The following is a 137,941-nucleotide window of genomic DNA, read 5'->3' as shown; positions in this document are numbered from 1 at the left end:
TGTGTGTGGGGGGGGGGGATAAAAATATCCTCTTTTATGTTCCACAGGAGAAAAAAAGCCACACAGGATTGAAGCGACATGAGAGCAAGTCAATGATGACGGTCTCCATTTTTGGCTGAACTTTCCCTTTAATGTATTTCTGAACAACAAGCAGGACATATTATACTGAATAGACGGAAGTACAGTACTTCTCTGCCTCCAATACAGTACAAGACAAACGGTGAGGGTTTATGTAACAGTTCATTTTACTGTAAAAAAAAAAAAAAGTCTTCACTTTTCACTGACTGCATGCCACATGAGCTGCTCACGAGGGTATTATTAGCGCTCTATCTGCCTTTCGTTGAGTACGAATTCTGCTGATTCAGACCGTCAGCAGAGAAAGTGAAACATTCGATACCAGAAACACCCGACCTTCCTCTTCTGCGCGTAGCAAAAGTCCTACAGATGACTCCAGCTGTTTTTGCATACAAGTCACATGCTCTGTTAGCACATGTTCGACACAGGACCTAATGTGTTTCAGCCTGATAATGATCCTGCCAGACGCGGGAGCACCGCGTGGCATGTTACTCGGTCTTGGTGGACGGATCTGTTTGCAGGAACAGCCTCAGACACACATGAGCGATGGTGGGAGAGACACCGAGCTTTGAAGAGAGGATAGGGAATACATTAACCGCGCAAAAATTTGGGCTGAGCCGAGCTGAAAGAAAAAGAGCTTTGGAGTTTAGGGAAAAAAAGAAACCGAGTGGGATGAAAATATGAAGGAATGTGTCAGGGGTTGATAAAACGAGTCTTATCAGGGGTGCATTCCTCATCTGAGAGATAGAGGCCAGGGAAACATTAAGGAGATATTTGCAGCTTACAGCCAGCTGCTTTCTTTTATTATTGGAGCTCGTGCTGGTTCACAGGTTGTAGTTAAAGGTGTGCGAAAGCATCAGTGTTGCTATTCGTCATTTAGGATTATGGATTCAAACAACCTCCCAGCCCCTCGTATTAAACTTTCATCTGTTACTTGCGATGCGACGCTCGTGCCGTGGAGATGAGTCATGACTCAGATCTCGGGGGCCGGTTGGGTGGATATTTTTAAAATTAAACATCTTTGGTAAAACAGGTGAAAAGACCAGCATCCATTTCGCAACCACTCAGCTGTGTACCAACTTAAATAGCTCAATCATTCTGTGGTACGCAAACGCATGCAAACTTGTGTGGCACTTACTGTTAGTATGATTTAAAGATCTTGCTCTCGAATACAAGCATGCAGCAGATTCATACATATACATACACATCAAATAAGGCAAAACAACCAATCACAGAAATTGTAAAATAGTCCCAAGTTGGCATTTTTATTATTTTAGAGCAGCATTACGGTAACACTGAACAGGGAGCATTTACTCGCTATTAACTGTGACCTTTCCGTCAATTAGTTCTTAATTTGCTGCTTATTAATAGTTAGTAATGTGGTTAATAAGTTTAGCTACTGTGTAGGATTAGGGATGTACAATAGGGCATTAATGACTAATATTCTAGTAACATGCTAATTAGCAACTATTTAAGAGACCCTAAAATTAAGGTGTGATCTGACATCAATTGTGATTTTTGTGTATATTTTTTACACACATACAACCAGACCACGTTGTGCTTTCTTCTTTGCGCACAGAATGACTTCACCCTATCAAGTCAGGGTCACGTACGAGCGGGAAACGCAAGGAGCACGGCGTCCTGCTCCGAGTCGTACCCCGAACGGTCCTGCGAAACCACCACGAATGAACACCCCGCACCAAATGTTCCCCGAGCGTATTCATTCTGTCCTGAAAAGAAACCGTCACCAGCTTCGGGCTTCACTCTCTCGTCTCTCCAGCGCATCTCAACGAAGGCCGTCTACGGCTGGATCGATTGCCGCGTGCACGAATCCTTCCAAGCTTTTCCTCCCGGAAGCCGTTTTTGCCACACAAAAGGCTAAGAACCATCATCTGGCTTTTCTCCGCATCCTCTTCTTTCCCCAGTCATGCGAGGTTGAAACGTCTGTGCTCTCAGTAAGAGGCCAGATAAGCCTTCCCATCAGCCCTCTCACCCCCCTCACCCACGTTGGGGAAGATTTTGTTGATGCAAAGTCAGAGCTCCCCATGGCACTTCCACGCTGGCACGTTTCCAGCCCTGTGCTCGGGCAAAATATCAGTGACATTCCACATTCATGCAGCTTTTGTTTTGTGGGTCCAAAACAGAAGGGCAAACATGTTCGTGCGTAACCTCTTTGTCGGTAACGCGTGTTTACGCGTGTTTTATTTATTTGCACGAGGCTGCTTGTTTAACATGAGACGTGATTGCTGCGTTTTAGCCCTAGGGCTCAGTTTAGGAGGCCTGACGCGACAGGAAATCTCACGCAGAGATAGAAGAAATATCCTAGACTTTATTTCCGGTAAGCGATACGCAGGCAGGGTTCCGGGTAACCTTCGACATTCGTGTGAACACATTCATACACATTCGGCAGCGTTTGAAAAATGTACATAACTTATTCAAACAATGAAAATAAAGCGTCCGTAGGGAGTAAAAGCGGACGCGACGTCCTTGCCTGGATACTGTGAAGGACGGGGATGGCTGGAAGGTTTTCTTTTGTCTTTTAAATAACACGCATTGATGAATCCTGCACAATAAGACCAGCATGCAGTCCGTTTTCAGTCCACGTCTTATAACGCTCTGTTCAGCGGATGGAGGTCCGCATTAAATCAGGTTTATTAAATGAGGAAGACTTACAAATTATGCAGATTTAAAAAGGATTTCAACTATACCTCTACAGCTCCTCAGACGCAACAGTAAAGCTGCAAGCCGTCTTTAACTCCTCCAGGACTGAGAAGTTGAGATTCGGACAGAAACCAGAAGGCTGCAATATACAGGTGCGACTAACTTAACTATTGCTTTATATTTGATTTCAATGCACCTGCGGACATAAATATGCACGGAAAGCCGGAAACGTCAAAATTATTAGGAATGACTTCACACAAATGGCCCTGAGGGGTTGATAAAGTGCTTTGTAGAGCCACTTAAACTCTGACTCACAGAATTCAGGCTGTTTGTATCAGCATATTGCCAGAAGAGCTCTTATGTAACTTATGTAAACTTGCAAAATAATGCTGTCCCAAGGCCACGGGACCTTCAGAGACATAAAAGTTTACACAAATTCACTGTCCTTCCCTTTAAATTTATAAAGGGAAAATAAATAGTTTGAACTTGTCATATCGGCTCAACCACATTAATCTTCATAAAGCGATTATATGAAGGAGGCAAATAATCACATTTTCCCCATTAATCATATTTTCAATGTTCATACAACGTTCTTCAATATATAAGTGATGTGTAGTTTACTTCTGAAACGAGGTAGAGGCTTAATGTGTGCTTTTTTAGTACATTTTTTTGTAATATGTAGTAAAATTTTCAATTTGATGTTTGCATTATTTGCAAGTAATGCTTCTGCCCAAAGTATATCTTATATTTTATATCTTTTAAACAAAAAAAATGAATAAATACATTCATGCATACATAAATGTGAGTATTTTTGAGTATTGCATGAATCTCCGAATATAGCATAAATATTAAAAGAAAAACAACATTTTCAACATTTTCATGATAAGAAAGCTGAGAAAAATCAAATTTTTGCCAAAGGTTTAATTTGAACCATATTCAGAACAATGATCAAAGCATAGATGGAGTTGATCACGTTCATCAAGCTTGCACAACACTTGACCTTTCATATTTGATAACTTCAAGCAGAAGAGCTTAAAGATTGTGCTGTTTTACATATGCATCTGCTTACATTTGCATGTTTCTGCTTCTTCTTTGCAGTGTTTGATGTAGATATTCAGTACTTTTTCACAAGACACCTAATACCGTCTCCTACTGTATAATAGTGAAAACATGCAACGCTGGAAAATTCTGTCAGTGGTGGGGAAATTATAAAAGTGTAAAACAATGCCAAATGCCAAATGACTGATCGCTTGATCCATGCATGCGTGCTAGACTGCAATGCATTTCTCCTCAGATATCTGTCTGATATATGGATTTAACACTTTAACACTCTGCTGCTCAATCCCAACTGTGCAAGGACAGTCTGGTGCTTCTGACTCACAACCTTCTTCTTCTTTTTCTACACTTGTACTCACTACAAGGGTAGTGGTTATTGGTAGTGCAATGTGACACGTGAAAGGACAGTAATTATGTCTTCACTCGAGGCAACAAATGCCTCATTTGTAATGTGTTTTATAGTTTTCGTGTCATAGTGCTGGGACACGGCATCACTTTACGGTAAGGGGCATAGCATTTCCGGCAGATGTTTGAGGTATTCAGCCAATCACAATGCACTGGATAGCTGGCAATCAGAGCACACCTTGCTTTTTTAGAACGATGAGCTTTGTACAAATCGACCCGGGGAAGCAATAATGTACAGTATGTGGAAAATAATGTTTTTTTTTTAACTTAAACCACATATTGCATTACATCTAATACACAAAATAATGTTCTTTTTAGTTTTTTTCTTATACCATTAATTTAATATGTTGAACTGTGATCTGATTTTGATTCTAAAACAGGAGACATGCACTTTGTACAGTATGTTTTATAATAAATGATCACTACACTACACTCCTCTGGCTCATAATACTCGCACACGTGGAAGAAAACCGACGGGCCACATAATTCAGTGCAGAATTAATTAAAAGTGATATTCTGCATAAATTAGTTCTCAGATCACACTTGGTATGAATAACAGCATAGGGATGTATTGCTTTGATACAAAAGTGGCGTCACGCCAGTTTTTCACATTCAGTGTGAAAAGGCTTTTAAGTGTGACTACATCAATGTTTATCATTATTAATGTACTTTCCCAGCCCTGTTTCTCTTGGATGGTTGGTTGTACCCATGCAATGTTTGCATCAAAACTGTGACTGATTTCCTTTAGATCATGGCAAGCTGAGATGCCAACAAACGAATTACACGCAAACTCAAATTCAGTGACCTTGTTGTGAGGTGACAGTGTCCCCACAGAGTCCCCATGCTGCCCCAGATATGAACTCTTCACACACTCTATGATCTCATATTTTGTTTCTCATCCATATTTTTGAATAGACACCGCTTCCCTTGCCTCCTTGGAGAAACTGACTCAGATCTATATGCTGAAAAGACAATCCAGTGAGTCATATTGTAAGTCTCGCTGGTCACATCAATTCTGTTTGGTGTGCCATGATTACTGATTTTGGGCAGGCACAGACGAAGCAATCAAAAGCAGATGGTGGCAGAGCTGGATATTTCAGTCCAGACTAAAATGATCAGAAACAATGCAAGGGCATATAAGACGGTTCCTATAGAGCGCAGTGGATGTATTTAGGGCATCTCTTAGTGGTCATACGGAGAGAGAAAATGAGTGTAGTTACCACACACTGCTAGAACATCTGCAGCTTATTAAACATCCCACACAATAGCTTTTGCGTGTGTTAGCGTTCACAAAGTTTTTGTTAAACTTTGCAGTTACGGCAGCGCCAGATCAGATTTTTTCAGGGTGACAGACTAAGCCTAATTGCTTGAACTTGTCGGGGAAATTAAGGTGAAGTATATAGTAGACTGCTGAATTTGAAAAATAGCATAAACAGTAAAAACAATATTATTATCCTCTAATGCATCGCTAAGTTCTGGATATATAAATCTTTATGTTTTGTGTCTGGCATCATCCGGCACAGCTGAGCTGAGTTTGGCAGTCCTGAAGCTCAAAGCCGCGAGCGGCGGAAGACAGACTCCGTTCCCCTCCGGAGAATCACTGACTCACCCTGTCGCAAGGTGAAAAAAGCCAAATTCAGCCGACACTGCTGCTGAACAGAAGCTGAAAGCGCTAAGTGGGTGTTACTATGACCGCACAGGCTACACGCGACTGTCTGAAACCATCAGTCTTCCCTGAGGAGCCGCCGCTTCAAACTGACATTTAACCTTACTTCAGCAAGTTAGGGGGATTTAACAAGTTACACAAGCATAATATGTGCTGCATATTTACATTTACTGAAGGGCCTTTCACACTTGATATAGTTAACCCTGGATAAAGTTTGCTTCACGTTTAACACCATTCCTAACTTGACCAGGGTTAACAATTAAAGAACTGAACGTTAAACTGTGTATTAACATTTTTATTTGCTTGCTGCCCAAAATTTGATCAGTTTTAAAGATTTTAGAATCAGATTTTATCATGATTCTTTGTCATTGATTTTATCATTTTGCACGTTGTCTGAGAGATGTTTAGACCAAAATGAGCAAGTATAAAAATCGTTGTCCTTATTTTATCTTTGTAATTAGAACACATATACATTACAAACGCTTTTATTTTTCAGTATTGAATTACAAATATATAAAAGCGAAACACTATATTCATCATTTACTCTCTTCATTCTTTTGTTGAACATTATATTATTATATTCAATTAGGAACAACTGCTGTTTGGTTACTCAAAATATCTTATGTTGTGTTCAGCACAAGAAAGCCTTCAAGAGCCTTCGGAGCTGGTTTGGAACAAAGATCTGAGGTCTCTTTTATAAACTTTGCAAACACCCCATACTTTTCCATTCACATATCACGATTTATAGAAAGAACTTGCTGTAAATATGTACAGACGTTCTAGATCATGCATACAAACTCTTTTTCCTGTAATGAGAAAAATAATAAACAACGATTTTATACTGATTTCGATATTCACATTTACATTAAATATTCCGCTCTCATTAATGGCGATAAGCACTGGAATTTTACAAACAACATAACTGCATAATTTTATTAACAAACAACATAATTCTCCTGTGGCAGTTTATGAGCGAGAAGTGCTGTGGGCGCTCAATATTCTTTAAACTAAACATGAGAACATTGATCAATGATGCACACTTCCTTGGATATTATTGCCGCTGCTGTTGGTTATTGCTTTAGTTGTATATTTTTGCTTCTGCTGCTAAAAGCACGCACAGGAACACGCTACTGCCATTGCATACGGCCATATGGTGCAGAGTATTTAAGACATGCCGCTGCTGCACGAAAAGCATTGAAAATAACCCATAGCAGATGTACACAGGTGGAGCTGGGGGAGGTGGAGGGTTTCAGAGTAAATGAGGGAGTCTCATCTGTTTACACTGCAATAAATATGCCATCTATTTCCAATAAAAATAAATAAAGATGTTCACCTTATTAGCAAAACTGCATACATTTATATAATTTGATTTGGATTGTTTAAAACAACTGAAATACCATGTGGCCAGTGTTAACAAACGCCACATAGTTTTGTTTTTATAAATATTTTTATATATTTATTTTAAAGCATACTGGAACGGCATTTCTAGTCCATATTTAACATTTAAAATTTAAAATTTAAATTTAAAATTTTATCTTTGATGGTGTTAAACATGGTGTCATATGCATGAAAACATTCATGGAAATGATATGCAGATTTTGCATAGCAAAACGTATCTTCCCTTGACTGGGAAAGCATGCACAATCACTCGATAACTGGGTTTTTGTGCAGGTTCTGGAGTACTGAAGATCTGGTTTTTCAGAAAATCAGAAAGAGAACACTTTTAGTAGAACATTTACAAGGTTTTAGAAATGAGATCGCAGGGCACTCGCCCAGGTTTTTGTGAAGAAGCTGACTTTACAATCAAACTTTCAGAGTATAAAGGCAAGAATGAAACTTTGTCTTTAACTCAATTCAAGTGGTTTTCATTGCCATTTGAAATGTATTTTTTCTTAATGTATTTGGATTAGAGGTGGGGTTTAAAATAGCAATAACTCATTTATGAATTTTGTGAGTAACTGCATTTTGGTTTTGGTTTTTCGGGGCCTAAGATTCAGGGTCCTCTGTATCTCCACCCACTCATTAACCAGTCAATGAAACTTCATGGCGGTAAGACAGAATCACTTCGTATTTGGCAGTGAACAGTCGCTTTGGAGAAGAGTCCATTAATTGTAGTTAAATCATGTGCTGGTGCTGCGGAGCAGAATAAAACCACCAACCCTTTTAAGGCACTGGTGAGGGTTTTTGGCTTTTAGACATGAGTTCATGCATTTAGATCATCTCCTCCTCATCGGCCAAAAGGGATTTCTCATGAATGTATCAGCAGTTCTACCTCATATGCTGTCCCAACCACGCAAGTCATGAGAGGAGAAAAGGCACTATTAAATACGCAGTTAAAAAAAGCTCAAGAGCCCAGGAGACAAGGTAGTAAGGAGTCACTTAGCAGAGGCTTGTATCCAGAGCAACTTACAGGCGTAATCTTCCCTTAAGTAACCTACAGCATATCTTGTTTTATGGCACAACTGTGTTAGCTCAAAGATCGTCGTGCGTACGAATCAACTTGTTGGTTACCGTCCCAGATCTTTAACCACAACGCCACTTAAAAACAGTTGGCAGGACTTGATTTTGCCCATCGGGGATTGAGAGGATCGTTGTTGTTTGCTAATTGCTGTTGTCAGGTTTCTGGAAAGGAGGGATTGAAGCATAATTGCTCAGCTATAAAGCTGCAACTTTGTCAATACAGTCAATGGAGAGAAAGGCTTTGGTAGCGCTTTGGATTAGGGAACACACTCGCAGATGAACACATAAAAAAAATTATACAAAATCCTCATTGAACTTGTAATTTGCTGCTTATTGATAGTTGTTAAAGTGATGTTTATGTATGGGGTTGGGTTACGCCAGCTATACATTAATATGTGTTTTAATTACTTATAAACAGCCGAAATGCAAGTAATATGCATGATAATTAGCAACTAGTTAATATTGTTTCCTAAAGTGCTATTGGTAACGCTTTATTTGGATGGTCCCTTATGAGTTTTCTGTTGACGATAAGTAACTTTGCACTTACATGTCAACTAACTTTCATTACAGTATAAGCAGACTGACTGATTATTATCTGATAACTCCCAACAGACAATGATTATAGGTAACTTTTCAAGAACTTGTCAGCTTATTCTAACCCTAACCCTACCATTCTACTAACACTCTAATGAAAGTTCGTCAACAGAATAATCAAAATAAAATGTAACCAAGATATTTCACCCATGCACGCTCTTGTAAGTTTCCAGTGGCTGCAAATTGAATATTTTGATACAAGAAGTCCTCAGTAAGATGGTTACATGGTACTTGACAAGCCGACCGATCCCACCGGACAAGCTAATGGATTCCCTTGAAATGATTTCCTGCCCAGATGTGATTGCGGTTCTGGCTGATAGACTGAAATACTAATGAGTGTGTCTTGAAAGGATTATCATAATTTTCCTTTGGCTGCATCGTCCCATCAGTTCTACCGACCGGTCGATGCGCTTTATGGAATTCTCATTCCATATGCGATTCGTAATGAACTCGCACTGTAAACTCAAAGTTGAACACAGGCCAAATGTGATGAGTTGTTAGTAAATCAAAACACGTTAGTGATATACAATTTAACGCACAACCAAGTCATGACTTTCACGCAATGTCGTCATTGAACATCATCGTGACCTGTTTACAGAGACAATCCATCTGGACCGACCTGAATTAAATGCCTTGTCAAGGGCGAAATGGAAATGGTTTATGGTTTCCTGCAGGGATCGAACCACCTTCCTTCCAGTTAGTTACTTTGAAGCACTACACCTCACCACCTGTTACTCCACAGCACCAACACTCTTTTACTTTCATACGGCTTTCCTCTTTAGGAGAGCGATCCTGTGTCTAAAGCATGTCCGTCCAACGCCAGACTTTCTGAAGACCTTCAAGCTGTATGACAAATTGAGCAGCAAGAGAAAAGCTAAATCTGCTATCTGGTTAAGTCTCAGTTGGCTCTGCTTAACCTGCAGCTACTGCTAATGAAAGGAATGTGGCATGCTGCAATTTTCAGCCCACTGGAGATTTCCTGTGAGTCAGGAAACAGCAGAGCGCTGACGGCTAGAGAACATACTGCTGATTCAGAACACAAATCAGATTTCTATGGATTGCAAGTGTGAACTCCTGCATTATAGAACAACAGCTGTTAAATGACGGGCTCCTCGGTGAACAAACCAATCTTTAACTCGTTTATGTTAATGAACACAATGCATGTTTTCCACATGTTTCAGTTCAGGCGATATTTAGCAAGCTTGAAGTCAGGCACGGAGTCACTTCGTAAATCCGCATTGGCTTCACTTTAATACTCAGAGGAACCCATGGATCGTTTGGTTGACAAAGCAAAGGTTTTAGAAAGAAATCGAGTTGGAATGGACCTTTGAGTTTTTAAAAGGCGTTTTATCTGCATAATCACAAATGCGTGATACTCGTTAACGGATCTGTGTGAAATTCAGCAAGCAGCGGACTACCATTACCTGGCATACTGTGCCGGTCTGATCTTACGAGAATTTGTTGATATTCACACGCAATATTCAACAAACACACATGTGCTCATAATGTGACACATGCGGTGAATGTGCTTTGGGTGACTTAAGTAAAGTTCATTGTCCAGCTAATCCCAGCCGTGGTAGTCTAGCCTTGTCCGTCTCCCGCATTGTTTTCCCATGTACTATCACTGTATAATAAAATATACACGGATATATGGGCAGCGTCTAAAATATATGAACTTATAGAAAAGTTATGAACAAGTTTTTATTCCCATTAACAATTGAAAGCTTTTGCTTAAGTACAACGATTGAATCGATAAAAAAATACAAATTCTGTCATTAATTACTCACCTTCATGTCATTCCAATCCCGTGAGACGTTTGTTCATCTTCAGAACACAAATTAAGACATTTTTGATGAAATCGGAGATCTAGCTGACTTTCCACCGGTAACGTAACTGAAATGTCCCCAGGTACAGAAACGTAGCATGCATTGTTAACACAGGATGTATCATCAGGAGCTCAATTTTAGTTTTGCGATGCTATGAGAGTAGCCATTTTAATACTTTATTTAATTCTTTAACCTAAAATAATTGATAAACATTTTTGCAGTGGTTCATACTGTATGTAAAATGTATGTACAGCAAGTTTCAGTGTCTATGCATGTATATACAAACTTTCATGTGTTAATGACTATGTTGATGTTGGGCACATTTAACCGGGAACATTTGTTCCACCACTGCAATCTAGACACTCTAATTGACTTATTAAAATCTGACTGCAGAGTGCATCTGGATACAGATGATTATCTTTTGATGAATCACTGCCAAAACATACAGAAATTAATAATACTTTGTCAGGAAAAACCGACACTGACGGTATTTCAGTGCTCGTGGCTCAGCCCCATCCCGGCATTAAATTGTTGCCGGTTCGTGAATGAGATGCCAGTGTTTGAAAACCATGCAGAAAATTGGCGCAACTGTTCAGCAAATTCACCCCCTGCTCTGTAAGTTGTAGCCGCATGATGCAATCAGTAAGAAACGGAATAGCATACAAAGCAGAAAAAAGCGCTGGAATGAGAAGAAGGAGAGAGAGCTGAGATAAAAATAAATGGCACTACTGTTGGCGAAGGTCTGCACGGACGATAATGCTAACAATCTGCTGCAGAACACTGCCAATGTGTACAGGAAGCACAGCGGAACTGCGCCGGGAGGGGGTGAGGTGCATACACACATGCAGGCATACGAGCGCTCCGACATCCTAAATAACTAAAACCAAAAATCAGACAGAACACAAACAAATATTCATAAACAAAACTCAAACACGCAGCCCTGATTCCAAAAACACACTCTGAAAATAGACTTTCTGGGCTTGGCTGCTTTTCCTGCACAGCTTTCTGGGTATTCGGCACGGCGGGAGCACATATCTGGATGTCTTTAGCAACAGATGCGACAGGTTTGGGGAGCGTCTGGGTCACTGACGTCAGGCAGACACACACACATGTACACACGGGACGGACTGTGTGTGTGTGACTGGCAGGGACCTTGTGTACACAACTTTCATGGCCATAGAATATGATGTTGTATGAATATCTTACTATGCAATTTTCTAAATAAATAAAACTTCATGCAATATATCAGTATATATATATATATATATATATATATATATATATAGATATATATATATATATATATATATATATATACAAATTATATTTTTTATCCAAATTTATGGGATGCGAGCATTTAAACCCAAATCCCATTCAAATAGAGACGTAAGGAATGCTAAAGGAGTTGGTAAGATTAATGAAAAAAAAAAATCGGATTGAGATTTATGATTAAAACATGTAGCAGATCGAAGTCCATCAAAACCCCGTTCACAGTTCTTTCAAACCTCTTTCTGGACAGTCACTGCATTCAGTAACTTTTTGATTTCAGGCAGTTTTGATTTCTATGTTGTTTAATGATTGTATTAATTTACATACGCATCTTAAACAGACAGTTACTTGTTTCTGTTTCTTCTTCACTGTATTTGATACAGATATTCAGTCCTCTTTCAGAAGATGCGCTATAGTGCATCGATGCCAGGAAACGTTTACGCCGGTGCAACAAATAAGGGGTTTTTGCAACGATGACGAAAATTTTTTTGGTTCCTAACAGAACTGTAAATAATAACGTTTTCCGCTGTAAAGGACATTTCGTGAGGCTTCTTCATGGAACATCAACGCCAATCGAAGCACCGAGATGTTGCAGCTGGATCCAGCGTATGACTACGCTCGACTGGAATCATGTCTTTGCAATGTCACAGTTACATCGGTGTTAATGACGGTGATCTATCAAAGGCTGGAAACAATGCTGGCAGCCTCAACGAGCTCCTGCCCACAGGCCGCACTTGCATCCTCAATGTTATTCTGCTCTCGTACGAACATTCGTGTCTCTAGAAAAATCTGGCGCGTTAGAAGTTGCGTGTCTGGAGAGAGGTTAATGACACACGCGGGACTGAAGAGACGAGGTCTGTGATGTGCCAGGAGTCAGGGTTGCTTTAGGAGAGGTCACCTTAAAGGCAGAGAGGCACTGAAGCAGACCGAGACTCTGCTGTGTGACCTCAACCAGACCACAAACACACACACTACATCATACGAACGCCTCCTGAACGCCTGTGTGTGTCCTTCAGCACTGCTGGATGTCCATTACAGCTCTATTACACTGTTATAAAAAAGACCGTAGGATAGTTAGTACAATTATTCAGCTCTTGTTTGAATTTGATGGAAAATAATAATAATAGATAAACATGGTAAAATCATATTAATACCATGTCTTAATCAGATGCAATGCTATGCTATAGACGTCGTCTTTTTCATGTTAATGGGAGATTTTGGCGTAATCGGCTGTGACGGCAATATGCCGCAGTGAATTCTATTTTTGGAATGGTTTCTATTTCTGGACACAAACTGTGCGTCCGATGATAATGAAAACATAGGGACTGGTTATATGCACTGTATTACTCTTAAAAAGGTTCAGTTTGGTCATACTTACATACAACCTTTGCCTCAATCATTTATCTCAATTTGCGTCGACAGATGCTTTTCACTGAAATCTTACCGTATCATGTTTATTTAGGGGGTGGTTTAATAAAACCTGAACCTTTTGCTTTTATAAAAGGCACTGCAATATATACAGACGTCAAAGTCAACAAATAACATTCGTGCTTGCATTCGCAAACACCACCAATAAACAAACAAATGAAAATAAGCCAAAAAGTTGAAAGAGAATAAAGCTTAAGGCTCATAAGCCTCCCGAAAAGACTTACGCAGTGCAATTACATAGCATCAGATAATTAGCATTGTGTTGCTGTTGGAGCAGCGCTGGAATTAAATGTTAGATAAATGATGAAATTCACACGTCTGTTATTGTTATAATTCAGCAAACTGCAATCTAGCCGTCGTCACCCAGCGGCTTCTGAGAGATGAACTATGGATCTTGAGGTACTGGAGTATGCAGGTGCAGAACCAGCGTTACTAAAACACCAACCAACCATCTTCATGTGACGCAAAATCACATTTCAATTGTTTAAACTCCAGCTATTGCCGTCGATACAAAAGACTAGAGGAATTTTGCATTCAGACTCCCCGAGTGCTTTACATAAGCCGCATTTCAAGCACTTGGAAGTTATTAAACGTAATGAAAACACTTGTCATCTAATAAACGGCCAGGCCCACACAGTATCTGAACTCTCCAGAAACACCTTCACATGAAAACTGAACACATTTCACGTTTAAAAGCATTCCTCTGAATTCAGATACGGATTCTTCCTATCGAAGAAGGCGGAAAGGAGTGATCGCGTCTGGGTCCGTACGTGACCAGCGGCTCCTCGTGAAGATAATGAGGACAGATCACTCGGCCACTGACCCCCCGACTGAGAAAGAGTGATGGTGGGACGCCAGACGAAACCAAGAGGGAAGTGAACAAGACTTCAGATGTGATTACTGCCAGAAACCACCCGTTCGTTATCTCAGATCCCCAACCCTCTCAAAAGAAGTCACTGAAACGAGCCGAAACATTAGTCGACCAATCACCACAGATTAAAGTCACGAAAAGGAGGAGTTTGGGAAAATGAGTTGAATTAATAGTTTGGGAGTCACTGAGCAAGTACGATAAAAATAAATGCATATTATATGACCTTGCTCGCATGTTAAGACTCCCAAAACCAAAATATAAACCTTTTTATTACACATAATAGGGTCACTTTAAGACAGTAGAACTTTGTATAATGTGACTGAATGAAGTGATACGTACAAAAATGAACAAATGTATATGAATTAGCCACTGACTTACCAACATTTAAAAGTTGGGGCTCGTAAATGCTGCATAAATTCACCCGAGCCTCCTGGAATGTAATAAAAATAACACAATTCCAAGATAATATCCCAGGTCAGATTTTAAAAAGTAATGCTAAAGCAAACCAATGCATTACTTTCCCATGAAAAGTAACGCAATTGCTTCCTTTTTTTTAGGGAGTAACGTAGCATCTGCATGTTTGGAATTGCGCCTGGCGGGGTTAAAGTGCAAGAAAAGCAGGGAAAGACTAAACGGCACGAATTGAACGATATTTCAGACGTGAGCCTCAGTATGCAGCGAAGCGTCTCAGACTGCAGGCGGCGAGGGATCTCTGCTCGTCTTCATCATCCCGACCGAACTGAACCGATTCCAGAGAGTTCGGCGTGAGTGGGAGGCAAACGCAGGTAGAGGTTCAGTAACGGAAATAATCTATAATCTTCATACTCCGGTGAGTGTAGTCGAGCTCTGCCGCAAAACCTAGCGAGCTACCTGATGTCTACATAGGCAGCTATCTTGTTAAGCAACCCACTATTTCATATAACTGTGCCATACCCTAAAAAGTTTATGCGAAGAGTGTATCTAAAAATAAGAAGTTCATTACGTTTCGGTACAGGACTGAAACGTATATGCTCGTATACGGAGTATATCGTTCCTCGGTTTCTGTAGCTTTATAAAATTAAGCTCTGAAATGGATTGGTGAGACAGTATTTAGCACCTCCAGGCACTGGTTTATTCCTCCACAGTGCTGTGGGCTGCCATCAGACAGTGTAATGTCTCCTGTCTGTGTTACTGCTGCAGGCGCTCTCGGCGAAGAGGAACTGACATTGAACAAGGACAGCTTCTTCATGAACCAAACACAGTCACCAGCAGCGCCGGGCAGCAACGATTGATGTTGTTTAATGTTAATACTATACCCGTAGATCTCATTCATAAGATAAACTATCTTTAATGAGAATTCGTCATCGTTGCTGCATCCTTCGTTTCTTTCGCGAATCCTATTGCGTAATTTAGTGGTTCGGTGCTAATTCAAAGGGGTCGCAAATTTAATTTTGTTTTATTGTAATTTTATTTTGCACTGTTATACGAGTTACAAAGCTCACACATTACCGCTGCATCCAATATAATTGGCACGGCGCGGTTTCGGTCTATTTGAAAATCCCACGAATTGCGCTTTATTTATAAACGAATCTGCGGTAAAATAAACTAAACGAAGAGGTGAGATCACAGATTAATACATTTACAAAAGCCGGAGCGGTGATATGCTAAAAAAACGATAACGATTTTCGACAAAATGCTAAAAAAACGATAACGTAAATCTATCGACATTTTCGACAAAATGCTAAAAAAACGATAACGTAAATCTATCGACATTTTCGACAAAATGCTAAAAAAAGATAACGTAAATCTATCAACATTTTCGACAAAATGCTAAAAAAAGATAACGTAAATCTATCGACATTTTCGACAAAATGCTAAAAAAACGATAACGTAAATCTATCGTCATTTTCGACAAAATGCTAAAAAAACGATAACGTAAATCTATCGACATTTTCGACAAAATGCTAAAAAAACGATAACGTAAATCTATCGTCATTTTCGACAAAATGCTAAAAAAACGATAACGTAAATCTATCGACATTTTCGACAAAATGCTAAAAAAACGATAACGTAAATCTATCGAAATTTCCGTCAGCGAATGAAAAAGAGATGAAAGTGTTAGGGAGGGACGATTCGGGATAAGATTCATTCGGATCGAATCTGCTGCGTGGTTTCGGAGGTTAGATGCGTAACTTACATTCCAACATATCATATTATTGATCTATCCTGCAGGACTTAAGCTAACATGCACTTCCTGCACGTCTCATAAAACCTTCAAAAATCTAACTAACAAAAATATAACTCTTCAATATAGTCCGGTTTCTGAGCTGCGCACGATTACTCTTGAACAGAGAATTACACACAAAACGATGTCAGTTTTGTCAACCGTTCATGTAAATAGTCTATTTCGTCTTAAGTGAGCGTAGATGTTAAGAAGAACATGCATCAGTGCACTGCATCTGTGAATTCGTTTTTAAAGGGATAGCAGCCTAATTTAGTCGCTATTGTCCAAGTCACTGATGTTAATCAAGCATGTAAATTAATAGTAGTCCTAAAGATTAATCTAAATGCATTTATATAAATAAATATAAGTCAAATATGTGTAAACAAGTCGCTACAAAGAATGCATTAGCCTATATAAAACATTGCTATTCCTAAAACCTTAAATGTCAAACATAACGAGTTTGGACATTTTTGAAAAATTCTTAATAAATGCATTACACTGTAACTAAACCCATTCGAATCCCATTAAAGTATTTTCTTTACTAACGTGTGTAACATACCAAATTTAGTAGTAAAACTGCTGTGAATACAGTGTTTCTTAAGCTTGGCAGGCAGAGCAAGTCTACAGGGGAAAGCTGCTATCGATGAAGCAGCAGCAAAAGTTACGGGTTTTCATTTCCAATGAACACAGGAACTGAACAAACGTGAATGCACATGTATAATACCGCACTCTATGTACTCTATATATAATAACGAACTTATATACAGAAGGGATGCAATTTGGGATTTCACGAGTATCTTCTGTCTACAGCATGCTGACTCTACAGTATTACCGTTTTCTAATAACATCCAGCCCGACGGCCTTTTCTGCGAACGCACGCCTGTTTTTACGGACTTCGATGTTGGTCATGTCGCACCTGAATTTCCCCTTCGAGATAAAGCCTCTGAAGCCTTTCTCCTAGTACGCTTTGATTCGTGCATTTAAGATCAGTCACTCTAATTAGACAGTGTGTGCGTGTGTGTGTGTGTGTGTGACAGAGATCCAGCGCAGTCACCTGAGCTCTCGAGAGGGTCTGTCAGCATATGATGAGTAGATCATTGCCGGCTGTTGAATTGTTTCTGTTGGTCGGTGAGACCCAGGGGCCACTTCCATGTCATCGACTCTGCAACAAAGTAAATCATCCACACGTACATATAGCCCGCTCGTAAGCACCACGATAAAACACTGTTATTTCTTCATCGTGAACAGGGAGAAAACTAAAGCTTGCCTTACCTTGACCTTGCAACCTGAATAGCAGGAAAATAAAACTTAAAATACTAAAGCCTTAAAACGAAACGTCTACCGTTTCCGGCAACATATTAGAATCTATAAGACTCCGGTTAACCAATGCATTCATTTACAGTAACTAATTAGTGAGCAGTAGACTAGATTTTTTTACTTTAAACATACATTTCAAAATCACGTTTTTAATGCGTGCGTAATTATTAGGGGCCTCCAAAGACGAAACGTTATAGAGCTGGATTTAATAACGCATTAGCTAATGCTGACATTAACATTCATTTGCATTACTTTTGATTATTACCGTTGCAATGAATTGCATTTAGTTCGTTGAATTCGTTGTATTTACTTAATGTTAAGAATTGACTTAACGGTAATGTTTACAGCATTCATCTAATTGATTTTGTTAAGGTTTTTTTCATAAACCTCAATGCCTTAGAAATGAACACTTAAATGCTTTTAGATGACATTATCTGTCGGCACAGATATTTGAAAGCGCACTATAAAAAAATATAAGTGTACTTTAAGAAGACATCAGTAGATTAATTTAGAGCGTGCGTGTGTGTGTGTGTGTGTGTGTGTGTTTAAGCTTTTTATCCTGCACTTGGCTCATGTTTCGTATGAAACTAAAGAGCTCAGCCATTGTTACGAGCCTAAGAACGCTAATCTGCTAACTACTCTTTTCTGAAGCGTGAATAGAGAAAACCGCTGCCGTTTTTGTGCCGCTTTATAGAAATAACCAAAGGTCAGACTAAAGATGTATTCAGTACAGTGTGACTACAACTGCCCAATTAATAAACTGCATGTAATTCCTTATAGGTAATTAGAATTTTACTGTACCTTTAAGCCTCTTCTTTTTTTTTTGCACTATAGCTTCAGCACATTATTTTCTTCTGGACCGGAGGAAGCTTTCACACCGCTGCGCTCAAGGTCTCTCATTTCAAAAGATCAATGAAGAGTCTTTTAGCGGGAAGTTCTTTTAAGTCAAACGTACTCAAATTTGTATTATAAATAATTGAAAAGCAAATGGCTGTGTTTATGTAAGCAGGCTGGCCGAGCACACGCCGTTCTCTAGCCGCAGGGCAGGACCGACTTCATGGAGCAGGAAAACATCCCTAAACAGAACTGTTAATGTTTAAAGACGACGACAATAAGAATAGCGGGCCCCTTGCGTTGGCATTTCATTAAAATTTTACGTTGCACGCAGTTTAGTTTCTAAAAAGAGGAAAAGCAAGCACTGTTTTTTCCTTTTTTTTAATACTAGCATCATAATGACGCTTGTAATCAACAACTGGTTTAATGACAGATTGTGAAAACGTTTCAGAGACGTTAAAAGAACGGTGTCTCTGAATTTTTTTAAGATTCATCTCGTGGACCCTTTGGATATCCCGTCTGGGCAGATTCACATATGGCAGACCAGCTGCTGTTGATATATAATAATCATTTTGCTCACGAATATGAATTCGGGACCACGTGCTGCTGGCCTCGCAGCTCATTTTGCGGCTCACGCTGGAAGCTTACATTATTTCATTACATTATTAATCGCTCCGACGGCGATACACATGATGCTAATGTTACGGCTATTCTGTGCAAAACAGCTGGAAATTCCTCTAACAAGCTCTGCACAAAAAGCCGAGCTCAAACCTCGACAGGCCAGATGTTTAGCCTCATGCAGACAAACGCATCAAAAATGACGCACTATACACTATCCGCTAATACACCATATACACGTATCCAATACAAACAGTGTATGAATTATATAAGGTCATTTTGTCAAGTAATCAGAGGCTGACAGAACCCTTCCCAACACAATAAAAGCTGTGTTTTTCCTTTTTTTCTAGACTAAGTGCATCATCCAAGTCTATCAGCAAAACCTCAAAATGCATTTACGTCGCATTCCCGTTTCTCCCGAGACCACCTCATCGACTTTATATATGCCAAATACACTTTTCTTTATTCCGTGAAATTCACGACGTCGCACTTACTCTGAGAGTAAGCAATTTCTGGAGAGCCCAAACTCTTTAATCCGCCACCGTTGCCGTGCCGATACAAGCGAAGTACGAGTTGCTAGGTTTTTCTACGTTTTGGCAATTTCAATTAAAAACTTTTTCGTGCGCTTTGGCTAAAACTGTAAAACGTACGAATCGTTTCCTTGTAAACTGCACAGTAACAAAAAGTGGATTCGTGAAAACGGTGACACTACGCACATATGCATTAATTCCACAGGAATACGTCGTGAAGTCTTTATAAAGTGACATCGCCATCTACTGGCACGCCGTGAATAATACTAATTTTTCGTTTATTTGCCGTCTTTGTGAAATGAGATTGTTTTGATGTCGATGTCATCTGTACGAAAATCTTTTTCTTTTTTTGCGCTTTTAGTACATCGTGGTTTCGTAAACATACCCTATAAGCATTCACGACGTTGCGTAAATTATACAAAAAATACAAAACACAATCTCGTGAGCATCTCGTGTGGTCAGGCTAGTACTACACTGAAAATATTCTGAATATTATTATTATTCTCTTTAGCATCTTAGGGACAAATCTAAGTGCGATGCTTGCATAAAACTATTTTTTAAACTAAAAACCTAAAACGTGTTTTGGCTGTTCGTTTACACAACAATGTTGTTTTGGGAAGTTGAAGTGGCACCAAAAGTCCGTGAAAATAATACAATTATCGTCGAAAATTTTGACAATGTTGTTCATTTTTTCGTTTTCAAAACTGCAATCTTCTGTTTTAGTTCTTATCATTTAAACGTAATCACATCTACATTTACTCTACAGGCCTGCGTAAAATAAGTATCTGGTTTCGGACTGTTGGAAAAAAAAAAAGACAAAAAATATGTTTGGTCTCATTTAGACATTTCGTACAATCTGCCCCTGCTTCATGCTTTTTAAAAAAAAAAAAAATCTAAGATTTTTCTTATTTACAATAACTCTTGGGATTGGTTTGGGACTACACTTTGATGAAAAACTGAAATTTCTTGCAACGTTCATTAGCATTCTGGGGATAAATGTAAGATGCCGGTTACTGCAGGTTCCACGGTTCAGTGTTTAACCCATCTGCTCCGTGAGCTCATGTTTAGAGTAAGACAGAATCAAATCCTATTGGTCGGTCGGACGAATATTGCTACAGTGGTTACGGCCCAGCCCTTTCTCTGACCTTTAACGCAATGCTAATTGGCAGCCAGAGATTAAACATTCAAAACATTTAGAGTATTCCCATAAATAACAGCTCCAGGAAAAACTAATTGCCTGGATAATTCCAGCTGACTTCAGCTCACAAGTTACAGGGATGGAGCCTTTCTGACGCTCTTAAATATTCCTCCCTCATCCCTTCTGACAGATCGAAGAGAAACACGCCAAAAAGACACTCGTCATTTGTAATATTAATATGTGTGCGCACACCATCTTTATGTGATGTAAAGAGGATAATCTCAAGTGGAACAAGCGGATACCAAAGAGACACGAGACATTCAAATTGTGAACTAATTTTCATTTTATAACATGCACAGCAAACGTATGCACTTCACTGGTGAAAATGCCAAAGAATTAAATAATAGGAATAAATTGGATTAAATGTGGAAATAAAATGAAAAGATAACAAAGGAAAAAGCTATTTATAGTTTAATAATCAGACGTGACTGACCATGTAAACGTCTTTGTACAAACTTGTGGAGTTTAAGAGGGACATAATAAATTTACGGCAATTTTATTTTGTAATATATACGATATATATTTTTAGTGCTGTCAAATGATTAATCGTGAACAAAAAAGTTTGATATATATGTGTGTACTATGTGTATATATATATATATATATATATATATATATATATATATATATATATATATATATATATATATATATATATATATATATATACACACAATATATATATATATATATATATATATACACACAATAATTGTTTTATGTTTTCAACCTATTCACATGAATATACATTTATACATATATTTATATATTTTGGAATGTGGAAGAAACATGCTGTTTATTTCAATAATTAATAAATTCAACTTTTTTTCACGTTCCAAAACGGCACAATGAAACGAACAAAAATGAAAAGTAAACATTAGATCATTAGTTCAAATTACGGATATATGTTTTACATATTGCTTTGTCATGTTATTTTCAACATACTACAATTAGGCATGATAAACGCAATGTGATAAATTAATTTGACGACCCCATCTTCACGGACGACCCCGTTTTTCGTCAACCGAAGCGTATAGTGCATGATGCAATTATGAAGCAAAGACAAGAAAATCATTTCTCTCTTTTATTTAACAGCAGAGCAGTGTGTTTCGTCTCTCAGCCCTTGCCGATGTGCTTTATTCGCCCGTCTCCAGGGTTGTGAGCGAACCATCAACCGCAGCCTGCCTTCATCCAGCTAAACGCCGCTAATAAACCACAACCCGCAGAGCTAGGCCTGGGATATATGCATCTTATTTCTGGGTTAATGTGTTAACGACCAGAAATGATAAAATGGTGGCAAACTGAGAACCGCCGTACATGGCATTGACATCAGTTCCTTCTGTAATACGGCTCATTTCTCAAGCAACGTTATCTATTGGGAATTGATTAGCTTGTTGGTTTAATAAGAAGGAACGGCGAGGACGCATGAAGAAGCTTGTGAAAAGCAAACACCTGAAACTGTGTGGAGAATGTGTCTAAGTTGGAGTTTATTCAGTGCATGGTGCTATATTGTACATTTGTCTTTTTTTTTTTCCAGTGATGGCAAAAGAAAAAGGGGTGCGATGAGAAGAAAGAGAACCTCTGAGGACAAACGTGCGGTTCGTTTCTTTTCTTCACCCCAGACAAGCATAGGAAAGGAGTGCCACAATGAAGAAAACAACACACTGAACGAACTACGACACCTCGCTCTCTGTACAGGATACTATTTGAACTATTATAAAAGCGTAACATTTTAAAATAGACATTTAAAAACTGGACGTGCTGGACTGGTGGGGCAGTATGCTTTACGCCACCGGCAGTGTTGATGCACGATATAAAATCCACAGATTCCCACTTAAGATTTTCTAGAATTGAATTACCGCTCTAGAATTGTCCGTCGTGACCTTTAAAGTCAATCAGAGGCGTTTTGAATGTCTCGAAGAGTGACCGGGACGTTTTAATTTCGCCTTAAATCGCTTTCGGATTCACGCTCGGCGCTGTTAATTACCGTAATTGCTAATTAGCTGCATTCCCGGCTAATCGATTTCCAATTCACCTAAAACCACTTCAGGTTGTTGCAGATCTGCTATAGACCTCGTGGGTAAGAACACACTGCCCCCTCTAGTAGAAAAGTAGAAATATACTGAAAATGAGCAAAGTTATCCCTGCAAATCCCATTTAAAAACTGGCGGGAGCTGGTGTTTGGGATTCTGGATCTAATACAAAAACATCAAAGCTGCATTTAAGAGAGCAGGGCGCCTAAAATGCAAAGTACACACACAAACGAGAAACAAAACTGCTGAAAATAAATAGAAACATCACAGAGTGTAGTTTCACTACGATAGCCCACCCCCCCATCTTCTTCGGACCCCCAATCCATGATGACACAGGACGACGTTACCAACAAAAGAAAAGAGAAATGATACAAGCCTTCGACGAATATGCAAAGTAACTTGAAAACACGAGAGAACATCTGAAGCTGCTCCAGCATTCTGAATGAAAATAACACGTCATTTTTTACACCGAGAACAAAATAATAATACTTTTCACATTTAAGAGGAACATAAAATATGGGACTTTACAACAGGATGGAGTACTGGACTAAGAACAGTTCACCCAAAAATAAAAATTATTCTCAGTTGACTCTAACCTTTCTTTTTTCTTCAATCAATTCAGATGTTTAGCAGAAGGTTCAATGCAATGAAAGCAAAAACGGTTCCAAAAGTTGCTAAAATGAGCACCATAAAAGTTTTTTAAAAAAACAGCCTAGGACATCATATGATTGGTTTAAGGAACATTGAAATTGCATGTTAAAGCATTATTGATGTTAAACTTGTCAAATTTGAATGTGTGTGAATGGAAATCAAATAACAGAATTATAAAACTTAAAGGAATGGTTCACCAAAAATGGTAACTTCTATCATCAATTTATTAATTTTGTATGACTTGCTCGTGTTTTGAATGCAAAAAGAAGATATTTTGAAGAAGGTTGGCAATCAAACGTTGGTTTGGGTGACTGCTAAAATTCCTCAAAACATCTTCTCAAAATATCGTTTGGAATGACATAGAGTAAATGATGACAGAATAACATTTTTGGGGTGAACTATCCCTAAATTTAATCTTGAAAAAAAAGTGGAAGAGAGCAGTATGAACATTCCGCTAAACGTCTCGTTTTTGTTTCACAGAAAAAAAGAAAGTCCTAAAATATAGCTTTTGCATCACTGTTTGAATTTTGGGTGAACGTTGCCTTCGGAGTGTTTCAGATTATGATACAGATAAATCAACCAATTGCAAACAAATATTAAATAACAAAAAAAATCAACAACGACAACTACAACAAAATGACACTTTAGAAAATACCCGCCGCCCAGTTGTTATAATGTGAACCATCCCTTTGGAATCCACCCTAAAAATACCGTATGAATTTGAGATAAAAAGTTGCTCTTTAGCCACTGTTTTAGAAAACGACTTCGTAACATGGTTCAGTCCGTCGTGGAATGTCTTTGAGGTGGTGGAGGTCAGGCAGGACGCTGGACACGAGTAGGTGCAGATCTGACGGATGTTTAGGGTCTGGAAAGTGGCATCTCGGTCGGCAGTGACTGGGTGGGACATGTGCTGCTACAGGAAGTGTTTGTCCGTGAGGGGAGCTCGTGGGCTGATGGGAAGGGGCTGCTTGTGAGGGATCTCGCGTTGTTTTTTTCACATTCATAAACCCGACTGGTCCCGGTTTTTTTTCACCCTGCGATGATGCGAGATCAAAGGCTAATCAACAATCGCGCGAGACAAACAAAACAGGACAGCATTTCTGGTAAAGCACAAAGTAAACAATCCCACGGGTCACAGAGTCAGTGATGAAAACCGGGATGGCCTGCGGCATGCAGACCTGAACGACATGGAAATAATAGAGGATGAGTGAAAGAAAGAGAAGTAAACACTGACGGGGCGAACGGGGTGAACCGGGTCTCCGCACGCTCAGCGCGGGGCACTGTGGGAACAAACTGGCAGGGCAGCATTACCCATCATCCTCTGAGAGCAGAGTCTGTATACATACCACCCTGACAGCTGGTTAAACAGCACCAGACGCCCAGAGCCTCGCACAAACGCACTAAAAGGCCTAGGGCTGAGACGATTCGCTTTCTGGACGTGCTTTTCATTTTTATTACGCATATTTCTGTAAGCCAAGTTCTATACAGTCGAAACAACAGCTCAAAAGCAGTCTAAAATCCAAAGATTCTGTTGATTATTTTATGGTGCTAATCTTTATCAGTGTCAGCCGAAATTAAAACTGATAATAAAAATAATAACAATAATAATAATTAAATTAAATTAAAATAATACAAATGTAAAAATTTGTCTGGTTAATAAAGCTGAAATTAAAATAAAATAAAACACTTTTATTTTAAACAAAAAAAATTATCTATAAAGAAATATTAAAGAACTAGGATTAAAGAAAATAAATCGGAAAAAAATCATTTTAATTTCAAAGAAATATTTAAAGGTCAAAAATAAATAAAAACAAACATAAGAAAATCGTTAAATAAGAAAACTGAAAATATCAAATAAAGGCTAACAAATACTTTTACCAATATTATAATAGCGTATTTAAACGATACTAAAATAGCACTGTTTTTCATCACGGCCATGTAATTAGTAGCAAGTAGTAACTTAGTAAAATTACTTTTTTACACATTTTAATAGGTGGCATTAGCAACACAGAATATTAATATCATCTAATGTCATCTAATTAATATGAGGTATTATCTAATACCTAATAAATTCTAAAATGTAATTCTGCATCCTCAATTGAAATTCTGGAGCTGGACCGGGATGTCAGCGACCTGCTACAAGCGTGTATAGAGGCTGTAAATACGGCAGTGTAAGAGCGCTTTCTACTGGGGTTTTTTATTGGAGCACAGATAATGGTGACAGTAAATCATAGAGTTTAAGTGTCTCGGTCTAATCCTCTGAGATCCCTCGGGAGGGTTTCTATCGTCATCATCTTATTAAGGCATCTTGCTTTATTTGTAAGATTGCAGTAATCGAGTTTTTAAATTGAGGAATTTTTGACATTCGAAAAAAAACGAAACCCCAGAAATGCTGTAATGGATTTAAGGTATTATGGGAGACGGCGCGGCTATGTGGCCAATGAGAGAAGAGATTTAAACGTATGCCATAAACATATCAAACTCCAGCGCTATTAGAGAGCGAGAGCCGCGGAGGGACAGACGATGAGATCACTCACACAGTCATGTATTTGTGCAGCGGCAATAATGAAAGGGAAGGTACATCCTAAAGCAGAGCTCAGCAATCTTTCTGACATGAAATCATCTTAAAATCACCTCGACGGACAGACAATTATATAGCATATGCGCGGCCATTTCTAAGCGACGACTGGAAAGCATTATCGCGAGATGTTTTTCGGCACGCGGATCACTTCTGAAATAAGCGCGCGCGTGTAATATTATTCGGACAGGCCGCCAAGCAGGAAACTAACCTGTGTCGCATGCAGGAGTTACTCCGGGGTGATCTCCGTTTCCTGATGCACCACCACTTTAGTCACGGACATGTCGGGGTGCTGCTCCTTCGCCTCCTTTATAGCCTGAGCGAGAGCCTGGAGAGCAGAGAGGACAGCACTTAAACCAGATCGATGGACGTATGCATTTTAAAGGCCCCGTGAAACCAAAATGGAAGTTTGGTGGCTTTTAATACAAGCGTATGTATCTGATATATTCCTTTGGGATGTTTCTATCCTATAAATCCTGTCTATGAGGATGCGTGATTATTAGCTGTAGGTGCGTTTCACCTTATCATGGTCAATCTCAGTGTCTCCAGTGATCACGATTCTCTTCTCGATACGGGTCTCTGAGATCCCGCCTTTCACCGTCTGAGCAGAGAAAGGGAAGAGAAGAGAGAACGAGAGAGCCAGGAACACAGTGAATATCTCATCTGTGCAGGGCGGCAATTCTTCACTAACTTTGCAAAATGGAAAGATGCTGATATAAACTGTAATTAACAATGGCTTTAACCTCTCGGCGCCGCTGTGGCCTAACTTGCAGCGTGCGGTATCGTAGAGTTTTCTGCAGTCATGTTTAGCAGAAAGCGCTCGGCTTATTATTTTAAGTTACACATTGTGCCCAAACACCCTTACGAAAAAGAACTTCATTCAAGTGTGCTATTGGCATACCGAAGCATACTTTTAGTCTACTTCTTGCGTGCTTCTCTGATGACTTTTGAAGTATATATTCCTTATACTTAGAAAAAGTGTAATATATTTGAGCTATAATAGTGCTCCTAGAATCCATGTTTTGTTGATATACGGCAGGGGGCGCTAGTACTTATGTTCTTTGCAGAATTTCCAAAAACAGAAGTGAAGAAGAAGCCCAAATAACGGTTACTTCAACGTGTAATCTGACTACATCGTCACTGCATCAAAACTGTAAAGTTATGGAATAAAACGTTGACTAATGAAGAGATAATAATGCCTGCCAAGCTTTGGGCTGTTGATCAACTCCATCTATGTTTTGATTGTCATTCTGAATTTTTTTTTAAAACAAGTGAATGCGGCTAAAATAAAAAGCTTTAGTTGACGAGCTTTCTTTTGATGTCAGATATTTGTATTAAAAATTATATACAAATGAATAACTACATAGGGACATAGTGTTATACTTAAAGTAGGATGTAAAGTTCACTTAAAGAGAACTCACGAGTATACTTGCAGTATAAATCTACTAGTAGTTTATTGTTACTATAGTTTAAAGTGGTAAAAATGCTACTAATTAGGAAGATGCGAAGTAATTAAGCAGTAAATTATCATAAGTTTACTTTTAGTATAGTTGCAGTACAACCTAAAACCCAGGTAACAAGTAGACTTCCGTAATGTAATTAAAATCCTCTATTTTTGCTCACAAATGAACACAAATGGACAAAAATGTATTTAGTTACCATTTGTAGCACACTTGAAAGCATCTTTCATACAATAGTGCACTCAAGTGTGCTACAAGTGGTAACTAAATACATTTTTAACAACAGAGATAGTATGTTAAAAGTGCATTTTAGTTCATATTCACGGCGTCTCAAAACAGCACAGTTGATTACACTTAGATGAGTACACTTAAGTTTATCTGAAAAAGTACTAAAGAGTCATTTTAGTATATGAAGTACAAAATTAGTACACAAAAATAAAGCGCTTTAATTACATTATGGAAGTGTACTTTTTTTTTTAGCCGAGAAACATTATTGTAACCTACTGTTTACTACTGCTATATTTAAAAGAATACTTTTATATATTAGAAAGTTGGTCAATTTAGTCCCAGAGACTACTGAAGTATGCTAATAGTGCACTTAAAATATGTTTTACTTAAGTATAATTGATGAAAATAAACTAGACGTATGCTACTTTTTGGTAAGGGTAGGATCATTTAACACCGGTCAGCTGTTCTTCAGGCGTAGCTTCTTGTACCTTGGTGATCTGGGTGGTGGTGGTGGTGCTGACCGTCTCTGAGGTGATGGTCTGAGCACTCAACAGCATCCCGGACTCCTTCTCCGACAGCGCGTTGGGCTATTAGCAAACAAACACACATCTCTTTCATTACATCCCTCATTCATCGCTTGCCTCCGAAGCCATTTCCCATGGAGCCTCACACGCAGTGATGGAAAACAAAAATTGTTTTGGCTCACCTGGGCAGACTCGTATGTGATGGTCTTGGTCTCCGTATGCACAATGGGGATGTCCTTGGTGGCGATTTCGCTGCGAAGGGAGTTGGTGACATCAGAAATGGTGATGGTTTTCGTCTTCACCACAGGAGACTGCGAGAGAGGTCAAAACACGGTGGAGAGTGAGCAGAGAAATGCTTTTCTCACTACATTAACTTCACCTCACACACATCAGCAGCTACTAAACCCCATCTGGAACCCTGGGCCAAGCCTTCGCGCCGTAAGATTGATACTCTCTTCTGACCGCCTCGGAAAAAAAGCTGCTAGACAAGAAAAAATGCTTAGCCTGGTGAGACTTTGAATGGTTGGCAAAAAAATATAGCTTCTTCCTATGTACTTTATCACCCTTTCCAATATTTTTAATTTTTTAAATGGCTCATTGACTAGATTTCTTTCTTTCGAAATTGGCACCCAGCTGAGTTAATAATAAAATCGGAGAAAAGCGTGAAGTTAGCGCCGTCCAATTAATCTAACATATCGCTATCGTGCTATCGAGTACAATAAATCTACTATATTGAGTAATAGAGGAAAACAGTCCTGGATTTTTATAGTATAAGAAATAACTGCATGCTGTTGCTGCACGTAAAGTAACTCTATTAACATAAATTACAAGGAAAATGATTTCAATTGATTGTAATCGAGTCTCAGTTGGAATTAAATTATGCTTCATAAGAGCGAAGAGTGTTTATTCTAAAACTACATGCACCCTCTTGACTGAGAGGACCTGAGTGAAGCCTTCACCTTGCCTAGAAGCCAGCCGTTCACGTTACCCACAATGCTCGGCTCCGATATGCAGATTATGCATTTCAAAACCAAATTAGCACGGTTTCGTTTTTTAATCTTTTACCTATAGGCACTCGGCCAAAAAAGCTTTTGATTTAGGAACATCTGGCACATTGTAAGTCAATGTCGATTTCAGGTTGACAGATGATGACGGGAACGAGCGCGGTGGCAAATTCAAGCCAAACCGTGGGCTCACCATGTGGTGCTTTCTAAAGAACAGATCGGTGTGAAAACCCGCATCCGTATGCAAGTCTGCTTTAACATAGAAAGTCACTCAAAGTACAAATCATTAGGCGAAAGAGACCAAAGACTACCAAAAGATTCACTCTTCAAAGAAGACCTCAGAAAAACCTAAAACACTCCATGAACTCACCCTAACAAGATAATAAAGGGGAAAAAAAGCAATGGCTGAAAAAACCAATTAGTCTGAGAATATGTACTTTTTTTGTAAAACGTTTTGGATTATATCCACACCATCCAGGGAACCACAAAATCTCTTGCGAAAGACATTTAAGAAAGCGATACCATCTCCATAAGCTGTTTTCACACTGAACGGATTACATGCTCTCAGTTAGACTGGACAAAAATGAATTCATTTGGAATATTTTGGAATAATAGACATGCATTTACGTGTCTTCTTACAGGCATCAACAAAAGCGGCTGCAGTTTGTCTGGAAATTAATATACTGCGCTTATGAGATCAAAAATATTGCGCTAATTAGATGACCATGACAAGAAAGTAATTAAGAAAAGTCGTTTTTGAAGTAGATATGGTTATCTTAGTGCACAATAATACGACATTAGGGGACTTCAAACATTTGAGCTCAGACTTTTATGTACATCTAAAAATATCGTTCTTTGAAAATGACTTCATAGAAAAGTTATTTTTAAAGTTTATTGATTGTACCTTGGATTGTCTTTATCGTGGACTTTAGTCAGAGCAGATGTTATATATAATTTGAAACGTATTAAAAACAGGCTTTGAAATATATGTAAAAAATACACAAAATCAGACGACAACCTACTGAACAAGAACGAATCGTACCCGCTGACGAAATAAATTATGCAAATGAGTTAACAGAGATATGTCCTCAACTAAATCTGCAATCAACAATCCCGAATATTACGCCGCAAAAAAAAATTCCCACATCTGCTACACATTACTGGGACCATCTTCGTGATCCAGACAGCTCAAATTTGTCTAAAATGAAATATGCCATCTACTCTGACAGCAGTTCACAGAAGTGCAAAGGTGTCCAGGGAATTTTTTAAGATCAATCACACTACTCTAAATGCATATTTAAAAAAACAACAATAAATGAACATAAAACACATTCTATTCCTTCTATCACTATGCAATACCGCGTTATCGTTATCGGAGGCTGTGATTGCTGTATCATGTAAGATGCATTTAAAGCTGGCATGACAGGAATACTGATGTTTTTCATGCATGCTAATATTTGTGTTCTGTGTAATAAAAGACCTGATACGCTGATCCACCGACACGACATGAATACTTAAAGTTTTACAGAAAATGTTCTTTTCATTATGCATGGGCTGGCAACGAAGGAGAGATTTGTATCAGCGAACAGAAGCAACGTGTGCTGAAAAGTAGTCCAGAGAAATCCAGTGGTCACTGGGTGAAGATGTACGCAGCTAGCGGATAACAGAAAAAAAGCTACACCTACATTTGCACGTACTGAAAGAATTACAGCGTTTGCAAGACAGCCATATATATATATATATATATATATATAGTGTTTATAGTAGGTTTTAGCCTTTGTTTGTGCATAACTGAAAGACCAATCAAAAACAGTAAACAAATGCCCAAAAAGACCGCTCACAATTTAGCAAATACTATGCTAACGTCTTCATTAGCAATTATCGTTCAAATAATTTCACAACATACGCCACATTTTAAAGGTTTGGCACTGCTAATATATATATATTTATGTTTTTGAAAGAATTCTCTTATGTAAATTATATATAGAATACTACCATAGAATATTATTAAAATTTAAAATAATTATTTTCCATTGTAATATATAGTAAGATGTAATTTATTCCTGTGATTAAAGTCTTCAGTGTCACATGATCCTTCAGAAATCACTCTAATATGTTGATTTCCTAAAAATAGCTGTGCTGTCTTTTTTCTAGGATTACTAGATTAACAATACATTTATAATGAAATCATGTAAAAATGTAAATGACGTATTTATTGTCACTTTTGTAAAGAATCTTTGCTTAATATTACACCAAACTTTTAAACGGTAGTGTAAGTCAGTAGGGCATTTCCGAATTTTTTATTAATTAATATGAAAATTAAAATGAATTTGATTAAAAAACATAACTTAAACATGAATGTAGTCTGTATGGTAAACGGTTTGAAATGAAATTGAAGAAACACACGAAGAACAGTTTAGCTCATCTTGCAAACCCTGTAATAAACAAAGACAAAAAAAAAAAAAAAAATCAACCTATTTTAAGAAAAGCGAACGCATTGGCCTTGATAAAGAAATCTTTACATCCTATTATAAGACAACATAGTGCATCCAGGACATAAACAGTTTAACCGTCACTCAACATCCACACTGAAATGGTGAAAGTATTAAGAATCCAAGAAGGGCAAAAAAAAAAAAAACCCCAGGAAGAACCTCGTCCTCTCCCTCCTTATTGTCTCATAATCCAGATGAGCTCAGACTGAGCCTGATATCTTCTTCCACGGTCTCTCAAATGAAGACAAGCCACCAGAGCGTGAGCATCAGGACCAGCAGGCTGCTGAACAGGAGGGAGACGCGCGGGCGACGCAGCACCACTGGGTACAGCTGGCAGACGCGGGACCAGTCCTCTGTGGACACGGCTATGGAGACCCGGACGGCACGTCCCTGAACCTCAAAGTCTTTTTCTTCACTGCAATCGTCATCATCTTCTTCTTCATCCTCCTCCGTATGCTGCAGCAGTGGCGGGCCTCCTGGTGCGGGCGCCCACCTGACCCTTACCTGCTGTCGCCGGGACGTGCCTCCTGCACGCTTCCATCTCTGCGCAGGGCAACGGGACACCAAGAGAGACACAGAACAATGAACAGACATGTGGAGTGGGGAGAGACACGGGGAGAGACTGATGAGGGGGAGCGGAGATTTCTGGGTGGGTCTGAAGGGTCCAGGCTCAGGATCTGAGCTTAGAGTTTATGGATCGAAGCAAGGACCTTGTGAGTTTTAATGGTGTTGATGGGACACCCGATTGATATTAAGATTGGCAGCAGACATTTTGTTGGCAGTGCAAATATCCAAAAAACACCATAAAAACCTACAGGGTTTGGGAGGGACGGGTCCCTAAACGAAAGCCTCAGAGGATCAGATCAGTGGATGTGAACTAACACGGTTTACTATCGCTAATCGCTAAGGTTCAGAACTGGTTCCATTCTTAATGTTTGTCTCTGTTTGTGAATCTAGCACTACAGCCCAAATAAACTGTTTTGAGAGTTCGTGCTCTGAATCAACGCATCAATCATCTCGTGACCAATTCGCACATATTGTACGATCTGTCTGGACCGAAGTGATGAGGAGGTTTAGTGGCTGGGTCGGGCATTTATATCAATTCTTACGAATTGTGCTACTTGTAAAATATATACGCTTTAGCAAAACTCATTTAAATTTGCATGAGGGATGTCATCTGAATTAGCCACCTTGTAAAATATGTAGGAATTGCTGTGAGATGTCTGAATCGAATATAATAAAGGTTTTTAAATGGACAACATAGCTTTATACAAACAAATTACTCTCATGAACTGGTTCTTTTATGTGATTAAAATTGACTAAATCAGTCAAGGGTACGTTTCCTAAACCTTTTAGCTAAATTTTTAATTTTAAACATATATTAATTCATGCTGTGCAGTTACAAAGATGCTTAGTGACAGAGATTATTATAATAAACCACAATTTCACACGAAAACCTACCTGTACCACTCAAATTAGAAAATATTACTAGCTAACCGCTGGGAATCAGGCTAAAAGTAAGGCAACATAGTTTAGGAAAAACACCGGCTGGTTATGTACTTTCTCAAATATTGATTTTGGATCATTTTTAAGCAAAAAAGTTACGATCTGCAGCTTTAATCTATATTTAAGGCCAATTATGGGGAATTATTCCTGATAATTTGCAAATTAATAATTCATTGAATGATTAAGTGAAATCAAAACCATACTATTTTCCATTCCTTACTGGGGCTGTCAAAGAAAATAGAATTTAGAATATTTGTCGAATAAAAAAAAGTAAACAAAACAAAAAAAAAGCACATCTGAATCCACTAAATGCGGCCCTGCTATGTTGTTCATTCAAAATTTTGAGATCAATGTTTGTGTCAGAAATCAAGCCAAAACCAACCAGTACTCTGAACTCTTCGTGATTGGTTTTCGGTCCTTTGCATTAAACAACATACATGACGCTGTTTTGCTTCTAATCGTTTCATTTAATTGCTTAATTAAATATGGTTTATAAACATTCGTTTAACATTGTGCACTGTTTTTCAAAGTTATTCTATTGCTTTAAAGAAACGATGCACCCTCTTCTGGCCTCAAGAGAGAAGCTAAACGCTTTTTCCCCCTAACTGAAATTATACCTTTTAAATTCAAATATAATTTGAATATTGCTACTATTTAGGTACAAAACTCAATCTCAGCTTTTCAGGCATTTCGGCAGCCATGTTCTTTACCGCGTCCATGTCTAGAGCTAACATAGAGACGTTGTGCACACTGTTTAGCAAAAATTTGAGAGAATAGAGTAATTTGAACTGGAATTCATTTTGAAACTGAAAGGAGCGTGTGATGTGGCAGTTTAGCGTGTTCAGGTCTGAGACTGGTACATGATGTAATAGGCCTCAGCAGAGGAGGGCCTCTGCGGGGCGAGAGAACGCTCCCTTCTCTGGGCGCTTCTAGACACTCCTGCTTGTGGAGACGAGGAGGATCGAGGTGGAGATGGAGCTATGGATGAAAGTGGAGGAGGACATGACTGCGATCCAGGACAAGACTTTTGCCAGGAGAGTTGGAGGAGAGTAAACAAAGGGAAGGAAAGGATGGGACAACCAGTGAAGGACAGGAACAAGAGGAAAAAAGGGGGAAAAGACAATGAAATGAAGAGGAGGAGGCATCAGTTTCTTATTGACTGCTTTTCCTATTTCCTTTTTTACTACTTTCTCCTTTTAGACCTACTTTGGTTGCCGATAAACTAACAGACTCATGCAGCATCATTATGCAGTGTAAACCAGCCATGCGACTCGCGGATCAAAGCAGAGGAAAGCCGGCGCTAGCCATTCAGAGAGCAGCAGCAGTGGTAAAGGGGCGTGGCTTTGGGAGCGGGCGTGGTCAAGGGGTCTATAAAAGCCGCAGCAGTGAGCAGATTCAGAGAGAGAGGAGATCTCCTACTCTGACTGGGCCATGGCCAGAGCGTCCAGCGACCGTTTGTGCTTCTGCTTGTGTCGTTCTTTATCTATATAAAGAAACGTCGGTCTTTTCAGGTGCGGATGCTTCGCAGCCCCTGGCAGCAATGACCAAATGAGAGTACGTTTACCTCCGATATACCCCCCGCTACTCTGTGTACGGGTAGGAGAGGAGGCGTCTTCACCTGTGTGCACACGTGCCCACACACACACACACAAACACACACTGAAAGTTTATAAAATAACTGCTTGATCAGATGCTACACGTGTCAAAGAGCATCTAAATGCATTCTGTATCAGTGAACTTAATCCTTCACCATATGTAACATTTAAAAATAAATCTTTATTTCTTCTGTGAAACAAAACGGAGACATTTAGAAGATCTATACCTCTACGTGCACGACTATAGAGATTTGCTTCATACAGACTGCTTTTTGGTATTTTCACATCTTTTCTGCTGTTTCCCACAGGAACAGAGCAACCGGCACAACTCTCCTTTGTATTCCATAGAAGAAAGAAAGCAGAGCTTGATTAGCACGAGTGGCTGTCTAATTTACTGCCTGTCATGTCAAACACTGTGGCTAGAAAATTTCTACCTTTCGCTAAACATTTGTGCATCGCGGATCACTGCAGTTTTTATTGGAGAAAACTAAAATATTCATTAAAAGGGTCATACGATGCTCCTTTCTCTTTGAAGCGTTACAAGCTGTTAGATATGGTCCCCAAAGTTGCAAAGACTAAAGGCTCAAACCAAAGAGATGTTCTTTTTTATATCACTGTATGGGTTTATTTTTATAACACCGCCCAAATGTTCACACAAAGAAAGAAGGCGGAGCTATTATTCTGTCTGTAGCGTTGCTGCCATGTTCTGGAGATGCTGTATCTGAAACTACTTTGTGTGCTTCCAAAAGAGGACAAACAAATTTATTGTTTTATTTACAACACTGTTCCTGTGTGTTCAGCACATTTATGGAGAACTATTTCCTGACAAAGCAGCCTACACTAGCTGTGCACAGAGACTATAAAGTGAGGTTCTAGCTCTGTAAAGACAGTCTGGTCCTTCTGACTCACAATCTTTATGTATGCCACCCTTTCTTATTAAAAGAACCTCTACTTCCTATTCCAACGCCAGTTTTGAGCAGTGTAGTGTAGTGCTTGCTGTTCGCCATTTCAAAAATCAAGAATGCAGACACGGTCATGTTTACGAGGCGCAATGCAACTTGATCTTTTTAGCAACATCATGTGACCCCTTTAATTGATATAAATGTTAAGAACTAAAATGACTAAAATCATCATTTAGAGGCTGCCATTTTAAAAACACTTTTATGATACCGCAGTACTACAAAGAAAACAGAAAATATATAGAAAATGTTTCAGCAGTCACTGAAAACAGCAATGAAATCCACCCAAAGGCTCAAAACAGAGATACCGCGTAAAAAAAAGGATAATATACCAAGTGCTCATTAATATCTAATTTACTAACAACTAAAACTCTGAGTATCCTTCAAAGATTTCATACCACTTTTTGCAAAACCTTGGAAAAAACAGTCATTAGTTCTTCTCCAATCATTGTATCGACACTAAACCCCGTCAACATGCTTTGCAGCTAAACACAAATGGATGGCCAAAGTGTTGCCTTCATTTCATGGAGCCGGCAATCAATCATCAAGACTTTTACAGTCTTTAAGAAACGGCACACAAAGGCTGTAAGATCCATCGCTAAAGTGTAAGCTTTAACCCCAGTACTCACGTCTGGCTGCATCTGGCCGTTGATGCTAGCGGTGCGGAAGGGCGAGTGGGTGGACAGACGCTTGTCCCACTCGCTGGGCCGGGGCTCGGGCACCGACTCCATGAAGCTCCGCTTGAGCTCGCTGATACTGGTGTGATGACGCATGATTTCTGTCTGTGTCTTCTCAATGTCCTAAGAAAGAAGAGGTCCAGGCAGAGAGAAAGCATACCAAAAAGGTCAAAAGAAAACAAAATTAGGATAGCAGAAGAGAAATTTGGGAACCAATAGCAAAATTGAGATAAAAAGAGAAAGGACGGAAAGATGAAGGACAGATGGAGAAATTAGGAGAGGGGAAATAATGAAGACATCTCATTAATAGGATGTTCTGACATGTATCAACGCTTTACCTCAAACTGTCAGGGGCATCACATCTAGGGTTGGGAATCAAGTTTTTTTACTGTATGGTTTTAAGGAGTTTGGTTCCGTTAACAATTCTTGAATGTCAAAAGATCCCATCTAGAGTTGGTTTGAACATGAACTACACTCTTCTTTCCTCGCAGTTTTTGATGTGATTCCATCAAAAGAATCTTCAGGAAACAGTTTTTGAAACTATCTTCTAAAAAACATTTTTAGATTAACATTTGTAATTAAAAGGATTCACGGATGGTAAAGGTTCTTCACCACAGATGACAATAAAGAAGGTTGAGAACGTTAAGAGTATATTCGAAATAAAACAACAATAACAAGACAACGCATTCATACTGCATTGTCCTCACTGGTTGCGCGTAACATCAAAAGTCTCAAAAGCAAGTATAATTTAACCAGTGTAGGTGTGAATGACTCATCCAGTTATTTTTAATGAATAAGCCAAAAAACTCGGTCTTGAACTCATGGGTTTATAACGTTACAGTACATTTAATATAGTTAAAGGAACCAAAATCATTATATTTTGTGTGATCCCCAACCCTAGTCGCACTATTTTCAGTCACACACAAAGCCATTCAACAGATCAGCCACTGGCCACCAAGATGCAGGTCTCTTCTTTCCACCATCACTGTCTTCTACTGCATGCTCCTCTTTTTCCATCACCTGCAGCCTGATTTGTCTCCCATCATCTCGGCTCAGTGGCACTGGGTAATCAGCTATGCTCAGACACTGTGAGGCTATGAATATTCATGCTCGAGAGGAGGCTTTGCGATTGCCCAAAACAAATGATCCACGTGTGCGCAGACAGATTGTGATTAATTAGCTCGGGAGAGACGGATCAGCTGATCTTTATTCACATAACTAAAGACTTTGGAAATAAAACAGATCTGCGTCTTGGTGCCCAACAGAACATCTGTGAGAACGAAACACTCTCATGACAAACCACCCCTCATCATCTACTGCACATCAGACTTCAGACTAATAGCTAGCACTTAGCTAGCAGAATAAACAATGCCATGATGTTTTTCTGTCACCTTAATTTTTGGCCTGAGGCACAGTTTACCCAAAAATGCCATTAATTACTCACCCTCTGTTATAACAGGTGGAAGGTGGAAATTACTGAAGTCACGTGGATTATTTGAATAATGTCCTTACTACCTTTTTGGGCCTTGAATCTGGTAGTACCCTCGCTGTCTATGCAGGGTTCGAAACTCTTAAAAAATGATTTGATTTGTGTGATGAACAAAGGCCGTAAAGGTTTGAAACGATGTGAGGATGAGTTTTGTTTTTTGGGTGTTCTTTAAGCATCATTCAAGCTACACGCTACACAACGTGTAACATTTACCATCACAGGTTAGTAGTTTAAAGCTATGTTGGAAACAAATAACAAATGAAAAGCATTGTGGTATAGTTGATTAAGACGCTATGAATTTGTTACGAAATCTAGTGAGCTGCTAAGCAAGACACGTTAAAGTTATGGGTAATTATGGTTCATATTTTGGTTTTGGGAGTTCCCTACATCCCTGACATTCATGCAAGGTCAACACCACTTTCACTGTCTTATCAAATGCATTTCTTTTGACATTATTTGCTCAACGTCCGCCAAACACAGCTAATCTGTGGTGATGGTTGTGAATGTTTTATTTCAACCTATATATCTAGCCAGCGAACCACCGTGTTGGAGTGACTTAGCTTGTTACACAGTGGGGTTGGTTAGCTCAGATATAAACCAACAGAACTCAAAAGTCTTCTCCTCTACATGTGTGCATGAGAAAGTTTGAAATCTTTGAGCAGCGTCTCTGCTTCTTCTTTTTAAAAGGTATAAGGGACAAAAATATTTCTGTACTCATTTAAACTAGAGTTGCGTTAGTATATTTCATTACCCCTTGCTGTTAAAGCGCAGCTAGCGTTGCCACCTTGTGGACCAAATCATTTAAAGGTGAATGCGAGAGTTGTATACCTTGTTTGGCAAAATTTTAGCAGAAATGCATCATTTCCAAAAAAGGCCATCCACTGCTATAAGGTTTTTAATATGTATTAAAGCATTGTGTATATAGCTTAGCAACATGCTAATATCAGCTCTATAAGAATCAATTTTGTATGGTTTTGTTATAGCTTGCAAAAGCTGGTCTGGCGAGCAGCTCACTATGGTTTTTGAGAAAAAAATTGAATTTTCATATGGTTTTTAAATCATTAGTCATCAAACTATTCTAAATGCTAATTTGTTATTAGTAGGAGATAGATGATAGGTGGTGTTCATGTGAGCACTTCAGAGGTTTTACCATTAGATAAAGTGTTTAAGCTCCAATGTGAACAAAGCCTGGGTTCAGACATGGGTCAGATGGCTAGCTCTGCTCAAAGCCGTTTAAAAAACGAATCTGTATGAATGCAAAACTAGTGTGCTTAATAAATCACATGCTGTCATAATTCACCGCAGCATATGACGGATATCTGACCCGTGTCTGCTGATTTCTGAAACGATGCAAAACAGAGCTTGGCTCAAACACCTACAGCAATCTTAAACACTTAATATGATGACAGCGTATGTGATGGACGCGTAGTGTTATGTATGAGGTCTGGTTAGATACAGAGGTCACGGGGGGGGGGAGAGAGAGGAGGTCAGTGGATAGATGAAGGGGTTAATGTCACAGAATCCATCTGGCTTTCGGACTCATCATCAGACTCATCAGACCTCACAACAGTGGAAACAGCCTTTGTAGTAAAACAGGCAAATATATAATACATGTAAATATATGACTGGGACAGGCTGTACGGAGTGTATCTACTGTGTAACACTACAAATCAGTAATATTATAATCATGTGATCTGGTAAAAAAACAAAACAATAAAAACGTGCATCATTAGCAAGCTAAATGTACGGACAATGATTATATATCTGTCTAAACAGTAGACTTCAGTATTTTTATGGGCTTGTCACAGTATGTTTAACCCAGGGTAAACATGTTTTTGAAATATGAATTCCTGTTTCAGAAGCGAAACTCCGGTGCAATTAAAAGCCAATCGTAAACTAAACAACAATTCCCTGCCTGTGTGTGTATCCATGCACTTCGTACAGCTGTTGTGTTTAGTTTTTAGCGTCCCGGAGAGAGCGTTAAAAATGTCAAATGCTGAAAGAAAACATGTTATCTAGATAAAGGAGACGGCGTTATTGCTGTTTTTGTACATTATCAGTTTTATGTGGTGACTATTTCACAAGCGGACAGTTCTGTACACATGCTTCACTCGTCCAATCAATAATATTGAGCTGTATTTGTAGGCCAAACCAGAAGGCTAATTCTAGAAATTTGAATTAATTGTATAATTGGATCAGTGTGAATAGAAAAAAAAAATAATTATAATTGGGTTATTCATTTCGAGTGTGAAAAGCCCATTAGAAATATTTAGAAAAGGTAGAACAGAACAGGCATAGAGTCTACTGTGAAAATAAAAAAAAGGCATTCGTGCTAAGAGCCTAACATGCTCTAAAAGGCATCTAACGTTTACACAAACTTTCACTTTTATGCGATCCAACTACTGGCTGCATTATTGGATCGGCTCCGAAACCGAAACAAAAATAAGAATAATAAAAAAAGCAAAAAATTAAAATCCCAATCATATATTTAATAAAATAGCAAACTAAGCAAACAGAGAATAAATAGAAGTGAGTACTTGCATTATAGTTAGTGAGGTAAATAGTGCATGCCAAGCCGTTAGGGTTAAGCTACAAAACAAAATCAAAGAGAGAAAGCGCGGTGAGAAGAATGAAGAAAGAAACAAGATGAAACAGAATCTCATGCAGCGGTGCATGCAGCGGCAAAAACAAGACATTTCCAGAGTTTCCATACAAACCTCCAACATTAAATTGCTATGTCTGATATAAATAGTTTCACCCTCAAGTTTCTTAGCTCTTTTCTGTGAAGAACAGGGAAAAAAAATAGAGTTGGCAGTGTTTTGAATGTAGAGAAAGTGGTGATGTGATTTTTGGGTGATTTTTAAGGTTTGATCTGCAGAGTGTGGGGACGTGGAGGGATGGAGACAAATCAAATATGGATGAACCGGAGCAGCCGCAGCTAGACGGAGAGGAGAGGTCGGAGGTCAGGGATAACTGTGCAATGGGTAAAGTTAGTAATGAGGTATCAGATTAAAATGAAACTTCTCTTTGCCGTTATTGCTGAAACAACGTGTATTTGCTGTGCGACTCTCAGCATCCTGACCATCCTGCCCCGGCAACACTGGCCTAACCTGTGTAAAGGTCTTATTTGTAACTGACTTCATCCATAATTTTGTGTTAATCTGTAAATCCATACTACCAGTCAAAAGGTTTGGACATACTTGACTGAATATTCATTCCTGGTGGCCTTAGAAAGCTTTTGATCTAGAGAAAAAAGAATTATGCTTATTGCACTGAATGTGCATTTGTAGTTTACTTCGTGTACTTCTTCTCACTCTTAAGCCATCCTAGCTGTATGTGACTTTCTTCTATTAGACCAACACAGCCTTAGTTTTTTTCAGCATTATCCTGGCTTTTACAAGCTTAGCAATGCTTGTGGACAGCGGCCATTATTTAGAAGCTCTATAAATTGTATATATCCGCAAATACTGCATCGTAAAACTAACCTACCGAGGGGTTATGACATGTCCTCTGAAGCAGATATATGGGTTTTTGTAACAGTTTTTTGTTGTTGTTTTAAAATGGTAAGCTAAAAGCTGACTTCCAGCAACAGCTGGTTAGTTTCACGATGCAGTACTTGCAGATACATCCCATTTACGGAACTTCAAAATCACGAGCGTTACCAAGCGTGATTCTTATAAAGACCTGACTGAGTCGTATGCACTTTTTAAAAGTGCACTTTATAAAATGGTCTTACTCTAAAGTACATTTTAAAAAATCTTTAGTGTTGCTTATCTAAATTTCTCATCTCAGGCCACAAGCGATGCGATGTTCATTTCAGTGTATTATGCGTTACAGCGTTATCTAGCATATGGTTCTGAGTAAAAAGAGTAGCCAATCACGCGTCTAGGCCTGTGGTTTAGAGAATGACACCCTGCGTGTGCGGTCGAGCGAGAGCACATCTGTAGAGAAGAGACCCGTTGCTCTGCTTTCTTCTTTTCTGCCAATGTTCCCGTTGCAAACGCATCCAACTATACAAAAAAGATCAACAATACTCGCAAACTGACGAGGCATTCACCTCTTCCCTCCCACGTGCTCCCTAATGGCTGACAACTTTGCCCATTTTTCACAGATACAGCAACGATCGGCAGCATCCAATTGGCAACGCAACAAACTAACAAACACCCACGACTCGCATGCAAATCTCTATTCTCCTCTTACGGAGGCAGAGGTCTCTAAAGTTCTCCTCTCCAACCATCCTACCACCTGCCCCATTGATCCAATTCCCTCCCATCTTTTATACGCCATCTCTCCTACACTTTAACCTGCACTAGCATCCATCATAAATGCACCACTACGCATTGGCACTCTTCCCAACGTGCTCAAGCTGACTTGCGCAACCGACGCTAAATACCAGACCACCTGCAGACTAGACTCTCCTCCAATTCACTGCGCAAAAAACACTCGAGCAAGATGTTCTCTTCTATCTTCCCATACAACAAGCTGCCGGACTTTAACACAAAGTGGACATTTAATAGACACAACCTTCAAAGGACGTAATCCGTCTTAATTTTTTGTACGGGCATGCTGCCTTTGACACCGTCTCTTTTCTAACCTCTCTAACTTGGACATCACAAACAAGCAGAGAAAGGCTGCTAAGAACTACCTTACAGATCAACTCTTCAGGGGATCAAGAGGTATCAACCAACCACAGGGGTACCTCAGGGTTCAATGCTTGGCCCCTTCTTCTTTTCAATATATACATTTATACTACTGGGGTCATCCAGGATGTTTTGGGAGGTTTTTCTCAGGAAAACAGGTATGTCCAAACCTCTAACTGGTAGTATATAAAGTGCAACCAACCATTTTTTTCTGCAGTTCTGTTCATGTTTCAGTTGACAGATGATGTTACAGTTTTGAACAAGCTTTAAATTACTTCTCTAAATGGCTGTTATTTCTCTGTTTTATATATTTTATGTGTTTTAAAGTTGGAGCAACTCAGGTTTTCAGCAGGAGAACTTCTAAAAACAATTCGGAGTATGTAAAAGACGGAGCATGCCGGGAGACGATGCATGCTAGAGTAAATGCCACAAAAACAATGCAAAAGTTCATTTGAACTCCGCTCGTGACGAACGCTTTCCTCATTCTGTAAACCTCAGTTTGCACTGACAGCTACAGCGCTGTCTGGTACTCATACAAGTGCAAGCAAGATACGGCCGAAGCGGATGAGAAAACAATAATAAAATGATCTTTTTGTTGTAAAACATGGGCAGTGAGGATGACAATGGCATCGTCCTCATGCTGCAGTACTCGTACGGAACGAACTCTGACCTTCCTCATGCGCACCATCTCTGTGTCCGCCCGTGGCGACTGTTCAGACCCCAGAGGGGAAGGAAGAGAGCATGTAAGTGTTTAGCAAACAAGCCACTTTGCAACTCACCAGTAAGATTTCTTTACAGCTGTTCGTGAATGTAATATTGTCAGAACGCATTGATATATAGTCTAACACAAATATCTGCTGATGATCTATTATTGAAAATCATGTTAATACTTTTTAAAATCGATCCTTCGCTAAGCCCCGCCTTTAACATTTGTGACCAATCCAACACTGCATTTTAAAATTTCTCATTTATGCATTTGGCTGACATTTTTATTCAAAGTGACTCAAACTGCATTTAAGGTACAAGTATCTCATGCTCTCCAAGGCTACATTTATGAGATCAAAAATACAGTAAAAAAGGTATTATAGTGAAATATTATTGTAATATAAAAAACTGTTTTCAGTATATTTCAAAATATTAAGTATTCATATTTCTTTCAGAAATACCCATTTGCTGGTCAATTAATAATAAAGTTATTCATTCTTATTATCAAAATGTTGGAAACATTTTGTGCTGCTTAATATTTTTTGTGGATTTTCTATTAATTGGTCTTTGGTCTTGGGCTAAATGGTCTTGACAAATAAAAAAATACATAAATCTATTTTGTGCACCATGCCTACCCTCAACTTTTAAGTGGCTGCTAATGCAAAAAATATTGATCAATATTGACAATAATCAATAAAAAATATTTTTTGTATTTTGCTGTCTTTGCCGTATGTTTTACCAAATAAAGGCAGCTTTGATGAGCATGAAGAGACTTCTTAAGACATTGAACAAAACTTATTTTTGCAATCCTTTAAACGGTGTATGTGTAACAGGTATATCAATGTTAATAACCTATGATAACATCCTTTTACATACACAGGAGTCATGAAACATTTAGTAAAACTTGTCTGTGCAAGAAATAATTATTCAAAGGAGGTGACTGTGTAAAATGTTTTTGCATATAACGCCGGCCTTAATGAAGGCGGTCACTGGGCTAAATCCCCGTTGTACATGCTCTTATGTGATTGGCGGAAATCATGAGCACAAACCTGGCTCTTTCTCTCCCCATTGGTGGCCGTCACCACCGGGGCGTCACGGTGCCGCCGTTCTCGCCGAGCTACCGTCTGCAGCAGCACAGAGAGAGTACACATACTCCTGCTGTCTCACACACAGCTAAATATCACGGCTGTCACAGCTCAGGATGCTTTTTGTTGCTAATTTGCGGTTTAATTTTTTAATAATGAGCTGTATGAAGACCTAGTTCAACATCTCAAAAGTCAGGTAGGAGTCCGTGCTGCAGGTTTATAAAAATAGGTTCATCCATAAACATTTGGTTAAATTGTGTTTCATTTTCCAGTGCTTTACGCTGTTATAAGATACTAAATATTTGGATGCGCTTGACAGCACTAACAAAAAATAAATAGTATCAATTATTATTCAAAATATACTTTGATTAATTCCGTATTGAAAAGCTGCAGTATAAATATCTGAGTGTTGTTCAGTGTGTCATACCTTGATTTCAGGTGTGCCCTCTGCTTTGCTGTGTGTTTTGGAGCCATCCGTCACATGGGCCTCTGCCCTCACCTCACTCTTCCTGTCAGTGGAGCGTGGACGGCCCGTGGGGGTGGACGTCTCTTTACGGTCAGTGCGGGTGGCAGATGCTACTGGGGAGGGAGCCATGTCGCCTGGGGAGATGGGAGACATGATGGGAGCGCTGACGGGACGGGCGTTCTTATCCGGGGTCGAGACCATGGCTGTCAGAGAGAGACGTATGGGACAGAGGTAAAGAAAAAAACTGTTACAGTACACATAAACAGTCGCTTTAACATACTGTAGACAACGTCGATTGTTTGAGTTTTGCTGTGCAAAAGGTTCAATTTTAAGGCCATCAAACATGATAATACACTCTTATTGTGAGTATTATTATTATTATAGGATAATGCAATTCTAAATTGGTTGCAAAAATCAGCTCGCACTGACGCTATCCTTAGAAACAAACTTATGCGAGACATTTAATCGCTTGTTAACTGCATATAAACGAAAATGTGCCAAGTAAAAATTTATATTACTATTTGAAAATCTGGAATCCGAGGGTTAAAAAAAAAAATCGAAATATTGAGAAAATATCCTTTAAAGTTGTCCAAATAAAGTCTTTAGCAATGCATGCAGTGCATATTAATAATTAAGTTTAGATATATTTACAGTAGGAAATTTACAAAACGTATTAGCATTACTTAATATCTTAATATTATACTTAATATAATTTTGGCATAAAATATTTTGATTTCGTGGGTCACATACTGTATATTAACTAAAACATATAATATTTAAAAACACACATATTATCTAAACACAAACTGCAATGAAAAATATAATCAACTGAAAGAAGGAAAGCTGAGGGGATAAAGCTCTATCTCTGGTCAGATGGGTTTCAGAAAAACTTTCAGAAGAGTCTAGGAGCACAAATCAATCAACCTGAACCGTCTCTTTCCATGATATATATATATATATTTTAGTTTCGGCTCTTGAACCTTCATGCCTTTTGATCTGATCAAGACCGTTTGTGATGCTCTGGGCTAATGCTGACCTGCCAATCAAAGACAACTCCAGCAAGAACACAAGAACAACAATTCCAGGTGCTCTGAACCTCACTCATGCATGGGCTTTAACGTCTTCACAGGTGCATTCTGGGAGTTGAGATCCACAAAAATGAACAATACCAAACTTAAAAGACTCGGGAAGCAGCTTGTCAATCAAACTACTAATCAAAACAGCAATCTGTCTTGCTTTTCTACAAGCTCTTCAGAAAGGGCCGTTTGCTGATTGCATCAACTGACTGTGTAGGAATCGGGGAGTTTTTATGTAAACAACCTACAGTCGGTAGAAAGTAATTAAATCTGTGTCCGTGTCCTACCTGAGGCCTGAATGGTTAAATTACCAGTGGGTTAAGCAGGGTTGTTTTTCTGGATCGCACCCCTGCTGTGATTTCTCTCCCGCCGTGAATTCACCTGAACCGCCTAAAGCAAGCACGGTTTATTTATACCACAAGAAATCACCTCCACTTTACCTCAGAGACACTCTGGCTCCGCTCCAAACTCTAGTGAGCTGTCACTGTCCACACAGGCTGCCGCCTTAATCGAAATGAAACCTCAAGAGATGAATTGGAACGCTCTCCATAGGTACCAGCTCCGAACTGTTGTTTCCAATGGATCTGATTTCTGATGTTTACGATTCAAATAATGCAAATACTGCTAGAACTAGTTCATTAGGTGAAATGGTAACACTTTATTTTAAGGATCAATTCTCACTATTAACTAGCATGCATATCACCAGCGTTCTGGCTGTTTATTAGTACTTATGACCACCTGCGTGACCACGTTTTAGATCCCTTAATCCACCCCAGACCTAAACTTAATAACTACCTTTCTAAAGTGTTACAGATGACACAATTTTTTTAGACTATTTTAGTACTGAATAAAATCTATTATTCCAGATGTAATGCTTCTTAAATATATTTGTAAAAAAAAAGTTTCATTGTAATGAATGTGTATGTTCTAATGTACTTCTATATATATATATATATATATATATATATATATATATATATATATATATATATATATATACACACACTTTCAGTAATTGCATGCAATCTTATGATATTAAAATTAAATAATGAAAAACATGTTTCTGATTCGAAAATGATTTTAAAATGATATTATAAATTATCTGTAATGTATTTTGAGCAAAAACTTCACAAATAAAATGCAGTTAACGTGCATTTAGGTGTATAAAAACATCACATAATACAATCAGTTCAGAGTATTTTGCTTATAAGAATTGAAAAGTGAGCTAAACCCATAAACATATTCACAAGGGTCTGTATCGTGTGCTTTCTCTCCCCTGTTTTATAAATCAGCCAAATAAAGGCGTCTTATAGAGCAGCATGAGTGGAAATGGACGTCTCAGAAATACACCACCGTCAACACGACTTAACGTTCAGGCGCAAAATGGCCAGCAGGGGTCGAAACCCATGCTTGAGGCCCGAGAAAGCTGTCCAGCGTTAGGCTGTTATTGAGTAAAGCAGTCTAAACGCTGCCGAGACGAATGACTTGTGCTCACAGGTCCAATAAAAACAAATGCTTGCAGAACAGCTTACATAAAGAGTCTGAACGCCCTATGGGAAGTGCATTAGAGAATCGGAGAAACGGAGATTGAAAAAGAAAACAGGATTGCAAACAGAGCAAACGTGAGCGTCAGACTTGAGATCCAAAAGGGCCAATCATCTGCCTCCATTTGCAACCTAACCAGCTGTATCCATACGCAGTCAGAACAGAGTAAAGTAAATGACAAAAAGAAAGAAAACAAGGTAAGACTTCATTTTGGTAGTCCGTTTTAAACATATAAAGAAGCATACTTTAAGTTTGTTCTGTTAAGCATACTTAAAGTTCAAGTATATTTTAAGCATACTTAATGTACTAAGTATGCAAATGTAAACGTGCTAGAAGTATTAAGGTGTACTTCTTCAATACTCATTGGGACTAAATTGGCCCACTTTCTAGTATATAAAAGTATACTTTAAGTATAAGAGTAGTAAACTTTGAGTATGCAACTAGTTACTAGTTACGAGTATTTACACATGTTTATAGTTTGTACTGCAACTATACCAAAAGTGAACTCTAGGTATACAGGTAACTTACTAATTAAATACTTGCAGCATGTCAGTACACTTTGAAGTGAAGTCTCTGCAAAACGCTAGTTTAGTAGATTTATAGTACAGTGTATGAATATGAAAAACATCAAACATTTTTCTTTTTCCTAGCTTCATGCATTCTTTTTTATGAAGTATAGCTCGAATATATTTGTGAGCCTGGAGGCGTATTACAGAAAGTTTCTTAGGTCTTAAGATATGATATGTTTAGTTATGATTTTTCACCAACGCGTATGACAGAAACAGCTCTTAACTTGAATTGGGATTCTTATCCTATCTTACAAAATGCTATCTTATCTCTAGTTAGGAGATCTTAAACTGCACCATCAAGTTCAACAATCCACTCTCAGGTCTGTTACCAAGCAACCACCGCTGCGCTGCTGATGACATAAATAAAATAACAGAGGATCCTTTGAAAAGTCTTCCTACCATTAAACGTCTTCATGCTTCCTTTTCAAGTGTAATACCATTGTTGGACAACGCAATTGTAAATGTTTTTTCCGTTGGATTTTGAAGTTTGACAGCTGTAGGGTTGCGCCAAAGTTAAGACAGTTTTTAGGATTTTTCCATTTCCTGTCTCTAGATAGGATAGGATAACGCACTTAGGAAACTCTGTTCTGTAATAGCTGTCCTAAATGAAATGACCATGGTAACTGAACAGATAAGATTTTAACCTTTCTGTGATACGCCCCCAGGACTTAAGGGTCTTAAGTCTCTGGGGTATATTTATAGCAGCAGCTAAAAAATTCATTGCACGGGTCAAAATTATTGATTTTATTTTATGCTAAAAATCGTTAGGATATTTATTAAAGATCATGTTTCACCGTACCAAAACTTTAATAACTTCATTTGGCCAACTTTAAAGGAGATTTTTCCACTATTTAGGTAAGCAGAATGTCTCGAAACGAAGGAGCATCAACAGACCTCCGTCTAAGCTGCGAGATGCCCTCTTGCTGGCGGAGCGCTGGAAGAGCGGAGCGGGTCTGTCGATCATGGAGCTGGCCTGACGGGTCTGAGCTTGAGTTCGGCCGCTGTAGCGAAACTTGGATCCCAGAGCCAGGAACTTCCTGGGAGTGGTGGCCGCTTCTGTGGAGGTCAGCCTGAGACAGCAGAGTTCACAGCTCACTCAAGAACAGAAACTATGGCTAAAGATCCCTTACCAAAAAGCCGTATCCTTCACTTTATTTTATTAAGTATACAAATATGGCAGTGGTATACCTGTACTATATCAATGCTCTATACTGAACTAGTTTTTAGTTTACTAATGAAATACTTGTAGCATTTTTTGTACACTTTGAAGTATAGCCTCAGTAAACTACTAGTTTAGTAGTTTTATACGGTAGGTTGAACCTTACATCATACTTCAAGTATACTACTATGTTCCTATTTAGTCTAGCTCAGAAACATTTAGGGCCCTGTTTTAAGGCACAGCGCAGGTGCGCTCGGGGCATGTTCAAATCCACGTCCAAGCGCGTAGTCAAAATGGGTTGTCTCTATTCTCCTAATAAGTAATCGGCGTTCTTTGGGCGTAACATGCACTAAACCAATCAGAGTCTCCTCTCCGATCTCCTTTAAGAGCGAGACGCGCTCGTGCCGTGGCAGATCGCTATCTACATGGAGGAGTCTGTTGGCGGTGATGAATGCTCCTCAAGCGAAGAAACCGATCTGCTCGAGTGCGAGGCTACATTTTTATACGCATTTAGCCTCCGCGATGGTATTCTTTTACACTGTAATCCTTTAGTGTTTAGTTTTGGCCGTGTGTGTTATGAGCAAAGTCAACGTGCGCCGTGGACCCGCCCAGGCTTCATTTCCTCAAAATAGCAGCACCCCACCAATCTATGATAGGGCCCTTAGACTTTTCCAAGTGCGCTCGAAATGTCTTTTTAAGTACATTACTGACAGGTGCATAAAGCTGAGGAGTACATAAAAAACAGACTAAAAGTATACTTTCCTATTTTTAGTTTAAAAGAAGTATGCTAACAGCACACTTGACTAATCTTGTCTTCGTAAGGATGCTGTGATGTGCTGTTTGATATTCATACCTGAAGAACGTGTGATGCTCCACACACACTTTCCACAGTTTCTTGGCAGCCTTGTAGTTGGGCAGTTTAAAGCCAATGGCGCTTTCATAATGTTCCAGCTGAAACATACAGTACATCAAAGGCTGACCGCGCATATGGGTGCGTGAGCAGAAAAAAAACATTGTGAAATACCAAAAAAAGATATCAAGTCACTTAAAGATCTTCAAAAAGATGAATTTAATCTCAGATTTGACCTTCCAGTTAACCTTACTGAGTGAAAAAACGTGTTATAAACAAAATGCACAATTTAAAAATGACTTATTAGTGTATGTATGTGTCGAATATCTACATCTGGGTCAAAATCTGGATGATTACATTTTATTTCAAAGAATAGAAATGAGCTATGAACATTTTTAAAATGCATAAAAATATTGTGGTGTAAAAATAGTGCTGTCAATTAATCACATTAATCACATTCAAAATAAACGTTTTTGTGCACTGTGCATATTTATTATGACAAAAATACGTTGTGCTTATATATTAAGTATATTTGTATATAATATAAAATATAATAATATGAATATATAAATGTACGTACATGTAAATAGTTTCTAAATTATAGTAAAAATACAACTATAAATAATTACAAAAGTAAAACTAAATGAAATTCAGTGTATCTGTGTACTCTTACATCAGATGGCCGTATCTTGATGAAGAAACTGCTGCGTTTGTAGGAGACTTTGAGAACCTTTGGCCAGGGGAATCGATTAATCCTCAGCTTATCCTTATACACCATCAGGCCACTGGAGCAAACACCCAGCATTATATCCACTCCATCCAGATCCTGACAGAAACAAAACAATAAAGGTATAATGTAACACTTTTTTTTTTTACTTTAACGAGGTATTTAGACGCACCGTATAAATAAATATCTTGCGATCGCAAATCCCCGCCACTAGGGGGCGTCCTTGCTCCTCTTTTTAAAAGGGAATCCATAATTTATTTAAATCCATGGCTTGCTGCAAACAGATTGACCTGGTTTCAGCTACCAAATCTGAGCAGTGACAGGACATGCAATGCTTTTATGGCAAGCACTCCTGTGAGATGAAGGACGTTTGGGTCTAGCCCGTGTTTTGATGACAGCTCAGATTGATGATTTCACGTAAAGAACGCAGTGGTTTAATCAGTGCTGGGGAAAGTCACATTGTCTAACTAGGACATGTAATTGAATTCATTTGAAGTCGCAGCACACCTCAGTAAACATATACTTAATGTACTTATGTGATGTGTGTATATATTTATTATCATCCAATCAACAACAAGTAAAAAAAATTCAAATAAATATATATATATACGCACACACATATATATATATATACATACATATATATATATATATATATATATATATATATATATATATATATATATATATATATATATATATATATATATATATATATATACACACACACAAAAAGTAGTACCACAATTTTCTGAAGGTTAACCTTCTTAATTATTATTTATTGCATTTATTATTATTTGTATTTACTGCACCTCCAGTTCATCTACTGTACCTTGGCCTGGTGAAGATCAACCCCGTACATGGCCAGTTTTTTAGCATTCTCCAGGAACATCATATCAGCCTGAGCCGGACTCATAGACCTGTGAAACAAACCAAGCATTCATTTAAACTAGTCGTAACAACTGGTATATGCTAGTAAATGTTACCAGACATTAACAGACATTTCCCGAGCATCCATTTCTGACAAGAACAGTCGTGATCACCTGTACGTGCGGTGAAGCTCCATGACTTTCTCCTCCAGCTCCTTGGTCTGTCCCGGGATGAGCTGGAGCTCCTTGGCGTAGTCGGTGCCGTGAACCTCGGCGTCGTACTCGCCCAGCTCAGACTGAAGGGCGTAAGATCCCAGCAGGGCCAGGGTCACGAAAGAGCAAGGCAGACGGCCGTTCTTGATGTCCTTCCGCAGCTGCAAACACAAGTAGTACCTGCAGAGCACAAGGACTTTCACGTGAGGTCGAGAACCCACAGGTATCACATGCCAAGTTATCACGTAACGAGTTGGGACGGTTTGTTGCAAAACATACATGCAAGAAGAGGAGCCCAGAACTGCAACCATGACAACGGCAGTAAAGCGACGTCATCGAGCTGCTGCGATTATTCAGGGTGAAAGGGCTTTTGTAATTTACGAGTGTGATAATGAAACTGGCTGGAGAATTGCATGCTCACTTGGTAGGAAACAGCAGGAGGCTCTCCATTTTATTAATGATTTAATCTGGCAAGTATTGGAGATTAGTTTTAAAATTAGTGAGTGAGCGAGAGAGAGAGAGAGAGAGACAAAACACTATCATATATGACAAGAACTGCACATTAGTAAGGATGGCAACTGTGAGGAATTTAACGCTTCAAAATGTAAACGCACAAAATTAACTTTTTTTGTGGCACTCTTAAGTCAAGTAGCTGTTAATGCACATTTGACTTCAGTGGGGTTTTCCAAGCACTGTTGAGCTACTATGAGCAAAATAATCTCTAATATTGAGATGATTTTGTAGGCCAATGCATCTGCATTTAAAAATCTCAAATGGTTTATTACTCTAAAAAAAAGGATGAAGCATGAATTAAAATGTGTATGTTGAAACTAGATTATAATCTTTACTAAAACATCTTTTGTTGGTTGCAAAGTAAAAAAATTAATAAAAAAAGGACATATATTACAAGTTAAGGACAATGCTAATATTTACTTATTTATTAAATGTTTTTAATTAAATAATTAAGCTTTTATTGTGAGTAGTTTATTATACATAATATAATAAATATTTAGCAAATATAATGCAAGTTGTAAGTTGAATTTAAATTTAAAAGTATTTAGTAAAAGTATTTTTTACAATGCTAATATTTACGTTTTCGTTGTATTTTTAACTTTAAATAATTATTTATTTTGTGAAAAGTATTAAAATATCAAGCAAATACTCAATAAACTCAAGTATTGAAATATGTTGTGAAGAAAGTGCTGTTTACCTGGTGATGTCTTCTGACAGCTGGGCAGGATCAGGAGGGTAGAACTTCACATTGAATGTGAAATCGTAGTTGGTGCCTAAACACATGCAAACGTGATTAAAAACGAGAACGACAGAAAATTAGCCGCTGTCTTTATACTGCATGTGAAGGAGATGAGCGGCGGTGATGTGGCTCACCTTGAACTTGCCGTCTGATCTCCTTGGTGAAGTCCAGCCACGTCTTAAACGCAAATAAAGCTTTAATTAAAGGCCTGCCGGTGTAAATTTCCAAGCACTTCTCGGGCCGATTCTGATTGGTTGTTAGTGTTTTTATCACTTATCAGTAATAAGACCTCTAGTGAAAGTGATTTCGTAACACTTTAAAATAGGTAACACTATTAACCACAGCTTTATCCTCAATAAATGCTTCATTTGCTTCTTATTAATAGCTAATAAGGCAGTTAAGGGATGTAGAATAAGACATTAATATGTGCTTGTGTATGACTAATATTCTACTAATATGCCTGGTAATAAGCAACTAATAGGTGTAACCATAAAATGAAGTGTTACCATTGATTTGAGTTATAGAATTCCTCTGTGGTGTGGCTGTATAATTCTATTCTAATGCTGTTAACTAATGAAGCTCATTGTAAAGTGTTACCAGCTCATCTAAACGTGAGGAAAAGCGTCCGTGTCAAGAGCGAGAGCGAGTGCTAACAGACCTTTATGGTCGGCGTCTCCCATATGGCCAGTCCGTAATAGTCCTTTTCTAACAGGTTCAGGTGGTCGCACACTTTTGCAAACAGCTCCTGGCCTTTGGCATGTTTCTGGGAAAGAAAAAAAAAAGAAATGCGGTTAAAACAACAACAATAAAAAAAGCCCCCGTTTGGATTAGTACTATTTCAGTGTTTTAGTCAGACAGCAACTTGCAGTCCTCATAGAACAACTTGTTAGCGGCTTCAAGATTTATGAGATGCAACTGCGTGTGGTTTATTTTGTGGAACTCGGGAAAAAGAAGGTCAAAGAAATTTCTGAGAGGATCCACGGCTTGAGTTATGGGCGGTGTAGCATACTACTAGAATTTAAGATGAACAATAAAGTCATAATCATGAAAGTAAGTCAAGATGTCCAAAAGTGAAACTAACGCCATAAATAGTTCAAGTGATGACAAAGGTATAATATATATGTATAATTATGCCAGAAAGGTGAAAATATAAAGAGTCATAGTTAAAACACTAAATTATGACAAATTATGACAAATATATATATATATATATATATATATATATATATATATATATATATATATATATATATATATTTTTTCCCATAATTTCATGCATTTATCTCATAATCATGATGTATGGGAATGAAATAAAAAGTTTTGAGATACTAAGTCATAAAAGAGTGATAAGCCAAAATTATGACATGGTCATAATTATGAGATTTATGCAAGTTATAGTTATCAGTCCTAATCATGGCGGCAGAATTATGAGTCAAAAAGTCAAAAATTACAAAAAGTAAAAACTATTACATCCAACTGACACAAAAAGAAATAAAAGTCATAATTATGCTAGTAAACTGATCTTATAAGATAAAAAGTCATAGTTATGACAAAAAGTTATTTAATAATTTTGACTATATTTCTCATAATCACGACATAAAAAAGTGAGAATTGTGACATGCTGTGTCATGACAATTTGTTCATATCTTATATTCTATATTTTCTTATGTGCCAGAAATATACTTTCATAACAGAAAGCATATTGTGCGCAGTAAGCGCTACAGAAGCGCTTCCAGATCCCACGATGCACTGCGTACGACTTCACTTCCCAGGGGGAATAAACTCTCCAGGGAGTTATGAGGTTATTGGGGACATGATGCTTTCAGTGAATTACTCTTGTGGGACTGCCGGAGATTAAGACATTTTTACAAGATGATGACTAGTTCACATGCAAAGCAGCGAGGTCATGTGACACGAGAGGCATGCAAACCCTTTCATCCTCTATCTTTGAAGCGTACGGTTCCTGTTTTATAAAAACAGTTGCCTTGCGTTTCATTCTGAACGCAGCTATTCTCGCGTGGAAACGGAGAACTGTTAGCTTAGCTCGCTACATGCTAACAGCAGAATTATCTGTGAATGTAAAGCGAGACTTGCAGGTCAAGTTGCTGCTAATACGGATGTTCTTTTTCACCGTCTCATGCCGTCTCTGTGGAGAGCAGACATACAGTCTGCTCAGTCGCTTTCAGACGAGAGCCACACAGTACGATGGCAACAAAAACAGGCCAGAGAGTCAGATCAGCAGAAACAGTCTCTCGGTCGTCTGAGAGTTAATTAGCAAAGTAAAAGCCCTTGAGCAACGCTTGAGTTTCAGAGTCTCTCTCGTGGGACTAGACAACGATATGCTGTATTTGATAAGCAACAAAAGCGGCGGTTGTGTGCGTGCGTGCGTGTGTGTGTGTGTGTGTGTGTGTGTGTGTGTGTGTGCATGTGTGGCTTACTTCCAGCTCACACTCAAAGAGAGTATCATCCAGCAGCTTGACTTTGCAGTGCATGATCCTGGGGCGGCGAGATGCTTTCTGCTTCCTCCCCTCCTCCTCCTCCTCTTCCTCCTCCACCGCGTTCTCCTCCTGTTTCTCTTCCTCTTTTTCTCCTTCCTCCTTCACCTCTGTTTCCGCCGCACCTGCGTCTTCCGGCTTGGCCTCTTCCTCTACTTTCTCTTTTTCCTTCTCACGCTCCTTGTCTTTCTCTCCCTCCTCTCCTTTGGCCTTGTCCTCGTTTTTCTTCTCCTTCTTCTCTTTTTTCTCCTTCTTCTCTTTCTTCTCCGCTTTCTCTTTTTTCTCCGGCTTCTCCGGCTTCTCCTTTTTCTCCGGCTTCTCCTTATCTGCTTTCTCTTTCTTCTCTTTCTCCTTCTTCTCCTTCTTTTCCTTCTTCTCCTTCTTCTCCTCCTTCTTCTCCCCCTTTTCTGCCTTGCCGGACTCCAGCTCGGCGTTTTCTTTCTGATCTGCTACGATTTGCTGGGGGAAGACAAACATTAAAAATACAAAGTTTAGATCGTAGCGCAATTCGTTTGTGACACCTTTGTACCTTTTTATTCAGGACCAATGTTTCTGACCCAATGATTCTTCTTTTCAAGTAGGTTGTCACAATCACAAATGTAACGACATGGACCTCGTTCCTCAAGCTGCTACAAAGTAAACCGACTGAACACCCTTTTCCTCATACATTAATTCTGTTTACCACCACATTGTATTCATTTTTTCCTTAAGCTTGTCACAATGCATTGTGGGATTGCCAAGATCACACACCGTACTTACGCAAACTGGTCTCATGAGAGTTCATCATTTGTACAGAATGGTGAAATGACATCTTCCACCGCTTTTAAAGGTCTAGTTCCCCCCAAAATTAAAATGATCCTGTCTTTTACTCACCTTTTAAGCATCCTAGGTGTACGTGACTGCATTGCATACGAGTAAATTGTTTTAATTGTTTGGTTTTCTATCCCTTTAAACTCCTTCATATTAAACAGAAAAGAGAGCAGAATAAATAATGAAAAGCTGGCATTGGGGGAAGCTGAAGCATTTTGACGGCAGTCAGCGATGCCTAAAATACCAGGCGTTCAGTATGAACAGCCTCTCGGAAAGCTTTTAGTGTACCGTGCCGCTGGAGCAGATGAGAGCCGCACAGAAAAGGTTTTAACATGCGACCTCTGACCGTAACTCAACGTGTGAATGTGAGATTGGTGAAGCCCCACAGTTCAGCTGCTCTTGCACAGACATCCCTTGCTACACGCAAACAGTGTGAACGTCCAGCTGTCACCCTGAGGTCAAAACTGTCCGTTAGCCCACACACCGGTGGGCTGAGGGTTACTCCATCTCTTACAGATTACTGTTTTGCTTTAGAAGAACGTGGCCATGTTAAATTTCAGCCAAAACGGTTTCAGAGGGGTGAAATCATTGCCCAAAATGGCCTTCTTTAATGACGCATTCTGACTTTTATTTTGTGATGGATAAACTATAACATATAACTATAATGTATCGATTTTAATGGATGTTCATTTTGATAAACGGATCGTTTATGCTATTTTCAGCTGATGCCTGAACAAAACACCACTGAACATTATTTGATATGAACGAACGGTAAAAGGTATCGTGACTGTAGGTACTGTAATCGCTGAATGGGCGTTTCAACTGCAAAATGACAATAAAACAGCTTGAAAACAACACTTAATATTACATTTACCCCAGGAAAGCATTGAATTTCTATAAAATCATTAGTCAGCTGGAAAAACAATCTCTAGAGAGGAGCATTTTGCTAGATATACGCACTATAGATGCAGTGATGGTATTGACCCATGAACACTTCTTGCTTGTTGTCAAGCTACTTCAAAACAGTAACAGGAGGCGATTAAGTCACAACTAACCTTAACATGGCTGTCATAACGTGCTTTTAACAAAAGGTCTCCAGCATTTTTTGGACGCTCAGTAGTTGAAATTAAAAAAGGAAATGCGTTAGCACTATTTTATTAGAAAAAGTTACTAGCGGATCACAAAAATCACGCTTCAGATCATTTTTCAGATCAGCAAAAAAAGTTTATTACTAATAAGCATACCTTAAAGATTTCCACACCACAGCGGAAACTACTAGCTTCTAACTAACAAGAACCATTGCACAAATTACAAGCATGGATGAACGGCCTATAACTTTGTATAGCCTAAAATTATAGGCTATATAAAGACAGTAGTATTCAGGTGCAGAAATGCAATCATTGGGTGTAAAGCAACATAACGCTTACTGCATACAGATTAATCTTTGTTAAAGCTGTGGTGTTGTTCAATTAGCAGACCAGACAGAAGTCTGAAGGTAGAAGGTATTTCTAGGCCGCTGTCTCTTTAAGACTAAATGCACAGAACATTGCACCCCTAATAGTTACTGTTTACATCCCTCAAAACTGTCTATGTTACGTTTAGACAGCAGCAACTAAACGCTTATATTTTAACAATTTACCATAGAAACAAAAGTTTCTATTAACAGTTTCTATTAAAATGAAATTGAAATGTGCGACTCAGATTTGAGTTTCGATTTAATATTAAATAAATATGATTCACTATATTTGTCCTTTTTTTTCATTTTCAGCTAAATAAAAACTCCAGTAAAGTTCAGGTAAATAATAAATAATAGATCCTTTTATTGTGCTTTTGTCCTGCAAAATGATGAGATACTAAGGATTAAATAGAAAGATATCACTGAAGAAAATATAAGCTTGCTTCACACGTGTCTTGATTACCGAAACACTGCATTATCAAGACTTAAACTTGCATCTTAAACCTGGCTCTAGTTTTAGTAGCGTTAATCTGTTCTTCTTTCTCACCTGGTTTTCAGCACTGCTGATCGAGTGCTGGTCTAGAGCAACATCGCCCTCTATGCGTAGTTCTGGCTCGGGGTCTGCTATGGGAGCTTTGGGCTCTTCCTGGCCGTCCTTGTCCCGAGCCCTCTCCGTCTCCACCCCCTCTCCGTCCGAGCACTGCGAGCGGCGCTTCAGGAAGGAGGAGAAGAGGCGGGACAGGCCGCGGCCAGCCGAGGTGCGCTGGCGCGGCTTCAGCTGCTGTTCCTCCTCCGAGCCCCCGGGGGGCGGCGTGCCGCAGGGGCTGTCCTGAGTGCTGTCAGGGGGGCCCGGCTCCTGAGCAGCGGGGTCCTCCTCTTCCTGCTGCTGCTCGCACACCTGCTTCTTGTGAACGCTCTCCGCCTCGTCTGTGGTCATGGCAGTCGCTGCGGGAAGAGGCGGTTTGGTTAAAGTCGTGGATCTATTTTGACCGCACTGTTCATTTGGTTGCAAATCATGACAATTTGAGGAAAACTCTATACTAAAACTATTTGATATACATCGCCCGTCCAAAAAAACGGTCACATGCTAATATTTTCTTTCAGCTTTGATTGCAGCCCCCATTACGTCGTTTTGAAACGAGCTTCTGCAATGCCTCAACCATTTATTTCCATGCAGAAGTGCCTTAATTCGCCAAGATCTTGTATTGATGATGGGATAGACTGACCACAAGTCTCATCTCACATTACAAAGATTCAAGGGGTTAAGGTCTGGACTGGTCTGCGGTGGCCAATTCAATCATTAAGTATCTTCAGGGAGTCAGCTGATCTCATTCTTCGTGCACAACATTGCTGAACTTAGACCTGGCTAACTGCATCTACCTCAAATCATGGCACCTTCTTGCTTTGAAATCGAGGTGGTGACTTCGAGGCAGTGAATATGCGATGATATCGCAATTGTTGTTTTAACAATACTTTTTTTTTTTGGCATTATCGAGCATCTCTGAGCAACATGACAGTGTTTCGTTCCTGAATGAATCAGCCGCTTAAACGATTCGGTTAATTCGTAATGACTCGCTTCCTACTGGACAAGTGATCAAATACTACAATACAGAGAGTGTAGGCATTTTGACAGGCCCCATTGGTTTGTCCAAACTTCTTAGGTCCATTTTGCTCAAAAAACTGTTTTTTTAAAGCCGGGGGATGTGCAAACCAATCCAGCAGGACAATAACGTTACATTTTTGGCCAATGCATTGTAAACATCTCTAAGAGCCTGCACTGCTGCCTCTTCAGGACACGGCCCCCTTGGCCAGGAGCCCAGTGGCCCATATGGTTACTCAGACCCTGTGCTTGGCATGTGCATGACAGTTCATGAGAGATGTGTTGATGTCTGATTAATGAGTGTCTCTGTGAATAATTTTGAATTTTGGGCTGTTCGGTTTAAACCACAAAGTTGTCAGATGTAAAATAGCAGCTTATATAGTCTTCTATTAAAAATCTTTATAGTGCTGTGTGCAATTTTAAAGCCTTAAAGCTTATTACAATTGCTTTTCTTCAGAATATCAAGTTTTATGTTTTAGGGTACACTCACACATGAAGCGATGAGGCTCGAGCTCACCAGTAATGAACTTAGGAGCAGTTTTACTAACATCTTTTGGCGTTAAAATAGTGCTGTCAGGTTTATTAAAGGTGCACAGTGACGAACCAGAGCTAAAAGCTAGTAAAGTTTATTTTGTGACCGACCTTATTGAATATGCATTTCTAGAAGTTTCCCTTTCAGACGCAAAAGTTACGTGAGGAGAGTATCCAAATGAATCATGGGACAAATTTTACCAACGTTTGCACTCGTGAAATTGCTGGTATTTGCACCATTATTTAACACCCAAAAAAAGCATATTTGTGTTTGGAATGGCTGCAAATTCCAGAAGAATACATTATCTGAACATATTGTTTGCCAATACATGAAATAAAAGACTCTGAACCCTCAACTAGGAGTCAGGCAGTACTTGATCTATCAAAACGTCTAGCGCTTCCGGTTCTTTTCAACATACTCAGCATCTTCTTATTTATTTTTATTTGTGACTATGCTCATTCGTGCTGCGCTTGGTATACTCCGTTTATATCGATATGCAAATGAGATGTGTGTTCTTTCATTGTTAGTAAATTACAACCGATTACCAAATAATGCACTCAATGTATCATAAAATCTGGTATTTGCTCATGAATCTATGACGATTCTGAAAAAGATTAGTTCTATAGTTTATCTATAAAACTCTACTTTTGGATTAATGTATGAAATTGCTGATAGCGATGAAAAAATATTTAATTGCGTTTGTGTCCTCTTTCATACAGGTTGTGCTATCGGAGAAATGTTTGTGTTTACTCAATGAACTTTTGAATTCTGTCGCAAAACTGTTCAAGAAAAGAATACCGTAACATTGTCTTGTTCTAATATTCCAATGCCGGCACTCCCACCAGCTCCATTCCCACGGCTCTCAGCCCCACCCAGCCAACCACAAAGATAAGACTTCGTTACAATGTTTTTCATATTTCAATGCTTCTCAAAGTAAACAAAAGGTTTCTCAGGGGAACAATAACTTGCCAAGAGAATGCAATAGTTTGTGAGTAAACCTAAACGTTTCACAAGCAAAAGCAAAGTTTCTCAGGGAAAGCAGTATTTTGGTCGTGCGAGAGCTTCTCTGGGGAACCCATTACTTTTCTGATAGGATGCAACAGTGTCGTCAACGAATGTAATCCAATGAATCAATTTCACCGACCCGAAAACGAGCGAAATTTCACAATCTTAAATTTGAAGCGAAATACATCACCATGAAGATTTCAAAATCTTCTTTAAAAAAATTGTCAAGATGACCAACAGAAATCTTCTGTGTTTGAAAGTGACTTCCGTGTTCGCTACAATACTAGAACTTGTTTTGAACTGATTGTATATATTTTGCTGGTGTGTCCTCTGTACAGAAGCTGATCAAAACTAGTGGAAAGCAACTGCACCTCAATTTCATCAAAAGTAGAATCACTGTGACTACGAAGAACATGATCCCGCCAGACATTTTTGTTTTTCTTAAAGATTCAAACTGAACTGAGCGACTTCCTCACAACTCCTGACTCAACACATCATCCACCCCATCCTCCAAACTACCTCTCCATTGTCCCCTCCAAACATGAGCTAAAATATAAAGTCCCCCTCTATGAAATATGGGTCCGTGACTCGTCATTTCAACTAGACCTACGCTTAATTTTCGCCTAAATTAATGGAAAAGACGATTAATAAAATGATTGATTATCAAGTTGTCATTCTAGTTGACAGCACACAGACAAGTAAATGAATACAGGCTCAAATAGTTCCCCGTTGAATCATCTTGTCCACACACACAGGTCTGCTATTCAGCCGTAGCTCTTTCCCATTCACTAGCAAAGTAATTACAAAGCCTCATTATGAGGGTCCAAGTTTAAGCACATGCAGTCTCTTGAGGACAAAGTGGACTAAAGTAGACCGTCCCGTTCATGCAGAATGGCTGCTTCTGTTCGAGTTGGAGTGTTTATTCAGCTAATCCGGCACTAAGATGCATTTAACCTCCCTCTCACAACAAATATCACTTTGTTCTCGATAAATCAACGGGTCAAGGAACTTTCCTTGTCGTTTAATGTGTACGAATCAGGTTTTGAAATGTCCCCACAAGCACGGTAAAGTCTGAAATAACTTGCATTATGTGGATCAGCCTACGATCCTCATGAGGAGAACCAATATACAGATCTGGCATGAACCTCTAGACGGCGCGGTCCGATAGGTCTAACTCAGTCTGACATAATGACATCATTATTACATGGCACAGCTGATTGGCTACCGATACAGGAGAGAACCAATGAGCTCACTGTTATGATTAGTGCATGCTGTAGCAGTCACAACATGCTCTAGAAACCCTCCACCTTCCCCAGCTCCACCTGTATGAATATGATTTGGGGTGATTGGGGTGTAGGCTATATGGGGGGTATTTCATATACTGTATGTGACCCTGGAGCACAAACCAGTCTTAAGTAGAACGGGTATTTATAATACATTGTATGGGTCAAAAATCATTAGGAAATTACATAAAGCTCATGTTCCATGAAGACATTTAGTAAATGTCCTACTGTAAATATATCCAAACTTAATTTTTGAGTGGTAATATGCACAGCCAGGAAGGCGAATTTCTCAGTATTTATAATTTTTGGCACCCTCAGATTCCAGATTTTTGAACACTTGTATTTCAGCCAAATATCGCCTTATCATTCATCAATGTAAAGCTTATTTATTCAGCTCGATTTTTGTAAATCTCAATTTACTGGGACTGCTTTTGAGCTGCAGGGTCACATGTGCAGCAGCAGTATTTCTTACATGCTCACAGCAGCGTGTTGCATCTATTTTTGTATCCTTGCTCATATACTGCTGATCATTCTAGGCTCGTGCACTGTTTTCTATCAACATTTGAATGTGGGTAGGTTTCATGAAAACAGCTGAGAAAATCATGTTTTTGTTAAGTCATGTTCAAAGACGTTGTCCGGATCAGATTCAGATAGATGATCAAAACATAGCTGGGGTCAATCACTTCCATCAACATCCCCAGAGCTTCACAGCGCTATAGCACTTCCTGGGACGACATTTTATTAACATTAAGCAATGTTAGGGTAGCGTATGCATCTGCTTACATAAAACAGTGAAGCTGTAAAAACTCTGTCATTGGTGGGGAAAGGGTTAATGAGCAAACTAAAAATGATGAGCGAAATACGAAATAGCAGAGAGGTCTGCGTGAGTATGGCATAATAAAATACTCATACATCTTAACAGAGTGCAGGTGTGTGTGTGTGTGTGTACCCGACTGCCGAAAGCAAAACGCTTCACCTCCCGTCCTGAAATTAAACCAAACAGGAAGTGAACTTCTCAACTTCTCCATTTATCTACTTCAAGTCCTCGACAACTAAGCTCCCCGCCCAGCATCTGCTCGACTGAACCACTCGGCTGCACAAACACACACAGTAAAAGAGTGTGACATTCAGGACCTTTCTACTTTGCCAAAGATTCTCACTTTAAATAACCTGATCTGCCTGCGCACATCTGTACAACACTACACACTGACCCCACACACACACACACACACACACACACACACACACACACAGAGTGCTTTGCTAGGGGATCTATAGAGTCAATGCATGACGATCTCTGTTTACACTAAAAACATTGAAAACACGTTACATGATGAAAACGATAAAAATGATATTAGTAAGCAAAACAGGGTCATTCCATGTCAAACCAAACTAGTTTCAGAAACGTAATAATGATGAAAGATGAGCAGAAATTGCAACAAAAGGACAAAATGCTTAAACGTGCAATGAATATTCGGTCTATCTGGTCTAATGACTTCTGAGCCTTTATACGGCAGAGATGGCAATTAATATCAGCTGTATGCAAAGTGACCCCCGCTCGGTTTCTGACCACTGAAAAGTGCAGCAGTTTCCTCCTATAGTCACATTTACATCCCAGTATATCTGGAATTGAATCATATAATATTTCGTCTTTCTTCTTCATTCGTGTACTACCTTCATGAGAACATTTTTACTTGTTGGGTTGCCCTGGAATGACCCTATCATTTTATTTGAGATGAACAGGGTAAATAAAGTCTGTCTCTGTGTAACGTGACAACAACGGTAATGGGGTTTCTGTCAACTGAACTCAACTTTGGGATCATCCGGTCCGAAGGACTTGCTTGATAATGATGGGAGTGATCTAGTTTTGTTTTCGCGTCGGCTCCTGATTCGAGAGCAGCAGGTGCAGAGCCCGTTTTCCCGTCCTAGAACTGTCTTGTATTCCGCGCTGTGTCTGTGGGAAAGGGCTAGAATTCGGTCCATCTCGTTTCGCTTGCCCGGAGGAACAGGTGAGCGGATTTCTGGAAGTTTCCTGTGACATAATTTGGGCCGTCTGCCATTACAGCAAACAAACGTGAGCCTCTTTTCCCCCCACAGGCCGTGCAGTATCTCACCCACATCAACGTCATCCTTTCTACGGGCGCTGTCACACCGCTAATATCCTGTTCACCGTCAGTATGAGGCCTGTCTACACGCATTTGTGTTTTACAATGCTTTCGCGGGGCCACTGTTAATGGAGCGGGGTGGAGAAAGGAGGGGCCCAGGGCGTGACGGCACAGATTTACTGAGACAACAATGACTGAAACAAACACAGCGGACCGAGACAGAGACGCATTAGATGTGCTGAAGTCCTGAACCCTGCCTGATCATCAGACAACAACACCAGCGCTGGGTTCATCAGTCAGCCACTGAACAACAACAACAACAACAACAAAACAAGTGTCAGGGAAAAAAGTTAAAAAAACAAGCTAGTTTTTTTAAATGACACAAATAAAAACATGACATTAATGCACATAATAAAACAGACATACATACAAATAAATCAACCAGTGACTGAAAAAAAAAATCATAGTAAACGTAAATATATTAAAAAAATAAATAAAATAATGAATTCTAGTAATGGTAATATTTAAACTTAAACAAGTACATAATAGATATTACAAATACCCCTCTGTGTATGTGGGTAGTTAAAAAAACTAAATCTTAACATATAAATAGCATGAGAGAGGTTTATTTTCAGTATTATAGCTTATTTTTATTTTATTTTATTTCTCACCATTGGACACATCTATACGTCAACTACCTATGTATGTTTGTATGTAGAAATAAATTACAAATAAATAAATACAAAAAAATAAATGCTAACCGTACTAAAATAATTAGGCTAAATACTGGCAAAAAAATTGCTAGTTTCTATCATTAAATAAATAAATCACAAAAATCCCCTTTTCACTGCAAAAAAATAAAATAATATTTTATTTGTATTTCTTCTCGTTCTATTTAATACATTTGTCTATTATTTAGTCTACCTTGTCTTATTGGTTAATAGGTAAATAATTTGGGACATCTATAGATACCTAGATATAGTTTCCAAACCAAATCTCAGATGATAACCACTATTGGTTTTGTGTGGTTACCAAATAAAGCCCATGTCTCAAAGATGGCAATATTTTAAATCATTTTCAGGGAGACTTTTAAACATTCAAATAAATCATACATTAAAAAATATTAATAAATTGTTTGTATGAAAAAGAAAACATTAAAAGAAAGAAATTAATAAAAAAACTAAAAACTTTAATAGCTAGCCTATTTAAATGTTTAATAACAAAACAGTCATTATTACTTTACAATCCCTCGCTACAAACCCTTAATCTATAAATAAATGTTTTAGTATTGATATTAATAGATGAATTACATATTTAACAGAAGGGTAAATGACTATTATTACACTATACGAACTCTCTGTAGCTCTGCTTTTGTTTGGATGCTCAGGCCGCTAACACCACTGCACTGACACTAATCCACTCTCTACAGTCCCCTCCCCCTCCACACACACACACACACACACTTCTCCATCTCCCTGCTGCATCTGCCATCCATCAATACATCACAGCGATGCAAATAACATCACCTATAACTCTTTCAAAATACACACTCCTCATGAACCGAAACACACTTTTATCCCGTTATTGCTGTTGGACACTCTCAACTTTATCTATTTACAGCTGTCCAAATTACACACACACACACACACACACACCTTCCTCAACACTGCCTACGCACAACATCATCCCTTTACAGTTCACCTAAATGCACACACACACACACACACTCCAACACCCTCTTATGCATCAAGTGCAGATACACACACACACACACACACACACACTCATCCAATTATATCTCACTGCAACACTTACAGTGTATTACAGTCGGCTGCACTCAACACATCTGCGTGTAGCTTCTGAAACCATCTTCCTTATCTCACACACACACAGTGCAGTGGTGACAGATGGTGTTTGTGGGGTGTTTTGGCCTCTCGGAGACCGTGAAAATGGACATATGCGAGACCCTTCGCCTCTGACCTGTCCGACACCCTTCATAGAGGAACACACTCAAACTATTGACTGGGATCATTATCAGTCCCACACAGGAACCAAAGATCAGATTACACTGACACTTCAGTGCTCTTTATCTTCACGCTTTCGCTGCTTGGGCTATAAAGTTAAAATAAAATAGAACTTTTCAAGCTGTCACTGGAGCAGCACCTTTCCAAAAGGCACTTTTAAGGACTCAATACGCACCCTTTAGAAGCAAATAAGGCATAAAGGTCTTTTGAAGAGGTATCTCCCCCAGCGACCAATTTTTTTGGTATTTTTTGGACCGTAACGAACAAATGCTGACGACCGACAAAGCACTGTTCTGACAATCATCGAGTATGTGTTCATCACTGTAATTAATTAAAACAGAGCATCATTAAACATCTAGACTTTATTTGTGTTTATTTACAAACATCAAGCTAATTAGAGGATTTATGTGGAAATGTTCCAGGAAGCACAGATCGGTTTTTCAAAAACAAGATGTGTAAAAGCAGAAGTACATTATCCGGTCCGATAGCAGCCTCTCACTGATGACCACACCGACACTTTTGGGCCCTTTCTGACACTGAAACTGCTCGAGTGCCTGACGCCAAGACACATCCCTGGTGAGTGTAAAGATCAAGATTTTAAAACTCTCAGTAAAGCTCCTTCCAAACATCTTTTTCCAACAGTTTCCAGTTCCAAGAACGTGCCTTAAGTTGATCAAAAACGAGACAATAGATGTTTTTAAAAGACTTCTATGTCAAATACATGCTGTTCACTTGAATAAAAAAACATTTATTTTTTTTAAACGGTGACGTCTGCTGGTGCACATCGCGCTGCGTTTGTTGTCACGGGAACATCCCAGCTGAAGATAATGAGGACATTACATCTCTCCCTTCGACAAGTACACTCCAAACGGCTAGAGAATGACTCTCACTCAAGTCTCCGCTAACAAGGGGGTAGGGATGAGCACTCTGATTTGGAAAATGACCGTGAAGCGTACGATACGCGTTACATCCCTACCTAGCACTGGTGCCACACATCAACAGAGACACTTTAGGGTTTCTGTGACGGTAAACGATGGGAAGACAGAGTAAACGGAGTAGTGGAAAGCCTAAGTGCTGTGCGCTTTTGTAACTGGATGCAGAAAGTGAGCTTAAGACTGGAAAGCGGCTTTAAAATTAATCGGGGTCCTGTGCAGGATTAGAGAGAAACGCTTGCTCTCTCTCTCTCTATGTCTCTCTCTCTCTCTCTCTCTCCCTGTCTCTATCTCTCTCTCTCTCTCCCTCCCTCTATCTCTCTCTCTCTCTCTCTCTCTCTCAGTCTCTGTCTCTCTCTCTATGTCTCTCTCTCTCTCTCTCTCTCTCTCTATGTCTATCTCTCTCTCTCTCTCTCTATGTCTCTCTCTCTCTCTCTCTCTCTCTCTCTCTCTCTCTCTCTCTCTCTCTCTCTCTCTCTCTCTCTATGTCTGTCTCTCTCTCTCTGTCTCTCTCTCAGTCTCTCTCTCTCTCTCTCTCTCCCTGTCTCTATCTGTCTCTCTCTCTCTGTCTTTCTCTCTCTCAAGCATCTGGATCTCACTGTCAGTTGTTCTTGCTCTCACTGTCATGTTGGTCTGTATCTTTAGACACCCGGTTTTCTGCTCACCCTGGGCTCAAGGACAGGAGCCAGCTGTGAATGACCCAGAAAACTCTTGCCTGAGCACTCTCGATTTACACAGACAACAGAAACGCTGAACATGGAGGGAGATGGTATATGTTTTGACCATTTAAAGCTTAAAGTGTCTGTTTTCTGATGTTAAAATCCTTTTTTTCGTATTCCAGTTTAATGCGCTGAGACTATGAGCAAGCTGTTAGCCGACATACTCTTTAAAACTTTCAGCTGAACTAATTCACCTTTTTAAAATATCTTAATAAAGTAATTGTTTTAATGATAATGTCACTGAAGCATTAATTGAACTTTGTGGCTGCGCCGACTTAATTGTGCGAGGTTAAGTGTATTTAGTCTCATGCCATAAATAAATAAATCAATTCTGGCCAAAAACGCGTTTAGAATATATGCTAAATATATTCTGGAAAGAACACTGCTTACAAAAATATTTTTTCTAATTTAATTTCTTGTAAATATGTTGTAAAATGCAAAAATATAATCACAAAATAGCTCTCGTAAAAATACAATAAGCTATTTGAAATGAAAAACCATGTTTTACCAGTATATGTTTGGCTATTTTTTTGTATATTTTTATATATATATATATATATATATATATATATATATATATATATATAGGCTAGATTGGATATTTACATGAAGCTCTATGGAAAAAGTAAACTTAAACAACCAGATCACATTTTGAATCACTCTCATATTTTCTTATAAGTAATAATCTAGTTGTTGAAAATGTTCCATTTGGTGCCACTAATGGTGCCAAAATTGCACACTTTACCTTTTGAGAGCCTCAATATTAATACACGAGCATCTAGCCAGAAAAAAGGTCCCATAACCAAATTAAGATGCCAATTTTCTGCGAACCACCGATGGACAGACGAGATATGGCCAAATTAACAAAATTGAGAGGTTCCTCTTGGGACAACCAAAGGGTAAGTGGCTGGGACCGTAAAACACACACACACACACACACACACACACACACACACAGGGGCTCAGGAGGATGAGCTCAGAACAATCAAACCAATCAATGACCACATGGTCGCACAGGCCGCCACAGAGCACCTGATCTCCATGGACACGAAACGGATGGGGGCAAAACAGACACGGAGAAACAGGAAGACACAACGTATAAGAAGAAGGAGAGGAAACCAAAAAACATTCGAATGAATCGAAACTTTGCCAATCAATGAGAAAGAGAAAGCATAACAGAACCATTTAAACGGCGATACTTTTAACACCCAGGGCCCCAAACAATAACACTTCAACTATTAACACTCCAGGTGTGGAGCGCTTATGAACTCTCACAACTCATAATTCTACTCGTTTCAGCAAGAAAAAGATATGAACAGAAAGGCTTACATCGCTTCAATTTATAAATGTGGATTGATTGCACAGCATTTCTGAACGGACGCAGACTGAGGCCAAAGCACAGAAACAATAAACTGAAGGTAGCTATTATAGTAACATGGCCTCTGGGTTTGAAATGCAATACAAAGTCTGCACGACTCACTCAAAGTGATTTGTTGACTTCCAAACCGACTGATGAGGCATGTTTTATTTATTACGCAGACCACCAATCCGCACCGCAGAAAGTGAAACACATTAGTGACATTTAAACATACGTTTTGTTGGTGCGGCCGGATTTATCGCGTGCTATTAAAACGGGCCGATTTCTGAGTTGCCATTTGAAGCACGTTTCACCTGACAAATATGTTCAAGCGAACAAAGAAAGAATAAAGCTAACTTGGGCGCCCTTTAATTTGATGCTAAATCCTCCAATTAGCTAGCCACCCCCATTAAACTGAGTTATAACCGTATTACGCACAACAGGCTTTGGTAATAGACTGAAATAGCAATATAACGCTGTTTACGGTAAATACACCTGTCTGAAGTAAACACGCGCTTCATCCTCTCACAGCCTCACGGGACGTGTTCCCGCGACACGACCCAGAGCACATAAAACTGCACAGAAACGATCGATTTCGCGGCTACATTGCGACGTTGTGAATTAAAGCGATTGAAAATTAATACAGTCGTCTGTGCCGAGTGTTATTAACTACATCAAATCTGCGTGAGGCGCGAACAGCCCGCCAACGGAGCGCTGGAACAATACAATGAATCAGAGCGCTCGACAAACCACTACAACTTTAAGGCTCTGGCGGTTTTTTTGACAGCTGTCCATCAAAAAAGCATCGATATTGAGGTTCGTAATGGATGAGCAGGTGCAAGTGAATGAAATGTCTGAAAATGGCGCCGAATGTGAAAAAAAATGTCAACAGATTCCCGTCCTCGCGAGCATCACACAATACATAACCCAGCAGCAAGACTGCCCTCTTACCTTTCCCTTTAATTCATCAACGACTAGGAATTATCCACTTCAAGATATCCACAAACCGCTTTCTCACAGATTTCACACAACAAGCAAACCCATGTACAAAATTATCCAAGCTTTTTTTTTTTTAAAACGCTGTTTAGGTTCTCGTAAAATAGGGGGGGCCGGCTATGCAATGAGCCGAGCGTATTTGGACAGGCGACCAATGGGAGACGAGCAGAGGTCGGAATGAGCCAATCAGACGCGGGATCACTGAGCTTCGGTCCCTGGCGCTAAGGCTGTAGCAGCATCGTAACCAAGGAGACTTAGAAACGGGATCAACCGGATTCGTTTTGTAACTGTTTTGTTTCAGATGCTACTTTGTGTCCACAACAGGTATAACTGGGTGAAAAACAAACCTAATAAAATAAACCACGTTAAATAAAAGACAGAAATACCAATAACATCCGATAAAGGTGTTGCTGTTCTTGTGAGCTTGTCCTGCTACACTGAAACTGAAATATATATATATATATATATATATATATATATATATATATATATATATATATATATATATATGAATATTTTCCACTATCACCTATCACTGAAAAAACAATTATTAATCGTATTTACTATTTTTAAAGGTAAGTGGTTGCAAATTTCTTAATTTAAATGTAGCTAAAACAAATTGCTTGCAACCATTTACCTTTAAAAACAGTAAATACGATTAATAATTTTTTTTCAGCGATAGTGGAAATTCTGTAGAATTGAATTCTTTTCTTTTATTTTTGTATTCATTTTTGTCTGTTTAATTTTAAAAAAGTTAAAAAAAAAAAAAAAAAAATAATGCAAATTGAAATCTCAGATGCATTCAGGTTCAGTTACAAGGTGTCTCCCGCCGTTAATGGACATCTAATGTTTCCATTGGATTGTAGTAAATCTCAGCATTTTGTCAAACCACACGATAATTATGACTGGAGGGTTGGGTGTGCTCCCTCTTCCCTCAAAATACTCCTTCATCCATCACTGCTAGTAAATAATGCATGCCGGTGCCACCCCAGCGACTGGGCAAACAAAAAGTGCATGTGCACTCGTATTTGCGCACGTTTATTTGTTCTGGCGCGGGAGCACATTCTAAGCATTCCGCGAACAGACTTAAAAATAAAGGTTCTTTAGTGGCGTCGGTGCTTCCACGACGGACCTTTAACATCCGTGGAATCTTTAGAATATTAAAACGTTCTTTTTAGAACGGTTCACTGAAAGGTTCTTTGAGAAATGACACATGAGTACAAAAAAAAACTACGGTTTTAAGACACCTCAAGGGATGCCACACATAACTTATCTTTTACAGGAGGCTGGTTTGATTGATAATTAACAGTATATGGATCTCCGTCTGTCAGGAGAATTGGCCTTTCCCTTCACTAATTTAAAGGGCAGGTGCTTTGCTAAAACAAAATGACAGCACCGAGCAGACAGTCCCGGTCCCCAGAGATGGGGGCGACAGAGGGGGGACGGTCGCACCCCACCCCGTCCCTCCAGAAGCTTCTGCACCTCCTCCCCCAGATCTTCTCCATTAACATCTGTGGTAGTGGCACCAGCTGGGCACCAGAGCCTAATTACTGCTCCGTCGAGCACCGCATCATTAGTCAAATACCTCTGACCCGACAGGCGTCACGTCAGACGGCCCAGAGGTTTGAGGGATCGTTAGCGCGCTCAGAAATCACCGGGAAGGCGTCGCTTCCAAAACACAGCCAGTTTGGAAAGCGACTCCTTCCTGGATGTCGTTTACACAGGAAGATAAAACCGACATGCGTGAGCGGTAGGTAAGTGGTTGCAAACTATTTATTAAAGCTGCATTTAAATGCATTTTTCATCTAAATGTAGCTCAAATAAACCGCGTCCCCTTAAAACGACCGGCGCTCAGTTACGATACCGTTGCTAAAAACAGCTGCTTAATAAATGAATGGAAAATTCAACGAACGGGGTTTGTTTGGAATAGAAATCTTTTGTAATTATACGTGTTGTCAATTGTCAGTTCATTTAGTTAGTTTTTTAATGTTCGATGCAGCGGCGACATTGACAACATAGATCAGTATTGATAATCAGAAATGTTCCTGAAGAGCAAAAATCAGCATTTTCTGAAGGATCGTGTGCCACTGGAGAAATGATGCTGAAAATTCAGCTTTGATCACAGTATATATTTCGCAGCCTTAAAAATGCAGCATTGGTTGGCATAAGGGCCTTACAAAAAAAGGAAAAAAAGCATTGTGAAAATTATTACTATGAATTATTAGCTGGCAGTCTAAGTAGAATAAACCGATAAGAAACATATACTTTTGTGCAAGATATAATTAGTAACAGTAAGACAATAAATGAAATTTAATTTACCTACATACAAACAATATATACATACAAACATTTTATTTATTAAATGTCATTTTAATTATATATATATATATATATATATATATATATATATATATATATATATATATATATATATATATATATATACATTTTAAATATATAGTAGTGCTGTCTATATATAATATATATATATATATATATATATATATATATATATATATATATATATATATATATATATATATAAATTAGCGTTTGCATTGACTTTGTTGTTTTGTTTTGTTTACATATACTTTCTGTTAAAAAGGCTGATGTAGTGAGAACTCTCTTGATCTGGGTGTTTTTGAGTTGGGATGTTTTGGGGGGTTTTTTGCTGTTTGGCATGCTGTTGTTAATCCAGAGCTCAAGCCAGTGACCACCTGTTCCTCCATTTCCTCATCTGACTCTCTGCTGACATCTGCTGACAGTGTCTACAACCACACTAACACACCAAGCAAATACAACCTCATATGTCCTCCTGAGACCCAGGGGAAACGCATTCAAATGCAAAAACAATTGATTTTATTTATTTATTTATTTATTTATTTATTTTTTAAATTACCAATATATTTTTAGGTTTCAGGATTTTTAAATTTACACCACTATTGGTATGAAAATAATGCTAAGTATGAACTATGCTATGAAAGATATAACAGAATGATTTAATACACCATTTGTCTTAATGAAAAATATTTAAACGAAAGAAATTGCATATTAAAGTGTTTTTGAAGCGATACATAATGAAAAACGAATAGTTGTTTTTTAGGTATTTTTATTATAATATCTAATATGTTATCTGAATATTTAAATCATCGTAAATATTAAATAATTATAAAAATGTTTTATTAAATTATTTAAATATTTAAATGTGTTGTGTCTTGCTATTCTCATCTGAGGACGAGTATTAAAAATCAATGTCCTGTTTCATAACAGAAAGTAATTTTTTGATTTGAACTCCGTTATTAGATTAGATTTAAATGCTAATTACAAAATATCATCATATTTCCATAACAGTGTTACATTTGATCATCTAAATTAATGTTTTAATTTAGTTTTACGTAATTTTATTTAATGCCAACTTATCGTTATCATTTTGAATTTATCCAACTGATACATCAAAGGAGAGATCCTTAAGAGACCCAAACCAGATAAAATGATATTTTACAGTATCAGTAAAAAACAACTAGAGGTAATCTTTATAATAGTACATCAAACGCATAAGAGCATCTAATTGCATCTTTAATCCATTTCATTCTAATATGAATAAATGAATGAATGAATTGTATTGGAAGCTGTTTCCTAAAGCAGTTTTTTTGTTCAGTTGTTCCCATTTCCCAGCGTCTGAAGCCTGTGAAAGGATTTCATGGCATTTGGGATTGAGGCCTCGTCTCTGACGGCACAGACACACCGGTCTGATTCCATCCCACAGATATCTGTACTTCCTGAAACAAGCTTTTGGGTTTTCTTAAGGGAGCGCACACGTAAAGGAGGCATACTGTGACCCGCAGCCACGGAGGACCGGTTTTGCTTCTGCCGAGCTGTGCAGAACTCCATATAAAGATTAGAAGTAAAATGACAGACTCACCACAAATCACACCGGACCGTTTCCAACGACATCAGCGACAGGGAAGAACGATCCAGTTCGGTTGTGAAACAGAAAAAAGAGGGAGGCAGAGAAAACGTATCAGAAATGCATTCGAAGGCAGATATAGGCTAACATAAAAAAAATCATTATTTTACCTGCCACATGACATGACATCTCATTAAAAAATATAAATAAATAAATACAATAATCATTTGAAAGAACCTTTTTTTCTTTGTCTTTGTGATAATATATCATTAATATATGAAATTTGATTTTTTTTGTGTCACTAATCACTAACTCCAGACAATCCTGGTTTACTATGATGATTTTTTTTTTTTATAATTTTCTCACAATTCCTACACCATAACAAATTTGAGTTTAGCGTAACTATAAAAATGTATATTTATGATAAAAGGAGCTTTAATATTTTATTAACGTACACGACTGTGTCTAAAAAGCCCACTCCTGAAATAAAGAGTTTAGTGAGATTTTAAACAGCTGCTAAAAACAGCAAACAAATGCTTGTGAGAAATCCAGCATAGAAACGTTTTAACTTCAAACCGAGTCCTCTGTCCACAACGCTCTATATTCCATTCTATTCTAGTCTATTATCTCATCTGAAGCAGGAGAGAAATCTGCACGGACCAGACACTGTTTGCAGGTAAAAACAGCCCAAACTGTGCCCCAAAAAAAGCGTTGGTGGGTTTTGATGGGACCGGACAGCAGGAGATGAGCTTTAAAGTTCATTAGAAGTGACGGTTTCAAGTTTAAAATGTCTTTATTTTCACCTCAAAGGTCCTATGAGCCAATATTTTATTCACAATGAATAAAAAGGAGAATATCTAGCAGTTAAAGAAGTAAAGCTGGGCTCTCTGATCTGAAAAGAACGACCCTCGCAGTCAAATCTCAAACGTCCCGCCATCTCTGGAACTGGGGTCGAGGTTTGCTCCAAACCCTTACAAAGAGAGGTCAGTCACGCTAAAGAGGGCCTTTTCTGTTCCTTCCGAGTGCTTCTTTAAACCCAGTCAACTTTGACACTACTTTCTACCTCAGCGAGTGAAAATAGGAGCTGGCTCTCTATAAATACTTTCCCTTGCTCTTATCACTCACTAGTAACGTTCAATATTTAATGTTGCCCAGGATGAAACCAAACTCCCATCAAACTGAAGACAGGTGCCTGGTGTTTCATTATCCTGATGCGGCTCTTCTCCGCAGCCTTCCTTGCCGCCCTGAATGACATTTCCAAAAGATAATGAAGAACATGACTTGATCACAAGAGGACGGTATGGATGGCGAGGCTTTTTTTCTCATCTTAAGCTACTGTAGGACTCTTTAGAGGACTTTGATTACAGCACACAGAGCTTACGGACTACTCTATTATCATTAAATGGAACAGATTCAGGATATGGGGCAAAAAAGGTTTTTTCGACACATATATCACACGCGAATGTGATACTGATCGTATTCAGCAATCAGTTCATATTAGTCACTGTTTTGCTCAAGTTTACCATTGAATATATAAAGACAAAGCAGGACGACGACTTTAGGTTACCCTTGAAACACTCATATGCTAATTTTATGAATTAAATCAGATGGTGATGGCCAAAACAACTGGGTGATTTTTAATCACAGATGTAATACTGCAGCTCTTCCTAAATAATCAGTTAAATCTGAAATCTGTGTGGCTTTCTGAAAAGAAAAAAAAAAATATATCATATAATACAATAAAAATGTTATGCAAAAATATATATATTTTTAAATAGACACACAGATTTGGAAACCGAGAAATAAAATAAATAATTAATTCATTTGAATAATTCTGTTGAATAAAATACCCTTGTTCTATTTTGTTCTATTCCACTCTATTCTATTCCGAAAACACTTTCAAACCCATAAATATTAATATCGCTTCTTCATGCGCCGAGCTGCTAAAAATTACAGACTGTGTAAAATATCGGATACGAAAGGACAAAAATAACTGCATATTACGGTCTCAAACCCCGAACGAGGGAAAATGACAACCAGCGTTCAGCTCCGAGATCTCAAACTCATCTCTGCTGTTTTCTCTCTAGACGAACCACTTCACATCACAGCTCGATAAAATCTTCTGATGAGCGGACGACACAGCTATTATTGGACTCATAAATAACAATGCTGAAACCCCATACTGAGCACATGAAGACAGCACCCACAGCAACACGTCAAAAAACACTGAAGAGCAATAGTAACACTTTAAAACCACTTCCAGCTGCTCTATACTCTCCAACTATTTCTACTTTGAATGCAATCGACCTACAGGCTAGACCTTAATGCACCTGTACTCTAATACATTACGTAACATGACTATCCCTCTGAATGAACCCAACATATCCTATGAGTCGCCTCTGTTTCACTGGAAGTCGTTGGCTACGCTAAACTCCCTGGCCACTGCATTGTTACCCTCTTTTTTGGGTCTTTTACCTTCTGCCTCGTTTCTCCTTCTTTTTGATGGGACACGCTTCCAGTGGAGTTCGAAAAGTTGCTGTGTGGTGCATGTGTTTCACGGGGTTTCCATTTTAACCCATTTTCTTTCAGGCTGAGCCAAAGTGTTTCAGCACATCTGCACAACGCTCTCACGGTTTCCACCATTTAGGAGACTTTTTAATTTTTTATTTTTACCCCCTACAATCAGGGAGTCCTCAAGGTCATGTCTCCGTTAACCACCTATATGCCCCCATCAATGGTTTTCACCGTGAAGAGTAAAAATGTAAATAATGCAGCTGTTCGATAAAAACAGCTGTAAAGCCAAAATCCATCTAAACGCCGCTCATTAGCTTTTTTCCCCCCCTCGAACACATGTTTACATCCACATGACATTTAAGTGAGGGGGAGATGAGCGAGAGATTGCTCATTTCTCTGCAGTACGATAAATAACACCGTAATAACGCACACGCGTTACATAACTCACAGCTGCTGACACGGATAGAAACGGAGCCGTAAGCTTCAAACCTGCATTACGCGACCGAAACTAATCGAAACGGCGGGGCGTTGCGAAATAAAAACATAAAAACGACAACCGCCGCATCGTCACGCCAAAATAACGCGATAAAATAACGCGAGAAGAGCGGTCGCCTCCGTCTGATTTCCAGCATTTTAACGCGTTTTATTCGGGTCGGTCGAATGCACGCGCCGGTCCAGCTGACAGGGCGAACCGTTTTTAACGGTCACCGCTGTAACTATAGCAACATTATCCGTCAATCAGCATCGCGCCTCAGTCTCACCTCAGTAATAAGCGCTCGTGCGCGAACTAACGCCGCTAGTCAGGGGTGTCCCGACCGGCCGGCTTAAACGGCGGACCCAGAAAAGATAAGTTTATACCTGAGGCGAAGAAAAGGCGCTGTCCTTTATCCCCGTGCTTTTCCGGTACAATAATACGGTTTTTTTTGGTCGACGCCGAGCTCTTTCGTAGGCGAGCGTCACAGCTCTTCTCAGATGATGCGCGCTAACGTTCAAATCACGACCCTTTCTGCTTATGAGGGTGACTGGGTGCTAAAGGTTCGGCTCCCAGCCCATAGTCTACAACCCTATAGACTAATTTAAGTATAAAGAAAGAAGGAACTTATATTTCGCTTAAAATGAAGTCTTGGTTCGTTCAGAAGACGTGTTTTGTGGAGTTGGGTTCACAAGCCGTTACATGGAGGCACACACACACACACACACACACACTTAACATTTTCAGGCTTTTTCTAATCAAGCACACCTCTACCGATGAGACCGGACATGTACTGGTCAGATAAGGGGACACAGAGTTGGGAAAGGCTGAGTTAAAGGAACAGTTCAGAACAAAAGCCCTCATCTGGATCTTCTGAGGTGAACGGGTGCCATCGGGGTCAAAACATCACAGCGATCCAAAAGTCCAGCAATTCACAAACTGCTTGTTTGTCAAAAAAAAAATCCGTAATCAAGACATTTTGTTTTGTTTTGACTTCTAAATGTTACAAAAATACAAAACATTTCCTCGTCTGAATCAGGAGAGAAGCACGCACAGACCGACCGAGCAAGCCTGTCCTTATAGTGGATCGCTCATATTTTGGTCAGAAGGTTAAACGTGAATGAACGCAAAGGGTTTTACTTTAACGACACCCATTCCACAACCACAAACACATCTACGTTTTGGAAGGGCTAAAAATATAAAGCTTCAGATAACACTGATATGACTCCCAACGGGTTATAACCTGGCTGTTTTGGGTCGCCATTGACTTCCACAGTGGGAAAATAAATTATATGAAAACTGCCTGGTTACAAAACACTGCTGTGCTCTTTTGGGTGAGCTATTCTATTAAACCAGCACTATGTCAATTACCATCAAATCATTTCGGCGTGTTAGGTGTGGCTACACTTTTGAAACAATATATTTTTTACACACTTCATATAGTGTCATCAGAATTTATTACATAAACAAATGCATGATTATTTTGGTGAAAACATTAGTAAAACAATTTTTAAAAATCAACTGTATGAATATTTCTTTCGGATATAATTTCCAACTATTAACTAAACTAGTTATTTTAACATACGTTAGGTTACTTTTCAATGCAAAGTACGTTTTTTTTATGGCGAGTTTATCGTATGATAATTCTATTATAATTCTCATTCATTCTAACGTATATCAGTCCTAAATGTGAGGTTGCTTTTCACCGTGGCCGTATCAAGCGACTCTCAAAATCAATAATGCACAGAATATATATAAAAATATAATTTCTTTATTGGAAAATAAAAGTGCATGAGAAAAGAACTCGCCGGTATCATTGCCAGGTGAATACAATGAACACAGAGTAATACAGTACACAAACAAAACTACATTTAAGAGCTACATAAATTAGTACAATCTGTACACGGTCTTCTTACAGTATTTACACAAGGTGTATTCGTCATCGTTTGGTTCCTTTCCGAGGATTCATTTCCTATTAAATAAACAGTAAACATCATAGGCAGTATCTCATTATCTAGGCCTCGTTTTCTTCCCCAAATACTTTGGGACTCATTAGCGGTTTTCATACTTGACAGATCGGGTTCAATCAGATACAAAGTTATTAAGGTCAGCCGTTAAATATTATTCCTTGCTTTAAGGTACAAATGATCGTAAATAATGATAACCCGATTGACAAATCGAACGAAAAAATACAATAAAAATACATATCAAGTGTATGATTACATCGTTGTCTTTTCAGTCTATTCCTGTATTGAGGAAAACGTTCTTGAAATTAACTCGATTTAATTAGTTGCTTCGTGTCCACAACGTCTTAAAGGACAAGTTTACCCAAAAATAACTAAATTAATACATTTAAAAAACATAAAAATTAAACCCAACGCTATTCCAAACCCATGGCACAAACGTAGAATTAAAGCATTTAAAGCAACGCCATGCAGCTTTTTCTACACAATTATATTGTATAGTGACCAGATTGTTATCCTGCTCCTTTTCACGAGTTACATCATGGCTTCCAAATCTGGAAACTCTTGTGTGGAACTGTACTGACGGAATGGAAAAGAGCTGCATCCAAATTCTTCATAACTCTTTTAGTGTTCTGCAACGTAACAGTTGATAGGTTTGCGACAACGTGAGTCATTTTTGAGTGAACTATCTTCCTAAAACCAAGTTCTCAGTGCTTTAGGTCTGCTGTGGCAGGACCGGTCAAACAGCCGGATGACTTCAGAGCTTCACAAAATACAAAACAGGAGAAGTAGGAGTTTTCGCTTCGTGTCAAACATTCTCGTTTCTTTTCTGCTCACGAGTCGTGAGAAAATCAGGGTCCAGTAAAACGCGGAGCTGCCTCGTGTGCGCATGCGCTTGATCGTCAGCGTGTGTGTGTGTGCGTGTGTGTGTGTGTGTGTGTGTGTGTGTGCGTGTGTGTGTGTGCGTGACACCGGACAGCTCCTCACATGTCGTTATCATAGTCCCCGGTCATTCTCCGTGAGTTTGAGGCCAGGAAGATATCGTTCTCACGGGGGCAGTCGTGATGACAGGAGCAGGTCTTAATGAACATCATCTTCCTCCTGAAGGAGTCTCCCTCGGGACAGAGGAACTCCACCTCGGCCGTGACGGTGGAGTGAGGGGTGCAGCAGCGGCCGTCCGTACACACCCCGCAGAACTTGGGCTTGTACGGCCTGATGCTCTGGCATCCCGACAGTTCAAAACGCATCCCGCGCTGACTCTTTGGGGTCCGCACACACTTCTTCCCTCTCTGTAAGAAAGAGGTGGCCTGTTAATATCTGAGATGGTTTGTGATGGGTCGAGAGCGAACCCAACGCCACTTTAAACCCGCGTTTTTTGCGTTTCGCATAATCGTTTACGCCACGATGCAGTTTTGCTGGTCGAAAAATGTGCATGTTTGATGGTTTCAGAGCGAGGTTTTATCGTCTTAATGGAAGCTGCACAAAATGGGGACATCGCCAACTGCTGGCCTGGCATGCATAACCTTTTGTCATTTTTCTGCGCGAACCAAGATCACTTAAAAAAAAAAAATGCTAAGGAAAGCTTTTTCCTTAGCATCCTAGATATGCTCAAAGTCATAAGTCATGTCACTCGGCAGCCATATTTAAAAGTGCAGCTCCTATCTCTTTAAATGGTCAAGGAGCATATTCTACAAAAGTACGATACGATTACGAATAAATTTCATATTTGAAATCATAAATAAAATCCGAACTGTCAGATGTTTTTTATTTTGCTCAAATGGCGTTAAAAAGCGTATTTTTGGAGCTAGACCAGCCAGTGCGCGTAAATTTGGGGCTAGTTTAAATACCTCGATTAACTAATTTGTTAATTGGTTTATAATAAGCGGACTTGGACCCTGAATACAAACGAATCCACATCACGTGTAATATAGGTAACAACATAAAATTAAACGTGTCCATGTGCACACGTACATGGGTATGTTTATACACAGAGTTTTTCCTTCCGAAAAGTATTGTTTTTAAGCACTGTCAAGGGCATGCCAAACCAACAGGTGGCGATATAGATGGTTTCCAGTAGTTGGACATAAGAGCACGTGCTCTAACGCTTGCCTAAATTGCTCAGATTTTCTTCAGGATCCAAGAAGTTGTTAGAGCAACAAATTATAACACTAAAGTCCGCTACAATACACCATGCAACAACATGAAAACGCATGCTTGCTTCACATTACGGACAGCAATTTTTAGTACATAATCACATTCATAATACTCGCATAGAGTGTGTTTTGTATTTAACCCCTTTGCATGACATAGACAATAAATAAACAGGAATCATGGCCGTGACAAAAGATTTAGTTTCGAAGGGAAACTGTGGCCCGTTATTTACAATTCAACTCAATTAAAACGCGTAAAAAATGTGGTGCAGCGTGCCATCTTCAGGTCTCTGTGGTTTCTGGCCTTAAAGCCGAGGTATACTTAATTTTTCCATGTTCCATCTAGTGTGCTAACCTTTTTTTTTTTACAAGCGTACTCTATTGATTGCTCATGTGGACTGACGCACACTACACAGAGGCCCTTTTGTTTCTGAGTGCTCGAACGATCAGCGCTCAAGATGAACTTTACGTCACGCGGCCAGAGCGGAACAAGGCCAGCGTACGGTTGATTTAACTCGGCGCTCTCTCTCACCTTGATGTCCTTTTCCAGCTCCGCATCGCAGGGGCGGATCATGCACATGCGGGTCTGCCGCTCCAGCTGGCATTGCTCATTGTCGTTGGTGACACGAGAGGACACCCCCATGCCGCAGGTGGCGGAGCATTCGCTCCAGTCAGTGGTCTGAACGATGCAGTTGTCCCTCGCGCTCTCGGGCTGGACATCCTGACCAGATAGCTCTCTATACGCTGAAAGAAGAGGAGGCGCGCGTTAAATGCTTGCGCTGTTGATCAAAACAACCTGGAAAGCATATTGCTGTAAAGTGAGTTTTTGGAATACGTAAAACACAGGCATAAGTAGCGCAGGTATATTTGTAGTAATAGCCGACAATACATTACATAGGTCACAATTATACACTTTATCGTTTATGAAAAAATTTATTAGGATATTAAGTAAAGATATTTAGCACATTTCCTACCGTAAATATATCAAAACTTATTTTTTTATTAGTAATATTTAGATTTTTTTTATTCCAGATTTTTAAATAGTTGTATCTTATCCAAATAAAGTCCAATCTAAACGAAGCATGCATCAACGGAAAGCTCATTTAATCATTTTTTCAGATAAATACGCAGATGCATAGATATCAATAAAAAAAAAAATACTGTTATGACTGGGTTTGCAGTCCAGTGTAAAATATTTAATTAGTACCACTTTAGAATAGTTAACTATGACTTTTACTCTCAATAAATTCTCCCTTTGCTGCTTATTAATAGTAAGGTAGTTGTTAAGTTTATGTATTAGGGATGTTCAATTAATATGTACTTAATTAGCACTAATGAATGGCTAATATTCTAGTAATATGCATGCTAATAAGCAGCTGTAACCGTAAAATAAAGTGTTATCATATATAGGTGGTCCCCTCCTCCCTTAGGCTCAATGAGCACACTTTTAATAAAGGCCAGCGGTTTCAGCTTAATGAAGCAAAATGAAAGAAAAGTTGACTTGCCGATTGACCTACCAGCCATTGCTGACTGGAAGGTGTCTTCCTGTGGGATCTGGTCGCACACCCACTCCTCGCAGCACTTGCCAGGGATCTGGACGCGTCTCGGATAAGGGCAGTCAGGAGAGGGCAGCCGTATGCTGCTGGCGCAGGTCGGCACGCAGCCAATCTCCCCGTTCATGCACACACAGTGGTGTTTGCAGCTGGGCTGAAACGTCTCGCCACTGCGGTAAATCACACCGCCCAGGTCACACGTCTGACCCTCTTGAGCTGCAACACATCCAAAGGCCATAAGACGGCTTCCCAACACTAAAAGGCTCCTACTCGTGGACAGAAAGTGCATGCAAAACATTTGGATTCTCTCCGTATTATATAACACTCGATGGCTTTCCAAAACGCAGTACGACGCTCACCCATGCAGATGCCTGTCTCGGTGTCGCTCAGCACTCCGTAGTCACAATACAGGTCTTTATGATGGTCGCATGGCTCCAGGAAAGAGCAGGGCTCTCCCGCCTGTCGGGCGCACACTTTACAGCAGCTGCAGCCGTCCAGAACCAGACTGGTGCCCGCGGGACACAAAGGGCCCTCGGCCGGGCAGTCACAGGGCTGAGAGCAGTCCTGACACAGCGCCTGCAAACAACGTGACACGGCGTCAGGGACGCAGCGGAGGCTTTCTCTGCGGCAACTCTAACTTTTTCCGAAGAGCCAAAAGGGATTATTCTGAAATGTCTGGGACAAATCGATTGCCGTGATCGGGGCAGTCAGCACGCAATACTCTCGATGACCACAAGGGGGAGATAACATGCAGATCCGTAAGCGATGTTACACTCTGGTAACACATAAAGCTCGTTTAACCATAACCATAGGTGTAGAAAAATACGAAAGACTGAAAACAGCTGGTGTAGAATCACAGAAATCGTCAGTGCGTTATACAGACGATTAGTATTAGTGAAAAAAACATGTATTGGTATTTGCTCGTGAAGTGATCTAGGGATCTTTATTTCTGTATATAAAAAACAATGTGTTACTTTTACTTTTGCATATAAATATTAGAAGAATGGTAGATTGAGATCATTGTACTGAGCATCGCAAAATCCCATGCAAACACAAACCAGCAGTGACTTACATAATACTCACATTAAATGTTATTAAAACTTTATCAGAATGCACTCAGTTCAAGCTAAACTTACGCTAAGCAAACAGCAGCAGGCTAATCGTTTACTCACTGTGTGTTATGTGCCATTTCGAATGGTGGCAAAATAATTCATCACTCACTTACATAATCAAATCAGCCAATTCACGTCAAAAAGAGAGCTTCCTTTGTTTCGAATACACGGCATCACTGCTGTGTTCACTCACCATACGCATGAGCAAGCTGAGGACGATGCACGATCTGGTGAATGCTGTTCCGGCCATTTCTTCCAAGAGTTCCCTACAGAAGCACACACTCCGGGTTTGTTTTGGTTCTTTGGTGTGTGTGTGTGTGTGTGTGTCAGACGGCAGGATTGTAGTGGAGTGGAGAGCAGAGAGCCCCTCTTTAAATACTACCAGAACGGGGTGTAGCCCACCGGAGTCAAGCCATGCCACGCGACCCAGAGGGGTGAAAATATTTCAATTCCAGATGGTTTTCCATAATGTTTGAAAACGCAAGAGATGCTGTCAACCAGCCTTTCAATTAATCATACCACAAATTCCAGAGCGTGCGCATGGGGGGAAAAAAGTCTGGTTTCCAGCACATGGTTTGACTGCTGTTTATCTGAACGTTAACGTGGGCCGGACTGCGGATGGTTAGGGATGCTTTGGCGAGGTGTAGATTAGATACTGCTGGAACGCACCAGTGTTTAGGCGTCACACAGAAACGCTTCACGTTTTGGACCGGCGTTGCATTTAACAGCAAAAGCAAGACCGATGTGCACAGACCGCTGTGTTACAAAACGCTTTCCCGCCGCACGATGTCACGCTAGACTGGCCTGCGGGGCAGAGGATATGACGCGGCGCGCAATTTGATGTTTGCTGAGACCAAATTACAAAGAGGACAGTGCGAGGTTGTGTTTAGTGGAAATCCAAAACAAGCTCGTGAAATCCGCCTGTGTCAGGTGCAGAGAAAGCGGCGCGGTAGAAGGACCGTGTTTATTTTTTCCCTCCTTGCAGCTATTTCCCGAAGCATGTCACTCTCCTGAGGTTTCGTGTGCGAGACAAAATGTACTCGGTAACAGTAAACGGCCCAAGCTTGACTTTTATGTTCATGAAGAAAACATGAGTGGTGCTGCCACATTACTGTATGCGGTTACATGGCGTTACCGTTTGGTTGCTATCTATCTATTGAAAGTAGGACACAATTGACTGCCATTATATGAAAAGTAAACACTTTGCACGTGCATAACGTCACTATTTAAGGATAAACTAAATGTAAATTTACGAGAATAAACATCCCCGAGGATTAAAAAAAATCGAAACCTCAAACTCCAAATGTGTTTCAGGTTTCCAAATTCGTAACGAGTGCTAGGTTTCTCACCAACGTTTCAACGCGGTGAGTCTCATGCGAGTCTTCAGAAAACAGAAAACTTTTTACCACTGAACGCACCTCCAATGCTTAAAATGCTTCAAATATCATGCCGGTTAAACAAATGTCCCTCGAAACAACCTCAGAACATGCCTCTCTGTTTGGCTGCGTGTTTGCTCTGCAAGCTCCTGTAAGTTTTGCACGTGCGGCCCGCTGGATATCTGCTGCAAACAGAGCTTTATCGCGCCGCGGCGTGCTACGAGCTCTCTTGTCTTCATGGGAATTTTCTTTCTCAGGGTCGGGGAACTTGAGGTGCAGGAATGTAACAGCAGGCAGAGCGCCGCGGTCTCTCTGCTCTCCTCCAGAGTGGCGGGTTGGGGATTGTGCTTTGGCAACGGGATACTCCGGTATGGCTATGAAACACGTACATAAGTTCAAAACAGAGCCGTAACTAAGGAGTGCCGTAAATATCCTCAAGCTGTGAGACTGCGGAGTTGCCATGAGTCTGTTGCTGCGGGACACGCTTCTCTCTGGTGTGTTCAGCTTCAGACTACAGCGGGACGGGACTCACTTTAAGTGTCACCAAGATGTTGAGTGAGGAGCCCAGAGATTGTGAAACCCTTCCACGGACTGATGATGAGCGATACTTTATATTAGACCAGCAAACTTTAAGACACACACACACACACACATTATATGAAATACGTCGTGGGCCATACGTCAAATCCTACAGTTCTTCAGTATTCTATTCTTCATGTGTTTATATGGATCCTAGTAATTCATTTCACACTAATAACCAATAACCGGACTAGTAACCCAATCTGGATAAAGAAATCACATCTCGAATAACACATTTTGGTTGTAAAAACGTGGGAATATTGATTCAAAAATCCCACATTTGGCTTTATTGGGTTTCTGCATAGACCTGAATTTGCCTCTCGATTACACTACTGATGCAAATCGGTGGGCGGGGCTTAACAGGCAGCGATGTAGAAGCAGGTGTTGATCTTCTTCTGAAGAGGCGTGTTTAGTCACACTATTACATCATAGAGTGCTACAATCCACATGCTCTCATTGGTTTCAGTTTAAGCTGTATTTAGACTAACAAGAAAGTTTTGAGTTTTGAAACTTAAAGAATGCTTTTTTATTATACTGACAATATTAGATATGTCAAAAGGTCACAGGAAATTCTGGTTTCCAAGTCCTTTAAAAAATTACTAAAATGTTTTGTAGAACATTCCGCTAGCTTTATTGTTATCCAGATATAATGTAATTTGATGAAAATGTAAGTATGTCTAGTTGCTCGATTGCGATCGTGAGGACATCATAAAAATGGGCCTCAGTTTGACAGCTTGGGATTGAGCACGACGTCCTTAATGACATTCTGCAGCAGAAATGTCATCCCATGAGTCTTTGCTTCGAAATCTCATCTGCCTATTTGGGTGAGGAAATTGAATTTTTACTGATTGATATATATATATATAAAGTTCCACATGCTTGTCATCTCCAGATTAGAACTCTTTAATACATCCATATATAAAGTTTGCTTTATAAAAGAGAAAAGAAGCAGGATGACGAGAGCATGCATGTCTTAAACCACCAGCACGTCAAAAAATAAATCTGATTGGATCCTTGCAACAGATAAATTGATAAACGGCAGGTTTGCACGATAACTCTCTTTAATGACTTCTTTGTGACAGAAACAATAGGTGTCCATGCAAACGTAGCTAGTCATCTTAGTAGGCTAGGCTTTATTAGATTAGTGTGTTTATCTGGAAGACGTGTGGAGTTCTGCCATTGATTCTTGGGACATTACAAATAGAGATTCTCGTCTGATGAAAAACGCCTATCAGCAGCATCTGATCTTACCCTTTTTGCGTGTAAATTTTTTTCATTAATGAACAAATGAAAACAGTTGCTGCCCGAAAAACAAAACACCAAGAGTGCAGCGGTCAAACATGTTGTACGCAGGTTAAATACCTCATGCCATCTGCTTGTGTCGATGATTTTCACAATATAAGCGAGTTTACTGCCAGCCTTTGGTACGCCAAATCCCAAATGAATGACACCGTTTAACGGGGACAATAAATTGACTTCTTCGGCACTGCATCTGTGACACAAGTGCTATAGCATGTTGTATTTCATCTCACAGACACTTGGATGTTCTCAGAAGTTTTAAGTAGCCTGTTATCAATTTCTGCTTTATGCGAGTGACTAAATGAACATATTTTTAAGATTAGTTACGCAACTCAGAAATATGACATTGTTACTGTCTGCTCACTATCAGACTATCAAAATCAGATCAGTGCCTTTCAGCACTGCGTTGAGACGCTTTTAGGAGAACATTACCTAAAAAACTGTGCTTGTCTTTGGACTTTAGTTGAAGAAAAGTATTAAGCACTTTGACCCCGAAGCTGGCACAGACGTTTTTTAAATAGAAGAATAATGTTGAAATCCGATTGGCAGACAAGTACGGGTTTCGTACATAAACGTTACAGTTTTCGAACAAAAATTGCAGTACGTTTACAAGTTCTTGGACGGCAGCAACGGGCACCTCAGAGGAACGGCCGAACAAACTTTAAGACGTTCAAGTGTTTTGTTCGAACAATTTAAATTTAGTGTTCGCGTGTCCTCATATGGGAAAGGTACTATTTTGCAAGCTTGGCCGCCTTTTTGAATTCCTGAGTGATTTCATTTTATTAGTTGTGGCTCCTCTCACATCTATAATTGAAGTTCAGGTGAAGTAAGGGAATGCCTTTGGCATTTACATGAGTGTGAACATAAAAGCACTGATTGTAGCTGTTATTGTAGGGACATTTACACACCTTTAAACATGAAGCTGAACACGAAGACTGGCTACACGAAACTACCTGAGCCATAAATGTTGTGTAACTAATGACCGTACAACTACAGAAAATGGACAACACTAATTATATTAGGTCACCACACAGGCCCAATCCTTTCAGAGCAGCAGACATGGAAAAATGTTAATGAAATGTCCTTCGGGGGAAAAAAACGACAACAACACATCCGTAAAGCATTGACTCTAATGAATGGTTTCGGTGATTGAGCTGCTGTAGAGGTGAACTCCAAAACCCCTCTGATTGGATTAACTGTGAGGTAAATCATCCAGGAATCACACGACACAGCTTGAAAAGAAACATTCCACTACACTTTTCCTGTCAGGAGGATGTAACGTCCTTCGGCGGAGACATGTTAACTTCGTCATCCCGAATCACATGCATCTGTGCAGTGTCCAGCGGAAGCGTCTTGGCTCCCTTTGGTGTGGAGAGAGAAGGATATGAGGATGGGTCCTGACCTCTCCGTGCGGCTCTCCATTACATGAGGCGTTTGCTCTTATTCAAGCTGAAGTCTTGGTTCCTTCCTGTATCCTCAGCAGGTGACCTTCACAGCAGTGCTATAATTTTACAGAGACTGAGAGGATTTCTAATTCTGTGTGTGAATGGGATAGTGTATAGTTACAGGAAATGATGTACAAAAATTAAATTAAAGAACACAGATGCGTGAAACTTCGATCAGAGTCCTTGCTTTATTTTCCATTGGTTGCACGCAATTGCACGGAAGGATAAATATCATATCCGTAAAGATCTCTGATTCAGCGTCGATGCACTTATCCTGTTTTCAGTTCATAACCTCCCACTTCAAAGAGGCCCAGAATGGGCAAAAAGCTTTGGGTGTATTTTCATGCTTATGTCAAAGGTACTTTCATTAGGCGTCTCTCGTTTCGGTTAATCTCCCCTTCTGACTAAATGCAGATGTAAGCACCTGTTCTCATGAGCATTTCATATTTCGCACCTGCCTTTGCTTACTCTTCATCTGATTTCTGTCTTGCTGTAGGGGATTTCTGACAGCAGTTTTTGTCGGTTAAGCAAGGTAAGAGGTTTAATGGGGACGCCGACATTTTCAGTAAACTAAAATAAAAAAAAAAAATGTTATGACAGAAAAGCAAGGCAATGCAAGTATTTGATTCAGGACATCTGTGGACCACAAACACACAGACAGGAGTGCATTTACTCATTCAGTCCAGGCAGTCAGTTCAGTGCAGAAGAACTAATTGTCGTCTGGTTTCAGTTGCAATGACAACGTAAAAGAAGCCCTAGGTGTTTTTTCTTCTCACTTTATTATGAGCCTGAACCCAGGCAGCGATGGCTTCTCTGTCATCATTTTTTACTTGAGCTATACAGGCAGCGGCACCACAACCTGGCAGTCGGTCATTGGCCGAAGCCAAAAGTACATTAAAGAACTACAGCAGATCCATTAGTTGCTGTGAACTTTAGCATACTTTTGAATACAAAGGAACACAGATTTGTGACGTTGTAAATCAGGTTGTTTCTCAAAAACCCAATGAAAGAAATCCAACAATTTGCTTTTTTATTGCTCAAATTCTTTTGAACAGGAGGCCGTCCAACTTTTTAAATGTTCTTTTATGCAGCTCCAAAACCTTTATGTAAGACATTGTCAATGGGAGCCTTGTACAAATCCAATATTCTCCCTAATGACGCTGGTATTCAAATAGTTTCGGCAGGCCGCAATAAATTGTACCAACATCTGCCTGAAACGGTCAGGCATAATTCAGTCAGAGCTAATTTAATAGTAGGGTATGTGTTTAACATCTAAAACAAAACAGGTGTAATTTCCCAACATACATAAAGAGCCTATTTATTCTGTGACTAGAGGACTGCTTAAACTGCTGTCAGTTCTTTTTCTTAAAAAAGAGTTTTTTTTAAGAATGTCTCATTTCATTCCTGATTCATCTGCCTTTCTTTCTTCTGTGGAACGCAATAGAAGAGATTTTGAGCGATGTAATGCCGTTTTTTTTCCTTGCAGTCACGCTCAATGTGGGCTGAAGCTGCAAAAAGAATACAAAAGCATCCTAAATTATTAAAGTGGCCCATCATTTTCCGTGAGAAACAGACATTATCCATCGATAATATCTCTAAGACCGAAAAGAAGTGACCAAAAAAATAATTCATTATTGAACCGGACGTTACAGCAAGCAAACAAACACATGTCTTCTGTTGAAGAATATATGTGTGCATAACTTTGTGCGTGTTTACTGAGGAACTATTTTAAGAAATATGTCATTCAGTTTCCATTACACTTTATGGATACTATGTTGGCCGGTTTGTTACAGAATAACACATTTTAGTCTGTTCATTACTGTCCTCTTTGCCCTTCGTTATATTGAAAACAGTAGACAGGATATTCTTCAAATATTTTTAACTTCAAAATATTATGGAGCGCAACACCTTTTGTGCTCGACAGAAATAGTCGCGGGGCTTTGAAAGCACACGGAGCTCGGCAAATGCTGACAGAGCTTCCATTTCGGGGTGAATAATTTCTTTAAAAGCCCACGCCGTTGGACTCAATATTTTATGTAATAAAGGTTTCTTGTAACTCGCCGTGATGACAAAAGCACCTCGTCTCTAATGAGGTGAATCGTACTCGGCTAAAAATAGTTTTTTTCTCTTTTCCCTCAGGATGTTGTTGAAGCTTCTGGTACATTCCTCACACACTTGGCCCGTCTGCATCATCATGCCTTTTTTTGTTTTTTCTTACCACTTTCCCGTTCCCTCCTGTCTCGCTGTGAATGGTTTTTGAGAAGCACTTTGTGTCCCATACCAGTGGTTTTGTGGTGTTCTGCTGTATCGTCTAGTAATGAGTTAAGTTTAGACAGCTGATTCTTTTTCACGATAATATGTTTTTTTACTTTCTTCTCTTTTTCTGAAATCGTACTGTGTTTTTTTCCCCCCTCTGGCGCAGGTCTGGGATCTTATATTGGATGCATGATGCAATAAATACACTGAGGATGAAGAGAATCAGATGTATTAAGAGACTGCTGACTGCTGTAATTCTCCACTGGGCTTTGCTAAAGGAAACGGGCCTTTGTTAAATCATGTATAACAGAGCTCAGTCTAGTTGTCATTGCTTGTGGTTTGTTTAAGGAACTAATGAAATGCACATGAAATGAAAGTCTGTGTCTTATTAAAGAAATAGTTCACCCAAAAATGAAAATTACTCCATATTTAACTCACCCCCCCAAGCCACCCTAGGTGTATATAACGCTCCTCATTCTTTTTTTACGATTATCCTGGCTCGTCCCAGCTTGGTAATGCTGGTGGATAGTGGCCATTATTTTGAAGCTCTGTAAATCAGGACGTACGACTTATGACGCAAGTTGCATCATACGTTGAGTAAGTAAATATTTTTTTACAAAAACCCATCGATCTGCTTCAGAGGGCATGTGATAACCCAGAGCGTCAAAATCATGGCCGCTATTCACCAGCATTACCAAGCTTGGAAGAGCCAGGATACATTTTATAAAATCTCTGTGTTCATCTCAAAGAAGCTAGGATGGCTTGGGGGGGTAAGGTAAGGCAAAGTATTTATTTCACTTAATTTTGGTGGTGCCTTATTAATATTCCGTTGACAATAAGTAACTTTGCACCTGCATGTCAACTAAAGTACTAGTTTCCAAGGTTGAGATGGTGACCCCTTACAAGAAAAGGATAGAATGTTTAAATGTTCAATGTTCCATGAATTCCGGAACATCCTGTGCTTCCAGATTCCACCAATGTCAATATAACTAGTGAAAGATCTCCAGTCTGCAGCCCAGATGTGCCTCTCTGAAGCACATATCTCACACAGCCATTTGACCTTTTAAAGCCGTCCCATGACTGATAAACCTAATTATCTTCAGACACACATTAAACGTGTGAGAATCCACAAAGGATGCACATAGAGACACCTGTGAACCATTCCAGTCAACAGGTGGTCTGCACATCTACTAACTGTTGACCCCTGAGCTGAGGTCACTGAGCCATATTCATTCAGCTCTTGAATGATTGCAGAGGTCTTGAACCCTGTTCCTATAAATAGCAGCAAGAGTTCAGCAGCACCTGATATGTGTTCTGGAACGAGGTTAAAGACCACATGCATTAACGCCGCAATTGTTTTTTTTTTTTGAAGTAGAACTTCAGAGAACCTGAGGGTAAAAGGCATTTTCAGAAGACTAACGTTATCTGCTCGTTCATTCTGGTTGGGATGGTCATGTGGATAGTTTTGGAAGAATTTGGGTACTTTTGAGCTGATCTCTGATCTCTGACTATATACCAGCCAAATACACCAAACAAATCATGTTTATTCAGCAGAACGCAAAGGTTTTTATCTCAGACCCTTGCAGTCTGTCACTCATATAATGGAAGTGAATGGGACTTTTGGGTATCCCTTTGACTCTTTTGAGGTAATAACTAGACCCAGCTAAGCCAGACCGGGAGATCATGTTAACCAGCATGATATGTATTTCTCTGAAGATTTTTGTAATGTATTTGGTCTTTGTGCTATATATCCGCTAGCTGTAGATTATAGCTGCTGCTGCAGAGCAAGAAGGAATTTGCTACTTCCAAAAACGTACGACAGCGCTTGAGACATACTGCTGCACAAGTAACATATACAAAAACCAACCTGGTATCATAAAAATACGTACCTCTGTGCACTTTTTGTGCAACACAGTTCTAACATACCTTGCTGCACATTTCGATGAAGTTTTAAAGAGAAAACTTCTAAAATGAGTGCTCAATGAGTGAACCCTGGCGTGTTTTTTTAATGACGTTGATAGAGGTATGCATCGCTGCATTTTTTTATTACGTTTAATATCCGTGGACTGTTGCTAAAAGTTAACGCTGTATTATTGTGTTGTAAATATGCATTACTGAAGTTTCAGCTTGTGTCAAGTAGTTTAACACCGTGAACTTGGCATTAAAATAAATTAATAAATTAAATTTTTGTTTTACTATTTTTGCTTTAGTATTTTTGGGTCTCTGCTATACTATTTTCTGATGTTTTACTGACACTTTTTGGTCTCAGTACATAATATAACTACAGAAAAATCAAGTTTTAAATATAAAAAATGTTGAAACTCTTTGGCGTAGCGTTCCATTAATAAGATCTCAACATACTTTAATAGCCCTAACCTTAACCTAACAGTCTACTTAAGTAGTAAATTAGAATATATAGTAGTAGAGCTAGTTGACATGTAGTTAAACAGTACTTATAGTTAGTAAAATGTCTATCGGACAATCAAAATAAAGTTTAAACACCATTTTTAGTATAAATAACTTGTTCACACTAGAAATGACAGAATCAAGAACTTCAAATACTTGTATGCTGCACTTAATTACATGAAAAAAAAATGAAATGTTGGACACTTTATGATCTCAACGGTCACAGATTTACACACTCAGGAAAAAAGGTAAACGCTGTCACTGGAATAATAGGCCTACCTGTTTCTCTTAGTGTTGCATATAAGTAACTTAAAGTTACACATTAGTTTGTGAGGTATACACATAAGTAGATAAATGTTAGTACCACCGATGTCCCACTGACAGGCTTTGTAGCTTTTTTCTGAGAGCGTAGAGTATAGAGGTGGTCTATCAGACTCATGCTGGACGAAAAATAACCTTATAACATTTAAACAGTAGACAATAAAGTACATTGTGCATATTAAAAAGTGTCATGGTTTATTGTAAGGCAAATGAAGCGTTCAGAACTCGTTTAGTATGTTCAGAATACTGTACAATACACTCAAATAAAGGTACAAAAGCTTTCAAAAGGCACATGGTTGTACCTAAAGAGTTCAATTTGGTATATATTAGTACATAATTGAACCTAATAGATACGAAAGTGTACATTTCAAATAAAGTACAGTCCCAGTGACAGCTTTTGTGCCTTTATTTCTGGGAGCGTGTAATTGAAAACATTGACTTTTTCGGTATCCTCAAAACCATCGCCATGTGTTAATTACAAACATGAAGGTGATTCACGTCAAACTGCGCTGTTCACTGGGCATGTGTTCAGCTCTCTCCCACACACCGCCACGCTTTACGTGGGAGGTAAGGGAGAGATGCGCTCTTCCAAAATTATATACTCCCATGAAATATTGAGTTAAAGATTTGTGCCTCTGTCCCAGAATGGAACTCCACCAAAGCTCCGGGGTGGTCTGATGCCTCATCCCAAAACTATATTCAACGTCGGTATCGGCCCGTCTGTGGTTCGACTCTTCATTTTCCCTGTCATTATCATACTGGACCCTTTCGTGAGCTATTTTCTGAGCAGGCCTCTGCCTTCGCTGTATCGGCCCAAGAGGCCGAGGAAGACTCATTTTTATTAGTGGTAGGAGGGTTAAGTACACATTTTCAAGGTGGTTTTGCAGACTCCGAATGAAATAACGGACTAATACGTCTTAGCTTTGCTGACGCGAGTCGAACGGGACTCCTCATTCCATTCTGGGACAAATGCACAAGAGTTATTTGAGTTATGTTGTGGAAACTTTTCACCTGAACAACTGATTACATAACAGCGCTGCTGTGAGATCTGGCCGATAAAACAGGGGCGCCAGATCACTCGGGTTTACCTTTCTTCGACTGTTCGAACATGCCGTTATTTGACATGTTGACAACCCAACAGCGATGTTTCGAAAAGTGTCAAATCACGTGCATCTGTGGTTTAATAACAAATGGCGTAAAAGCCCATATGCAAATGTGATACACGTACATATTAAATGCATTATATTAAATACACTATATTAAAAATGCGGACATTTTCATGTATTTTTAGCCTGTGTGATATATTTTTGGACATATATGTCACGTGCATTTATATCCAACCCAAAACCTTTGTTTACAGAAACACATGCAAGCAACATAGCGAATAAAATTGTTAAACAGTAAAAGAAGTATACCATTTAAGTACATATAAAATCCTATGATATATGTTCAGACGCTGTCTGTTAAATACTGTATCCCATGAAACACAGAGTTATAAAATGGACAGTTTTGTGAGTAACGCATTACAAGTAATGTAATCAGATTACTTTTTTTTATTTAGAGTTACTTTTTCCAATAAGTTACATGTTATTTTGTTTTTCCATGTATTGCCTGACTGCAAGCATGTTGCCATGTTGAGAGAAAGTAAGTGCAGGGGTGTTTTCTCCTAAAGAGTGTTGAACTTTCTCCTGCGTCACGTGAATTTTTTTTTATCTGTAAGTTAAATGCTCATTTTACCTTTGTGAAAAGGCTTTTACGTTGGTAAAATGAAAACCTTTTTGTATTAAAAACAAACAAGCAAGCCCTGCCCTTATTCCAAAAACTAAAACGCAAACGTAAAGTAACACAATTAGAGAGAGGCGCGATGTCGTATTGCATTATTTTTGAAAAGTAACTTTCATCGACGCTACTCGTGCAGGTGCTGACTGAAAGATGCGCGTCCGTATCGCTGTCTCGTGACTCCTCGTGCGTCCTCTTCATTTACCCTGTGAGCGGTCAACCATCAAACCCGATCTGACAAGTTATGAGTGCGTATTCAATATAACAATCAGTGCAAGCCCCAGCATCTGCTGCTGTTAGCTGACCCTGTGCTCCGTGTGAAATGACCTGGTAATGAGGCTAGAATAACACACGCAGGCAGGGAGAACGTTTACAGGCGCTTGAGCTCGGTTTCCTGGAAATGACTCTTTCCCTCTGCTGCATTTAGCCCTTTTGGCTCGTTTCTGAAGTATTTGATACGATACCATTCATTATTCGGTTGTTTAACTAGCTTGTTTAACTAACATTCCACAGTATTTGCTGCTATAGAGGTGCGTTGGGTTGCACCAGAGATCTGTATCGTAAAACGAGTTTTCTCAGCAGCAGAGTGGAATCAGCTCAGACTTTTCAGCCGGGATTTGCATTGTTCATTCACTATAGAACACCGCCGCTAAATTTAGCCATCGCGATTGGCTAAAGCTCAATGGAAATGGAATCGAGTGAAACGCACAGCTGGAAGGCCCATTTAAGCGCGAACGGATCATGGCAAGAATGTTTGCATGGAGAAAATCGTGTTACGGAAAATGAAAGCAGCGTTTATTCAACGCACAGGCGAAGGCAGAGTATATATATTATGTAAGAAGTTCAATTTGTGGACATGAAAAACGTTTTGCATTAAATGACATCCCAGTAATGTTTGCTTTGGTACTCATTAATACTCAACATGACCAAATGCCAACCGGTTTTCTTTCACATTTTTTTATTTTATATGAAAGTAGAGTTTTTTTTTAAAGGCAGAGCCAATCAAGGTTTTGCAGAATAAGGTCCACTAATAGACACGCATTGCAATATGTCCACTTCATTTCATGTTGATCGTGATTACAATGTCTCCAAAACTAAGACAAGTCTTCACAAAGTAAAAAAGCCCAAGGGTCGTGCTCGGTTATCCCCGGGATTGTGCTTTTACAGTGAGATCATATGTATCTAAAAGCTTCTTTTACCAAGAAACGTATGGTTTCTTAGCACGCTAGGTTATTGGGAGATCTTTCGTGTGGGATGCAAATATATACCGATGTCCTGAAGCTCCACCATAGATCTCAATAACATAATGAACTGTCCTGTCCTGTGGCAACCAGAAAAACATGTGGTTCTGAATTTGTATCCTTGGCTGCAGGTTTAAAAGCTCTCCCTCTGTTTGTACAGTTTTGAAAGACCTCCCTCTCGCTGCTGGATATGAGACAGATATGAGAACATTCGGACGTCTGCGTCAACTCGAAACTCTTGTTATCGTCTTTATCAGTCTAGCATCGGCGGTGAATGGTGGCTCAAATAGTTGGTAGCCGTTCTCACGCCAGAGCGAAGCTAAAACATCCTGCACGGATACACCACCACCGCCTCGGGGGGTCGCGTGGACTTTGTGCGTTTTGACAAAGACGAACTGAGCTAATAAAAAAAATCCCCAAAAAAAATTACAAGGAGAAAAAAGCAACAAGACCTGAGGAATGTTCTTCGGTGCAGCCGCGTTCGCGTTCACGGCAGGAAAAGCCAGGCAAACCACAGGAATGCAAAGCACTAAAGCAGACATGGTTTTCCACAAGCCTGTCTGTGTGTGTGTGTGTGTGTGTGTGTGTGTGTGTGTGTGTGTGTGTGAGTGAGTGAGTGAGTGAGTGAGAGAGAGAAAGAAAGAGAGAGACAGGGAAAAAATGAGGAACTGTTGTGGTGAATACACTGTATGTACAGCACCAGAGGTGACGGAAAGGTTGTTCTGGATAAATCAAATCAGTCTTCAAATGCTTAACATCTACTGAACATTTATTGTTTTCACATTACGAAGAAATTAGTTTTCGTAACCGAATACTATAGGTGCATCGCTTCATTTGATTTTCACATTGACTGCGACTTTTTCCTCAATAAACCGTTAATTTGCTGCTTATTAATAGTTTGAGAAGGACTAGTTAAGTAGAATATGGCCTTGCAGAATACGTGATTTATAAACACTAATAAACATTCGATATGTTAATAATAAGCATACTAATAGGTGATAGTGACAAGTGTTACCGCTGCATCGTATATTTGAGAACTGGCCTAGAAGTAAAAAGTGCGATTGGAAGATGTACCCGTTTAACTGAAAAAAGTATGCATGGAAAGCTGAACACTTCAAGCCTTTTCTACATAGCGGAAAGGGAGGAGCTAAACGCGCTAAAGCTAGCGGCAACACATTGCACAGGTTTGAAATGTCATTTCCCTTAGATAAAAAAAAAAAAGTTAACGTTTCCATGCGGTAAACAACATTAGCGTTCCTTTAAATATGATACTGCGCTTTGAAAGATTTATATAGTACACTGGAAGGCCGAATACACAGGACATGCTACATAGATTGAGACAGTGGATTTAATGCAAGATGAAAAATGCCATAACATTTTTTACAGGTCGGATGCCACCACCATTCAAGTGCCAAATACTGTAGAAGAAAAAACTTCTTAGCTTTGGCTGCCAACTTCATTAGAAAATTTAAGCCAGACTATAAAATAATCTTGCCTTTTTGATGTAGGTGCACAATCTCGGTAACACTTTAGTTCAGGGACCAAAGCATGCCTATTATTAACATATTTTCTATTTATTAGTACTTAAAAATCATATTCTGCATGGCTATATTCTATTCAAAACATATATTGCAACTCACATGTCTTCTAAAGATTTGTACCATCTTATCTTCAAACAAAACTACAAGGAAGGTGTCTTCTTTGTGTTTTGTTCCTATTTAGTTACATGCTGTGTAACACAACTTGAACTTGAACGTTGACCTGTTGACCAAACATATAGAGTTTATGAGCACTCCTGTATCGTTGGCGAAGATAATAACTGAAAGAGCAAACCAGTTACTTTCACCATACATCATATTACACAACCCCATACTCAGAGCAAATGTTCCACATCAATCACTATGCTTTATTACATTCATACTCTCAACCGACATATTTATCGTCCCATTTGGTAACCCTATACGAGGAACGTTATAAAACACCCCAAAGAGACAAACCGGCCGTTGCTCTATTGGTAAACAGCAAGAGCTGTTGGTATAGTTAGGCTCTGGTAGTGCAGACCCACAGGGCAGTTGGTCAGAATAGAGGGTTGTTTTGACTGCTCCATGCTGGCAGGGACTATTCGGTCCCCAGAGGTTTGACTTGGAAAGACTCTTGCACGGAAATACCTCTGGCACGGCCCAGGCTGACTCTGGGGTGGGTCTCCATTGAGCTGAACGGATGAAATGTTGCACCAGGGCTGGAGGCTGGAAGTGGGAGGGAGGCTGGGGTATATCGGCCGGGGTAGAAAGGGTAGAGGCGGTGGACAGCGAGTGTTCACAGAGCTGACAGCCCTCAAGGATGAAAGCAGGGGAATTTTTTCCTTCCAAACTAAATCCCACAGGTGCTCAGCAGTGGCTGAGGTGGCATATCACATTGCCCTGGCTTTCTCCAGCGCCCAATAACCCGTCTCACTGTTTCCCCCCAAAGTGCGTTCACACATTCCAGACAGGAGAGGCCCTTGAAGGCCTTCCAGCTTCAACATTGGGCCTGTCTGGAAGGAATTAAGGGGTGGGGGAGGTGAACAAGATGGTTGGACCAATTTTCCCAGAGTCAGGGAGACACACCCCATCTGAATTAGGTTCTTCTGTCATTACCACCTCTCCCTGTTCCCACCTCCATGACCAGTCCCCATGTTCCTAAGGACCACGTCTCAAAATAAGAAAGACACATATCCACAGCAGATTTAATGTCAAACATAGTAGTCATTTATATGCCTTCTTTCACGCTCATATGCAGTATTACAGTGACACTCACTCCTAGCTCCTGACGTCTTAAAAATGTCTTATTTGTGATGTCCATTCTATGAAACGGCTGAAAGAACCTCAGATATGGACAATACAAATGCAGTGTAATAACATACAGTCATCTGTTTCCACAGCTAACTGAGAGAAGAAGCAGAATAGCTTCTTTCTCACCACTTTTGTCCCACATTTCCTTTTTCTACCCAGCCTTAGCTTCATTCAGCTCATCAAGTGATATTCATTTTACAAGTAGACTAAGAGGTAATAAAGATTCAGGTTTTGAGATACTTCGCTCACTGAAGAGGGTATCTCTCATGCAAATTACCATCTGTCCCCAAAAGGTGTAAACCTTTAGCAAATTCCATTTGGAAGATGTCTGTCTTAGTCTGAGTACTTATAAAAAATGTTGCGAGATAAGTGTGCTTCTGCAGCCAGTCTGTAAGCCTCTTTTGACATCTCTGTTTGAAAACCTGCTCCAGTGCAAATTAATGTAATGTTTTGAGGTGAATGTGTGGCTGTCAGTCATCACACTGGTGTGGATATTTACTGTCATGAGGAATCATAGATCCTAGCCTATGACTTAGAATATATGATCCAGATAGGATATTCACCAGATAGGATATTGTGATCTGTGTCTGCCATATTTGTTCTGACCAACTGCAGAAAAAAGCATCACAATAAATTGCGCTACCAATGGTGATCTAATCTAAAGTTCGTTTAGCTCATAATACATCAAATTTCAATTTCTGTAAAGTCTAATCTAATCAGTCACACCATTCAAATTTAACAATAAGACGTTTTTTTTTTTTTTTTGCTAAATTATTGCTCCATTTGAGCTGGTTGTCTTTAAAATACAGATCTTGTCTAATCCCAGTTTATATATAATATAATTTCATTCACATGTGTTTCATGAACACGTAATCCTTTCTAGATTATGATCCGCCATCAAAACGATACATGTAATTATTCTAGCTGTTATGAGAAAGGCTATTAAAGATCGGCCGCCTGCAGGATCCTAGTAGCTGGGACAACTTTATGACGTAATGACACGACAGTATGCTATAATTTTCTGTGAAAACCTACCAGTACCACTCAAATTAGAAAGTATTATTATGAGCTAACTGTCGTTAACCGGGCTAAAGTAAGGTAATAGTTTCGAACACTGGCTGGTTGTATTCCAGAATGAACAAGTAGAGTACAGCCACCTCTGTCTAATGACCAAGACTGACATGTTTGTGAGTAAGAGATCCGTATACGAACTGTTTCAGAAATCAAAGTAAATGAGTAACAAAAGATTAAAGCTATATAATAGACCTCCATACCCCTAATACTAACCATTGTGTATTATATGCACACCAAAGTCAATTTCTGAGTATAAATCGCTCACTGAATACAAACAGATACTCATGGTATTGATATGTTCTTTCATGAGATTGGGTAGAATAATCTAGTGCCTAGATAAATTAAATTATTAAACAATAATTGGCATATTGGATTTGAATTGAAATTACATTACGTTAACACTTTAGCCACCATTGGATACCTTAGTTTTGTCCTGTGCATTGCCTAAAGGATCTATAGGCGCCTTGAATTTCCATTAGACCAGGTCCATTGGAAGTTTTGTCAAAGATTACCTTACACTGCCAAATCTCGATGCTCACTGCTTTCAGATGGTCTGTGTAATATAGCCTGCTAGTTACTATGCTATTACATATTTCTCTACATTTATAGGGTGTCAGAGTGTGACTCTGGTTGTAGCGTAATGATCAAGTGGATGCTGGAAGGCTTCGTAACCTTCTGTACCCTTTCTTCCAAGACATCTTTTGCATCAAGGGCCAAAATATCAGACATCCCATTCCAGCTGGCCCTCGATCAATCAAAATGACTGCCAGATCGCATTTAATGCTTTTCAGAAACATCTTGAAGATTAATGGGTTTCTTCTCCATGTTAGTGGCCCAGCTCTCTGAGAGCTTTCCAAAGGAACTGAGCTGCTGTGGTATTTTCTGGGTGAGGTCTACAGAGGAGTTGACATAAGCAGTGAGGAGCCGGGGCGGTACTGTACAACTGCCAGAATATTGACACAGACCTTGTACTGAAAGTTAACACTGATGTTATTTGAAAAACGTGAAGGCTGGGTGTCGGCGCCTGGAAACAAAAGAAACGAGGTCACAGAGGCACACCATATTCAATTCTCAGACACCTTGGTCTCAGAATTGCTCTGTTCTTCTCAAGATTTGGTCTTAACAGATTTAAACTGGTTCTCTCCAAGCCCATTCAAGCTGGTGGTCAACTTGTTTCCCAGCGTGAGAAGTACCATACCAAACCAATATGACCAGTAGGAACAAACTTGGCGGCCAACTAAGACCAGCAAACCATCAGTTTGTTTCTCACACAGTGTGTATGAAGCAAATAACATCATTAGGAAAAATTATGGCTGGAATTATTTGAACTAGTTGGTTGGTCCACTAGTTGGCAAGTCACAGTGTAGCAGTGACAAGAAACTTAAAGAAAGTGACAAGACAAAAATGCACTTCAACACAACAAAAAGGGGAACTAAGCTGGACATGCAAGGAGGTCAGAAAGGACCGGTGTTTGCATTCAAGAAAGATGACATTTTTGAATGTCAGGCGAAGTACCACAAAGCTGTCTCCGTGTGCATGCGCACTCAGAAAGGCTACAATGCTTGACAGCTGCTTGCTACTTTGTAGGCAGCACATTAGGTTTTAGAACTGAGCAAGTATAAGTTATCATGTGATAGCTCAGTAGCATCCTCCGACCCCAAGCAAACACACCTCAACCTGTTAATCAAGGTCTTGAAAAGCAAGTGTGGTGGAGGAGTTAAGGAGCTGAAATCTGCAGGAAGGTAGCTCTCCAAAAGCATGCTTCTACAATATTCCACAATAATTAGATTTACAAATGACTATGAGGCAGTGTCTACCAGTGTTTATGCACTACCTCTGACCTGTATATACTGCTCTGCTGTGCACCATCCTTCACAGTAATATGAACGAAGGGAGCTTTTAAGAAGACGGAGGCTCCATCACATTTCACCTTCCAGGAAGGCCCCTCTGTCATCATTTTAAAGTTTTCCTCTGCCCTTTGACTCCTTTATCTATTTTCGTGAGCTGAAGAGTTTTCTTTCGGGAGTTCTTGGCTGCTTTTAGAGGATTTTCTGCAAAGGGAAGGCGGCCCCTGGCTGCACTTTCAAGATGCATCAAGGACATTTAGCTAAAGAGCTTATTTGCTGTAGGGAAACCTTGGAGAGACAAATAGAATCAAGGGAATTGGAGATGAGAAGAGGGAATGTTAAACACAACCACATGCGATCAGATCAGTATTGTGCAACATACCAAGATGTAAATAAAGGCCTTTTGAAGATTTTCATGCCAGATTAATGATCTTTTCATTAAGGAAACATAAAAAATGCTTTCTTGGAACTTTTAAGTGCAAAATAGTTCACAAGATCATGGCAAAGGCTAATTTGTGCTGGCAGGTTAAATGTAATACCCTTGTGGATATGTGAAGTGCAGAACATAACAGCATTTTACATAAAAGTTTCAGGAAGTTACATGATCACTGATATACGTAATAGCTTACACAACGTTTAAAAAGTCTAATAAGCATTGCAGAAAGGATTTAGATGCTCTCAGTTTACTTGTGCGTTTACAATTCTTCACAATTTGCTGTACCCAGACACACCAGTCTTAAGTAAGATGGGTATATTTATAGCAATAGTCAAATTTATAATTTTATTTCTGCTATGCCAAAAATCATTAGGAAATTAAGTAAAAATTGCGTTCCATAAAGATATTTTGTAAATTTCTTAACATAAATATATTAAAACCTAATTTTTGATTGGTAATATGCATTGCTGAGAACTTCATCTGTACAACAAAGGTGATTAAAGCCAATTGTTTTTCACCCTCAGATTCCAGATCTTCCAATAGTTGTATCTCGTCTAAATATTGTCCTATCCTAACAACCACACATCAATGGAAAGCTTATTTCAGCTGGAAAAAATTACACTTGTGACTGATTTTGTGGTCCAGGGTCACATATGTGGTCTACAGATTTGTCTATGATACTGTACATTGAAGGCTAATGCAAAACAAAAAGCCACTGTGGAAAAAGCTCATAACCAGTTTATAACCAACCCAGGGCCGGCTTGAACCAGTTCAAACCAGCTGCCATGCTTTAAAACACATCTTACAAGAATACGCTGCTTTTCTGTTTTGTTGTTTTCCCATTAGGGGTTAGGAATGGTTCCTGAACTGATGACTTCTAGAAAACAGCAGCCATTGTACTTGTATAAAGGTTCGGTGTCAAGCTAGGTGTAAATGTGAAGCACATACAGTAAAGGGTAGATAAAACCACAGGGGTTTTCACACAATGTGCACTCAAGCTTGATCAGACATAACAAACCAAGACTAGCTTGTCACCTTCCGATGGAAACATTAGATTCATGTTGCCATACGTCGCATTTCCCTATATGACGCACAGGGGTAAAATAATAATAATAATAATAATAAAGAGACAGATGATTCAGCTGCCCGTGTATTCATACAAGAGATTGGGTTTCCATCTGCCCCGCCACAAGATTAAAAATATTTCAAGATCAGCTTCCACAGAGGAATCCACGTAGAAGCGTCATGGAACGGGAGATGGAAAGGTGCTAGATGGATAGATAGAATGGAGTCATAGCAAAAAATACCAAATATAAAAAGGGCATCGCCTTCAGTACAGCTGATCTCCTCTCACTACAGACTGGAAACAGTGATGGTGATTTCCCACCTTGAGTACAGCAAAGGGCACTCTAATAACAGCGCCAAAGACCTCATTGTGTCTGCACCTTGATTTATTTTTAATAGAAGGATCACAGACATATGGCATTTTTCCTAAGGGCAGCATGCCTTAGCACATTCCAGTAGCTCGCTATTATTTTGTGCTTCGGAAAAACACTTTATCAATGTAATTGAATTGCCAGCACATGCTGTGTTGTGGCACTACTTTTTTGGACATATTTCTTTGAGGTATCTTGACATACCATACGGTACAAGAATAAAGTAATGCTTTAGTACCGTGATATGTATGATGTACCACGAGGTTACCATCCGATACGTCAATGTATTATGGTAATGTTGCCTAACACTTTTTTTTTTATAAGAGTAATTCAGTTTCTGCAGCAGACTAGACATAAAACTGAAAACCTCACACAAAGCACTTAACATTGTGAAAGCTGATGAGGCAATAGATTCAGAGACTTAACTCACAATGTCAAGCTTCTCAACACCCAGCAATTAATCAAGTGTGGGTTACACTTTAGACTTTCTTCTAACTACAATTAAATTTGTAACTACATGTACTTACTCTCAGAGTAGACTGTTTAGGGTTAGTAGAATAAGTTGACATATACTTGCAAAGTTTGTGATAGTATGCTGTGGACTCGTTAAAATAAAGTGTTAGAAGATATTAAGCAGACGTCTACTAATACTTTAACGACTAGTTGATATGTAGTTGCGAAGTTACTTACTGTTTGCAGAATGTCTAAAGTGGACTATCGAAATAAAGTGTTACCATTAAATGTATTTTAAACATATTTACTGTAGGTTCACCATTATAAAGAAGTGTGAGGTTTGTTGAGACAGATGTAGACTGCAAGGTTTATTCAAGTCTTACTCCTTCGGCCTAAATGAAGATCAACTCCACAGGCTTCCCTTCATCAGAAATACATATTGGGTGTGAAAAAAACAGTGGAGAAATGATTCCACATGTTATTTCAAGGTATTGAGCATCGTTCTGTTTGGGTGGTTGAGTCATGAGTAACATATTGGTGTTATATTAAATCCATGTTATATGTCATCAGACTGGGGTATGGTGTATGGAGACGGGAGGAGTTGAAGGACATGTCAGAGGTCATTGGATAGATCCTCTGAAGTATAGAGCTTGGTGGAGCCGGGTGACAAAACCAAAGTGGGCACCCAGGGGCCCGTAGGATAAAGGTGTAACCAACATCTGCAACCCATTGCGCCCCCAATTATCCTCGGGTGAACCTCATGGAAAATACGACACAACCAGCTGGAATGTAAACACAACCTAATGGGAACTCCCATTTATTTTCTCTCTTGCGTGAGCAGCAAACTCTATTTGGTTCTGTTTTTCTTCCTTTCTTCGTTTGGCTGTTCTTGTTTTAATGTAGACAGACAGCACATATCCCACTCCGATTTCCCGTGTTTTGAACCATTCCATAATTCGGCAAGCAGTACCTGATTCACTCTCTCCTGTTTTCCCGGGAAGTGCCAGTGTCAGGATTCGTTGGTGTTCCGATTCAGGGTACATTGACTCTAAAATATTGAAACTCTCCACAACGGTGAACACGTGTATGTGTACACACTCGAGTCACACCACAGGTCTGCGGCCCAGCTGTCTCCGGTGAGGGTCTAGGCTTTAAAGACCTACCAATCACACAGGCACTGGCAGATTTATCCCAGAAATCCAAATAAACCCAAAATACCAGGTTGTGCAGATCCCAACGATTCCAAATGCTGAAACAATTACGGTGTATTGACAGGGTGTGAGAAACCCATCATCAACCGATGCAGTTTGACTAGACTTTGTTGTTTAACTGATAAACAAACCGATTAACTTTCCAAAATAACATGTGTTGGGTTACAGGTACTGTTTGGATAACATTATGGGGTTTTAAATGAAAGAGAAATAATACAATGATGGAAAATCCACAAACACATTAAAGAAAGGTCAGTAAAAATCATTTTGGTAATTCATTAAACAGATAAAACCATTACCCTGTGGCACTATATATATTTTAAGAACGCTTTCTCCAATTTCACACCTTAAAAGTTGGTTCAAATCTTTGATTACCAAAATTACAGAGTTTAGCTGAGGCATTTGGAGCTAAACTTTACCGCACACTGGTAAACCTTGCGGGTTCCTTCAGAACCTTCGTTCATCCTCAGAACACATTCAGAAACATTCCATGTAACATTAGTGGTTCAGCTGTAACTCAAGCAAAGACTAACAAAAGAATTTGTCATTATTTTTTTCTTTACACAAAAAAGCATTCCTGTAGCTTGAACCCTTGTACTTGTAACTGCCTGACATTTAGTAATGTTGCACTTCCTGATCCATTTATGCGTTCCTTAATTGTAAGTCACTTCTTTATAAGACGGGCAAATGAATGGTGTCTATTCACGTATATTTCATATACGTGCATGTAAGGCTTTAGTTCCAGATTTTTCAGTGATGAAGTAGTTGGGGAGTGTGCAGCTGGGATTCAATTCAAGACGTCTCAGAGCTGCAGTGTAAGGCCCATCCCATGTGCTACACCTTCAGGGACTCCTGATGGTCTCTCTTTGCTCACAATTAACCATCCACTGCAAAAAAGATGTAAGGACAGCAGAAAGTCCTTGAAAGAAGATATATGGAGTCCCACTGCAGTCTTTAATCTATCCTCTCACACACCCCTCTAGTGGGACCATGATTAGACCTGTCAGAGCTGTAAAAATGCATGCACTTAGCCAGTGTGTATGCCAGCAAAAAGCGAAGTAAACGAGAAACGAGTGTTATAATGAAAAGGTCTGGACAACAAACCAAACTTCTGACAGTCACTTGTGGTTTGATTATGTAACACTCCAGCAGGAGGTATGTGCAGCTGGAGTGTGAGTCTTTGCACTAGCTTCAATTAAAGAGAGACAGAACGGCAAGTTTAAAACCAAGAACGCGCTGCTGGCCGAGATACAGATGGCAGAAAATGTGCAATGTCAGAATATTGCAACAGCCTGCGAGGAACAGACAAGAAAACCATGGAGTCATCAAGCTAAATAAGATTTGCTAAATGCTATGTGAAATGAGATCCAATCCGATTGTATTCAAACTATTTTTAAACAATAATATTGGTCAAAAGATTTTGGAAAGCTCTCTACAGTTTGTCTTTGTGACTGTTGCAATAAATGTGGAGATTTTCCTAAAGGTGGCATATGCTCATTACCCAACAGCGCTGAAGAGGCCTCAAAAATAATAAGAATAGGAAGTGATGTTTTGTTAGGTTCAGATCCAGACATTTTCTGCACCATTTTCAATAGTGTGAGGTAATATGTTATCTCTTCTAATTGGAGAGAATCTTGCAAGGATCGTGACTTTTAGCACAGATCAGGAGGGGCTTCACCATACAGACCACGACTGAAGAATGACCTCAAAGCTGCAGCTTAAAGCAAGCCAGAGGTTCAACTTTGGCCCTCGAGGTCCACTTTCCCATCATACCCTAGATCAAACCACTGTGCAGAAAGTAGGATTTAAAAGTCATTAACACAAGATGCATTACTTGACAAGATGCTACAGCTAACCCTGCTCCTGAGAGCAGCTATCCAGCAGAATCCAGCTTCGACCCTAAGCATACACACACCTGAACCAGTAAGCAAGGTGTTGAGGATGTTTTTGAAAATTACCAGCAGGTGTGTTGATCAGGGTTGGAACTAAACTCTGCATTCCTGTAGCTCTCCAGGAACAGAGTTGGCTCCCTTGTTCTACAGAATGTACTGACAGATCTGGCTTTAACACCAAGGCATGCCCACCACTCTGCACATATCTGACGCACTCGGTTCAGTTGGTGAAACTTTAGCCTCATCGGACATGCAATATGTGAAGAGCAGGGGTCCATTCGAACCAAGTAGTTTTTTTTTCCAAGTCTAAAATGACTGAACAACTTGGCATCGAATGCTGGGTAGTAGTCCACTATGGAGTCTGCAGCAATGAAGACACAAAGACCTAGAAACAAGGCTCTCATTAACACATTCAGAGACACCCTGCAAATGAGACACCCTACAGTAGTGTACCCCAGATCCAACCTCAAATAACACAACCTGGTACAAGATTGGACAGCTTCAGCACCAGCCCCAACAGAAACTAGTAGGTAATGTCCTAGAAGATGACTACAACGACAACCCAACATAAAAGGCTTTCGCACCACGTATTTCCAAGAACTCAGTTCAAGAAAATCATTTTATAACTTGTGTTCACACAACTCTCAAGCGGCTATAGGCAATGTCTCTATTTGCAGCATTTGAATGGAGGACACCATGACCATAAACACAATATATGCCATTTAAAGAGCACAAAGATCTGACAATCTCCAATGGCAACTTGCAGTGTTACATAATCGAGGCTGGGAAAAATACACGATGGCTCAAATAACAGGTAGACCAATACCATTATCGCTGTTTTCCATGTTTGTGGGATAAATATTTTTTCACAGCTTTATAAAAATGCAGGATAGCCAGTGTTTCGTAAGTGTTTGGCCAATTAGCATACACTTACATTTCTACAGAAATATTTTAGACCATGCTCTGAAGTAGGAACAAAATTTCTTACCCCAATCTGAGTTCCTGCTATGCTGACACACCAAAAAGTGAGAACTTTCAGAAATAAAAGTACAAAAGCTGTCACTAGGGTACTACCTTTTCAAACGGTTCACTTTTGTACCCATTAGGTTCAAATACTCACATTTCAAGTACTAATATGTACCTTTAAGGTACCAAAATGGACCCTTTAGGTACAAACATGTCCCCTTGGAAAAGGTACCGCCCCAGTGACAGCTTTTGTACCTTTATTTCTGAGAGTGTATGAAGAGGTTCTTCTGGTGCAAAAGCCGCTTTAGCTGCTTATTTATTGCTTAAAACAGACTTAAAACCTTGAACACCTGTCCAGGGCTAAAGAGGATGTCTTTAGATAGTTTTTGAGAAAGTTTGTTACCAGAACTGAACTGGCCTAAACGGTGGAATACAAACCAACCTTTGACTGTTGTTTACTACCTTATCGTAATTACTCAATCCTGAATATTCTGTTCTGAATTTCCAGAAAAGCCAAGCCTCATGTTCTTGGTGCACTCACTAAAGTAGATCAAACAAGTGAACACTCTGGGCTCATGGTGACAGCTCAGCTGGAGGTTTGGAGCCAGATTAAGCAACAGATGCACATGAGGAGAGCCGAATATCAAAGTCTTGAACCATATCCATATCCATTAACCAGCCTGATGAATCCCACGCCATTTCCAGGATTCGTTTGAGGATGCAGCCCAGCTATGGGGAGCATGAAATGAGGGACATGAGCTATGAGCAGCACTGATGGGAAACCTCAGACAAGGTTGATTAAGGTCTTCCCTGCGGCAGACAGCGCTATGTAACCAAGCCAGGAATTCCCCCTGCTGTATCGTCATTTCACAGCCTTTGTTTGAATTTTACCACGTTCATACCCGCTAACCTGACCCAACACCGCAAGCAGGACCAATCATTTAGACAACCGGAGATGCTCTTCGATCTGTAAACACATCCACGCAAGTTGTTCTAAGACAAGTACACATTTTGGTTTTCACGGTTTGCACAGTAAAGGCTATTTATTAGCAAACATCATTATTCATTGACTACAAACTAAAAACACACAGCACTTATATAATAAAACTCTTGACTGTTCTCATAACTATCTGTCATTTGACTGCAAAGGGCAAGCTGCTCCTTGGCATTAACCACTGACTGCTCCACCACAGAATGTGAGCAACACATCCATCATGATCTCTGAGTTCACGCAGAGGCTCAGTCACACTAAAACAGAGTCAGATGATGAGAAGAATTAAAGGTTAGTCATTTTGTTAAATTGCAGCAAGTCATTTGGGTTTAAGGCATATGTATTTAATTCCAAGATTTAAGCTGACATTGCTATTTCAGGTCCAACGGAAACTGGACTTTGTAAGAAGGAATACTAAAATAACATACTGCAAAGCACCACTTCTAAATAAAAGAATACACGGGACCAAAAAATAAAGACATACATGATAGCAATACTTGGCCAGTACTGTGGGTTAAACCCTCAGTAGAAGCAATGTCTTAAATCCCCCCAAAAACTTGTTTCACACTGACATCTGCTGTTGAGTCTGTAATATTTCTATTATGAGCAAGACATTGCTATGAATGGTTTTAAGCACTTTTTAGGCAGCTGTTAAAATGTGCCATTTAGATGTTTCCGTGCAGCTTATTAGTGTCCACCAGATGACAGCCTGATCCGTTAGAAACCGGCATTTGTGGTTTCATTCATAAAGCCAAAAGAGTTACACTAGTTGCCCGGCAAAAAGCTTGCCTATTTTTAATGGTAAACCTAGAGGGCAATAAAAGCCTTTAACTTTAATTAGCACACACACCCAAAGCCAATCAACAGCCCGCAGAGAACACTGGGTTAATATAGTGTACACAGTGTACTTTCTGAAATACACGGCATATCCTGACAGCTCACATTCACAGCGCGCATTTCACCACTGCTAAACGTGGCTTCAACACTTCTAAGAGAGAATCAGAAAGGCAGGGTCGATTAAGACACATTTCTTTACTCACGTACTCATAGAAGTCATATAAATCAATTTTTAAAAAGGAAAAAAGGACAATAATTTTTGCATGTTCTAAAAGTATGGGTGCAAATCTTTTTACATCATTTTAACGTACTGTGCAGACTTTTAATGTTGTAATATACAAATCGATTTCAGCCATAGTATTGATTACGAGTTCTTATACAACACATTTACAGCTATATGACCACCATATAATAGACCTGTATAATAAACCTGTCAGTTAACACCAGTAACAGTATTGAAACTCAAGTTGAGAAATGTTTGAGCTTTAGGTATCATTGCTGCTTCATATTTGCAGTTCTACTAGTCTACTGGTTTACGGTATCAATGACATGGTGTCTAACGCACGGTTAATTCTGCAGCTCATCTAAGCAGTTTGCTGTTAACCTTTGGAGTGACTTGACAAATCTGAAACAGTTGAAATGTACAATGTACAAAACGTCTAAAGCCAAATTTACATTACAGTAAGATGTAAAAAGAGAACAAAATGTCATCAAAATTGAATTTTTACATCTTATTGCAATTCAATGAAATAACCTGACTTTATTAAGAAATGTAAAGTAGTGTTAGTGCTAGAAATATATCACAAGCATCAAAATGAAATCTTATATCACTTTTCCCCACCCCATCCATGAGCTCATCCTCCTTCATTAGGAACTAAAGGTCCGGAGGGGAGAGTCTAGGGAATGTTACATTCGCTTAAGCCACTTCATACTGTATCTAACCCTGCAGAAACTACAGAGACGGACCTACAGGTGCTGCTGAGAGCCTTTGAGGACCTCCCTTTCCATGAGGATGGCACTGGGTTTGCGAGCGAGAAAATAAATTAAAGAAATGAGAGGAAAAGGGGAAGAGTAGAGGAAGGATCTTCACTTTGTCGACGCCCAGATGATAAGGCCGATAACGCCGACCAATAAGGCAAGGACCACCGCCAGGATGCACATCTTCTTACGAGACTTTTGCTACAGTGAAAGACAGAAAACATTCTTATTATCTTTACATACGTATGCTACAAGCATGGTTTTGGATTGTCGCCACATTTTTGAAACATTTTTACTAAAACGCCACAGCCGTGTTTGAGTGTAATGCTGAGGCTCTTGCCGTACCTGATAGTGAGCTGCTCTCTGGAGCTGCTCAGCTCCTCTTTCCACATGCACCTCTGCACTCTCCACATTAGCCTCTATGCTATCTGTAAGCACACAGTTACTTGCATTTACGTTAGAGATCACAAGGTGTTTTAGACAGTATGACAACCATATGGTAAACATACTCAGTCTACACCACTAACATGTACTAATATAAGTGTATTTCTTGTTTCAGATGCTTTAACAGTAAAACAAACTCAGACAATTATTATAAAAAAAAAAAAAAAAAAATATATATATATATATATATATATATATATATATATATATATATATATATATATATATATATATTATTTTTTTAACACAATGGTATAAATTCAATTATGCAAAAAATAAATCCTACTATATATGCATTATCAATAAATCTAAGTTGCTTTAGTCCAGTAAGTGATCATCTTCAAAGTAAAAAAACAACGTCCTGAAAGTTGAGGACCTTGTTGTAAGAAACCTTTTGACAATTTAGAGGCCTTAGAATCTGCATCTCAAATATGACAGACACTACAATGTTATTGGTTAACCTGCTGAATGCACAGTATATTTTAAACACACGAAAAATAACCCAAGAAAATCTACCATTTTACCACCACATTGTTCCAAATCCATGTGATTTTAATTGTAATTATATGGGTGTGAATAATGCATTAATTGCAATTATCCACCTTTTAAATAGCAGTGATGTTGAGAAGCTTTCTCTTCCAGTGATCTCCAGAGCTGCTCCTGGAGAGTTTGGTTTCAGACCTGTCTGTCAAGTAACTCTGAACACCTTGATTAGCTGTGTTTGTTTGGCTGAAGACCGCTGGTATAGATTAGATACGGACTGTACTCACCTATCATTTCACCCTGATCGTGGATCATCACCGCAAGATCCTTGAAAATCTGATTCACATCCAAAATGTCTGACTGCAATCACAGCAGGGGTGAAAAATTACAGAGCGCACAAAAGTGTAATTTATGAAAACAAACATGCAATGTCTTTTAACAGCGGGTGTAAGCATGGTGAATGTCCTTCCAGTCACACGCAAGCATCACAAACATTAGAGTGTGTAGTTCATATTTGGAAAATACTGATATTATTATACAAGTTTTCTTAATATTCTCAATATTTATTTCACCGCAGCCGCTGGAGGAGTTTCTTATCACGGATTTCCCTCGATATCCAGGCATTTAGACTTCTAGTGGGGTTTAAGCCTATGCTTATATCCATCACGTCCAGTAGGCGCTTTCATTTTATAATTTTTACAATTTATAGTTGTGCAGCTCACCGAGTGCAACCATTTTACGTTATCAGAAGTCCCCTACAGTCCAAAATATGTATAAAATTATGCGATTTTCTTTTAATAACAAACCATTCATAGTTTTTTTTCTACATATTTCAGTAAGGGACATAATTTACGTTATATAAAGCCCTGCAAGACTCAATACCCAGGCCCTCCTTTTAAAATTACGCGGCTATCTCTGTATGAATGAATGGCAGAAATGCATGGTTTATTGCACACAAAACGTTAACGATATGTGCGCGACACTCACAGTGATTTCAGCGTCTGGCCTCTCATTAAACGAGGATATAAAAACATGTACAACGTCTCCAGAACTGCTCCGAGAGTTAAACTGCGTCGCACAGAACTAAAAAGGTGTAAAGGCCTGACCAAAGTGGTTTTTGCAATGAAGATACCAATATCAGGGACTTAAAAAAAAAGCCAATATTCTTTGTGTATATTATAGTACAGTACCAGTCAAAAGTTTGGACACTTCACACATCAAAACTTTTGACTGGTACTGTATATAGAATACAGTACATACAAAAACAGAAATATATGTATCATACAAATAATAAACTCAAATGAGGTGATAAAACACTGTGACAAAAATACGGAGGCAGGGTATTTAAAAAAATTGAAATAAACTTAATTACCTAAAAAGAGCCTGACATCAGTGCACTCAACACTTTCACATGGCTTATAAATAACTTTAAAACATATACATGAGCTGTAGGTCAACACGCCACCGCCAATCCAACGAGAAGCACGGCTTCAACACGTCAACATCTAAAATGTATAATAAATCATATTTTTGTTCACAAATTCTGCGTTACGTATTTTCTGGAATTCAAATGAACACAGAACGTGAGGATTCATATTTAAACGGTCTTTTTACAGTTTGACATTCACAGGCACAATAATTGTGATTGAAGTGTATAGACCTGTTTTTTTTATTTATTCATTACAAATATGACAGATTCTGTGAAATCTAGCATTATACAGTAAAGTCTGCTTTTGTGACTGGATTTGTGCTTCCAGTCGCGTTTTCTGCTTCGCGGAAATCACAGTACGATGCATGACGAACATTAAATCACTGTGTTTACATGAGAAATGTAAGCTATTAGCTTAGTGTAAAAACTACAGATAATTTACTTCAAGGTTAACAATCATAAGTTATTTATTGGGCCCAGAAAGCGCCTGCTAACGGCTAACCTTAAGAGCATATTGCATATTAACACTACAGGCCAAATAAATATATAAATAAAAAAAACTTTCTGATCTGGTGCTTAAGAAACATGTATTATTAATGCTGAAACGAGTCGTTTGTTACTATATATTATTTTGCTGAAACCATGACACGTTCAAAAAGGTTTATAGTAAGAGAAAGCTATTTCAAATAAACGCGGTTCTTTTAAACTTTCTATTCGTCACACAATCTTTAAAATGTGTCAAATGTTCACAATAATAAACAATAACTGTTTTCAAAATGAATCATAAAAAAGAACCATTATTAATAATTGAGCATTAATAATAACTGAGCAGCAAATCAACATGTTAGGATGATTTAGGATCACGTGACACTGAAGGATGATGAAAATCCAGCTTCGCATTAATTTGCAGTAATGAGCTAAATAGTAATTTTACTGCATTTCTCATTAGATAAAACCAGCGTTGGTGAACTTAACAGACTTCTTTCAAAATGTAAAAAGTCCTCTGAGACATTGATTGGGTAAAAAAAAAGGAAAAAAAGAGGAAGAATGGATTGTGTGTGTGACAGGCAGTGAGGGCCAAAAAGAGGAAACCAACCTCAAGTTGTCGAATGGCGGTTTCTCTTTCTTTAATGAGCTCCAGGTCCTCCTCTGTTATGGCCACGTCTTCTATCTGAGTGGTGGTCTTACCCCAATCATCATTACACACACACACACACACACACACACACACACACACACAATGCTTTCAGCTCTAATGCAGTGCTGGGAGCTCACAGACAGGGACTGAGACACGCTCTGAGACATACTTATCAAAGGAGACCAGCTGCTCTTCATGACCTCCATCTTCAGCCTGAAGTAAATCACAAGACAAAACCACTTCACTGAAGGGCACTGGGATGTTTTGAGGGTAGCAGAATAGTTTTATTTAAAGTGTACTAAAAAATAGTGCAGAATAAATATCCACTGGATATTGATTAAATTGTGTCAAGTAAATGTTCAAGAATTGAAAGAAGCTTGATGATTTCAAATAATTACTAATACAAATTGTTGTAATTCTAATTAATAATCATTTTAAGAAAATAATTGACAGTCTTTATCTCTCCGTCTCTATATATATATATATATATATATATATAAAAGATGTGTTCTGATATATTTTCGGCACGTCACTGGCCGCTAGATGGAGAAGATCCATCAAATATTTGTGTGAAGGTCCTAGAGTGAATCTTACCGAGAGTCGAGACCCTGCTCGGGCTCTGGCCACAGACTCCTTCTCTTTCTCTGCGGCTCGGCGCTGCACTGCCTGGAAGTTGTTGAGAGCGGCGGAGAAATCGTTCATCAGCCGGTCCTTCTGGATCTTCTGCTGTCTCTGTTTGAAGAAAACATCGTACCGAGTTCGGTAAGACAATTCAGATAATACAAGGACTTTGCCATTTTTATTTTCATTTCCTTCTGCTTCATGTAAACATGCATCCCTGGAGGTTAAAGGTGAGCCTGCACCTGTTCGGACAGGGAGGCGGGGAGAGAGAGCGAGCCCAGGTCTTTCAGGTGTTTGTTGGTCTCCTTGGCCAGCTGGTTTGTGTAGTGCTGCACCTGCTGACTGTAAACAAATCACAAATACTGAGAACACGGGAGGAACAGGAAGTGCACAGCCGTGAATAAATCAAGAACCAAACGCACTCACAGTCTCTCCCTCAGGTCGCTGGTGTCTTGTTTTGTTCCCAGTTGGTTTACCAAGCTCTTGATTTGTGCCGCTAACGTAAAAAAAAAAAACAACACAAATTTAGTCACGCTTGGGAAGGCGGTGCAGGTTGTTCACAGCATGACAATTTCAAAATCATATTTTACATCAAAACAGAAATACAGAATATATACATATACACACACACATATATACATATAGGCCTTTTCTTCTTTTAAAAATACTCAAACTGACCAATTTAACAGAGAAGACATTTACGAAGTAACATTTTTAAAAATACAGTAAAAATTAAACAATTTTTATTTATTTATTGCATCATTTCTCTAGTCTTCAGTGTCACATGATCCTTCAGAAATCAGTCTAATGTTGTGATTTGCTGATCACTAATAATCAATCAACAACTCAACGAATGATTTTTATGATCAATTCTGCAAACAGTTTTCGCTGCATTTTTTGTACAAACGAATTTTTGAAAATAATTCTTTAATTGTTCAAAAGAACAGCATTTATAGTGTTGAAAAGAACAGATTAGTTGTTGATTTTAAATGGAATTGTACCACAGTTTAATAACGCTTCACAATAATCCGGTTTTTAGTTTGTTTGTTAGGTTTTTTTCTGGATTTGTGAACAGAAGAGACATATTTCTCATACTTCTAAACTTCTGAACAGCAATGCATGTCTCAGCACGTCAGATTATTATAAGACACCACATAGTGATCTCAGTGCTGGCTGACTTGTTCCACGGAGCAGAATTATTACTAAACAAAAGTTTGTAATCCCGACACAGAAAAAGCGAAAGGCGCTGGAAAAGCGCAAGTGACTTTTCGGTGCCATGAAATAATCGCGCCTCCAAAAACCAGCACCTTTCCTTTACATAAAACGGCCAGAGGCTCCCTTGCTGATATGCCTTCTTTGCTTCTGACCAGCTCGCCCCGATCGCTAAACGTCCCAGATCCAGACACTCACTGTTCTGCGTGATCTTTTGGATGTTGGAGCTGCATGTCTGGATCAGGCTGCTGAAGTCCTTTGGCGAGGCGCGCTGCTCGGTCCGTCCGTACGACATGACTGCGGGCTGTTCAGCTGGCTCCGACGGGCGTCTCGGGACAAAGGGTGGAGGAAACTAGAGCAGGAAGCGTATCCGTGCCTGAAAACGCTGAGGACAGAGAAACATTTGGTCAGAACATCCACAGTAATAAAGACTTGAAGCGGCCGGCAGTTAATAAAGCATTACAGGGACAACATCACCTCACATGCCTGGCAACGATTAGAGAATCAGATGAACTAATCCAGGCATGAGTGTGCACTTGAAAGCTTACTAATGCAGCCTAAATCGACTGATCTACTCTCGCTTGCTGTGATAGCGAGCTAAATGTTGATGATTAATACAGGAAAGCACTAAATAAAGTCGTGCGCATGCGCAATACATATAAACGCGATACAGCGCAAGTAGTGTCAAACTGCTTACTCATATTACAGTGTCAACAGATACACTTCACAAGCATCACGCTTAGTTTGCTTCACACCGAGTAGAGAGAGCTAGATGGTTTTTTAGGGAAATTCGGAGCGATTTATGCACGATTGAGCCATTGAATAAGATCACGACGCGCGTAAATAATGATATCATTAATATACAGCGACCTTAGTAACAAATAACGGTCTTTTCGTTGCATTAGTAGCACGTTTGTTTTTCTTTTAAAGTGAACACAGAACAATAATAAAGAATAACGGCGTGATGTGAGTCATAACTGACCCCGGATCAGCGAATGCTAAGCTAGTGCGTTTATTAACACTCGCGCTAAAGTTGAACGCCGCTGGAAACCGTTGTTTCACAATTAAACAAGTATGTTTTACTTAATTCAACTAAACAGACTTGTTTGGTTACTCGTAAATACCAAAGAAAACTAGTCAATCTAAAGCCCGTTACAACACAACACACGAACACCCGTCAACAGTATTAGCATTAAATAAACTGACACAAAACAACAACCGCTGCGAAAGACCTCGCCGGACATCTACAGGCGCTTCGTAGCCTTTAGGAATATATACATATATATACACACATGTGCTGTCAGAGAGTTGTTTTGCTAATTCCGGTGAATACATATAATGATCTTACTTCAGCTCAGGGCCGTTCCTCACTCGGGACTTCCGGTCTGGTGCACTTTTTACTTCCGCTAAGGGGCAGAGCCTTCGAGAGCACGTGATGGCACAGAAAGCACTAGACTGCAAGTAACTGATCTCTAAATGAACAAAGTCAGTCTCTTTCAATCTATACACATCTTATTTTATTTCGTTTTGTCATTATTTACCATTGATATTTTATTATTATTATTAACCTCAGATGTATTCACTTACACGTTGTATACACTGTGCTCAAGCTCTGTAAACGAACAAATAAATGCAGAGCAAGTGATCTGCTAAAATTCTACTAAATATATTTTATACTAAAATTCAGTTCCCTTAAGTGTTGCTTTTTGTGTTTGTTTGTCAAACTATTCTAATATTATTCATGATAAATTAAACCTGTTGCAATTGACTTACCTTTTTTCCTTCATGCTTTATTTGGATTTTATGTACAACTAAATGGATTAAAAATATGCTTCATAATGTTTTATTACACACACACACATATATATATATATATATATATATATATATATATATATATATATATATATATATGTGTGTGTGTGTGTGTGTGTGTGTGTGTGTGTGTGTGTGTGTGTGCTATTTGCTGAATGATTGAAATATTTTTATTTAATAACTTCTGTTTAATTTTGCTGTTTATTTGGATCTGTTGGATGTATAAAGATATATAGATAAAAATATGTAGGCTAATGCTAATATTTTTTCTATTTTTCTGATTAAAAAACAAAAGAAAAAACAAGACAACGCTGTTTAAACCAGAACTCTAGTTATTTATTTTACTAAACTTATGATGTACTATACACTTTTCCCATCAAACAATCACGAGCCCATTTCATTTATGCACAAATCACCTACATTACCGCGTAAGCTGCGTAATAAAAAGAAAGATCAACTAATGTCACTATTTTTAATTCAAGCTCAGTTACCTTAATAATGGGTTCTTTGTAATAAAATAAAATATCAAATATGAACAAATGAGAATACATGTACTCAGTCCATCTCCTCATACTGGTACATTGGCTCCGGGAGGTCACAGGTCACGCTACAGGTGACCCCGGCCCACGATTCAGGAGGCTGGAAGAAACAACCCATCAGAGCGCTGTACAGTTCCTCGCTCTGGTCCATAAACCTCTCGTTGGCCTCCATCACATTTATCTCAGAGTCTGGATCTGCAACACACAGAAAATAAAATAAGTGAGTCATTTAGTGGATCCGAGGCTTTTAAAGTGCACTTACGATGACATCAGTCATGCCACAATTAAAAGCTGTAATTATGACGGTATCGTGTTAGAATTAAAAGTGCATTTCTGGAATGTTGAGGCCAGAGAGTGAAAAGAAAAATGCATGATCTAATGTCAAAATAAAACATACACTCTAGGCCATCGTCTTCGGTCTCTTCAACCTGCAATTACAAAAAAAAAAAAAAAAACTTGTATCAGACATTGAGGCAAAGAATACTGGAGAGAGTTAATGAAACATGGGAAAGCATGCAGGAATTACCTGTGCCATGTCCTGTGAAGGATCTATGTAGTTATAATCATAATTCCAGTCATATGTAGCCAAATGGCCGTCATACTGCGGGTAATAATACTGGTTCAGATATAAGTTATGGCTGCTGTAGCTTTCTGCATGGAACTGACCATTTTGGTTCTCAGACGACTCTTTCTTCTTCCTTGTGGGTGGAAGGATTAGACATATCAAACGTCAGGGCTTTGTTTAAACTCCTAACTCATTTCATTTTTGCTAGAGACATGAAATGTAACGTCATCGTCATAAACCATTCAAAAGTCTGAGGTAAGTACTTTGTTTATTTGTAAGATCTCGTATGCTATGTTTCTAGGTTTGAAAAAAAAAAAGATTTTAATATGCTGATTTGCTGATCAAGAAACATTTCTTATCATCATCAATGTTGAAAACAGACATGCAAAAGAACAGCATCTGTGTGACCCTGTCTTATTTTTCAAAGCTGAGATGTATACTGAATAAATAAGCTTTCCATTGACATGCTGTTTGTTATGATGGGCAATATTAGGCTTAAATTGCTATTTGAAAATCTGTACACTGAGGGTTCAAAAAATATAAATAATTGCATAAATGGCCTTTAAAGTTGTCCAAATGAAGTTCTCAGCAATGCATATATTACTAATCAAAAATAAAGTTTTGATATGTAGTTTCTAATATATCTTGCTGGAACATAGATTTTACTTAACATTCTAATGATTTTTGGCATAAAAGAAAAATGGATAATTTTGACCCATAAAATATATTTTTGGCTATTGCTACAAATAATATACCCATCCTTTCTGAATAAGAGAATTACATTAGTGCATTTTTATCAAAAGCACAGTTTTATCAAAAGGATAAAAAGAAAGACATGCCTCCACGCTGATGTAAATGCCCTGGTCACATAACTTCCACTCACAGTTTATTTGCAGCCATACTGAGGCGTAAAGTTTTCCTCCCGAGTCCAGAAGCCCCCTGGAGTTCAGCCAGAGCCCGTCTCTGCTCTCTCTCGCTCTCAAAGCTCACGAAGCCACAGCACCTACACGCAACAGCAGTCAGCTGAGGGAGATCATGTGAGGGGAACTCATTCATTAATTCTCACTTGGAGTATCCGTTGCTGTCCAGAATGATCTTCCCACTGCAGCATGATGAAAAATGATAATGAAAGAACTCATACAGCATGCCATCATCCACCTCCGGGGTGAGATCCGAGACGAAGAGGGAGAAAGTAGAGCTGCGGGAGCAACAGCAGTGAGACGAGGCTCAGAACATACTTTTAATGGAGAGATAATGGAGCTACTGTGGAAAAATCCAGCATATGCTGGTTATGTGTGTTTTGAAGCATGGTCATAAGTTGGTTTCACCTGTTTATGTTCTTGTTTAAACTGGTCATGAGCTGGTTTAAGACGTCATGTGCTGGTCCTAAGCTGATCCTGAGCAGGAGCTAGTTGCTTGGAACCTGTTTAGGACCAGCTAAGGACAAGTTTAAACCAGCTAATCGCCAGAAAAAGACCATCCTAAACCAGTTCACGGTCAGCAAAGGATCATCTTAAACCAGCTCATGACCAGCTAAGGACTAGTTTAAACCAGCCCATGACCATCTTAAACCAGCCCATGACCATCTTAGACCAGCCCGTGACCATCTTAGACCAGCCCGTGACCATCTTAGACCAGCCCGTGACCATCTTAGACCAGCCCGTGACCATCTTAGACCAGCCCGTGACCATAAACCACCATCTTAGACCAGCCCGTGACCATCTTAGACCAGCCCGTGACCATCTTAGACCAGCCCGTGACCATCTTAGACCAGCCCGTGACCATCTTAGACCAGCCCGTGACCATCTTAGACCAGCCCGTGACCATCTTAAACCAGCCCGTGACCATCTTAAACCAGCCCGTGACCATCTTAAAAAGCCAGCCACCTTAAACCAGCCCATGACCATCTTAAACCAGCCCATGACCACCTTAAACCAGCCCATGACCATCTTAAACCAGCCCGTGACCATCTTAAACCAGCCCATGACCACCTTAAACCAGCCCATGACCATCTTAAACCAGCCCATGACCATCTTAAACCAGCCCATGACCACCTTAAACCAGCTCATGACCATCTTAAACCAGCTCATGACCATCTTAAACCAGCTCATGACCATCTTAAACCAGCATTCTGGTATTGAGAATTATCGTAGGTCTACTAAAGCTGAACGCGTCTTCTTCATCTTCTACAAACACAGTCTTGTGTATATATTTACATCTAAGCTTCACTTCTTCTTTCTATCCACACAGGATGTTCTTTGAATGGCTGGTTGCTTGCAGCACTAGACTAGTCCTCGCGAAAACTATTTTAACCCATAACAGTCTACCAAAGAAAGAAAAAACGCATTTCTTACCAGCTGTCACCAAGTTTCCCGTAGGTGGCACGACTCAACTTGAACCTCTTAGGCTGTAACATCACATTATTATTAAAGGTTATGATAGTACATTCCAGCATTTTATCGCATTAAATATTGTTTTGCAGATGACACTTTTGCAGGTCGACACTTAAGGTGTGCATAATAGTGATTTGTAAATAATTACAGGAGTGGCAAAAGGCAAAGGTTTTCCATTCACTTTGCGGAGACATCTCTCTACTGACGTTTCATCCATCAGCTCCACAAAGCCATAGCCTGCATTCAGCCTGGAGAGATCAACAACAGCCTGACACTCAGTGCACAGAAAGCAGCGCTCGCATGTAATCAACATAACTACAACCTGTTACAGTGACTGGGAAAAAAATGTGTGATTCAATTAGTTACTTATGAAAGTGTTAATGATTATACAAATTAATTTTTTGAACATACACATCTACATACAGATATAATCACCTTCTTTTATAAATCTGTATTTAACCAAACATTTAAAAAGAGGTGACAAAGACGAAGAGAAAGACAGACAGAGAGACAGACAGAGAGACAGACAGAGAAACAGGATAGATAGATAGAGAGAGAGAGAGAGAGAGAGAGAGAGAGAGAGAGAGAGAGAGAGAGAGAGAGAGAGAGAGAGACAGGATAGATAGATAGATAGAGAGAGAGAGAGAGAGAGAGAGAGAGAGAGAGAGAGAGAGAGAGAGAGAGAGAGAGAGAGAGAGAGAGAGAGAGAGAGAGAGAGAGAGAGAGAGAGTTAGTTAGTTAGTTTAGTTAGTTTACCCGGTTATTTTGTCTCGGATCAGTCTGACTCTAATCACTGTTTCTCCCATGTGAGCAAAAGCTCTGGAGACGAACTCTTCATCCATGTAGGGCTCGAGCTACACACACAACACACACCACAGTCCATTACTTCCTGTTTAACTCAATTCAGTTCAATTCAATTCAACATCGCTGAAGTTCATCTGTGTACAAACTTTAAATAAGCGCACATAAGCCTGTATCGTAAGAGACATGTGACAGTGTGCTGAACTCACGTTACCCATCCAGAGGCTGTTCATTTTCCGTTCATACGGCGTTCGGCTTCATTCGAGATTTTTACTATCTGTTTTATTATTTTCTTGTAGGACGTTTTACAGTGGCGTCGAGTTATTACAGATTTTCCAAACCTGCGTTTCTTTTTGATTTATTGGCACGTAAAAACAAGTTGTGAGATTTACAGCACGTGCAAGTGTTTTTTAAAAACATCATGTTGCCTCACAGCGCCACCTAGAGGCGAGGACAACAACTGACTGCAGCATCTGTGTATATGAATCTGGGAATCTTTTTTTTTATTATTCATTTTATCGAAAAAAAAACACATTTAATTAGAAAAATAAATAATTTACATCTATATGTATAACGTCTTACATTCAACAACAAAAGGGTATATTTTCATACTAGCTGTATGAACCGAAACCTAGCAAACAATAGAAAATAGTTCTAAAATATTTTAAGTTAACCCGGGGTCCAAAAAATATAATAAAAGCCTCTATTTCCTGTGCAATTGACGCGTGTAAAGATATTTTGTTTTCTATATATTCAGACTTTTTGGTGTTGACCAGTGTTGTGGCAATGTTTTACATTTTCTGAAGTTGTGAAAAAATAAATAATAAATTCATGCATTTCAGACACATGTACACATAACGACTCATATATTATCTAAATATTCAATCTTGAGCCCTTCACATCGTACGTCACACAAAGCTGTCAATGAATAAGGATTCTGGTCAGGAAGTTGTCATGTATTTTATATTTTAACAACCAAACACCTGCTCCTTGGTTCCTTTAAAGTGAATGGTGCTTGTGTTTTTTCCTGACAGGACGTCGCTGTCATCGTAGAAATGAATGCGCTTTCTCAATCATATGCCAGCTATCAAAACACACCGCTAAAGTACACACATTTACATTCTTTTACGTCAAGATGATTACAAACAGCAATTTAAGAGAATTCCGAAAAGCCTAATGTAACTTTTCAGATTAAAATTTTATGTTAAATAAAAATAAATACTCCATGTGCTGTTCAACTGAACTGCGTTTCTCATTTTGATAAGTATAAAGGACCTGTAAATTATATAAAATAATACGGGAGATAAATTTGATATTGTACGCCCTGGAGAACTCAACTAGGTCTTGAAATGAAAAAGCTCAAAGCTCAGGTGCATTGAGGTGTAATTAACAGGCGAGTCTGATCTAATCTGATTCATAGGGCTGTTCGTAGTCACCAGTGAGAGTCCAGAGCTGATAGTGAGGGTGAATAATTAACTACAGCTCCCTGATCGTGTGTCAATATATCCCGTCTTCAGGTCCAGGTCCAAAGAATATGTGCAGTCAGAACAAATAATGCAGAGAGCGGTGGTATAATCCAGTCTTTAATCCTGATTATCACATTCTCCAGCAATATATATATTTAGTTTAGTAATTATTTAGTTGTGTCCAACGATTAATCGCATCCAAAATAAAAGCGTGTAATGTGTACATGTATAGTCACACATACATTTATATGAGAATATAAATGGATACACACATAATATTTTCAAGATATATACTGTATTTGTGTCGTTATATATAATAATAAATTTGCACAGTATACACATATATTATGTGAACCAAAACGTTTGTTTTGGATGCGATTAATCGCATTGGATTGATTGACAGCGCTAGAAAAGTTATAATGCATTACAACATACATTACTTATAGCTTTTATAATGCATTATACAGGCGTCTAACAGCGTTACCAAACTGTTTTACCTCGTTTCAAAGATTTATTTTCTTCAATTAATTCTTCAATCTTCAATTATTATGACAGATCAGCAAAATTGGAGAAAGAGGCGGGACCGGGTCTATAGCTCACATTTTTTAAAATATAAATAACTGCGTTATTTTTTGGTCTCATCTGTATATATTTAGTGCATACTTAAAAAAAAATTAATTACCTTGAATACGTTGCTTATTTATCCGCATTTAATCCGATTTCCAAGCAAATAAAAACTGTATTGAAAATAATCGTTTTTTGCACTTTTTATTTGACCCATACATCACAATTTCACCATCTTCTTGGAAGACAACAGCATTTCTTTCCCTAATGATCAATTTTATTTTGGCCAAAAAGGGCGTTGGTCCAAAAGCAAAGCAGTACAGCACAAAGAGAGCACAAGAAAATCGTTACAAACAATAACGACAGAGGAAGATTCACAATCGTTTCACGAGCCAGCTGTCTGTGCGCGCAGTCCCACGTCCCACGTCTCCCAACGAGACCGAGCGGGAGCAGCAGATGTCACCAGACCAAGAGAGTCAGACGAGGAACCACGACTCACGACAACACTGTAAGACCGTGCCGAGTATACAGTATAAAAATTAAGTACCAATATGATCGACATGCTGGAGGAGAACCTGTTGGAAGTGCCGATGCTACAACCTGCAGTGAGCTCAGTTCGATGGACACGGACACGTGCGCGGGATTCAGCTACTAGAGGATGGATCTGGTGGTTGCAGCTGAAGTGCAGAGCTAATCAGGAGCTCGGGGCCGATCAAAGAAACACCAACCGGAATCAAATGAGATGAAGCTCTGAGGAACGTGTCGAGGAGACTGGGTTAATAAACGAAGGTCTGAGCCTGCATCCGGGTCCTAGTTTACTCTCAAAATAACATTATATCACGCCTTTTTGTCGCACTTTGAAACGATCTTCGTGACAATTTAGCCCAGTTATCATTATAGCGATGATTACTACTATTACTGGTTTTTTTAAACGCAATATGATTTCCTATTTTGGGAAAACGGCTCTTAATGGATTTTGAGATCTTCAAGCTTTGGAATAAAGTTTGTACCCAGAAGGCGGAGGAAAAAAAATAAATGCTTGTGTGGAAAACGCATTCGTACAGACGTTTATTGGCACAGTTTAACGCGGTGGAACGTTTTTCGGTCCCTGAATTCGGGAAAGTTCAACGGGAATCTGTGTCGGAGATCACACCTGTGCTTTCGACGCTGCTGAAAGCCGATACGAAGCGGAGTGATTAATATAGCATCCGACGCAGCTGGGGCCTGTGTTTTTAAGGTACCGACACGTAATACATTTCAGCCCGCGGAGAGGTCGCCATTTCTAAATGATTTTTTTTCGGTACTAAAAGCGGGAATTTACGAGGGCCGTCTACGCAAATTGGCGATCCGATTGGACACGGAATGATTCCTGCGGATTAGTTCAATCTGGAATAAACGTAGGGTTGCTGCCCAGATTAAGCGACCTAATTACTACACATCCAAGCGCTCTGATCCAAACGAGATTAAGACAAATTAGTGGACGCGAGAGAGGAAATGAAGAAGAAAAGCACGGAGGAACGAATGGGTTTGAGGGTAAATACGGTGGTGCGGGGTAAGTATGTGCTTTTCTGTTGATTGTTTTTGGCATGTGGCATGGCATTGAGATGTCGAAGGCAGGCACCGCCAGCGGAGCAGAGGGGGACAGGCAGGCCTCCCTTTGGGAATGTGGACACGGACCAAGGAAGGGAAGAGGATGATGGTTGCTACCAGGTTTGGCTCTCATGCAATCTTCAGAAACTGTTCCACAGAGTCTGCCTCCACCGCCTCAGAAAACATCTCGTAGTTCTGGACGAAAGAGAAAGTTTTTAGCATATCTGATATCGGACACAAGTAAAAGAACAAAGAGGCAAGTAATAGCTCTGAATTCTTTATAAGGCGTCTGTATTAATGAAATAAATCCTTTTATTAAAGGAAATAAAAATTCAATGCAGTTGCTGGTAGCCACTGAATCCCATGGTATTTTTTTTTGACATTCTGACATTCTTGGTTACCGGCTTTCTTCTATCTTTGAGAAAAAGGTTTGGCATGACGTGAGGGCGAATGTGACAATACTTCTATTCGCCTTTAATTCAAAAACACACTTGCTTTTTCCAAAGAAATGGTCATTTTTGGCCATCAACATTCTTAAAAACATTTTATTTTGTGTTCGGTGTGAGAAAGTTTAAAAGTCTGAAAGCTAAAATAGATGTCATGTGGTCTAAAACGCTGAAGTGTTATGACGTACGCTATGAAAATACTCGGTGTGAAAGCATGTTTGATGCTCTAAATGCAAATTGAATAAAATCGATGTATTTCCAGGGTCAGAGGTCAAATGTAAAGACATGAGGGTCAATTTCCACTTTTATGGCAACGGTCCTCCTTACCCCACAGTACTGGTCTTCATTGAATATCTGAGGCGGGATGGCCGTGGGGTTGCCAGATTTACTCCTCATCTCCTCCCGGACAGCACCGCCCACCGAGATGTCAATCAACTCGTACTTAATGCTCTTGCTTTCCAGAATGCGAATCACCTCGGCCTGCTGAGACTTGATCTGAGAAACAGGCAAAACGGTCAAGGTCAGGCAAAAAAAAAAAAGTAACTGCGCTTTTGTCAAATAACCGAGCCGCCGTCTCGTTTGCATTTGACGAGTCGCCAATAACGTTATTCAGATTTAGCTAAAGCTCCACAGAATTCTTCAAGAGAAAGAGACACGCAGTCAAATGAAGTCCGGCGCCAACGACAACAACATTTACAGGCTAATAGCAATAAAAGCAACAATGCATTGCTTCCTGAAAACTCGAGTGATCGTGTAAGAACTTTATTTAGGAAGTTTATGCACTTGTATCAATTGCAGGAAATGCATGATACGCAGTTCAGTCGAAACGATCTTCTCATCTGGTATTAAAAAGCACCTAATCCAATCACGACTGCATGAATGGATGTAGAAAACCGTACTTTGCTTTTAACAACCAGCAGTTGATGATTAATAATGAAGCACAGTATGACACAGCTATATTCAGGAAGTTGGGTCTTATCTGCAGAAACCACACCCTGAACAAGACAACACTTAAAACATTAGCTTGTATTAAAATGGTTAAGTTAGGGCTTAATGATGGATTTCAATGCAAAACTCATACATTAAAATGTTTCCAATTGCAAAAATCATTTTAGTGACCCATTATTACTTAAAAAGCTGCAAAAGCTTTTCTTGCAGTTTAATTATTAACATTACTTTGATTCGTTTGCTTTTAGCATTAATCATTGGTTGCGAGCGGTGCAGGCTGTTCATTTACATGCAACGTCGATTTGAATGTGAATTATAACATTAAAAGTAAATTCCGCGACACGGTTGGTCATGTGATCTCAACATGGTGGCACCCGTGAGGGGGCGAATTAATTTATTTCATCAAAAGCGTTCGTTGTGCAAAATTATAAAAGCAAAAAAAAAAAGAGAGAGAGATGCCGCGCACGTTCAGTACGCTCCGCTCCGCGCGCCCGTCGATCTAGAAACACGACCGAATCAAAACGCATTTTTCTTTATTCATAACAGATGCGAGCAGACCCGAAGCTGCAGCGCGACCGGGGCGCGCATCGATTCAGTGCAGCTTGCCGTTATGTCGCGCACGGGATTTAAAGAGGACGCTTTTGTTTACGCGCCAAAACGAACCGTTCACAGGGGCACGCTAATGCAACGTTAGTGAGAGCAGAACCGCGTTCGACATGACTTCCGCTCTCAACCCGACGCACGCCGTCCTTCAACAAACAGCTGCGCTTAAAGCGTCCGAGTGCCACAGTAACGCCGTACTAAAGCCACTCTACGCGCTAGACGTCGCGGTAGCGTTCAAGCGCGTCCGGGCGCGCGGTAACGGAGCAGCTGGGTGTGTCTGCGAGCCTAATCCTCCATTTCAACCCTATTTAACTCCGCGTTCCTCGCGCGCGCCGCTCGCTCACCGAGTGCACGAGACCGCGGGTTTGTCCTCACCTCTCTCGACGCAGTCACGGTGGTGTAATACAGTTTGATGCCCATAGCGTCGGTCGTAACGTCCCTTTGTGTTCGCGGAGGCGATCGGTTCCCGTTCTCTCGCTCTCTTCAGTCGCTGCTTCGCCAGACAGCCGCTGCTCGCTCGTTTAAAGAGACAGCGCCGTATTTCCGCATCAGGAAATACGAGGAAGATTTCCTTGGCGGCCTTTCGTTTAGCAGCAATACTAACGATAGACGACCTATTTGTTTATTTATTTTTGACTTAGTTTGGGTCCTCTGGTATTATTTTTCGCTGTATTAGCACATATGGCTAGTGTTTCGCGTTTCAATTATATTGTAATGGACGTACTGTTTTATGTAAACGCTTAAGGGACGGTATACCCAAGTCTATGTCTTCCATTAAACATAAAAGCAACAAAACTACAAAATACAAGACAACACAAACATAAATATAGAATACACATCACTAAAAAAAAACCATACAAACATTTATTTCAGTGCTTTATTGTACTTTTTCTACACTGTGGAAGTCAGTGAGGGTATACCGTTTGATTAGATATATTCTATACTTTACTGGAAGGTGAATAAATGATGAAAGAAGTCAAATTAATGTTTTGTCTTGTTAGTAGGTGCTTATTTTAAGCAGTCAACACATTTACCCTGATTTTTATATTGATATTAAACTGCAGAAAATCAACATTAAATGAATCGTTTCACGTAAATAATATTGTTGCTCAGAACTGATATTTTCTTCAAAGCTCCTGACCTTTTCTGTCAAAACGCATTATAAAGAACCAGAAAAACAGGATAATAGATGAACAGATGTGTACATTGACCCGAATGGCAACAGTAACAGCTGATGGAGGAGGAAGTTCCTCAGTGTGTTCACAGTCCAGTCCCAGCCCTGCGACACCGCATCAGAAACCCTTCAGGAAGCTGTCAGCCGTTTCCTGTAGTACAGTCCACACGGGACATTCATGTTTTCTGACCTCTTTGTATTTGTGCCAACAAAACTGTTAACCTATGAAGCTGACCACTTCAAAGCAGACACAAGAGGGCAGCACAGACTCACTGTGAGGTTTCCTCAAACCACGTGATCACAAGGGGGCCTTTCTTTCAGCAGACTATTCTGTGGCTCAGATTTGCAAAATATAGGGATAAAAGCACTATGAGAACAGAAACGTATCAAGAACGCGCATCATTACTGGTTATTACTGTTGTAACAATTACATGGATATTTTTCTGTGTGTTTTTTTTTTTGCATGTTAAAGCAATTAATAAAAATGTATATTAAAAAACGCAGTTCAAATTCAAAAGCTGGCGATTACTGCATTCAGTATCCGTTCGTGAATGCTAACATTATCAATCAATCGAACACAAAACGCTATATATACACAAAATTGTGAAGCATAAAAATATGGCAACAAAGTAGGAGTTGATTTAAAATATTTATTTTTGATCATTACATTTCGATGAATATTTTAAATACTAGTAGGTTGTACAGTGTGGAACGTTATTTAGTGCTTTAATTAACTATTCTAACAGAAACAGACCCTTTCACATAAAAGGTGGTAGTAGCAAGACTAGAAAGGAGAATACTTAGAAAAAGAGAACAACTGTAAATGTTGACCTAGTGAAAGTATAAAAGCGCGCCTGCTTCGCCTTTCCCTTTAATATCCAGATAAATGACCCTGGTTTATACTGTAATAGGCACTGGTTTGTGCAATAATGCAAAACAATTCAGTACTTTCCATTCAAAAGTAAGCTTCATAATACAGCGTTACTGTCTGTTATCAGTCACACATGATGTGTGAATCTAAAATGCTTATTAAGGCACAGCGGTGATCGTGATTGCATTTTCTAATACTGTCCCTCTTTATAGGTAATTAAAAAAAATAACAAATCACTGAGAAATTCAGATTATTTTCACGCCACCACAAAATAACACTGTGTTCTGTCATTTAAAAAAAGACAGCGTTCATAACACAACCTGCAATTAAGAATTTACATCAGAAAAGAAAAAAAAAAAAAAACATTCATATATTTTTCAAATACTGCATTGTGGCTTCATAGCTGGTTGTGTAACAGAAGCACATCCCAAGACCAATATTAAAGGGATACTTCACCCCGTCTCATCTCATCTCAAACCTGTGTGACTTACTTTCTTCTGAGAAAAAAAAAGAAGCCAAATACCAACATCCTTTAAACCTTCTTCTTCTTCAGAAGTAAGTCATTCGGGGCTGACTAAATGATGACGCAATGTACATTTTGGGTGAATTATCACTTTAACAAAAAAGACCTCACACGTTCAAGTATGCTCACATAAATGCTCAGTTAAATGCATTAAGCATTAGCTCAAAGTTCAGTCCTTGAACAGCACATGTAAAACAAACATACATAGCCTGATCCCTAATCTAACACTGTAAAATCGAATTCGTTGATAGGGATGTTGTTTCAAGATCAACAAGGGCACCAGAATCCTGCAGAATTACTGTTAGATAACGGCTACATGGGCTTGAATACTCTTTTTCATCACAAAATGCCCAGAACTGTAACGCTCCTCGTGTCCAGATGCAGCATTAACCCTTTTAATCCCACTGGTCAAGGCTTTCATCGATAAAGACCTGATGGTTTAGTGCACTTCCTGCAAAAATAAAGGGCCTCGATAACAAGTTTGATTAGTGCAAATGGTCACGAGACCAGAGCGACTTATATCCTGTGCGCAGCTCGGGAGGATGAGGACTGCATCAAAGCTCCAAAACCAAGGCTGCTAAAGTAGCTTTACAGAGATGTAGAACTAAAATCTTACGTTATCTTTAAGGCGCCTGGTGTTAATATATGAACACATTCAGCCTTGTTGGTGTGCGGTCAAAGAACGAGTGAAGATCTTGATGGTCACTATAGTTACCAGTGCGATTATAATATAATAGTAACATAAATCACAGTGAAAATCACACTAAAATGCTGCAAAGGCAATATACTGCACTGAATCAAGAATTCTAATGTTACCAAAATTCTTGCAATATTAATGTTGGTAGCATTATATAACAATTTGACATTTTTTTTAATGCATAATAAATCACAAAAAAAAGTGCACACAATACCACCGAACTCAATTGTGACCGACCATAAAACAATTTGACACACTTTTAAAAAAAAAAAAAAAAATTCACTAATAATTTGTATATTTTGAACAATTTGTGATTAAACGGGTTAAGGTGCAAGCCCAGTTGTTCTATTCTTTACTTAGCTTTTCCTTGTAACGAACTAATCTCTTGACTTTCTCAAGCATGTACAGTGCTATGAGACTAGAGGTGACGAGTGTTAAAATAAAGAGCGCGACAAAGAACGACGCCTCTCCGTCGGCGTGGAGCTTCACGTAGAGCTCCCTGCGGCTGAGGTAGTCCATATATGAAGCCTGGATCTGGCACAACGTGCACAAAACCATCAGCACGTGGAACACCTGATGGCCCTGACCTAAGAAGTCGCAGTGACCTGGAAACCAGCTCTCCGGGACGGGCTGAGTAAAGAAAAAAGCGCTAGAGAGAAAGAATGCCACTTGGCCGAAGTGAAAGAGCAGGGCAGGGCTGCTTCTGAAGTCGCCCCTCGTCCGGGACTCAAACCAGACGGCAAAACGGTGAAACACGGGACTGGTGTCCCAACCGTAAGCGACGGCCGAAGGCACCACTTGGCCTACTTTACGGACCCAGGAAGGAAGGCTGTAATTGCGATATTTCCCGTAACAGCAGCCGAAGCAAGACAGGCAACACAAGAAGCTAGCAACCGGCATGAAGAGACCTCGTACCCGCGCGTGCCAGCTTTCCTCAATGGCGTAATAGTAGTGGGCCGCCGCGCTGCCATACTGATACAGAGCCACTCCTACGTAATCCAGGTAGAAGAAGCCGTAATGGGAGAGCTCAGATTTCGACCCAAACAGATGGGCCACGGTGCTGAAGGTCAAGTAGCTCGCCGACGACAAGAGCAGGATCAGAAGCGGCCAGGAATGAGGGTCGTTGGCGAAATCGACCGTTTCGGTGAAGCGAGCCGCTTTCGCGAGGACAGCTAGAGCGCCGATCAGGTGCGTCCAGACGTTGATGGTCTCGTTGTGGCGCTGTAAGAGAGACAGGGAGTAGTAGCGCCAGTTCTGGTGGAGCGGCCGGTAGCCGGAGTGAATGTGGCGCTCGCGGAAGAAGCCGGGAACCTCTGTGTCGCGCAGGGTGTGGGCCGTGGACCGCAGCGTCTCGGCGAACGTCTGGGGAACGAGCCTCACCTGCTGCAGAGGGATGAAGAGCCGGCCTATCTGCTCCATGACCATCGTCGCCATGGTGATCTCGGAACTGAGGACGCACTGGGAGAGATATACGGGGAAAAGAAAATAATATCAAAGCATTAGAAGATTGATCAAAACACACACACACACACACATATATATATACTTATTTAAATACTTCTGAAAGTATAAATATTCATCTATGCCTCTCAATATTGTTTTATAAAAAATGTATTGTAACAATTGTACAAATGTCACACCCTTGAAGACAAAAGCGATAAATACATTTGTAGGAGGATAGTTTTAAAAAAGAAGGTGAAGATAGTGAAGCCCACAGCATAGTGATGATGATGCAGTGAAGCAATATAGTTGATAACATGATGACAGCCAATCAGAATAAATCCAGCTTCAAAGAGCTTGAGCTTTTATATCCTGTCAGCTAAACTGCAGCGTCTGGTGATAAAGAGAAAGCTGCTGGTGTGGAAGTTATCTTTATTATTCATACTCGGACTGAACAGGCCATGAGACGGTTTCTGCCGCTTTTCTTCACCCAAATTGCCCAAGCTTTCCGCTTTCTTCAAATGAGGATGTATTGAGAGCAACCAAAAATAAAGACAAATAGGAAGAACCACTCGCGACAGAGGAGTCAGCCCTGCAGAGCTCAGTTCAAACCCTGCTCCAACAAACACACAGTTTTCAAATAATCTGAGATCAGCTGGATCAGGTGTGTTTAATTAGGGTTCAATCTTTTTGGAGTCGCTGATATTGTAGATATAAATCCTGATTATCGTTCGATGTCTTCTCTCCTGCAGCTTACTCTGAAAGTAAATAGGCTAATGACACGGTTTTCATTATATGTTAGATAACTCGTTTTCCATTTGCTGTGCGTTTTTAGCAACAGGTGTGAACAAGAGCGATCATAACAGACACCTAGCGAACAAGCAGAAGCGTTACGGTCCAGCATCACCCTGCGAGAGATGTTTACCTTCTCTGGTCTTCAGCAAATCCCGCACCGCAATTAATTTCCGCGTGGGACTGAATATCTTTTGCGGCCGAGCAGCTCTCTTCCTCTGTTTCACGGTGGTCACGCCTCTTAAACAGAAAGAGAGAGAGAGAGAGAGACATAGAGAGAGAGAGACAGAGAGAGAGAGAGAGAGAGAGAGAGAGAGAGAGAGAGAGAGAGAGAGAGGGAGAGACAGAGAGAGAGAGAGAGAGAGAGAGAGAGAGAGAGAGAGAGAGAGAGAGAGAGAGAGAGAGAGAGAGAGAGAGAGAGAGAGAGAGAGACAGAGAGAGGATAGATAGATAGAGAGAGAGAGAGAGAGAGAGAGAGAGAGAGATAGAGAGAGAGAGAGAGAGAGAGAGAGAGAGAGAGAGAGAGAGAGAGGAGAGAGACAGAGAGAGAGAGACAGAGAGAGAGAGAGAGAGAGAGAGAGAGAGAGAGAGAGAGAGAGAGAGAGAGAGAGAGAGAGAGAGAGAGAGAGAGAGAGAGAGAGAGAGAGAGAGAGAGAGAGAGAGAGAGAGAGAGAGAGAGAGAGAGAGACGCTGTCACGGTTGATACCGCGGCCGCCTAAAATGTATTTAGACAAATGAAAACGAAAATAGATGATTTTATTAATGTGTATTATACTCGAAATGTATACCTGGGAGTTTAAGGACGGAGACGAGGCGGTCGTAATATCATAACGAGAGTTTCGACCGTTAAATAAACATGACAGCAATCACTATAGCTTGAAATAAACACGCGATAACGACGGGATGCGGTTTTAATATTTTCATAACAACGCGTGTACATGTCAAAGTTTTGAGTAGAAGTGCAGGCCTCGTACGTTGTTGTCGTGATTGTCTCTTAAGCAGCTGTTCTCTTCTTCACACGGCGTTTTGTCGTATTACTGCAAGTGAGGTCGCAAGAAAATGTTTTGTATTTATTTAGAAATAGTTTTGATAATTGTTTGTTGGGTTTGCTGGGATTGAAGCGATGTGGCTAAAGGCTTTATTGCCAGTATAAAAAGGCTGATCATTGCTGGAAAAAAACAGAGGACTAATAAGCATTATGTCTCGCACCTGGTGGAGGGGGGAAAGGTGGCTTTAAATAGTTTGTCATGCATTTCAACACGTTGACAGGTAAACGCTCGCGGAGGAACATTGTAGCCGGAGCTACTTCTCTCTGTTTACGTCAACGACGAATCACGCAGGTACTGGGCTACTCCGCAGCGGAACAACTCTAAAATAGACCGATTACATACACTTATTATAGGTGCACCGTAGCGTTTCAGGACAAGGCAAAACCACGGTTTGGAAAACAGATTAATGGTTTACTCGGTTATTATATAAATGTAGCAGATTATGAACACGAAAAAGTTACAGACTGCAGCTTTAAAGGGGTCACGTGATTTCCCGAATCCTCTGGCACGCCTGTTTATTCTCGCGGCGAGCTCCGATGCCTCGGTTTAAATGTCACATCCTTACAAACGGATTAAACAACACTTTAGTGAGTATTACATGATCGACAACATGTGGTTTGATACACTGCAGAAGCCATTTTGTAAAATGCGTTTTTCCTGAACCTGGTAACTGGTGACACATTATGGGTTATTACGGTTATTATTATACTATGGATACCAGTGAAGATCGGTAACTCCCATTTATAGTCAAACTCAATTCAAAGCTATTCGTTTAGTTATTTTGCATAAAATAGCACTAAGATTGTAACGTTTCTTTATCATTGTTTGTACTTCTTTGCTCAGGTATGACTAAATTGAGTCTTTGGTTTTACGTATGTAACTGATTAGTCTTAACTGGTGTTAAATGTTTTTCTGTAACACAAGATGTGATGTTCATTTTACATCTGTTGAATTCTACTACACTTAAGAGTTAAGATTTAAGGGATCGCATCAATAAACAATAAAGCGATTACATATTTTCATTGTTATAGCAAAAATGTGGTTGTCCAAATTAACTAACATCATTCAATCACACTCAAAAATATATTTGTTGCATTGTTTTTGTTTTTGTAACTGACTACATGTGCTGAACCAACAGAAATAATATTTCATAAAAACCTTTAATATTTACAAAGAAATGCTGTAAAGCACCACCAGTGGGAAAAAAAAGTGTGGTCTGTAAATAAATGCACCAAAAAATCATTGATCTGTCAATCACATGTATTCATAAAGTCAGACGGGGTTTTAACAGGCAGATTGAATTTACTTACTGTTTTTGTGAATTTTCTTTGAGACTATTACTTAAGGCCTACCACATGCAGTCCAGATTCATGTCTGTTGTTTCCTTTCACAGGTGTGTTTTCTCAGCAGCAAAATTCTGTGATACCTGTCAGGTATTAGAGACATTTAGAGAGTTTGCAGTATTTTAGCATGTTTAAAGGGCCTATGAGATCCTGTATATTTAATTAGGGTTTGTGTGTATTATGAATTTTCAGTATTGACTACAATGGCATCAAACCTAGAAAATGTTCTTCAAGACCAAACAAAAATGAATAATCATTCCACAGAGTCGTGGTAAGTCTTGTCATTCCCTTTCCTCTCTTGTCTTTTCATATGGTATACAATCACACTAAATACCTGCCTGACACATTTCCAGCTCTTCAATTGGTGCTGAGAAAACTCCTAAAGAGAAGATCCAAACTTTGAAATCTTTGCTGCAAACAATCTTGAGAAAGCGATATGAAGGTACTCTAAAGGCTACAAATGACATTCCACTGAAGATGTATCGTCAAGCAGGACACATTTGGATGGCCAGAAGGTCCATGAGATGCGTGAACTGGAAAGACCCTACAATGAGGACATTAAAGATGAAAATATGGTTAAATATGATGAACTCCTGAAGCCTCATTCTTCTACAGACGAGCGTATCCGCACCATTATGCTGAGAGGAACATCTGGATCTGGCAAGTCAACAGCTGCGATGAAGTTTGTTTTAGACTGGGCACATGGCAAAACACACCAGCACATTGATTTTGTGTTTCCTCTTCACCTTTGTGAGCTGAACATACTACATGACAAGAAATTCAGTCTAATTCAACTGATTGATTTGCTCTTTCCAAAATTACTGAAGCCAGAGACCCTTGAGCAGTCTCAGATCCTCTTTATTTGGGATGGACTTGGTGAACTTAGATTTCCTCTTAAGTTTAAACATATTAAGACATGCACTGACCCAATGACACCGGTCTCTGTAGGCTGCCTGCTGGTCAATCTTCTCAAAGGGAACCTTGTTCCTCAT

At 39.4% G+C, this 137,941-nt stretch overlaps 7 protein-coding genes across 21 annotated transcripts in view; 1 reads left to right on the top strand and 6 right to left on the bottom strand.

Annotated features, from left to right (window-relative positions):
• Nucleotides 1-22,481: 22,481 nt before the first annotated feature.
• epb41a (erythrocyte membrane protein band 4.1a) lies at nucleotides 22,482-78,080 on the bottom strand. 12 transcript variants are annotated; one of them, XM_043217651.1, is made up of 22 exons: nucleotides 70,633-70,784; nucleotides 58,672-59,069; nucleotides 55,802-56,317; nucleotides 54,022-54,126; nucleotides 53,498-53,540; nucleotides 53,322-53,397; nucleotides 52,073-52,291; nucleotides 51,862-51,949; nucleotides 50,976-51,128; nucleotides 50,306-50,403; nucleotides 49,188-49,363; nucleotides 45,065-45,306; nucleotides 44,602-44,676; nucleotides 43,518-43,556; nucleotides 40,925-40,987; nucleotides 40,749-40,796; nucleotides 36,671-36,841; nucleotides 28,668-28,796; nucleotides 28,450-28,548; nucleotides 26,794-26,874; nucleotides 26,485-26,601; nucleotides 22,482-24,729 (listed from the first exon to the last, which is right to left on the bottom strand). In XM_043217651.1, exons 2-21 carry the CDS (start codon nucleotides 59,059-59,061, stop codon nucleotides 26,503-26,505), a joined length of 2,910 nt encoding a protein of 969 aa, XP_043073586.1. In that variant the 5' UTR covers nucleotides 59,062-59,069; nucleotides 70,633-70,784; the 3' UTR covers nucleotides 22,482-24,729; nucleotides 26,485-26,502. The 12 variants fall into 12 exon arrangements, with proteins under 12 accessions (XP_043073586.1, XP_043073585.1, XP_043073576.1 ...); XM_043217650.1 differs by lacking the exons at nucleotides 40,749-40,796; nucleotides 70,633-70,784 and adding an exon at nucleotides 77,957-78,080 and having other exon boundaries at nucleotides 58,672-59,051; XM_043217641.1 differs by lacking the exons at nucleotides 40,749-40,796; nucleotides 70,633-70,784 and adding an exon at nucleotides 74,600-74,731.
• A 1,241-nt stretch (nucleotides 78,081-79,321) lies between these two features.
• Nucleotides 79,322-84,714, bottom strand: ccn2b (cellular communication network factor 2b). 2 transcript variants are annotated; one of them, XM_043218446.1, is made up of 5 exons: nucleotides 84,543-84,714; nucleotides 83,597-83,813; nucleotides 83,202-83,453; nucleotides 82,217-82,428; nucleotides 79,322-80,823 (listed from the first exon to the last, which is right to left on the bottom strand). In XM_043218446.1, the coding sequence occupies exons 1-5, from the start codon at nucleotides 84,597-84,599 to the stop codon at nucleotides 80,518-80,520; spliced, it is 1,044 nt and encodes a 347-aa protein (XP_043074381.1). In that variant the 5' UTR covers nucleotides 84,600-84,714; the 3' UTR covers nucleotides 79,322-80,517. The 2 variants fall into 2 exon arrangements, with proteins under 2 accessions (XP_043074381.1, XP_043074380.1); XM_043218445.1 differs by having other exon boundaries at nucleotides 83,190-83,453; nucleotides 84,543-84,712.
• Nucleotides 84,715-111,201: 26,487 nt separating this feature from the next.
• On the bottom strand, nucleotides 111,202-118,761 carry stx12 (syntaxin 12). Of its 2 annotated transcripts, none has more exons than XM_043218001.1 (10): nucleotides 118,679-118,761; nucleotides 117,529-117,715; nucleotides 116,545-116,614; nucleotides 116,361-116,460; nucleotides 116,092-116,229; nucleotides 115,667-115,710; nucleotides 115,456-115,561; nucleotides 113,218-113,290; nucleotides 112,349-112,431; nucleotides 111,202-112,204 (listed from the first exon to the last, which is right to left on the bottom strand). In XM_043218001.1, exons 2-10 carry the CDS (start codon nucleotides 117,623-117,625, stop codon nucleotides 112,112-112,114), a joined length of 804 nt encoding a protein of 267 aa, XP_043073936.1. In that variant the 5' UTR covers nucleotides 117,626-117,715; nucleotides 118,679-118,761; the 3' UTR covers nucleotides 111,202-112,111. The 2 variants fall into 2 exon arrangements, with proteins under 2 accessions (XP_043073936.1, XP_043073935.1); XM_043218000.1 differs by having other exon boundaries at nucleotides 118,623-118,705.
• A 703-nt stretch (nucleotides 118,762-119,464) lies between these two features.
• On the bottom strand, nucleotides 119,465-123,877 carry trnau1apa (tRNA selenocysteine 1 associated protein 1a). Of its 2 annotated transcripts, XM_043216957.1 has the most exons (9): nucleotides 123,653-123,877; nucleotides 123,399-123,496; nucleotides 122,791-122,890; nucleotides 122,604-122,656; nucleotides 121,316-121,447; nucleotides 121,133-121,252; nucleotides 120,211-120,382; nucleotides 120,082-120,112; nucleotides 119,465-119,879 (listed from the first exon to the last, which is right to left on the bottom strand). In XM_043216957.1, the coding sequence occupies exons 1-9, from the start codon at nucleotides 123,674-123,676 to the stop codon at nucleotides 119,701-119,703; spliced, it is 909 nt and encodes a 302-aa protein (XP_043072892.1). In that variant the 5' UTR covers nucleotides 123,677-123,877; the 3' UTR covers nucleotides 119,465-119,700. The 2 variants fall into 2 exon arrangements, with proteins under 2 accessions (XP_043072892.1, XP_043072893.1); XM_043216958.1 differs by lacking the exons at nucleotides 122,604-122,656; nucleotides 122,791-122,890.
• Nucleotides 123,878-125,661: 1,784 nt separating this feature from the next.
• sh3bgrl3 (SH3 domain binding glutamate-rich protein like 3) lies at nucleotides 125,662-129,593 on the bottom strand. Its single transcript, XM_043218084.1, has 3 exons — nucleotides 129,436-129,593; nucleotides 127,837-128,004; nucleotides 125,662-127,258 (listed from the first exon to the last, which is right to left on the bottom strand). Exons 1-3 carry the CDS (start codon nucleotides 129,478-129,480, stop codon nucleotides 127,193-127,195), a joined length of 279 nt encoding a protein of 92 aa, XP_043074019.1. The 5' UTR covers nucleotides 129,481-129,593; the 3' UTR covers nucleotides 125,662-127,192.
• A 1,277-nt stretch (nucleotides 129,594-130,870) lies between these two features.
• On the bottom strand, nucleotides 130,871-134,841 carry paqr7a (progestin and adipoQ receptor family member VII, a). Its single transcript, XM_043218501.1, has 2 exons — nucleotides 134,691-134,841; nucleotides 130,871-133,783 (listed from the first exon to the last, which is right to left on the bottom strand). Exon 2 carries the CDS (start codon nucleotides 133,757-133,759, stop codon nucleotides 132,671-132,673), a length of 1,089 nt encoding a protein of 362 aa, XP_043074436.1. The 5' UTR covers nucleotides 133,760-133,783; nucleotides 134,691-134,841; the 3' UTR covers nucleotides 130,871-132,670.
• A 1,131-nt stretch (nucleotides 134,842-135,972) lies between these two features.
• The window catches only part of LOC122323724 (NLR family CARD domain-containing protein 3), an 11,087-nt gene continuing 9,118 nt past the window's right edge, over nucleotides 135,973-137,941 (top strand). Inside the window, 5 exon segments of the mRNA XM_043217786.1 lie at nucleotides 135,973-136,193; nucleotides 136,940-136,999; nucleotides 137,142-137,220; nucleotides 137,303-137,436; nucleotides 137,439-137,941. The exon segment at nucleotides 137,439-137,941 is cut by the window's right edge and continues 1,118 nt beyond it. Coding sequence (XP_043073721.1) covers nucleotides 136,157-136,193; nucleotides 136,940-136,999; nucleotides 137,142-137,220; nucleotides 137,303-137,436; nucleotides 137,439-137,941 — 813 coding nt within the window. The 5' untranslated portion in view covers nucleotides 135,973-136,156.

Source organism: Puntigrus tetrazona, chromosome 19, assembly GCF_018831695.1.
Source record: "Puntigrus tetrazona isolate hp1 chromosome 19, ASM1883169v1, whole genome shotgun sequence".
In the NCBI taxonomy this organism is placed as follows: Eukaryota; Metazoa; Chordata; class Actinopteri; order Cypriniformes; family Cyprinidae; genus Puntigrus; species Puntigrus tetrazona.
This window is presented reverse-complemented; position numbering and strand designations above follow the sequence as displayed.

Bases quoted from the DNA above. Each gene is read 5' to 3' on its own strand.
- epb41a (XM_043217651.1), bottom strand. From the start codon at position 59,061: ATGACCACAGACGAGGCGGAGAGCGTTCACAAGAAGCAGGTGTGCGAG. The intron at 54,127-55,801 runs GTAAGCCACACA...TTTCTTTCCCAG, and splicing joins TCTTTGAGTGTGAGCTGGAA to AAACATGCCAAAGGCCAGGA. The intron at 52,292-53,321 runs GTAAACAGCACT...TGTGCTCTGCAG, and splicing joins CTGTCAGAAGACATCACCAG to GTACTACTTGTGTTTGCAGC.
- ccn2b (XM_043218445.1), bottom strand. From the start codon at position 84,599: ATGGCCGGAACAGCATTCACCAGATCGTGCATCGTCCTCAGCTTGCTC. The intron at 83,814-84,542 runs GTGAGTGAACAC...CGTTGTTTGCAG, and splicing joins TCAGCTTGCTCATGCGTATG to GCGCTGTGTCAGGACTGCTC. The intron at 82,429-83,189 runs GCAAGTCAACTT...CTCTTCTTTCAG, and splicing joins AATGGCTGGTAGGTCAATCG to CGTATAGAGAGCTATCTGGT.
- stx12 (XM_043218001.1), bottom strand. From the start codon at position 117,625: ATGTCGTACGGACGGACCGAGCAGCGCGCCTCGCCAAAGGACTTCAGC. The intron at 115,711-116,091 runs GTAAGATTCACT...GATTTACTTCAG, and splicing joins GAGCAGGGTCTCGACTCTCG to GCTGAAGATGGAGGTCATGA. The intron at 113,291-115,455 runs GTTGGTTTCCTC...CTGTGATTGCAG, and splicing joins CCGCCATTCGACAACTTGAG to TCAGACATTTTGGATGTGAA.
- trnau1apa (XM_043216957.1), bottom strand. From the start codon at position 123,676: ATGAACAGCCTCTGGATGGGTAAC. The intron at 123,497-123,652 runs GTGAGTTCAGCA...TTGTGTGTGTAG, and splicing joins ACAGCCTCTGGATGGGTAAC to CTCGAGCCCTACATGGATGA. The intron at 122,657-122,790 runs GTAATTATTTAC...GTGATGTTACAG, and splicing joins CTTTGCCTTTTGCCACTCCT to CCTAAGAGGTTCAAGTTGAG.
- sh3bgrl3 (XM_043218084.1), bottom strand. From the start codon at position 129,480: ATGGGCATCAAACTGTATTACACCACCGTGACTGCGTCGAGAGAG. The intron at 128,005-129,435 runs GTGAGGACAAAC...CCTGTTTCTCAG, and splicing joins CCGTGACTGCGTCGAGAGAG to ATCAAGTCTCAGCAGGCCGA. The intron at 127,259-127,836 runs GTAAGGAGGACC...TCTTTCGTCCAG, and splicing joins ATGAAGACCAGTACTGTGGG to AACTACGAGATGTTTTCTGA.
- paqr7a (XM_043218501.1), bottom strand. From the start codon at position 133,759: ATGGCGACGATGGTCATGGAGCAGATAGGCCGGCTCTTCATCCCTCTG.